At 38.7% G+C, this 144,179-nt stretch overlaps 3 protein-coding genes and 2 long non-coding RNA genes across 8 annotated transcripts; 3 read left to right on the top strand and 2 right to left on the bottom strand.

The window, feature by feature from the left end:
- Positions 1–76,241: 76,241 nt before the first annotated feature.
- On the bottom strand, positions 76,242–96,333 carry LIPI (lipase I). Its single transcript, XM_042788807.1, has 10 exons — positions 96,189–96,333; positions 92,669–93,045; positions 90,927–91,035; positions 88,283–88,384; positions 86,733–86,822; positions 85,432–85,599; positions 83,740–83,832; positions 81,205–81,316; positions 80,655–80,828; positions 76,242–76,834 (listed from the first exon to the last, which is right to left on the bottom strand). The coding sequence occupies exons 1-10, from the start codon at positions 96,235–96,237 to the stop codon at positions 76,747–76,749; spliced, it is 1,362 nt and encodes a 453-aa protein (XP_042644741.1). The 5' UTR covers positions 96,238–96,333; the 3' UTR covers positions 76,242–76,746.
- A 5,581-nt stretch (positions 96,334–101,914) lies between these two features.
- On the top strand, positions 101,915–112,649 carry RBM11 (RNA binding motif protein 11). Of its 2 annotated transcripts, none has more exons than XM_042788809.1 (5): positions 101,915–103,448; positions 107,560–107,722; positions 108,632–108,710; positions 109,435–109,528; positions 111,551–112,649. In XM_042788809.1, the coding sequence occupies exons 1-5, from the start codon at positions 103,347–103,349 to the stop codon at positions 111,767–111,769; spliced, it is 657 nt and encodes a 218-aa protein (XP_042644743.1). In that variant the 5' UTR covers positions 101,915–103,346; the 3' UTR covers positions 111,770–112,649. The 2 variants fall into 2 exon arrangements, with proteins under 2 accessions (XP_042644743.1, XP_042644742.1); XM_042788808.1 differs by having other exon boundaries at positions 101,923–103,448; positions 111,437–112,649.
- On the top strand, positions 103,460–106,198 carry LOC122152950. The gene is made up of 2 exons (XR_006164956.1): positions 103,460–104,696; positions 105,489–106,198. It is a non-coding gene; the product is annotated as an uncharacterized LOC122152950 (long non-coding RNA).
- A 2,159-nt stretch (positions 112,650–114,808) lies between the features above and the next one.
- On the top strand, positions 114,809–131,897 carry LOC116960895. 2 transcript variants are annotated; one of them, XR_006164955.1, is made up of 7 exons: positions 114,809–115,184; positions 116,208–116,261; positions 119,116–119,256; positions 120,679–120,836; positions 121,109–121,275; positions 121,903–122,004; positions 129,630–131,897. It is a non-coding gene; the product is annotated as an uncharacterized LOC116960895 (long non-coding RNA). The 2 variants fall into 2 exon arrangements; XR_006164954.1 differs by lacking the exon at positions 116,208–116,261.
- On the bottom strand, positions 126,256–134,646 carry HSPA13 (heat shock protein family A (Hsp70) member 13). Of its 2 annotated transcripts, none has more exons than XM_042788793.1 (5): positions 134,584–134,646; positions 133,143–133,483; positions 131,995–132,208; positions 131,207–131,374; positions 126,256–129,712 (listed from the first exon to the last, which is right to left on the bottom strand). In XM_042788793.1, exons 1-5 carry the CDS (start codon positions 134,606–134,608, stop codon positions 129,042–129,044), a joined length of 1,419 nt encoding a protein of 472 aa, XP_042644727.1. In that variant the 5' UTR covers positions 134,609–134,646; the 3' UTR covers positions 126,256–129,041. The 2 variants fall into 2 exon arrangements, with proteins under 2 accessions (XP_042644727.1, XP_032845694.2); XM_032989803.2 differs by lacking the exon at positions 134,584–134,646 and adding an exon at positions 134,214–134,361.
- Positions 134,647–144,179: the final 9,533 nt, after the last annotated feature.

The following is a 144,179-nucleotide window of genomic DNA, read 5'->3' as shown; positions in this document are numbered from 1 at the left end:
TCTTCCCGCCATTCAACTAGAGCATATTGACTTGTATATTTCATAAGGCTCTCAATTTATGTGACTTTTATAGAAGCTTGTAGGCTCATTGTAAAATGCATGCAAAACAAAACTGTCCAACATATTGAGGCATGCATTCCGATACATTTTTAATTTTGAATAGGAACAACTGAACCAAATTAATGAGATGTATAAAGACTTTTTTTAAAGACATAAATGGGAATTACATAAAGAGATCTCAAAGGTTAATTGCAGCTGAATCCTTAACTATTTTGCTTTTTCTGAGCTGTGAATGGTAGTGACTTTGTACATTTGCACAAACTAAATATATAAGGAAAGGAAAGCCTCTCACTTGTCAACAGGAACAACATGCCTGAGATATCTGATGGGGTGAATTTTCCCAGCTGTCCCCCCCACCCTCCCATTTCACTGAGCAAATGGGCAAACAGCTCATGAAACAGCCCTCACATTTTCACCTTTGCTTTTACCTCAAGTATTCAAGGTGAAACATAGCAGCTCCAGTTCAACTTAAATATTATATTTTAAACTATGAGGGTTGAGGAAGGCAATGAGAGGCCTTACTGCCCAAAGCCATCCCAGCAGAAGGGACTGTGATACCAAAATTTGTTTTAAGATCAGTTAAAGCATTGATTTTAAGAGTGTATTTTCCGTCATCTCAAAATGGACACATTTGTAGATTTTTGTAACTAAACAGTAGCAATATCCTCCAGATACATAAATAGTAGCACACATTCTGATTTCTGCATTAATAGCTGGGCATGTTTGTTTATTTTCACAGTAAGTAAATAATACCACATTATGTGAAGTCTCCAGAGAGTACTGGCATGTAGAAGTGGAGAAAGATTTGTTTGAAGAAGTCTTCAAACCAAATACTATTGAAATATACCATACAATTGCATACCAATGTGGACTGAAGCCAAAATTCTTAGCTCAGATAAAAGTATACATGAAATATTTATTCAACAGGTTAAAATTAATTTTCTTCAAGATATGCGAAGTATGTACTTTGAACTTTCATACTTAATAAAAACCAGAAGTTTCAAACTATGCATTCTATAGAGTAAGATGGAGACAGACATGGAAAAGAAATCTATTCTTATGTATTCATGCTACTACATTATTTTGTTTTCACTTTTGTATGAAAAGCTTGTAACAACTCATCTGATACTTATTAGCTATCTGCTAGATTTTATGGATACTAATTCAAGCAAAAGGCTTTGCTTTCAGTGAAATTTTCTGTTCTTTGTGCGTTTCAAAGAACTAAAATAGAAATATCTAAATTTTAAAATAAAATAGGACACTAAATTGGAATTTCTGGAGTATTTTGCCAAAGCTGATAAGACAGTTCTACTTAAATATTTCTAATAGCTCACCATTAGTCACTGTATATGAAAATCATCACAGCTCTTCAAAGGGTTATTATCTTAATCCTGTACAGCGCATTTACTTATTTGAATTACCTACCTAAAAGGCACAGACCTATCTTAGGAATAACACTGAACATATCAGACAGCCATTCAGACGTACAATTTTGTTATGCTTATATTTCAGTTGTAGCAATGACTGTGGTAGAAGTATTTACCATGATTGAGTCTGTTCTAATATTAGTGTCAACCTTGTCCATGCAGTATAGAAAAACAAAGCAAGACACTCACTAATGAAGTAGGAAAAAGGCCTTCTCTAACCCTCTGGCTTTCATGAAATGCTACAAACATTTTAGGAAAATAGGTAGTACACTGAGAAAGTTATTCAAATGCAACTTGACTCTACAGAGCTGTATCAAGCCCAACCATAAAAGTTATTTGTGTAAAAGGTGAAATTTCTTCAGAAGTGTTCTGCATTAAGAAGGAAAAAATAAATAAATAAATCTGACAGTCACTAGCTGCTGTGAAAACATTAAAAACATGTAGGAAACAAAGTTAGAAGCACTCAAAAATGGTCTTTTCTCTACAGCTAGTGAATGACAGCTTGCTTTCTGCCTTAAACCAGAGTATGTACTGCAATAGAGCTCTGTATCTCCCTCCATAAAGACAAATGCACTGTAATATTCTTCTGACTCCTAAAGTAGTGTCTCAGGTCAAAAAGTACAAATGTGAGATAGAAATACTTCACATAGTATTTTCCTGTATGAAAAATATATCCAGTAAGTGGTTTTGAATTACACAAAACAAAATTATTTTCCTGTAAAAAGATACAACACCTAAGAAATGTTGACACTACAACAGAGCACGTGCTTTAGTACCACTGACTTGGGTTGATCAGAAAGCTATACTTGATGTATTTAATTTATAAGCCTGTGACTTGAATTCATTTTATGCTGATAAATCCTAAGTGTTAATTTGTTAAATCATATACACTAAATGCAAAGGAAGCCCATTGTGACAATCTATCAAAAGCCTTTCAAACCAAGGCAGCAAAGATAACCCAATTTTTATTTTCAGTATAATTTTACAGTGACTGTAAATTAATACTAACTGAGAAGGTCCCAGTGAAGTCAATGAAAAGACTCCACTTAATTTCATGGACTTTTTCTTAATTTCCCCTTAATTTTATGGGCTGTTTCCATGGCTGACAATCATCAAGGTCTTCCCATTAGAATGATTATTTCTTATTTTTCTGCTTAGCAAACAGGTCTTTAAAATGAAGAAGACCCAGTCAGTCACTTTCAGTTAGCTTTATGACTACATTCTAGATTAAAACTTCGGAAGCTAAAATTAATATAATGAACTCAGATAAATATTTTAGCATGAAAACATGGGTTTATGAAGTTTACCTCCAGTTCTTTTCCATGTATAGACTATTTTCATAACATTTTTTGTACTTCCCAAGCACCTGCACACATATAATTTGCATCATAAAAAAAAAAGGTGAAACAAAGACATGTTCTAGTATTGCCTTTTCCAGCCATCAGTTACAGGATACACAAAGAGAAGAGCTAACTTCAAGAGAAGTATATTTAACTAGTAATCCACAACTTTACACACCACTTACTGGAACATTTTCCCTGCCTCTTTCTTACAACTCCGCTATCACTTATTGTTTGAAGTTCATACCTAGTATTCAATATCCAAGCACCAAGTAATAACATCTTTTCTTGCTTGTAATCACTTTTCATTTTCCAAACTATTTGGATCATTAGTTGGCCAGTCAATGCCAATCTTTGTTGCTTTCCCTCTTTCTGCAAAGGAAGCAAGAAACTCCACCTTCATTCTACTTTAGGAGCAACCAGTGCCCCATGATGCTGAGCACTCAGCTGCTATAGATCATTTTTGTATTCATCCCTCAATTTCCAAGTGTCAGGAGGAAAGTACTATTTGTTTGCAACAGGACTAATTCAAACTAACAGAAGCCATTCTACAATTAATTAGTCTGCACAGATTTATGTAACAATTTCTCTTAAGACTTTTAAACAGTTGCCATCACTTCTGTGTCTGAGCACCTGCCACATATAAATCTGTAACAACTGAGCACTGGAGGAATCACACAGCCATATTCCCTGCACAACTATTATAAACCAGTCTTCTGTTCAAAGGTACCAAGATATGGTCTTCATTATTACTAGTAGTAACACAATTAGCTTTGACTTAACTGTCTCCAGAGCAGGTAAAAGCATTTGGTATATAAACTTTCCAGCACTGAAGGTGATCTTTGGAGGATGTGTTTTTAAATTGGGAAGTATTTCAATCATAACACACACTAAATGGAGCAAATTTTATCATTCGTAAAGTAACCATTGAACATCACTTACAACACTCACAAGGACCCATTTTCTACTTTAATCTGAAATTCCAGGTAATGCACATATTAGAAGTGCATTAAAATGCTCTTAACCTGATTGGATTCTTAAAGAGGGTCAAAGGTGAACAAATGAGTAAACATGTTAGAAGTCTGAAAATTGAAATTCCAATTTCTGAATTATTTATGAAAAGTAGTATAGCAAATAAGTTGAGTAGTCTTTCTTTTTAACTTCCAAAATTAACATTGTCAGCAATTTTCACAATTCAAGTTCAAGCCTGCCTTTCCACCAAAGCAACTTCTCACACAGAGACTTCCCACAGCTCTAACACCAAACAAAACACCTTACATAACAAAATTATATCCTTTCATTTGGCATTAGATGTGGGTAGAGTTCCTCAACAGGGACAGAGGTCCTCCACACAACAACCAAGGCAAGAGGATGCCTCGCTGCACCGTTGCGAAAGGAGCCAGCCCCCAGCAGTATTGGGCTGATAGGGAAGATGGATGTCCTGGGGATCCTTGGGAGTTTATATCAGGTACAGTAGGTTCTAGTAGGAATTTTAGGACCTCCAATTGCAGTGCTGGTGGAAATAATGGATCAGTAATGCTAGGAATTATTTCAACCTGTTCCAAAAACTGGATCTTGAGAATTTCTAGTTTCTGAAAACACAAATTTCCTTCCAACTGGGACTGGACACATGTGACAAGGTAGTAATATTTCTTATGCATCACCTCTATAGGAAAACATATTCAAGCAAGGTACTACTAAACATACCTTTGTGTTTGATAAAAAACCACAAGCAGTACTTAAAATGTAATGTCTTATGTAACACTGTGCTTTGTATTTATTAAAGAAAAATACTGCGTCAATACTTAAGTATTCACTGCTTCAGTACTCATTTTGTTTACTTGGTTTAACAATGTTTCAGATCCAGTTTCTGAGCCTTAGCATAGCTCTGAAATGTCTGGCAGCCTTTTATAGCTCTTTAAAAATAAAAGATCATCCAGTACCAGCAAAACAGCCAAACATATTCATGTATATTCTACTTCCTCTGCAACAATGAATCCCGTAGTCATGATGATAAAGGGTCAGTCCACACATTGTCAGGCTGGCCAAATATCTGGTTTCCCAATGTGAAGAAAAAACAAAAATGAAGAATATCTCAATAGTTTAAACTGATTTAATTTTGGTTTTAAACAATTCATTTTGAGTTTGATTGTTTAGCACAGGGAAACAAAATACATAGATTCGGTTGAAATTCATAAAAGGGAAAATGACACCCTGCCTTTGACTTAACGACTAGGTGCTTAGGATACTTGTCAACAATATGAGAAGGACAATCAAAAAAGTTACCTCCTTGACAAGGCAACTGCAAGAATAAAGTAGGCAAACTACCCGTAAAAATACTCCACTGAATGGGAAAGATCAGTAGATAAAAAGATAGAAAATAATCATTCTGTAGTAAGTAAAACAACCATCTGGTGATGGTAGAGACAGATAGAACCTAGCTTATTTAAGAAATAAGTCATGATCTATTAGAAGTGAAATTTACTGAAAGTTGTTTTTATTTAGGTAACAAAATTGTGAAACCTGAAATACTGTTGTGGGCTGCAGAATGCTATGGGAATGACAGAAACATGATAGGATAGATGTTCATCATATATACAGTACTAAGAATACATATACACACAGAGTACTAAAAATATATATATACAGACACTACTCTGTACAGATAATACAGAAATAAAGAAAACGGTAGTGAAACAAAAGAGTAGATAAATTACCAGACAGACTAAAGAAGGGAGAGCATAGTCAAAGGATGTGTTTGAGTCAATATTACTTTGCAAATGAATTACAAAGGAAAAAAAACCTTTCAGTTCTGTCAACTGTAGATTTTCAAGGCAAGATATGATCAACAGAAACCATCTTCGAATGTAGTTCGAATAATAATGGTGAATACTAAAACAAAAACTTTGTGAAGTTTAAAAAAAAAAATTTTACTTTTTAAACATTTTATCAGGCAACCAAGAAATCACAGTAAGAGTTGTGGTTTGGGGTTTTTTTTTGTTGTTGTTTTTTGGTGGTGGGTTTTTTTTTTGGTCTTTTGTTTTGTTTTGTTTTTTAAACTAGAAACTGCTATTCTCCAAAGAGTATTGTTGGTGATACCAATAAAGAAATTAGAACTGCACGTACGAAAATACTGTCATTTATAAAACACATAGCAAGTAATTTTTATTCAAACATTCAGAACATGAAAGTTGAATCACTAATCTATTAACATAAATGATCAGAAACACAGTTGCAGATACTAACCTGTAAATAAAACCCTTTATAGAAAGCTTAAAGTGAATTTTGAGTAAGGTTCTATCTGGTAATGAAAGTTAGCACACAAGATGTGTTCTCCGTTTTGCTCTCAACACTATGTAAAGCCTTATTTGGCAAAAGAAATACAGGAGGAAAAGCAATCATGTCAATTATATCATCAAGAAATATAAAAAAATCTCTATAAACTTTACTCAAATCAAAGTAGAATCGGGTCCTTAGCTATTTAAGATTTTTCATTAAGTTCACTCCAACCAAATTCTAAACCAATTGTAAATGAGTCAAGTTTCCTTTCCCACTAGGTTCTGCTACCAGGTCTAGTCACATAAGGCCATGTTATAACTACTAGAACAAGATTTACATATCATGATACATCGGGAGATATTGCGTGTAGAGAGAATGATGGGGAAAATAACACAAGTTTTGCAATATATGGATTCAATTCTTCTCAAATATAGTTTTTGTTCTTGTCAAAGATGAAAAAAACCCCACTGGATTATGGCTTGCTTTATCATGGACTTGGATGCATAGAAGACCATTTTCTACTGTATTTCAAATGGAAAGGAAATATCTGGACACGCACCCACAGCAAGAAAGGGATAAGGACACCTGGGGGAAATGCTTTAGGATTGGATGTGTATTATCAACTAGTGTGACAAACTAAGTAAAAGCTGAGTTAAACAAATGGATTTTCAATATTTGCGGCTAGAGGCTTCTGAATGAGAATACCTCAATAATTAGCTCAGATGAAATTTAATTACTCAAAGAATTACCAAAGTCTTCATTAGTAACTGGCCCTTTGGTATGGATTATCACAAATCTTTTTCCATAGTGTATCTAATTGAAAGTAAACAAGCCAAAGCTTGGTGTAAAACCATTCAACATACACAAATTAAGCCAGTATTTATGCTAGATCTTATTTTCTCTGAACTCCAATATCCATTTACAGTGCCTAATAAAGAATCAAATGCGACAGTAATGCTTAGCTGGTCCCCTGCCAAAACACTTGATGGTGAGTCCCTGCCTAACTTAAGTATATAAATTGATATAGCAGATCCGCCAGCTCCAAATCCAAGGCAGCTACTTTCCCCTAATCACAAGCTTCATGTTATGAATTAAACATCAAGACACATTTTCAAGATGTGTACGTGAGCGAGAGAGAGGTTAGGAAGCTCTGAGGTGGGGGGGTTGTAAAATACACGGCATCACGTCAACACTACAGTGCCCGCAGCCCCGTGCTATCCCAGGGGAAACCCCACGCACATGTGGGTATCCTGTTGGGAAGGTGGATGCAGTGGCCTCTGCAGCAGGAGCTATGCCACTGCCATGCATCTTTGGTTTCCTCAGGGAGAGGCAGCTTCAGACTGCTGCCAGAGGGATGCTGCTATAGTTGAGCAAATAAATCTTCACTTCTGCACCTCTCAAAATGAAGCAAGAAGCCTGCACAGCCAAAAAAGGAGGGGAGCCACACACAATGGCTGGAGATGCTGGCTACATGGAGCAACAGTGACATCCCGGTATTGGGTACCATGGAAGGGCAACAAGCCAGATGCTTCTGCTTAAGGAGACAGTACCAGGCCCCCAAGGCCATGAGCCACTGCTTTCAGACTTACTTGATCTGAAAGCCTGGAAGACACTAATGTTCTGCCTTATTCATAATTTGGGCAAGTTGTTACAACAGGTACTGCTGCCTTGCTTAGGCAATGTCATCTCTCTAGTCTCTATCAATATTACGCACTTGGAAGACAAGACACAGCATCTAGTATCTTTCCAGAAACATGGGCAAGATCATTACTAGTACTCTAACTTTCTTATTAACCTATCTTTACTAAATAAAAGCAACACATACTTGCCTATTATTTCAGTAGAAGGGCAAGTAAATTCTCCCCAATGTATCACAAAGATCACTTACATAATTTTTTTTACATAAAGGTTATTTAAATAATGAAATTCTTCCTGCTGCCTCAACTATCCATACCATTTACAGCACATGTGCAATGCAATAAAAAGAATACTGTTTTATCATATGTAGGATTCCTCAGCATGATATGAAGAGAAGTTTCTCTGAAGAGGGGGCCTGCAGCCAGTCTCCAAACATCATTTACCACTACTTACTTCAGTTTATAATCCAAACATTACTCCTAAGGCAAAAAATAACATTAAACTTTGTTATCATAGATACAGAACTCCTTTTGCTGGGGAAAAACCCCAAGCAGTTCCTTATATAGCATGTAAGAAGGATGATTGCTGTTTGCACAGCTCGCTGATTGGGTCTATCCACTCACACCTACACATAAATAAGTTAGTAGGTAGCATAGCGGATTTCATAAAAAGTCAATGTAGAATTCAAGAGCAAAAAGGCCCAGGATACGTTAGCATCAAACCAGTGAAGAAGGCTGGAGTTATATCTTATTGACAGAAAGGTTATAAATCCATATCATGCTCTACTCTCCCCAAAGGCCTCTTCTTCCTTTTTTGAAAGAGGAAAATACTAGACATTAATTAAAGTATCATCAGCTCTGGAAACCATAAAGATGCTGTCAGATGATCTAGGTCAGTGCTTTTCAACTCCAGGTGCAAGGACCCACTGGAGATTAGAAAAAAATGTAGATTAATTCCAAGGGATTAGTGGAAAGGGTTTAAACTTTAATATATTCTATATGAACCGTATAATCGATGCTACACAGGCGTTTATGGATGTGAAACTTGTGTACTTCTGCAAGGAAGCTTCTAGGTGTCAATAAGCTGAAAGAGTTTTTTAAAAAATCACCATCCTTAATATACATATTTCTACTCCAACGTGATTATTGTCTTTGTTTATTTGCAAAGTACTTGCACCTTCCTCTGATATTAACTTTATTTGATTTTTATAGTATTAATTTATTATTTAAATGATTATTAATTTTTTAATGATTTTTTTTTTTGTCTCTCACTTGGAGGAAAGTCATTATTACCTCTCAATAAGTTACGCTAACCTAATACAAATGCTCTAATGGAAATATCTGTTTTAACCTATGACAGTTATTACTGTGAAAACAGGAAGAATTAGAACCATTTGTTTTCATGCTATTATAGTGAAAGGAGACTGCTGCCTTCAGCAAGCTTGTAAAGTATGCTCACAGAAATGCTTTCTGGATTTTTCTGTGGAATTTAATTAGAATGCATTACTTCCCAGCACCACACCAGCAAGAACCTCCTCTTCTAACAACTGCTTGGTATCATTTTCACAATATTAATGTATTTAGATTTGTATCCAGGTTAGCCCAAAAAAAAAACCACACCCCAAGTTGCATACACTTTAAAATACAACACATTTCTTCAGGAATGTTTAAATGCTACTATTTTTATATTGATTCTGAAAGTGTTCTATGTATCATATATAGAAAATACTGAGGAATATGCAGTTTCTTCTTTTTCAGAGGGAAAAAAAATACTTCAAACATATGTAATCTCTCATCAGAAAGTCACAGGCCTTCTCAGTGACTGGCCTTGTAAAGGACCAAGGAATCTATTAGACAGGATTTGAGAATGGCAAGATTTATGAGACAGCTGTGGTAGAGACCTTAAATCATAACACTACTTTCATTCAGAGCTGATGTGAAGAAAGACCATGCACATAGCAGAGGGGCCAAAAGTGGTCAAATGTTTCTCTATTGGATTATATTCTTATCAGACATAGAGCCAATTTTAAACAATCAGAAATAATGTATTTCTTTGCTTTGTTGACAAACATGAAGCTGGCTAGCTTATTTGAGAGCTCACTTAAAGCTAAAGCTTACAGGTGTTCAGTTACACATGGCCTATGTGCATGATACCCCTCATAGCATTTACCCTGCATGTCATTTTTAACTCGAGAACACAGAATCATGAAATTAGAACTCTTTAAAAGGGTTTGGATGAAGGAAAGCAGAATTTCTCATGTAAAAACATAACAAGACAAATCAAGTAGCTGAAACTGAAGTTATTTTCCATAGAACAAATAGGTACATCAGCTGTACACTAACATTAATGACTATTGAAGCTGGATTTAATACTTAAACCATGAAAAATAGCAACCCTTAACACAAAGCCACATGCAATAAAGAGGCCTTTTACATACAGTATTTTTCTGTCTTGTGGTTTTAGAGCTTTTGTTCACCAAGCTAAACCTTCATCAGATAATGTGCCAATTCAACAAAACATTCTTACACTTTATTGCAAAAGTCTTAGCCTTCACAGGTTTGAATAGGGCTAGGGCACCTAAATCCCTCACTTTGCTGAACAGGAGCTGGCTCTGTGTAATATAAATTCAGCACGTTTAAGTACACTGGAAACTAAAACAAAGGATTCCTCACAACAAGCATCTTACTCCAACATGCAGGGTCTGTAAGAGAGAGAAACATTTGGAAGAGTGGGAGAATAACAATGCTGCCACTGCGTTCCGTGTCGGAGATAATGACTATGTGACCTGTCAGATGAAGTTAGCAGTTTCACATGAAAACCTGTCATACTTGTGTTTATTTTTCTTAACAGACATGTATAAGCTCATGCTGTGTACAGTGGCACTTGAAGCACAGCATCTGCTTTCTGATCTGCACAAGAGCGAACATATTTGTTAAACTCATTCTCCAGTTGACGGACAGCCCAGTGAAACAATCAACACAGACTGAGTTTGCCTGTCAGACACATGCATACATTAATACGCAAAATTGCATCTAGAATTGCAAACACCCTCCCCCTCATCTTTTTAAGATAGTCTAGAGAGCAATAATAATTCTACATCTCCAAAATATTTGTATAGCACAGGTGTTCATACATGGTCCTGGGCAGCCTGTGCTCACTAAGGTCAGCATTGAACAGGGAGGTTGGCACAGATGACCTTTCCAACCTTAGCCATTCTGAGATGATCAGACTGCTTTCTACATACAACTAAACATATTATATGTTTTGCTGCTTCAACTTTGATTTCAAGGAAAAGATATGAATCATCTTTCACACAACAATCTTGAACCTTTAAATTCAAGTGGACAGTGCTAAATATAAACACTATGAAACTTGAAGCTTCATGTTTCTCATAAAGTTGCCTTAGGAGCTTTATGCTACTCTAAAGCAAAAACCTAAGTTTTATATCAAGTGATTTACAAGTCTGTTACTATTGAAGACAAATTTCCAACATGCACTTCGGGAACAAACATCTCATGTAAATGGGATCATTCATTGCAAATTAATAAATAATAAAATGCTGCAGGAAAAAAAAGCAGGCAGTAAGGGGAAGTGGTTGGCACACACACATGTATCTGCAGTATTAAAATATACATGACAAAAATTTCCCTAGGCTACTTTTCTGTAATAAAGAAAATTCATAGGATTTATTACTGGTAATGTTCAATGCCAGAATTTTTTAAAGAAACATTGACTGCAGATAGAATATAGAGAATAGAACACTTTGGACTTTAACCATACAATACAGTATTTCTTAACAGCAAAATAAAACTTAAATTCTTCTCAATAAGCTTTTCTTTTTAACTTATGTATTTGAAAGACAAAGTCTGATATTTTTTGCCTGAAATTTTTTCAATTAAAAAAAAAACATCTGGTAGATGCTATTTATTTGCTACCTTCAATGAAGGCTGAGAAAACTGAAAACATTCACTTTCACGGTAATAGTTTTAACCAGACAAGAAATAATCTGCATTTTCTACTGCACGTTAGGAAAATGGAAACAACATTCTTACCCATGTATTTTTAATGATATGACCCTACAACTATGAAGCATAGTCACAAAGTACTGAAATGTCATTTAACAAGATGAGAAAACTGACTTATTTTATCTGATCCAGAAATGAGCTGTCAAAGTTAAATTGTTATGTAATTAATTGTGCATTTGCTGGCAATTTTTAAACTGTGAATGAAAGACTGTAGTGAAATTGCAAATCACTGAACACTTTCATGTAATACATTTGACATAATCCTTTGAAGACCCCTTTCCCTGAACAGAGTGTTAATGAGAAACTCCTCACTTTAATAAAATGTCACCTGATAAGCATAACCAAACAACATAACTTTCTCTTAAATAAAAATCTTTCTTAGATGGCCATCACTGTATGGATTCCATAATCAGTCTTGAGATGCAGAAAGATTCAAAACATTCAAGAAATAATTCACCTCCAGAATAAGCACTGAAATGGCCTAAGTGGGACTCAGCATTAATTTCAGTTAACTGCTTTACATGCAAGATACTGTAGAGGACACTCTGCCTTTACATTACTACCTGCCTGCAGTTAAATAGTCTTTGGTTCCAGTCTTAGTTTTATTCAATGATGGGCTAGAAGGGCTACTGATGACCTTTTAACATCGTCTCACTCTTCACCCCAAGAATGTCACTTCCCTATTCTCCTTACTCTCCCTGGCCCTTCTGTACCTTCACACAATTCATTAGTTATCAACTATTATTTATGCAGATACATTTTGACAAACAGCTTGCCCCAGCTGTTTTTTCTCTTTTACAAGTTGAGATTTGGTGTTCTAGTTACCAACAGTCAAGACAACTCTTTAGATACTTTTGTTGACTTTTTTCAGTCAAGTTTTGCCATTTGAAAACCTTTGTTGCACTGTATTCCTCCTGAAGAAACGTGGATCTAAACACAGAACAAAGTGGCAGAAGGAAAAATTAATACATATTTCTCAAGTGTCACCCAGTCAGCATAGGAGCTGACAGTGTGGAGGTGGGCAAATGCTGAACTTGTAGCAAAGCAGCTAGTAATGCTGGAATCCACATGAAGCTCGGTGTTTTCATGCTATAAAGCTTTCATAGTACCTGTTACGGGGAGTTCTGTTTTTAAAGAGGCTAAAATTCATTTTCTGTTGTCTTTCTTTGGGTTTTATTTTTAGTGTTTTGTTTTTTGGGGTTTTTTTTTGTTGTTGTTGTTGTTGTTTTTGGTTTTGTTTTTGTTTTTTGCTTTGTTTTGTTTGCTTGTTCTGTTATTGTTGGGTGTTTGTCTGTTTTAATGTTGGAAGAAGTGAACCCCAAACACCCACTGAAAAAAAATATCTCTCAGTTACCAAACACATTAAACAAGATTGTTTGAACTATGAGCTTCTTGTCAGAACATCCTTTTAGATGTTCATTTCAACTCACCAAGACCTAAGAACTTATGGGTATCGTAACTTTTTAAAATAAATTATATACAAAAAGGACAAAGGAAGACAACTGAATCCTGGAATACTTTAAAATGCAACATAAATAAAACTCCAAGCTCTATCTCAATAAATATACATTAGGACACTTAGTACTTGTACAGGTTCCAGGATTAAGTGTTTTATACTACATGCATTGTATCATTCTCTTTACTGCCAATTTTCATTATTTTTTATGAAGCTCACTACCACAGTGACTGCCAAGAACATTTTTGAAACCTCATACATTCTGTTAAAACATCAAGAACACCATATTTTCAAAAATGAAAGATTTACTTTAAATTATAGCAAGTGAAACTTTTTTTTTAATTGTATCAGGTGGTGGCTTTATTCATATTCTGTTTTCTAATAAGTAAATTTACCTTTTGTAAGGGAATATAAAAATTGGTTTTGAGTTTAGTGCTAGGATCATAGAATCATTTTTAATTTCTACATGACAGGGGGTGAATTCTGGCCCACCTAGACCAGCGGATGCCACAGCAGCACCAACAGTTACCTGCAACATTAAAGGTTGCTTCCAGGAGAGTTTCTCAATTACTCATGCATTCATTATAAGTTCTCATTATTCAAAACTAAAGGTTCCTGAAAATCAGTTCTTGAGGATTTAACCTGTTGCAGATTGCAAGCACTGATCCTTCTACATAAAAGAAACCAATCAACCACCCCGCACAAACCACACACCTGCTATCAGAAGCCTTCTTCCTCTACAGCTACTTACATCCCATAATTAACCTTTCAGTATCCTTCCTGTTAAAAACTTTCCTAGACCTCTAATTATATTAGACCATTAATTTAAGAGTTTAATAATGTGATTGTCTCAGTTGCTCTTAATTTTTCAGATCATAGAAATATGTCTACTTTTGCAGCAAGTTCTACTAAGAATGTACAACTACACCCTGTACCTGCTCTCTTATACCCCTCTCATCAATCTTTGGTTTGTTAAACTGGGAGAACTGAAGCCCAAAAGAACACCTGCACTCTTTGTGTATGGAACATGAACACATTACCTGGAGAGTAAAAGGTCTCATCTCCTATATATTGCTGCCCTGTATGGAACAATTAATTATTTCTTCCCCATAAAACCCCTTCAGGGAAAGCAGGCTTTTCACTCCTCAAAGATGTGAACTAGCAATCCTGGGGAAAACAGGTACAGAAAATGCAGTCCACAGAAAAGCCAAAAACTTTTCAGCTCATAAAAGTCATGCAAATAACCTTAGACAAATTTATGCAAATTACTCGTACGGAAAACCTAAATTTACTCTTGGATAGTTCACACAGTTTTCATTAGAATTTAAGCCCTTTTATTATCTCATACTAAAAATATCATGTCTTTGCCACTTCAGTACCAAGAACCCTTTTGTCCTCCGCTACTTAGTACCACTTAGTTTCATAAACTATTACCACAGATTTTCTACTTCCTTATTAATAATAGGTAGTCTGCTCAAGTTACCTCCTCCTGTACTTAATGTTAAAAATATGCTTACATTCTGTTGTATGATGAAAATTACATTATAGTTGAATCTTCAATGATATGCATAATGTTTAATTGTGCATTGTTTGACTTATCTTGAATCTCTCTGAAATAGTCATGACATGAAATATTTTCTGATCATTGGCCACAAAACAGAATGCCTGCATCCTTAGTATCTCATGTTTTGTGGAAGTCAATGAAGATTAATTCTAAAGAAAAAAAAAAAACAGTGTTTGTATATTACGTTAACTTTGCACAATGTCTTTGCCTGCAAGAAGGCTTTTTGACAAATGGAAATATAATTGATTAAACAAAAGCATGCTTTCTATTTAAATTTAAACTCCACAGCTCACATAGCTCAGCTGCATTCTAAAGTGATATGTGCAGTTGTCTTTTTTTTATATATATTGTGGCTAAATTGAAGCAGGCAGAAAACATTTTAATTAGGCAATACCTGTGTCAGGAACACACACACAAGTAACAAATACCTTAAAGAAACACTCTATTGGTTTCTTCTTCCATCAAGAGCTTCTGCAAATGGTTTTGCCTAGACAAATGAAGACAACTAGACCTCTTTTCAAAAATGTAACCTACTATTAGTTAACAGTCTTTTCTTCTTTTTTATAAAAGGCTACTTGCCAATTTTAAAGTGGCTAACATTAAACATTCCATTAAAAACAAACAAAACAAATCCTCCCTTCAAAATACTGTGTTGTTGTATATTATGCAGCTTTGCTAATGGATAAGAGAAAGGTTGAGTACTAAATCATGTTCAATTGCTTTAAAAAAACACTGGTACTTTGAGAAGGTAAAGGTACATACTGATAGCGTGTTTTCAAATATATTTTGAGAACTTTATTGAGACCTGCAGCAGTCACTTAAGTCTGAACGTTCTTTCATTAAAGTTGTTTCCCCTACCCCTCCAGTACAGACTGCTGAACCAGAAATAAGATTACCCTTTGCAGTTCAAGATTTTTTATTCTGTACGCAAATATATACAAACCACCTTTCTCTTTCACCTATAAAATGTAACATCAAATTTGCATAGGTAGAAGAGAACAGGAGGTTTAGGTGCATCATTCACACACAAGCCTCCTATTGTTTCCAGTGCATCTTGATCTCAAGAACAAAGGCCTTGGGCTTGTTGTTACTACAGAAATCACTCAAGTGTCTCTAAAGGCCTTTACACACCCGTGATGAGGGTACAGAAGATGGGTCTAACCCCATCATCGCTTCCTTCACCACAGCTTAACGCAAAAACCTTTACTAGAACTCCAGTGAGGAGGTAGTAAGAAAGAAGGAATAAATGCAATGCAACACAACATGTCTGAAAAGCTTTGGTTGTCCTACCCTTAATTATTTTTAATATGCCACCTAAATATACAGCAGGTGGTAGTGCACAAAACAGAGATTGCTACAACTTGTCATCTGAGTTTAATCTAAATTTGGATCAGATGACAAGTCAGTCTTGACATAGAACCCCAAGTGAGTGCTCTCCATCTCCATGGAATAGAATGCTTCACGGGAGAGCATTACAGATGAGGTTTATTTTGCTGAAATGAGTTTCCATTTCATTTAAAGGATATGTACCAATTACCTTAAAACAATTTAATACATTCTATAACACATTCTGATAATCTTTAGAGAAACATGAAAATTACATATATATTTAATTTGTACTTACTTACCTAAAAGGAGTTGCGCTGTAGGTGACGATTTCCTTTAAATGAAAGTTTTACAGTATATTTAAGTAGAGTTTGGGGTGCAAGCTGGGACTACAGAGCAATTCAGAAATGGGTACAGGAGTTGCTGCAGACAATACCACTCTCCCCAGTTCTCCTATCCCAAATACTTGCTTTCCAGAAAATATTTTTTTCCAGCACACAACATAGAACACAGTGTTAGGACACCCACTTTTTTGTGGCTTTTATGGGCACTGACTTGGCCCACAAATTTTTTCTTCATGCAATAGTCCCATTAACACCAGATTAATAACATGAAACCTACCCTAGTATACATATTCTCCAAAATGTTATAAATCTCTAAAATACGTATTACATACGCATAGAGGACACATACCTCTACAAGTGCATGTATAATTTTTAAGGGACAACTGTAACTTTCCCCATTTATATTGCCAGTAAAAAGGAGAAGTTTTGTATTTCAGAGTGCTAGCACACAGAAAGGCTCAAACTAGGACCAGCAATTCAGCTTGACCTGGTCCAGGAAGTGTGCAGGCCTATTCAGCCTTTTTTTGATTATTTTTTATTCCAATATCTGAATGCATTTATGTTGTATTTTCTGCTTCTAATGAAAGGAAGTGAGGTTACCCAGAGACTCAGAGGGAATCACAACAGAGCATTTTTTCTGCCCCTTGCTCGACCACCCTAGGGCATTGCCTTCTTACTGCGCTACCAGGGAGGGATCAGCAGACCAGCTCCAGGGATAGCTGCTCTTCTTGTGTGCACCAGACACAATCTACTGCTACTCCAGTCCTGACGATAGCAGGAATTGCAACAAACTTCTAATCTCAGCAAGTTCTGAATGGGATCTCACATGGGACACACACACAGGTACAGTCTGGGGAAATGAGGCATATTAAAGGTCTGCTGGAAACAACCAAGGTGTGACAATCCTTTAGAGGGAAGACGGTGAGCAATTTCAAGTGTAAACTTGTCCAGTAGCTAATGCTCTAAAATTCATTAATCTGACAACCTTCCCATAAATTGCAGAAAATTTGTTTGGTATGTTGCTTCTTAAACAGAGATGAAAAAGAAACATCTTCCAGACAGTTATTGGGATAAGATTTTACTGAGATTAATAACTTCATAGTTGACAGGATTTGCATGATATTGCTGGTTTGTTCGGAAGCATATATTTTACCTTATTTTTAAAAGTGATTATTCTGTAAATAAACATTTTCACAAAATCATGGGAAAAGAACAGGTTGGAAGAAACATTTGAAGGCACACAGATCCAACCTCCTCCTCAAAGATGAGGCAACTTCCAATTTACATCAGGTTGCCCAGGACCCTGTCCAATCAGGTCCTGAGTATCTCCAGGAACGGCAATTCCTGAACCTCTCTGAGTAACCCTAGTCAGTGCTTGACCACACACACACACACAGAATAATCTACTCCTTGCCTCCGATTGTGATTTTCCTTGCTGCACCTCACAACCATTGTTCTTGTGCTTCTCTGAGAACAGTCTCATTCCATCTTCCTGCATATCTATTTTCCAGCTCCCAGTGATCTCTGTGGCCCTCAGCTGCACTCACCATGCTTTACCAACATGTTTCTTATACTGAGGGGCCCAAAACTCAATGCAGCATCCCAGATGCAGCCCCATGAGTGCCAAATGTAGGAGCACAGCCGTTACCCTCTGCCTACTATACTCCTGTTAATGTCACACAGTATGTGGTTCATTTTCATCACCTCCAGAGCATGCTGCTGACACACGTTTGACCCTCTGCCCACCAAAACATTTATGACCTTTTCTGAGACCTTCATTATATGTACATTATACACTTAATAAGCGTGTATGGAGTACCTGTGGCTTTGCACTTTTTTTTTTTTTTTCAAATGCTAGTTTGAAAGATTGATGTAAGAGGACTGATTTTCAGATAGTGGAAGTTCACATTAAAACAAAAGCCTGTAAAGTCATCTTGCAACAAGCACCCAGAACAGATCTCAAGTTTCTTCCTCTGAGCATTCAAAACTGTCACACACTGGTAGGCCACATCACAGGCTTTGGAGGGGCTGGGTGACCCGTTAGCTAGCTGAGCTCCCTGCACAAGAGGCTGGCCTGGGCAGCATCCCTCCCCCCAGCCCTGGGGCAGCAATGCCACCTGGGCCCTACTCCATGTCACCACATGTCACCACAGTGCTGCTCATCCTCATGTTGGGAGCCCCAGGCCAGGTCACCCATGTGCACTTGGGCAGATTTGGCAGTGTTGGAGGCAAGACATGGCACTGCAGCACCAGTGTATGGCATCAGGATTAGATGAGGTGTGAAATTGGAACCAGTTCTGAGACTCTCACGCCTTCTACATAGAGATTTGACTTCTCTTGCATTTTACGGTTTTTCAAACCAAAATCACCAGCCATATACAAATTTAATGTTTTACTATTGTGTATCTATACACATACACACGCCATATATATACATAAAAATATTTTTCCTTACCTTGTTAGACAATCATATAGCTGAGCAAGAGGAAGCTACTTACACATAGCTGCTTTAGCCCACAGAAGCGTGCAGTAGTTAGATATGAAAGCTTTGCCTTTCAATTTCTGAGTGGTTAGAATTGTCACAATATTTCGTCATCCTATCCATAGTCAAAAAGAGTTACTAAAGTTAGGTTTGTGAAGAAATCCCAGGTATCCTCAATCGGTCTTCTTTCCCACCCATAACAGTCCACAGTAATCTCAATATTTCAGGACTGAGAAAAGTCACAGTTATTCATTGATTTTGATGCACATTGTTGGGTACATTTGTTTTTCCTCAGCAAAACAGACAAAAAAAAAAAGGATGGAAGTGAGGTAATTTGAATACTTGTTTTCAGCTATAAGCATCAACCTTGTGACTCTCTGAAGTCCAGTAAAGAATACTTTTTACTGTTTCTGAATGTATACTGACATATAATCCTATATATTCCAAGTCAGTTGTAATGCTGCCTGAGCATAATCTGCTTTATCATCCGTTAAAGTTACCAAAAAAAAAAAAAAAAAAAAAATCCCCTACAACATTGTTTCAATTGAAAAGTTAATTCTCCCCAAAATGGGCTGTGTTGGGGAAAAAAAGTTCCTGCAGCTGGGGTGGGTGACAGGGGGATGTCAGAGTTCAACCAGCCAGCAACACCCACTTTTTTCTAACACATTCACTTTGAGCTCTGAAGTCTCCCGGCTGTAGCACATTGCACAGCCTTTATGCTTGATCATTAAGAAAAGCAACCTGTCAACACTGTATGCTGACAGCTCTGAAAAAAATAAATTTGCAAGGATCTTCTGCAGTAAGCATGCATCCGAGAACACCAGAATTACTGCTGTGTTCTTCAGAGAGCAGACACTGTTTTATCCAGCAACTCCAGAGCTTCAGAGAGAGCACCTGCTTACTCTATATATCAATGAAATTCCACATATTATGAAACATTCACTTATTTTGTAAGTCTGAAAATTATTACATTCCAGGACTCCTTGTTCATCTTCTATTTAACATTAAATATCAATACTAACACTGTTTGAGAATATCACAGAACAACAATTGTCTGCTCACTGTTCAAGTAGCTTAAGACTTCCAACTATGATTTCTCTAAGTCCGCCAAGAAAAAGAAACAAGTGTAACTGTTTCAAAACATTCTGTAGATTACTCATGGTTCAATGTTAAAGAGATAAAAATATTTTTATAAAGTTACCTACTAGTATAAAACATAGGCCAGCATTATTTTGGAGACAGAGGAGTGAGCCTGTAATATTCAGGTAAGTGACAAAAGCAGATGGGAGCTAAACTAAAAATTGCACATTTGACTCATGTACAGGAGCTCAGAATAAATGAGATACAGTTTCTTCCATACTCCAGTCTCCACTTGACATTTACACTAGGTAGACTGAAGTAACTAATGGTAAGCAACATGTAAATAGAACAAGATGCAGCTCCACAGACCTCAAAAGACTGTCTTCGTTTGGGGTAATGGTTTGGGTTAATGTGTAAAAAGAGACAGCTAGGAATAGCTGTTGAAAAACAAAGGGGTTTTAATTTGATTTTACTATTCAGATTTGAAATGGAAGTGGAACACATGTTGGTTTTTTCCTAAATTCCATAGCAACCCACTCACACTGAAGTTATGTGACTCAGAAGCTGTTTTCTTTAAATGTAGCCATATGGCTTTTAAACCCTTTTGGTTCAATTCCCAGAGACAGAATAATTATTTCTTCATTTTATTGTCCTGGTATATTCCAAATCTCAAACTATATAGTTTTATTCAAATTACTCAAGTTTGCCTTTATGTTTCTCAGGTTCCTGCAAGTCAAGCCCAAAGGACTCTGCTTTTTACTTTAAAAGAAAATGCTAACAGAAATCCACAGCAAAATTAGGGATCGATCTGCCAACTTAGAGATTTCATATTTTCCAAATACCCTGCGTACGTAATTATACCAAGAAAATATTTGTTCCTTGCTTTTAATTTACTACTTCATTGTCAGAGGATTAAAAATTCCTATTTCTCAAATGAAGGTTTAGGCAGTCATCATCAGTTGCGGTAAGTATATATGCATGCTCAAAAGTCTACAGTAAACTTCCATCAAGGCAGAGTACAAAGTCTACCAAGACTGAAACACAGCAAGCTTTATTACACTGGACCTGTTTAAATGTATTCCTTAATGTTCATAAGCTGCATAGCAACCTAGAAAAATTATTTAAAATTAAAGCAAAATAGCATGATGAAATTTCACATCCCTTTTCCAGTAAGAGTTACTGCCAATTTTTGGAAGACATTTTACATTCAAAGGGAATGTAATATTTTGTCACGCTATTAAGGTTTCATTTTTCTAGGTTATATTTTGGTAATTATTAGAGATCAGAAACATACAGAACTACATGCCTAAAGATCAGCTCACGGAGGAAGACTGCAATCTTCAATACTTCTCATCAGCTAGAAACTTAAAGTAGGTTTAGAACCCTGGAAAACATCTCACAGCACAAGTGCCATCACCTTGTCCCTTTGAAAACAAACTCTTTCATCAAGTTACTCTTTTTGTGTTTCTTTCCAATACCATTCAGCAGTATTTCATAAAACACAGAAATTTACCATATCTGTTACATTTTAGCACAGTACAGCAAAAAGTAAGTCTTCAAATATATCTGTTTTTCAATTTCAAAATGCTATAACATTAAAATGGAAGTTTTCTTTTAAAAAATAAAATCTTTAGACAAGCAACTCACCTATTTATATAAAGACAGTTTATATCACAGAAAAGCTCCGCTGCATGTCTGATGATTAGCTGCAAAATGTTCACAACTCTTACTCTACAAAAGTCTGTGAGGTTGGCTTTTAGTATCTGCAGAGGCAGCACTAAGCTCTGCAGAAGTTTCCTGCAGAATTGCAGCACACAGTTTACATTCAATTTCTATGCCTACAACTTCACCAAGCAAGTGTAAACACCGTTATCATTCCAATAGCCAAGAATTACTACTTCTGCCCAAACTGCCCAGCAGAATAGGCCTAGCACAGGCGACATACACTATACGCTAGCCAGCATCATGCTGGTAGTCACGGACTTGAGTAATATAGAGCAGATAGCCTGTAGTTGGAACAAGTACAGCATTTTCCCCACTTGAGAGAGTAAATTAAGGACATGGAAATCTCAGCTCACCTGTAACATGTATTTCCTAAAGTTCTCCTGACATACCTCAAAAAGGAATGTCTATCCTCTTCCTTTTAATTTCAATGACTCAATATTACCACTTAAAGCTTTCCTCCTCCTACAATTTGACACAACATGCAAGCATCTTTTATACTAAATATATATTAAAAAAAATAAAACAGCTTGTTATTACCCCTTGGTACCAGTCCTTAGATATAGTCTTCAGATCAGAAACAGTCAATAAGGCTTCATTTTTCAACACTAAAAACTCAAGAAGCTAGACTTCTTTTTTCCTGCCTGTCTGTATTCTTGCAGCCGTTACAATGCACCGCCATCAGTGAGGTGGGAACACAACATGGAAAACATTTTTATAGTACTGAAAGAAAAGACTTTCTGAATATAGTATGTTCACTGCAAATGTCACAGTTAAGTAATGCAAAGTGTCCGTACCTATAATCTCCTAAACAACTATTTCTCCACACCTAGACAACCAACAACAGATAACAATGGGAGATTTGTTTCAAGACACACTCCAATCACAGAGCACAAGAAAACAAATTCAAGCAGCTGGATAATCCCATAAGGCATCGAGGCATCATCTTCCAAATAGCATTTGACTTTTCAACTGATGTACTTCAGATTTTGATTTTCTTATTTCTTGTCAGCAATTCACACAAGTTCAGAACTTCATCGCATACCCTTGTTTCTTCAACCAATATTATGCAATATTGAGCAAATGGAAAATTCTAGTAGAAGATCTTTACTTACCTTGTCCTTGTCCACCAATCTGGTGACTCCACAGTGTCAGAATTATTGCTAATATCCAGCGCATTCGCCCAGTTACTCTGCTGCTTCCTTGTCTTCCAGCCATTGCATTATTGGATGCTGCACAAAAAAATATTATGGAATGTTTTAGTTATAACTCAGGAAATATACCTGTGGGTGTAAGAAAACAAAACAAAATCCCCACAAATGTCTTCACTACACATCTATTGCTCTACTTTAATAAATACTCACTGCTAAAATGCTTTTTCATCCAGAACCTCCCTAACTGTGTTTGTTCAAGACTGTTACCTCATATGCTACTACAAAATGGAAGCAAGGTGCTTTGGAAAGGCTTGAATTTACCTTTCACACAGAGATCCTGAACTTCACAAAAAAAACAAGTTCCAATCCAGCCAGGTTTAAGAGTCCTGAAAAAGCAGCACTGCAGTAAGTCACTTAAAAGTTTTGCTGTATAGTACAGAAACCCTTCTGAGGAAAAGGCCCTGAGGCTAATAGTTGCATTTCATTATGGGCTTTTCTGGACCAACTACATCTTCCAGTGATCACAGTTTCCACATCACTGGCACATACAAAATTTACTTATTATTTCCCCCACTCCCTTTTTTATCACACTCAGGACTCAGGTGTGTTTCTTCAGAATACCTGTTTCATCAAATACTGATTTGTCAGGACCGTACTAATCACACAGGCCTGGCTGGACTCTGTCTGAAAAAAATTAGGATGTAATTTCTAGCCTAAAACCTAGGAAAATATCACAGAGATTGATATATAAACAGGTAGGTAATTATCCAGCATGTGGAAAATCTTGCAGCAATTCCTTAAGTATTTTTTAAAAATATGTTATTGTAAAAGATTCTTGTGTTTTTCCGTTATAAACTCCTATAAAATTCTTGTGAGCAGTGTTGTCTGAATTTAAAAAATTAACTTAAAAAAAACACCAACAGGAAAAATACTAACAGAAGGGAATATTTACATAATGGCTGATTAAGCATACTTTTAATACTGCTATTATAGTAACTTTCATTTTAAAAAAACCACCAAAAGTATTTTACAGACCAATGGATTCAGAAGTCATCCATAATGAAAGGTTCAACTGAAATTATACTCTAATCAGCAATCCTTAATTCTGATCTATAATCTCTGATAGAAAAAAAATATTCTATGCAATTTTAAAAAACAGTAGTATATATTCAATAAAAATCTAAGTAAAACTTCAACAGACTGTCATGTAGAAGAATACTACACTTGAGTGTCTCCCTCATACAGAGGGAAGACAGGCAGGCAATGGAAACTATCAGTTTTCTTGCTTGCTTAGTTGGGGTGGGGTTAAGTTTTCCTGTTTACTGTGACACTCAACTTTCACTTTTTCACTTAATCAGTGCTCCAACTACTGGCCTGGATCACCAAGTATCACCTTACGTACTTCATGTAGCCGTTCAGAATGAAAATTGGCTTCTTCTTCAAAACTGATTATAGAAACTAGATCTTCTGCACAGAACTCCTCAGTGTTGCAAACACCTTGATTCTCTTGTTAGGAGTTTGTTTTAGGCTCCACTAGAACAGCTGTTATTTCAGCAAAACAGTGCCCTCCCCAGCCAGAACTCAGTGGTTCCTCTCCCCGTCCCATCTCACACAGGCATATGGACAGAAGAGAGGAAGGGATGATCCCAGGCTTTGTTTGTTTGTTTTGCCTTGCTGTGTTTTGGGCTGCTTAACCCTGAGAGAAAAGGAGAAGCAAACAACTGAAAATGGTAGCCTCAAAGCAAAAGCATAGAACAATGAGTATGAATACATGCCATAAAAAAATAGATACTTTTCACCACTGCAAGGTCAAAGAAATAGTTTTGTAAAAACAGTATCTTGGAAAAGAGATACTCTATTTCATTAATATTCTTCCCCCAAACTAACAGACACATTTTAGATTCTCAGTGTAAGCAAACAGATGGTATTTAATTAGTTATTTACCTACTTTACTACTATTAATTAAAATCTCCATGATAATTTTTATTTTCACTGTCTACAGAAAACTAGAGTTCCATAAAAATCTGGCATTTGTATCTACAGTCCTGCTAGCTGTAATATAAATATCACAACTAAGAAAGCATTAAGGTGCCTTATCTGAACCCCGTAAGGAAACACCTAATTTTTCAGAAGTCATTTTTGCTTGAATGTTCCTAACTAGCGAACAGAGGAAGACAACTGTGATCTTAGGAGGAAACCTAGAGGTCAACATCTATAGTATTCAGAATAAGAACAGAAGAAGCAAAAATTGTGACTTCTGATTTTGGATGAGAGACATTTTCTTCAGACCACAGCAACCATCCATGGAAGAAAGACAAAGAACGAGGCAGAAGGGGCTGCAGGGGATGGGATGAAGCTACACACTTCAAAACAACACAGGACTGCAGAGAGAGAGGGAATCTTAGCCTGATATATACTATTCCTGACATATTTTTTGTCTTCTATAAGACAGTTTATAAAGGAAAAGAAGCAAAGAAAATCCACTGCCACCTATGTAACTGAAAGTTCAAACTAGAGCTTCCATTTATCAATGAAAATTCAGAAAGAAGCTGTCATTATGGAAAGAAAAGACTCAAAGCCCAAAACAAATCTCATCCAAATCATGAACCTCGCTTTCCACAAAATAGTTAATGGGAAACAGGTTTGTCACAAGCAAACACATTTCTTAATTAAAGAACTATTGTTCTAAGAGAGGATACACTGCCATAAAAATAAAGCTTAACTGCCAAGCCTGTAGAAACCTTTATATCATTTGGGTTTACATCAGTGTTTCTTCAGCTCATTTAATACAAGAATACAATGACCAAGGACAGAACCAAGTCATAAGTATGCTGAATTAATAGGAACAACAGGTACAACAGGTCAGGAGCAGTAAAGGGGAAGATAAAGTATTTTATTTTTTCCCCTCTATTTTTTCTTTAGTTATGTTGTGAAAGAGGTGACAAAAAATTACATTAAAAAACCAACCTCCAGATTTCAAAAGCATACTTAAATTTTTGTTCTTGAAAGACTTAGTGAAGGAAAGCCAAGGGATATACAAATCACACCCGCCAAAAGACAAAAACCTCATTATTCACTCTCTCCTAGAAAAATCTATTTTTATTTCCCCACCCAACCTGCTAGAAGAGAAGTATCAGAAGGAAAAAAAAAAAAAAACACCAAACCAACAGCCATATAAAGTCTTACCTATAGAGACTTTTTCTCTCTACTCCTTCTTCTAAATCAACCATTCTCCCTTCACTGGTGGAAAGTAAAACAAGGCAAACACAACCCCTTTTATGATCTCTCCAACCAGGCCCCAGCTGTATTAACGAGCCCCTCAACATAATTTAATGCAGCTGTGCTCACCTAACATTTTCTGCACAAAATACAGAGAAAAAAAACATTCACTACCACTATTTTATTTTTTTTCCCCTCTAAACTTATGCATATCATAATTTTACCTGAAAAATAGCTACAAGAACTACGTTCGCAAGCTTCACAGCCAAGAGGAAATGGCAAGGGGACCTTCTTCCCATTTGTTGACAATTAGCTGTAACTAATTTAGAGTGAACCAGGTGCAGTCAGTTGGCAGGAAATCAGCTAACATGGATAAATCTGTCATATAAAGGACTGTAACGAAGTTTGTTTTAGATGAGACTTCTGCTGAAGTAGTGTTGGCATGAAAAGCTAGGAGGCTCTCAGTTGCATTATCAGGGATTTGTTGCTATCTCAGTGGCATGATCCATTAAAATCCATACTCTTTGCAGAATTTTACTTCAGTGTAGCAGTAACTTACATCTATTTTGCTTTCCTTCTGTTACTGCTTGGATTATTTTATATGCTTTTGTCTCGACTGAATCACTGAGTATATCATCTATGCAGACTTAAATATCCTTTTTATTATAATTAATTTATAAATTTCTTTACAAAATTACATATTTTTTTTTTAAACAATATTTAGTCTTTGCAAGTATTGGCTTGGTAAATGACAAGCAAAGATATGCCAGCTTTCTGGTAAATCATGGGAACGCTACTTTTTCCTAATAAAAGTGGAAGTTACTGTTGCAGATGAAGTAGAATTTATTCACTTAACTCTATATTTAAAGCACAGTCGTCTTCTACATACAACACCAATGAAATATAGTGGAAAGGGATAAATGGCTTCTCGGGCCATTGTTACTACAGCCAGCCTCCCTGTACATATCTTTTCAATGCATGAAAGGTATCCATTTATTTATTAAAAAAGAATTTAAATAATCATTTCATCTTGTTGCTACCCTTCTGTGGCTAACATTACAGCCTATAGTTTATATGGCTCTAAATACATTCTTTGAACAGATATCTTCAGAAAAAATGTTATGTCAGATAAAGTGAGGCAAATTGCTACACCATGTAGGATAGTAATTCTTAGCTCAGACCACTATGTGAAAATCAAAGACTCACATATATGCTTGATATCAAATCCATAATTTTGCCCTACTGGAATTTCTCGTGCTTTGGTTTAGAAAGTAATCCTACTCTTCTCTCTCCTTCAAGAATACTTGTACATTTGACATTTGTAACTGTGGCTGATAAAAGGCAGTAATAGCAAATATATACCTAAAAAAAAAAAAGCTTATGTAGTATTCAGTATATTGTTGAATGGTTGAATGTATCACATTAAACTGCTTTTAGAAAATAAATTTGAGAGATGGAAAAACAAAAAAAAAAAAAAAAAAAAAACAGCATTAACTATTTTCTCAGTGATGGTCACTGAAGAGTTGATAGGTCATCTGTACCATCAGAAATCTGATACAGAAATTTTAGCAGGTATGTGAAATGCTTGGAGTTATATAGCCAGACAAAGATTAAAAAAAAACAAACAAACAAACAAAAAAAAACCCCAAAACAACAACAAAGTGACAAAACACCCTTTAAAGTATTTTGACTGTTATAATCTTTGGGAATCACTGATGCCTAAGGAAATGCCAAGGCAGACTAAAACTTTTACTAATACCAGTTGCAAAGTCTAAACTGGATGCACCTTACTGAATGAGAACCAACATGCCTGAAGCCAGATTCTGATCTTCCTTACATGCACGAAAACCTATGGTACCAGCAGGTCTGTTTATATCCACCTAACTGAAATCAGAAGCTGGTCTAATGCATTTAAAGTAATTGAATTTATCACTGATGTCTTACTTTGCCTGTTACAAAGACTGTATTTTCTAACCTCATTTCTGTTAGTGCATTACCAAAGACATTATACATACAAGATCCCTCAGAGGGCCATCTGTGGAACCAGATACTATCCGATGAGGACCTCCCTGCAGTATCAGGATTGTTTATGCAGTATAACGAACAGTAATGATAAAATTTTTCCTATTTAAACTCAGAAGCAATACAAGAGCAGCATAACAATATCCATACCGCAACAAGGTTTTCAGTGCTGCTATCAGTGGGCCAGAGCACTGCTGGTCCTCGCTTCTAGCTGGTAGCCATTACCTTTCTGTGTAGAAAGTGAGAAGTCATGAACTCCCACCTAAGATCTCCAAGAGCCCAGGTAGAGGAAAACAGTACAGATTACGAAATACACCCATCAGTTTGGAGACAGCTGTGGCTCAACTTAGATACCAAAAAAGGTTCACAAGCCACCTATCTTGCAGACATACCTTCTGCACTGTGCTACTGAATGAGAGGGAAAGTCACCTTCCTCCTTTTCTACAAAAGTGGGCTTCAAGTATGTGAGTCAGCAGGGCATGCCAGAGCTTTCTCTACCTTCCTAATACAATGACAGATTCGTGAAGGTGATGGAATACTTAGTTTTGAAGGAGCTGGGAAGGCTGGAGCAAACATTCCAACCAACACCAGGCTCCTAACTTAGGAAGCAAGTCTTCCTATGCCTCCTCCATAGCTGGTGAAGAGAAACAGGACCCCCTGGGAGGGCACTGGAGAGCACTAAAATTAGACTTCAGCTGAAATTTGCTGCCAAGTAGACCCTGTGTCCTCCACTGACTACCAGCAGGCATCAGAGAGCTTGCCCCCAGGTGAAGTATAAAGTAAGATAAGGTGCATAGTCGTGCTCATACAGACACCTTTTCATCTCCAGCTCTCCGTTGGAGCTCTTTCCCTCATCCGTTCCTGGAACACAGCTTCTTATGATACCAAAACATGTGCCTCTGTATGTGATCATAACTTCAGTTAAGCATGCATGCCAGAAACTGATGTGGTGTAATCACAAATTTTCCAAAACCTATTTAGTAAGAGTGATTCAGAACATCAGCTAGCAATTATTGATTATTCAGTAACATACTCAATCATTAATTCACTAACTTATAATCAGGTTTGCTTTCAGAACCTTTCAAAATTCAAGCAACTATTGATTCTCCCATACTCTCTGATTAAAATTTAAAGTGAAAACTTTAAGAGCTGCAATATTTTTAAAATTGAATTTTTTTTAACTTCAGATTAATGTTGTAAAGGAAGCAACACATGTAGTGCTAAGAGAAATAAAAATGACCTACAGGCACACTGCAACTGTGAATTAATGGTACATGAATGAAGGCCAATATGGTTTAACCTAGGTATTTAGCCTCTAGAAAGATAGTTCCTTCCATTCTATTGTGTATGGAAACTTATCAATTTCACTTTTATGAAACTCTATGTACCTTCATGGCAATTTCATTAAGATTGTAAATGTTTTTTTTCCCAAAAAGTAAAAAATTCCTTTGCAAAAGAAAGTTTAACTATTGGATAGATGACTTTAGCTTTTAAGATTTTTCTTGAAGTTGTTCAGATGATATTATTTGATACAGGAATTGGCTGTATCACTATAGAGAACTGAAGATAGTTGTGGAAACTATAACAAGTGGTTGAAAGCAGCTTCGTTGCCACCCACCACTCACAAATATCATTTTACTTCACTAATGACCAAATAAAAATCAACTTTTTATTTGTCTTCTGGTGTTGCTCCCTTCAGGGTTCACAGTTTAAACCCTTTTACAAAACAGCACGAAAGTTTAATTTCAGAAGCCAAGATTCCTAGGTGAGGCGTTTATCGTTAAACAAATGCTTTAGAAAAAATATAAAATATCTGCAATGTCATGAAGAAGCAAAAAGAAACCTCTTAAATCAGGTATGTTCTTTTTTGCAGGAAAATTAAATGCAGCATAGTGAAATGTGAACATCTGACTTAGTTACCTTTATTTTCTTCCCAAACCAAAAAAAAAAACAAAACCCCTTTCAAACATATGTATATAAACATATTACACAACATCAACAGGCTTTGGATAAGTTTGAAATAGCCAAATACACCAAACCTGCAGAAGTCTTGCTTGCAACCCTATTTATTTGTAATCCTCAATTTCCACATTCAAAACGCATCCTTGCATAGAGTCTCCTGCAGGTTATGGTTAGAATACATCATGTGAATGATCTCACCTGGTAAAAATCTGCTGTCTGCAGTGGTCTGTCTCACTAGATTGGTATACCAGGGACAGACAGTTGCTGCTCACATGCACACTGGGTTGCACAAACAGGAGGGAGCTGTGGTATCATTGTAGCAGTGAAACACCGAGTCTTTCAAAGGCTCCAGGCACAGGTAATGGGCACCTCATAAGTCTTCTAGAAAGACTCTAGTGCCTGGATTTCCAGAGGGGCAGAAAGCAAGTGTCAACTCTGCTGCCAGTGCATAATGTAAGCCTTCTGGATTTGATTTTTTTTAAATGGAATTTCTTGTTACTCATTTCACAAGAATTTGTGTATTCCCCCTCCCTGGAAGTGTTCAAGGCCAGGTTGGACCAGGCTTTGAGCAACCTGGTCTGGTGGAAGCTGTTGCTGCCCATGGCGAGGGGGGTTGAAACTAGATGGTCTTTAAGGTCCCTTCCAACACAAACCATTCTATGATTCTGTGATTCTATTCTATGCTGCTTCTTATTACACCTTCCACATATACACCACTTCATGCAACTTACCCTAGGGCTAAATATATCAGATTGTTTACAGAAAGAGCAGGTGTTCCTACCACCATCAGCAGCACCTGATACAGTTTGTATTGCCTGGCATGTGAGAGAAGGACTCTGAAGCCACATAACCCTCCCCATTCTGCACTGGACTGCATCAAGCCCTGCCCCCCCCCCCCCCAAAAAAAAAAAAAAAATCAGGAAAAACAGGAATACAGCTATCATAACCTATTACTAAACAACAGCATCCCTAATCAGGTAACATCATTTGCCAGCAGGTACTTGAAATGCTGTAAGTTTTCACCTGAGCATATCTAGTTTGTGCAACTATATGAATATTTCTCAACAGTTGTAACATTCCATCCACACAAAATTGGATACAGCTTATTCCAAGCATTGTAAGTTTTGCTGAACCTGGACAGTGCATCTCTTCTGTAACAATCCCAAAAGAATAATATTATCCACGTTCAGTTGAAAGTACCATATTTCTAGTCTTTAAGTCTTTCTAATTCACAGAGGAGAACAAAACCAAGGAGTTAATAAAACAGTGACCAATAAACAGAAGTTTCCTAATCACAGTCATTCATACAATCTGCTTTCGCATTAACAGGTCAAAATCAATATAATTGACATTTGTTCCATAAAACCATTTGTTTTGGTTTTCTTTGCTCTCTCATACACTAAGAAGTAAACTTACAACACATTAAGAAATTTCAGGTAACTGGCGCTGTCAATACAGCATGAAGGATGAAGAAAAAGTGAACAGAAGAGTAATATATCTTTCACAAAGTATTGGATCCCATGAACAAGTTAATGATGTTTGCAGGAGAGAAGATGTGAGGACCAAAAGTTTTCAAGTTGCTGAATGATAATAATGGTGCCATCTATGGTGCATCCATCACACTGAAGTGTTTGGCATGTATTTTGGACTGTTTTCATGCATTTGCTTTATGATGATTAATAGTGGCATTGTACGCTCTGAAATAGCAGCCCATCACACAGAGAAAGGTGTACTAAATTAAATTCAGATGATAACAACTTTGATCTCAGACACACATGGAGAAAATACTGAAAGGTTAGAACAAAAAAAAAACTGTGAGAAACTAATTTCTAAGATGAGGGTCCACAATAAACAAAGAACAGAGAAAAAGGAGTAGGGACAAAATGCAGTGCTTAAACACAAGCGCCTTTCTGAAGCATCCATTACTCTGATTTCTTTTCCCCACTCTACATTTATATTAGAAAATGGTGAAGTTTAAAATGTGTTTTCTTTTGTAACACTTTGAAGGAGAAAGGGAGGTACTACACTAGATAATTAAATTTCTGTAAAAGAAAGGAATAAAAGGTAAAGTATATCACCTGCATGCCTCTCACATCCTGGTGATGCTACTGTGGTCTGTTTTCTCTCTGAGACAAATCAGAAGGGCACAGATGTTGATGTCACTTCCATTTGTTTCCCACTGGGCCCTTAAACATTTTGGCTAAAGAATCTCTTCACTTTTTTTTTTTTTTTTTTTTTTTTGGTGGAGAGAAGCAGCAAAGTTAGCATAGGGACACTCTACCAGGGCCTTCTGGTCTGCGGAGACTGGAAGCTGGGCTTCCAAGCCCCCTCAGGTGAACAAAGCAATGTACAGATGTTTCAGCGTGAGCGTGCTGATGTTGATACATTTTAGCCTGCTGCCTAGGAGGATAAGGCAGTTGTTATAGCTCAGCTAATAAGCTCTAACTGTAGCTTCTTCTCTTCAGAGGTGGAATTTAGCAGGGCAGTTTTCAGGGTACACCCTTCACTTTGACTCAAAAAGAAAAAAAATAAGGGAAAAAAATCCCTACCCCCATCAGAAGAGCGGGCATAATAACTACCTGCACGAGTGTCATGATGTATATTTAATGACTGGAAACCACTCTGAAATATCTGGATGTGTCATACACAAACCGGAATGGTAAATCGCTGCTAGAACCTGCTCGGAAACCCACGCAGCCCCATGTGCTCGTGGGAGCGCAGAAGCAGAACCACACTACGGCTTCCCCAATGTGGGACCACAGCAACAGGGATCAATTATTCAGTCTCTTGCAGCAGTCAACAGACTTGCAAGTCTTAATGGAGAGCAGCTAAGGGAGGGGAAATTGCATTCTGATTTGTGGATCAGCTCAGGTGCATACAAGCAGCACAGTAAAGTCTGAGTAGGTTCGTCAAAGACAGCCACCTTTCCTAACTGCCAACATACAAGTAAATAAATCCCAGTTGTGCTATTTGATATGCATAGGACTTACTAATGTGCTCAAGAGCAAGTTTAGTCCTTACTTGCTTTTGCCTTTTTCTGTACAGTTACAAATGTACATAATAATATTGTACAGGACTGTTTAGAAAAACTGAATCACCTGGAAGTCGATCTATTGAATACATTCCAGTGAGACATCACACAGTACAGTTAAGACATCTGATTATGATTTAATAACTTACTAAATAACAGTGTTGTTTATATGCTATATATTTTTTACATTAGTACCACTGTCAAGGAATATTGGCATAGTTACCCTTGCAAATCCCCCCTGCCTAACCTAAAATAATCTTGATGGACTCAAAGAAATATTCCAGGGAAGAATAACTCTGAAGAATGAGAAAAGTCAAAAATTCACCTAGTTTTTGGAGTGGGAGTACCAGCAGAGATAGGAAGAGTTTGTTAGTTTTTTTCCTGTTATGTTTAGTATGTAAAATTGAAGTAGCTATAAACCCCAGGGGAATGAGATAGCTAATGTTCCACCTGTACCAGAAATCATACCTTCATATATTCAGAGAGTGCATAGTTTACCAAAAAGTGTTCTGAGAGTAGTCTATCAGTTTTTAATATTTATTGGAATTACACTTATCTCTTTTAAAGGATCTCTCCAGAGTTTAGCTGTTTTGGCTTCTATAGGATAAGAATCACAATAGCTAGTAAATTTTAAAATCCTCAAGAGAAATCTTTGAATAACTTTCCTATGCATAGCAATGTTGTATCTAGTGATTTAAAAGACCTGATCCACCAGGGCTAAAAACACCTAACTTTGAGGGCAGAAGCTTGCTGTCAGCTGAAAGGGTCTTTATTCTGACCAAGCTTCCTGGAACATGTCACCTTAAATACACTGTTCATCCAGTATTTTACATCACTGACTCCAGGCTCTAGCTAGTGTATTTCTGTGACAGAAATTTCTTGTTTATGGCACGAACATGGAAGGAAATGCTTCTGCAGTCATTGGTTTGGATTTATTGCTATGGAGCATTTATCTTATGTTTAAAAGAAAAACTTTAGCATTCTTGGAGGTCTTGGGTTTTAGAAGCTGTCCTAATGAAAACAGAAAAGCTACTTTCTACATCATATTTTAAAACGGGTAAGAAAAGGAGAAACCATTACACTGTGAAAATCAACTTAGTCTACTGCTGATGTAATATTGTTTTCCCCATAGCCAAGAGCATGTTATCTTCCAGATGCCCAGCCACAAATACTAGTCAAACCTCATGAAGTTGTGAGGTGCCAAGTAGAGCTGATGAAGAAAATCTGTTGATTGAGAAGCAGGCCAACAGATAAAAGAAAAATCAATGCCTAAGCATCAGGACGGTATAATAAAAGCAGTATCTCATTTTGACACCTTGACTGAGTTTTTTTTGGACAAAGACTGCCATTAGTTTTCCACTTTCACCCAAGTTTAAGCCCTGATCTCAAGTTATGCTTTTCCATGTTGTCCAGTATGCCTCAGCTCCAGTTGTAGCCACATCGCTTGTTTCCTTCTTCTGTACAGGCTATGGCTATTTTGTTTTCTGCAAAGACTTTTCTCTCACTCATAGTAAAGCTAAATATGTGTTAGTGGGATATCAAGACTAATTAAATATTGTGACTATGATACTCAGATAAACAGGTATTTGGGATCTAGGGTGGGTTTTTTTCCCCCCACAAGTGCAGACTGCTTTCTCCTTCTAACAAAATATTTCATCAGTAGAGACTTTGTAAGTGGTCATTTGTTGTTCCTTATAATTTCTAGCTGACACTGTAACAGGTTCATCCACCTTCAAAGCTGAAAGGCAAAGCCCTTGAGCTCAAGACATTCCTAAGTTTTTTCAATTAGATGAACCACGAACAAAGATTTAATCTGATGCCAATTCCACATGTTCATTAAGATCAGTTATTCCACAGAAAAGCCCGTATATTCCAAGGGAATTGCTGTCAGATAAACCATTTCACCACTGCTCAGATAGCTGACAAACACCAGTTCAAATAATTCTTTAGACAGATGACTCTGCTTCTAGTTTCGTAGGCGTGCTAGGAAATTTCAGTGGCTACTTGTGAAAAGCCTAATGTCCTCTTGCAGACGGGAAACATAATTTTAGCACAAATAAGTAGTAGTCGGTAAGGGACAAAGAAAGGTAATAGCACCCATCTAGTACTTGAACCTGCACTAAAGTTCACATTGGAAATATTAATTCTGCTGAACTTTAATAAAAACAAACTAAGAAATGGCCTTTATCTGTAAAGTTATTTCTTTTCCTTATCACTTCTATATAACTGGATATAGGATTGGGTGGGATTTTTTCATATTTAGTCTGATGTTTTTTTACAACCTGCTTAATTTAGGAATTTTGTAATAAAGGAATCCTCAATATAGTCAACACAGAAAAATGTTTTTGGGAGCTACTGACGTCAGCACAGACTTTTTCATTCATACTGAAGTCGAAGAAGTGGAACTGAAATTCATAACTACTCAGAGAAACAGCACACCATAAGTAATCTATCAGGGGCTTGAGGAACGCATAGATCAGGTAGCAGTCCTCTGCATACAGGTAGAGGTCATTTAAGAGAGAAAAACCATACACTTACACACAATTTCCACATATTAACTAAAAAGAAACCTATACATCTGTTGGTTTGAGTTTTCTTCAATTACACATGGGTTATTAACATTGCCAAGAGTGACAACTGAATGTGCATTGTAACTATTAGCTATAACAAAATTGTTATGCAAATACTGTGTCTATATTAATCATTCTAATTTGTCCAACTCACATTGTTGATGGTATCTTGGATGGGCAAATGCAGGTAAACACCTCCTACTTGCAACAGATTTGAACTGCAGCAGAGTATACGGACTTCTCACTGCCCAGCATGAGACACGAGACAAGTGACTTAATCCTTTTCATTTTGCCTCTGTACTTCTGGCTTACACTTTGTGCAATGACCCAAAGTAACCACCTACACACTTGCTATCTCCAGCTGTATAAAAATGTCAGAGAAATTATGTAACGTGTACCATCTGCAGAGAAGCACCTGAAATGTAATACATAACATGTAACTCTACAATTAATTTACATAATTAATTTCCATAACATTAGGAACGAAATAGGGATTATGTTTTAATTCATGAAGTATATGTGTATTTTAGATTAAATCTGAAATAAGTGACCCAGTATCAACAACTTTAAATAACAAGCCATATCTCTGGCTAGAAGGATAGTTTTTTTCCTGATTTACAGCTGGTACTCTGGCTATTCTTAGCCCAAGTCTTTTAACAATAAAATCTGAGACTATTTATGCAGTTCTAAAGGCCTACGTAAGGACCCACCTTGAGTATTAATGTTCCCTCTTGACCATAAATTCCTTATCCATACACATACATATGCAATGGGCATATTTTCTCCTATCCAAAGTTATGAAAACTGTAAAAGAAAGTCCTCCTGCTGTGTTGGTTGCAAAGAGCTTAAATTTATAAGGTTGGGTTTTCTTTGGTGAAATATGCCTATACTGAAGTGCCATCAAACTCATTTGCATTTGTATTACTTGTCCCAAAGCTAATTACAACAGTTTTTATATCCTAACTTTTTCTTACTATTAACATAAATAAAATTGAGCACATTATACTAGTTCCAAATTAATAAAGGAAGTCTGCATTTCCCAATTTGCGTACTATACTCTAATACCTTTTATGAGATAAACTGTTTTGTATATTGTAATTCATAATAACAGACATTGTCATGCACTAAACTGTACATAAAAGAGAATAAACAAGCAAAACTCCCGTGCCTTTTCTTCACACCAGCATTTTACCGATTCCTCCCTTATCTTCTGCATTAAGATTTTGACGGATGCCCAGAACAGCCTAACTGGAAGCAAAGCAGGGATTCACACCAGGTGTTGTCCCCACCGTCCCGGGACGTATTTTGCCCCTGGGCTCCTCACCCTCCCCGAAACCCCATCCGCCCCCGGCCCCCGCTTCCCCACCTCCGGCCACTACTCCAGCAAAACTTGGGGAAGTTACCTTGCGAGAGACGACCGCCGAGGGAGCACCCGGCGCCGAGAAGGCACCGCGGGGAGGCGGCCCGGAAGAAGGCGGAGGCTCCGCGGCACACCCCGGGGGGCGGGTGGGCGAAGCGGGGGCTGGGCGGGGAGGCCGCCCCGCCCGCCCCCCGGGGCGCGCTCCGCTCCGCCTTCGGGGGTAAGGGGGCGGGAGTAAACCGCAGGATTCCTCCCTCTCCTCCTTTTCCTCTGTGTCCCAGCCCCCCGGCTCTTACCTGGGCAGCAGGAGGGGGGTACCGGTCCCGGCAGATGCGGGAGGCGTGCCCGAAGTTTGTCCGGGAAGGGCGGCGGGAGGATGCCTTTAGAATTAAAGCCCCCCCCGGGGTGTACGGTCGGTAGTTTGCAGAGTCCAGGAGGAGCGAGCTTAGTTGCTCTGTTAAAGGGAAAAAATAAAAAAAAAAAAAAAAAAAAAAAAAAAAATAAAAGAAAAAAAAAAAAGAAAAAGGAGGGGTTGGGGGTGGAGAGCGAGAAGGTACTCGTTCCTACGGGCTTCTGGAGGTGCAATTATTGCAGCTGAAGGGAGGGGTTAGTTCAATTTCAGGCCGCGCTCCCGCGAGCGGCGCCCGACGCGGACGCACGCACGGGCGGAGTCGGAAAGGTGCGGCGCTGCGGCGGGCGGGCGGGCGGGCGGGCGCGGTTCAGCACCGCGGACAGCGGTTGGCAGCGCGGGCGGGCGCGGTTCAGCACCGCGGACAGAGGCGCCCGGCCGGCCCGGCCCGCGGGCGGCGGCAGCCCCGGGGCAGAGGGGCGGGCGGGGGGCGGGGGTTGGCCGGCCCGGACAGCGTCCGTATCCGTCAAAAACACGCCTTCTGGACGGGAATACTTTGAACGATGGAAGATCGACCATGCTCCCAGGGAAACTCTGCCAACAGGGAACTGTTGCCACCCGCTGAAGGTTGCACGTTAGCCCTCCTGGGAACTTGCCGAGTGGCTTCTGCCAGACATCACCAGCTGAGAATACGTATCAGGTCATGATTACCTGAAGAATCACTAATATCATACCACTACACATAAATTACATGTTATTGCATGTATGCTGACTGATTACTGATCCAGTACCACTGACTGGTAAATACTGTTAATCCTATTCTACAGCTGAGGACATTGGGGGAGAGAGATTAAGAGGTGATCGCAGTTACATTTGCAGAGCCAGATCCCTGCATGGCTCCAGATCCAAGTGTACCTAACCTGTGGGATCACCTTCCTCCACAGATCGTTTCTTTTCCTCCTTCTTGCTCCTTGAGTGTAAGTGTCACACCTCTGTAGTGCTACAAGCACTGGCTTGGCCATCAACTCTAGAGGCTTCTAATGACCACACCCAAGCACCAAAATATGATTTGAGGTGCTCCAAATTCAGAAAGTTGCTATTGTGAATGTAATACCCACAAACAAAGAAGCATGATTTTGTGAGGGACAGTCAATAAGGAGCAGGAGAATAGATCTGGACCTTTAACTACACAGAGATGAGTATTTAGCAAGTGGGATAAGACTTCACATTTTAGGGTCTCTCAAGTAGAAGGAATAAAATTCACCTTTTGTAAATCTCAGCAAACAACATTTTCTAGAAGTTAAATACTTCTTATTATCTCCAGAGCTCATTAAATATTAAATAAGCATTCCAGGATAACAAATAAGCTTTGTTTCAGCATTGTAGAATAAGCGTTGCTACAGGAGTGGAACTAAGTTATTTTGGAAAAAAAAATGTTGACATTATGGTGAGAAAGGAAAATTGCATTACTAATAATTCATATAAGGAGTAAACAAACAGAACCTACTTCTTGCTGGTGGTTGAAAATAATTTAAAGATTGAAAAAAAATAAAGGCGGGCTTGGGGAAAATTCATCAATGATCAAGACAGACAAAGTAGGTAAGGTGAATCTTAAAAACAATACTGCATGACTCTTCCACTCATCAACATTCATATGATCTATTTATGGGTATGCCTTTTCTAAATACATGGATGACATGAGAATACGAATTTCAGCTGTGGAAATGGAAGGGAGTGTGGAAGACTGAACAAATGGAAATCCTATGAAAAAGAGCCTCAGATTTCTAACTAACTATTAAACCGTGATAGCTCATGCACTTTCTGCCTAATCTTAAAGGGACTATGAGAACTGAAAGGCTGAGCTGATTTTTAAATTATTTTTGTATTATATGTATTTTATATAGTAGGTATTTATTTTTATTATATATTATTTTTTTGTTATTTTTATTACATATGCAATTCCTCACAGACTTCCCAAGATTTTTACTGTTTAAAACATGTTTTAAAATGTCTTTTTTTTCTACCAAGCTTCTTTTTGTTAGTGAAGAACTTTCACATACACACACACACACACACACACACACACTTATACACATATGACAAAACCTAATGCCAGACATTTACAACATTTTGCATAATGGAGCAAAACCAGAGGAAAGCCAGACTTTGATATCTCAGGATTTGAGATGCAGACAGTAACATAAGCTCACAAAAAAGGTTTTCAGAGTAGTAACACACATAAAATCGCATCACACAAGTTTTCCCAACAACAGCCTGAAAGCAGGTGTGCCAATTAGGATCCTCACAGATTGCGCAGTGAAGACACAACCCTCTTTAGTGAAAGTGTCTTGGAGCATATCCAGTACTGGTACACAAGTATGGATACGATTGTGTCAAAATCCAGGCAGCTATGGCTTCAGACTCATAAGTCACCTTGCTATACAGATGGTCTGAGAGATGAAGCATGGAAGAAGAAAGCTAAAATGCTAGTGGCAGAAGTCATGAACTGAATGGGACCAACTGCACAAAGAAATGTATGACATATCCTGCTGTGGCAGAGAAGAGTTTCTTTGCTTCCCTGGGCTAACCTCTAATTCCCAGTCAGGAGGCTCATTTAGGGTAGTGACCAGTTTTGTATGCTCGTTTTACAGGACAATGAAAAACATCCTTATGGTTAACATTTGGCAGTGTGGGTGAGAAAGATTGTTCTAATATGGCATGAGTTCTTGGCATCTGTGGCCTCAGTGCCGTTTCTACAGGAGAAAATTTTTCTCAGGTAGTGGAAAAAAAAAAAAAAAAAATGGCCAAGCAGATATACTCAGAAATTATTAGGGACTGAATGATGATCAGCTCAAATAAGAATTAAAATTGCTAGATGGACTGCATGTTATTTTTAAGACATCTTCCTTTGTTTCCTCTGCTTTTGCTATAAAGCAGACAGGGTCCTCTTATGTTAGACAGTAGAGAAGTATGGAACAGCACCAGCAAAAATCTTCCTTCGTTAAAGACCTTATAGTCTAGTAAGGTAAAAGTCTTGAAAATAGTAATGTACTTACTGTGTGGGCAGTGTAAGTTTTATGTGTTCTTAATTATTCATTTTTTTGCTTCTAAATGCTTTGATTTAAAAATGATATGATATGTACATGTAGTGTTGATACTCAGATAACTTAATTGTTTTGGTAATATAACAAGGCATATGACGTAATGTCAATAGACTGCACCTTGTGTGCATTACAGAGCTTTTCCCTGTGGATGCTTATTCTCTAGTGACAAAGCTAATGATTCCTAATATGTGTGCAGGGTAAGAAAGAGTCTGCTATGATAGACACTTAAGGAAAGGTTAAACAGATTGGTGGGACAGCCAAGAATAAAACTCAGAATCAATTCTTGGCTTTGAACTGCTTTTGGAAAGGTATAAGCAGATGCAAAAATTTGAATGTGGATGAAACCAGAAAAGAAAAAGCCTGAGGATGAAAGATACTGAAGTAATGCAGCTATTTGTACACGCATACAAATGTATCAGCTTCCCTCCTCAAAATAGAATTCAAGGAATACCAACTTTATGGTATGTTCCCTATAGTAACCCAGGCTCAAAAATACTAGTTACTGTAGGGCATAATTAATTTTTCTAGGTGTTTCAGTAAAGGAGTACAAATTAAATTAAAACGTAAACATCCAAGTGGCTATTCATGCCTTCTAACTGATGTCATCTGAATTATTGCCTAGGAAAAACTTCTCTCCACTGACTATACAGAAAATCTAAATTTCTAATCATATCACCTAAACAGTGTTAAGTAGTTGGCTTACATATTTTTTTAAATTCTTTTTTTTTTATCCATATGTGCTGAAACAAAATAGAACTAGAAATACACAAAACAGAGAGAAAGGGAAATAAAATCTAGCAATTATCATCATTGTGGTCCAGCCACTCAGGATCAGTAGCATTTATTGCTTAGGTTTTCTCAGAGGATAAGGGTCTAAACATGATAGGTATCAACAGCCGACTGTTCAGAGCAAAGAGGAAACGCTCACTTTTGTGTACCAGTTGTGCACTATGTAGGTTTTTTACACATATAGTTTATTCAAGAACATTCTTGTGTCATCCTAGTTCTGCTGTAGACTGTATCTTTCTGGACAGGTTGTGGGGTTTTTGGTTAGGCTTGGTGGTTTTTTTGGTGGATTTTTGGCGGTTGTTTTTTTGGGTTATTTTTTTAATTGTTTGGGTTTTTTTAAGACATTAATATTACTGGTAAGTAACAAAAAGAGTAGGAAATCACCTCCTCTAGTCAAAATAGGAAGATCAGCTAGAGCAACTGTCTTTCCTCTCAATAAGCTAATGCATATCTATCCGTATAAATTTCATAAAGCCTGAACTTCATGTATGAACATTTGGCACGTGGAAATGAATTGGTATTTTGGCAGTGATTTCAGCAGGATCAGAATTTTATTAAACTATTTTTAGTAGGCATGAGGTAAGGATGTGTCAACAGAATGAGAGGAGGATGGAGAATAGGCCATATATGTAAAAACATCTCTAATTAAACCTATAAAGGAATATATGTAAATTACTACCATCACTGCTGTGATTTACATTTTATTTTTACAAGCACATCTACTAACCCCTTTCTTTCCTCACGGTTAGCCTCAATTTAAATGCCAGATTTACATTCTACTTGCCCAAAAGCAGTGCCCGTTTTGAAGGGCATCTGACACATCCAACAGAAAACTGATGGGACAAATAAGATCATACCCATCTTTGTGATATCAGTCACATTGGTACAAAATAAAGCATTAGATTACCAGGATGAACTAAGAGATCATTTTCCCATTTCTAATTACTCACCTAAACAATGAAGACTTTGAATGATAGTTTGATTTGAGTTGTGTCAAAAGCAGTTATACTACTAACAACAGTACTGCTTATTTATAAATATAATCATGCTTTTGAGTGAAAATTAACCCCTAAAGTCTTTACAGTGTAGAAGGTTAAGCACTTTGATTACTTTGTACCTAGAATCTGACCCAGAATCTCAGTTTCATAATGCCAGACCAATTTCTAATTGATTTTATATCACCATTGATTATTACAACAATGTAAGACTTCATACAATTGAGTTATAGAGAAGGGGGAGGGGAAAAAACAATCTATCACAAAGATACAGAAGCATCCATCAAAGATGCATTTAGAGTAAATGGACAATGCACTTTTTTTTTTTTTTTTAAGTTGTAATTGTATTCAAGGGAATGACATTTAGCAGCCATCAACTGTAGGCTACTGAAATATTCCGTGACCTTGGCTCCATTTCCAAATGGAAAGCAAAACCACAAATAAAACTTCAGGGAATAAAGAAATCGAATTTTGGTCTCAACTACATTGTTTTCAAAACATTCAATAGTAAGCTAATGATCTTAATTACTCTCACATCTACCAATTTTGGAATCGTTGATTAACCAATAAACCACATGTTGAATAACCCCGTAATCTATAAATGGACAGAGTTCAAATACATAAATGAATCTGTACCTACTTACTAGAGCAGCTCAACTATTTTTGTAAGAGCACTGTTTTCTTGCCAAAATAGTTGTACCAGTATACTGCTTCTCTTGTATAATCTTAATGAAAACACATGTTATATAAGTTATTTCATTACTATATAAGATTAAACTATGGTGATACATCTGTGGTCACACTGGATGGACATTTTCCATGCTGCTGTATCCTGGCATTTAAAGCAGTAAGCTTACGTTTAGCAGTAATGCCTTTTTTATTCAAGTAACTACTTCCTATAATGCAAAATCAAAATCTAAAAGAAAACTTTATTTTTTCTTCTTTTATTACAGAAGGGACAAGAAAGAGTAGAAGTTGAAAGCTGGGCCCCAAAGTTTCTGTTTATTTAACAGTTACTTATGGCTTGAGCTTGTTCACTGACTTTAGCTGTTAAGTAAAGGAGTAGGAAGAGAGGAGAGAGAGAACAGCAGCTCTTTGCCTGACAGCAGTTGTTAGAGCAGCAATCCTGATTATCGTAATGGGTTCACCTGTCAAATGTCTTTCATACCAAAGGCAAGGTTGTTAAATGTGAAGATGAGACTGTGGATTTTTTTTCCCCATGAAAAAGCACTCTCCACACCACCCACCCCCACTCCCATTGATGAGCATTAAAAGCATTTTGATGCTTGAGGGAATCTTGTTTCCAGGGGGATGTCACAGCATCTACCTGTCTTGTGTTGCTTCTGAACACTTTGTTCATAACTTCAAACAATGAGTCAGTACATAAGATTTCTTTTAGAATTTACTAATAACAGAGGTTTAGTTTTATGTCTTTTGACCAGTAGCATTCATAAATAAGGTCTATCTCCCATTCCCTGAAAACAATGAGCATTCTACCAACTGAATTGAAAACTTTTGCTCATCTTCTCAGTTCTTTTGTAGCAAAATTCCTTTGAAAACAAATAATCAAAGGTCAGTGCTGTTTATGTATCAGCCAGGAATCTGACCCTAAAATTACACTGTGACTAAGCTAATCTTTGGATACTTTTTCTTTAAAACAAACAAACAAACAAACAAACAAAAATCTCAAACCTCAAACACTTCTTCTACTTCCTCAGAGGCAAAATACTTTGAGCACCAAAAAAGAAAGCAAGCCTTTGGTTCCTTTTAAAGGAACACCTCTCCCATTCCTTCTTCAGGGCACAACTGTCACCATCGTGGCTGTTGCAGGTTGAATGACAGAGCAGAGTGCCAGAGCAAACACAAGCGGCTGCTGCACTGTGAGGGGGAGAACCTCAGGGCTTCCCCCAGCTGCGGAGGTCACATTGTGCTGGGAAAACACATTGCAGGGAACAGATGGACAGGTGGGGAAAATCATAACTGCAAAAATTGATGATGGATCCTGATGAAAGCATCATCTAGGCAAATATTACTCCCTTATAGGGGTGGAAGGGGAGTGATTTTAGCCATCATACTTGTCCTGGGTTTGAGTGAGTGGTGAGTGTTTTTGGTAACAGGGGAGGGGGCTATAGGGGTGACCCCTTACGAGAAGCTTCTCGAAGCTCCCCCAGCTCCAAGTCAGCTCCACCTCTGCACCAAGGCCGAGCCAATCAGCTGTGCCTCTGCGATAATGTATTTTAAAAGGGACCTGGTGGAACAGAGGAAGAAAGGAGGGGGGAGGTGTGCTGGAGCAGAGACTCCCCTGTATCCTGTGGTGAGACAGCAGGGTGGTCCCTCCCCCCACGAAGACCTACAGTGGAGCAGACACTGATTTATGGCCTGGGAGCTGTTTCACACAGATGAACAAGGTGACTGTGCCTGAAGAAGGCCGGGATCTTATGGGAAATAGTAGCCCCTGTTGTTGTAGTTCAGCATTGGGAGGATTGCAGCATGCAGGGGTGTCCCATGCTGGAGCAGCTTGGGAAGGGCTGCAGCCCATGGGAGGGACTCTAGTTGAAGAAAGTCTGTGTCCCACGCCAGAGCAGTGTGGGGAAATGGTACAGCCCATGGGAGGGACTCATGTCAGAAAGGGTTTATGGAGGACTGTCTCCTGTGAGAGGGGGACCATGATGGAGCAGGGGGAAGAAGGTCCAGAAGCTCCCCCCATCAAAGATGGAAGAAGCAGCAGCACTGACTGCACCCTCTATTCCCTGCCCCCTGCACTGCTGGGGGAGGAGGTAGAGATATGGGGAGCAGAACTGAGCCTGGGAAGAAGGGAGGGGTGGGGGGAAGGTGTTCTCAAGATGTGGCAATGTTTCTCACTGTCCTATTCTGTTAAGTGTTGTTAGTGTCTGTAATAAATGTATGTTCTTTTTTTTTCTTCCCCTATCGAGTCTGCCTTTTGCCTGTGATGATAATGGGTGATTTGCCCCTCCCAATCCTATCTCAAATCCCTAGCTTGGCTTATTTGTCCCTTCTCATCACTGGGAGGGAAGGGAGGAGTGGGCAGCTGCGTGGTGCCCAGTTGCCCTCTGAGCTCAAACCACGACAATAGTAGGACTGAAAATACAAAATGCATCAAGAGAAAGTAAGGAAGCCGTGCTGTTTCCGATGTTTTCGAGTAAGGCAAAACTCAATAAAGACAATTATTCACTAAATCTGTGGTAACCCAATTGGAAATGGATTAGGAAAAATAAATCACTCCAAAAATAGTGGTTGGGATTCTGGCACATAATGCTTATGATAAACAACAACAAAAATATCAGTTTTTCCACTGTCCCTTATTTCAGAGGGGTGTTTAGAAATCTCAGCAATGTTGCTAGGACCAGATTCACATACATAAGAATGTAAGAACAATTAGAAGAATCAATAAGGAGAGTTGAAATAGACATTTTTTTTTTTTTCCAGACTATTAGTAGGTTCACTGCTTACACTTCCAGATATGTGAAACCACACTTTTAGGGGATGAACCGAGGGATGTTTGACTTTGGTGCTAGGCTGGGGAAGTTGAGTTTCTTCCTTTGATGAAGGACAAGTCATGTACCTATATGCTAGCTACCTCCTTTCAAGCACAGGAAAGAATAATGTTTATATGCCCTATAGATTACCAAAAAAATAACAATAATCTTTTTGTTTGCTGTATATGAAGTGATCAAACTTCTCATTGCATTTTAGAGCACAGATGGATATAGTGCTCTGTACCTCAGCATTACTTGAGCTTTATCGGAAAATAAAAACTATAATTATTGTACCTATCTTACCTACTTGAATAAAGAACCAATTTATGAGACATTTCTGAGGTATTCCTGTTGGCTTTTAAACCACCAAAACACTTGCAATTCACTTGAACTCTTACAGACCTGCAGTTGTCTTTGTTGACACTTTATATGCAGATTTTAAGTGTGATATTCCATTACAGATACTTCAGGCCACCATCCTGCTTGCAGAATTAAAAAGGAGTAGAAAAAGTTATTTTAAAGGACAATTAAGAGGAGGAAGGGAACGTAACTGGGTGTGTGTGTGTGTGTGTGTGTGTGTGTATAAATCCCCCCAAAAGTAAAACTAGATTTTCTATTATTTTTATAAACTCTTTTTAGGTCAAGGCAACAAAGAGAATGAGCTAGTATATTCAAAGAAACCTCAATTCCTTTATCTACTGTACTGTAATAAATGTACTCAAAAATCATTACTATCTTTCTAAAAGTTGAAGAGTTGGAAATATAGCACCAGAGTTATTGGTTATGTCCTTTATTAGAAAGACAAGTAATTGCTCGGGGTTTTCTTACTATACATACTGAAATAAAGAAAAGCTGAAAAAAGCATTAATTCTAGAAAATAGCACACAAAAGTAGGGAAAAAAAATCAATAGCAGCAGGAGTCTAGGCAATAGATTCAAAAAAATCACAATGGCTGGAACAGTTACTCATAAATGACAGATGAAAAGCATAAATCAATAGAAAGCTTTGAAGAAGGTACCATAGGAATAGACGAATATATACTCCAGAAAGATTAATGTTTTGTGTGTGGCAGACAAAACCAATGGAACGAGTCATCATGAAATGGAAAATAACATCACATCCCACAACACTTTGTAATGACCTTGATAGGAAGAACCTGGCTGCAGAGAAGTTACATCTCACTTAAAAGGCAGGATTTTGTGCAGATTTGTAAGCATTTGCTTGATCTTCTACATTAAATATAGTTCATTACCTAGAAACTCCTTGTAACTTAAAAGCATGCCTCCTTCTGAATCAAAGCAAGATAGTGATAAATACTATAATTTTCATATTTGTTAATTACATTTTTACCAATAGAAGTACATTATTAAGGAAAAAAAAAATAACAAACAAACAAACAAACAAACAAAAAAAAACAACACCAAAGAAACCCATGTTGAGACATAACTGGTCAGAAAGCTACTGAATCACACTTTCTGCTTTGGAAATGGTGATTCAACATTGTTCCTTTTATACAACTTCCTAAAAAGTTATATTCATAAAACTTCTTCAAATTCCAAAGGGATTTTCTACTTCCAAGCATGAATATACTGGTTAGGGAGCTTAGAACAAGGAAGACACCAGTTCATCTGCTCTCCCTAGATTTCACCAAGCAACGTACCTCTCATTCAATAGTTTAGGAAGATGATCCCTAGGAACAAGTGACCACTATCTTGTGAAGTTTTCCTATCGTTTTGTTCCTGTTCCTGATTACATTTGCATTTTATAGGACATATAGCTAGTATGGGAGAGAAGATTTTATATGTTGGCATTAAAGTTTTAAATAGATAAGTTCCAGGGAAGATATTCATCTAGTGGGATTTAATGAAATAGAATTTGTGTGGTTTTTTCCTTAAATTCTTCTTTTACATAATTTTATGAATTCATGTTAAAAGTAGACAAGCGCATATATAGCGACCCTTTTTCTGAAAACTTGCTTGTGCTGCACATCAAAGGATATTAAAATGTATGTAAAAATTGCTTTAATGACTTTGATCTCTGTGCTATAGTGTCTTGACCCTTGTCTTGAGTTAACAAATGAAGGCAGTGTGCTCTTCTCGCCTTGGCCCAGCATATTGTCAGGACAGGTGTGACTAGACTGCCAGACAGGCTACCTGAAAAAAAGGTGTCCTGAGCTCAGTTTTGTCCCATAGTACATATGGTCTGTCTCTATACAAGGACAGATGAGTTGGACAGCCATAGATATAAATTACTAAGTGGGGTTCCCCAGGTACTGATGATACATCTAGAGACTTTTAGTCTGGAACAAACTGCTCTTTAGCAGTCCCTGCCTGGCATAGTAGCCTTTCAGGGACTGTTCTAATACGTTGTAATTCAAGCAGTTTAAAATACACTGAACAAGGAAGCCCCCAAAAGGAAAAATTAGAACACATGCACCACAGAAAATACCATGGGATCACACGCTTGTCAATATCTGTACCTTTTGAAATCTTAAATGGCTTTTTCAAAAATTCCAGTGCAAAGAACACATGCTTTATATGCATGATAGTTGTATTCTCCTCTTCCTGAACTTTCCCTTCCTTTGATGACCTCCTTTATCTTGCATCTGGCTGTTTTATCCTTGAAGGAAGGAAATTTGGAAGTTCACATTTTGCTTGGGGGAAAAGGGAGGACACAACTCTTTCTGAAAAGTTCAGAGAGTGAACCAGAGAATTAATGTTCATCCTCAGACCTTCTTCAGTGCTCACATCCTCAGCCTTATGCAGCAGCCACTTAGGTTTGAATGGCATGCTACTTCACAGTCCACTCAGCATATTTTTAGAGGTTTGAGTTTATTTCATTGAGTTTATTTTCCTGAAGAAAAGGCTCTGGACAAGCAAAGAGAAGAATCATAGGATCTTTACCCCATTATATAAGCTACTCTAACTGCTTCTTTTCATCTTCTAACATTGGCCCATACCTATACTAATATCACTATCTATAGCCAGTATTCAGCTATATTGTATAAGCCTACAATATTGCCTCCCATTGTATCAATAAATAATTTTGTACTGCCTCAGGCAATTTTTCTAACTTCTCCCTTTCACATTACAGTGTTCAAGTTGGCATTTTACTCCCATTTTCCCAACAACTTCTCAGCTATACCCTTGACATATTTTAATCAGGGTTTCTCTCTGACCAAAGGATGGACACGTCTCTCTTCCAATTAGTTAATGGTTTCCTACTTTTTGCTGCTGCTGTTGTTGTTTCCATCTCACTTGTCATCCTCCTTGACCTCAGGGCAACTGGAACTCTGAAATTAGATTAGACATGCTCATGCAACTCAGCTGCACTGAAGCTGTTACTGTAGTTTTGCTATTTGTGTCCAAATATATTCCTGAATTCTTATTTTGTTGTATAAATTGCAGTAATCATAAGTGTGTATAGATGGACATGACTATTTCCAATATACATGAAAGTATGAAAGTAATACAAAGCAGGAGACAAGGAGACAAGGGCACTTGTTTTGCAGCACAAACATGCAAGACACATAAGCCTTCCCAAAGGCTGTATTCAAAACACTGTGCATCCAACATTACCCTAGGAACAGCCCTACAGAAGGAGAACTACTAATGAAAGAATGGCAGTATATTCCACTGATTAGGAATGGTTTATTATTAAATATGATGCACTGAGATTGTGGCTGATAAAGAACTAACCTTTCAATTCAAAGTATGCTATAATTTTAAGTCAAGGCTCATAGAAATACTAAAATGCTAGTGTGGGGAAAAAGAATTTTACAAACAAACCTCTATTTTACTAACTTCTGCCTCTTGTGAAGCAGTATTAACTCAGGTTGACTCAAATATGCTCTCTCACTGCTTGTATTTTACCAAAAATTTAAAGGGATATGGCCTTCAGCAGCAAGTACTCACAAAGAATCCTTTTCTGCATGTCATTGGCCCAATTTCGAGAAAACAGAGTGAAGGCCATGCAGGGAAAACATCTCCTGAAAACTACTGTGAGTAAAAGAAATAGAAGGTAAAATCATCGGTTGAAAATGCAACTGAATGAGGTGGTACAGATTAATTGTACTTCAGCAAGTACCTGTCACTTACTACAGTGGGTATGGCAGTGTCCATACTGCTTATACACATTAATGTATTAATTAAAAAAAAAATAAAAAATTAAAAAAAAAATAAAGCCAGCAGTGGAGGAAGTAATTGTTATTTCTGTTATTTGCATCTGTCTTTTTACTACATGCTGGGAAAAGAAACCTGTTATTATTCTTTATAGAGGACACATGATGGTATGTTAAAGCTTTTGCCCCTTTTCTTAAGGAGCTGTGCAATTTAAGATTTACAACCCTAACTTTGAAATGTCTCTGCTATTAAAGGAAGGCAGGATCAAAAAAGACAGTTGTTAAGCAACTTCTCTAGCACTTTCATATTTCATTTCATTTCCTCTGACTGTGACATTTCAGTCTCATATATATGAGGGTCAAATATAGACTTCCTGAGCTCTTTCTAAACACTCAGGAACCATCCTATTATCCACGCCTTCTCTTAATTCTCTTACATTTTGTCAAAAAATGAGGAATCCACACCTTAAATCAGGAAATTTATCTCTGATGACTTGATATGGTTGAATATAGGAAATGTATTTAGGTCAGATTTTTCAACTCAAAAAGCCTAACTGATATGTCGATTGATCTGAGTCTGTAATCCCAATGAATACTGAAGTTTTTATTTCTGTGATGTCATTACTTTCAGTATTATACTAATGTAAAATTATTTCCATTATTTTACCAATGTAACGTAATGTTTTATGAACATTAAGGATTTCAACCTTACAACAGTTCTGACAGGTATGTGTTACTAAGCAAGAAAGTGAAATGCAGAGCTGCTGAGCTACAGTGAAAGCTAAGGAAGAAAAACTAAAACAGGCAAACAAAATAACACAACAATAACAGAAGCTGTCATGGAACATAAAATTCCTCTGTCACTTAACAAACAGGAATTGTTCTGAATAAAATGGAGAAAACAAAGAAGGACATTCTCCAGTTGTCAATCATAGTAGGAATGATATTAACCCAAAAGAAAGAAGTCTAGAAGTTTGTAACTATGTAAGCAAAGAGGTAGACAGAATTGATCTTGCTCATTGTTTCCATCCTTCATTGTAATTAAACTAAGAGAAATCTTTTCACTCGGTGGGCTGTAGAACCAAACCATTACTGTCAGGTCATGGCTACCATGCATATCAAATGTTATTTGATAGAGTCTTTAAACTTCAATGTTATTTCATCACAAAAATAAATAAATAACTAAATCAACCTCAATTCTGCACCAAGATTCAACTTCATTAAAAATAACTGCTAGGGCTTAACATTTGGAGTACACACCCCCTTACTCAGAAGTGTCTGTAGTTAGAAAAGATAGTCTCATTTGGATTTATGTTGCTCTCCTGATTATGTCTCCACCAGAAAATCAGTATTCCATTGGCTACAAATGTATTATTGCTGGTTTAGGAAACCTTCCCTCTGCTGTCACCTTATTGGTAATATGATATATTTCAATGCATGTCACTGAGTTCAGTGCATTTTGAGACTTCCATTTAGTGTTTTGCACTTCCTTTTCAATTCTCTCTCTGCAGTGTATCAAACTTTGTTCATTATGTTTCAAGTAGTGGGGCAGATAAATAGTGTCTGCCAAGATATACTTTCAATTGAGCATTGAAAATACCTACTTAAAATTCCCTTTGAATAATTTTTTGTTAAAAAAAGAAAAAAAAAGCAAAGCTATTTGGCAAGCCATTAATTATTACGCAGTTATTTGTGCTAGACTGTCATAAGTAGTGGATATAGCACTATAAACACATTTTATAACTAAACGGCAAAAAAAATACTGACCATCTTTCCCACTGAAGAATTTGTTGCACAATACTAAATAGATAACCTCTTAAGTAGAAAGGATTTTGGACACCTTTTTCTGGACTTACACAGTGTCATAAATCTGTCTGCTTCCCTTAAAACTAAAAATCTTCACCCTCAAAGAAAGGATAAACCATACTTCTTAATAGTTTGCAGCTGTAGCTGATGTTTTACTTTATATTAAACATGAGGAATGATCTCCTCAGATAAAACAAAAATATTCAGAAAATTATTGAATTTCTTTCCAAAAGTATCTTGCAGAGGCTTTTCAATAAGTCATCTTCACTTGAACATTTCACAGTTAAAATTCTAGCTGCTTCATACTTTTGAGTTAGAAAATATCAAGAACTGGGCATTGAAATTCTCTTATTTATACAGGACTCAACTGGGCACAAATATCACAGTTTCTCCTATTCTAGGAATATCAAAATCTCATCATAGATACGCATGTTTTCTTTTTACCCTGATCATGCTTTCTTGCTGTACTGGATCTGGCTGGGATGGAGTTAACTTTCTTCACAGCAGCCTGTATGGTGCTGTCCTTTGGATTTGTGACTAAAACACTGTTGATAACACACCAATGTCCTGGCTATTGCTGAGCAGAGCTTCCACAGTCAAGCCTGTCTCTTTTTCCCCATAATAAGATGGAGTTGGGCAAGAAGTTGGGAGTAGGAACACACCTGGGACAGATGATGCAAATTGGCCAAAGGGATACTCCATGCCCCACAACATCAAAGGGTACAGGAAGAAGGGGCTGGGGCAGAGTGGGGGGAGGAGTGGTGCAGGGAGACTTGGCTATCAAGGTAGCCATTGCTCAAAGATTGCCTGGGCATCAGTCTGCTAGCAGGAGGTGGTTCATGACTGACTTCTCATCACTTTTTGTTTGTTTGTTCTTCCCGCCCTCCCTTCCTTCACCTATTAAACTGTCTTTATGTTGATCCATGAGTTTTCTCACTTTTACCTCTTACCATTCTCTCCCCTACACCATCACAGGGAGGGGGAAAGTGAGTGAGCAGCAGCGTGGGTGCTTGGCTGCTGGGTGGGGTCAACACAAAACACCTGCTAAGTTAATCTATGCATTTTCTCTTTTCCTGTATCCTTTCTTAGGGAAAAATTGAAGGATGTCATATGGAGAGCAATTCCCTCGTCTCTTAAGTTGTCTCATAGCACATCACTCAAGTCAAATGTGCTACACAGGACACTGAGATTTTAATGAAGCTTAATGTTTTGCACCTGGCACCTTATGATACAAGCTGATCCTAGTGTCACCTTTTTAGTAAATAGTTTTTAAACTATTGTTTCCCTGAGAAAGTAGTTACCTGCTGCTAAATTCACACAATTAGTTACACTTACATAAACTGATAGACACCCATAGCTGAACCCTTCTTCCAGTGTCCACCTGAAACAATCCTAACATTAATTGCACTGTGTGTAAATTTAATCTAGGTAATTTGGATAACATCTAATCACAATCTAACCACAGCAGAGCAGACTTAAGCTTTAGCTGCATTAACTCACCTGGGACCTCTGGGGAGGTGCTCAGCCAGGCAAACCTGCAGCTCCACTCAGTGTAGCCAGACAAATCCACCACAAGGTAGCTGGGGTAAGGGAAACTTCACTTAAAATCTCATTGCAGCCACAACCTATGTTAAATGTGATGACTCTGTATATGGTCTTTCATAATATGAAATAGTACAATTTAGTCTACATATTCACTCTGTTTGCAAAAACCTTCTTTCCAGATACCACAATCAAAAGGCAAGAGAGACTATTTGCCCTATATACTAGCCTGTGAAGTTTTCATTAAATTACTGGAGGAATTATTCAGATATTTGGAGAAAGAATAAGATCATTGCAGATATTTCAGGCAAGATAGCCTGTAAGCACTTATTGGCACAATGTCTCCTGAAAGGTCATTGATTATTACCAACTGTGTCTATTAAAATTCAATTTTATATGACATTTTAAGAAGTGTGTCAGGCAATAAATTGCTAGACTGAAAATGTTTTTCCAAAGAAAAGAAGGTAGCCACAAGGGCAGATATGCATTGCGGACCAGTAAGATTGCAATAAACTAAAGTACACTATCAATCTGCTGAATTAATGCCAGGGGTTTGATCCATTGTATTTGCTGTGTTAGACATAGCAGTTGTCACAGAAAAAAGTATACCGTTACTAGGCTTGATAACTATTACAGTGATAAATACTAACGGACATGGCCATTCTTGAGATGCCCATGAAAAAGTTGATAGCTAGCTTATTTCAGGTGGGCCTGAAAAATATTTTTCCATTGCCATTTTATTCCAATGCACTCTGTCATTAATGGCCACTGCCATAAACCTGGGCCTGAAAAAAAGGTGAAAGCTGAAGTTTCTTAGGATTCTTCACCCACTACCCTGTCCTGCAACAGACACCCAAATCCAGTGCTGCTGGTAGCTAGAAAACCTACTGTTTGCACATATTATAATATGGAGAACGATTTTGCAAGCATGGAGTATCCAAACAGTCTTTTTGCAATTTGCAGTGATCCACTGCCCCTCTGGTATGATCTTGTTTTCCCCCAGTTACACAAAGAAGATAATATTAACTCAGAGAAGCTACTACTTACCAATCTGCTGATTTAGAGGAATGATGAAGCCCATGAAATCAAGTGTTGTATGATGTTGTTTAATATTTGAGCTCTCTGTAATAACTACATCTGAATTCTAGAAGAAGTCTTCCTGTGAGTGGGGCATTGGTAACTTCTTTCTCCCTTGTGGCTTCTCTTGTAATTAGTAAGGATTAAGTTCACTCCACAGCCTTTCTTTACCTCAGGATGAACTGATAGTATCTATCTCCTCTGCAGCACCTGCTGTCACAAAATGCAAAAGCTACTGTCTCTAATACCATAGTATCTTTGTTAACATTACAGTTAGCCTGACACCATAACCTACATCCTCCTAGGAAACCTACTACCTACAGGAAAGAAGTACTTAAAACAACTGTTTATGCTTGATTGGGGCAAGTTTACCTCCTTGATATTTAATTGTTAGAATGTTACTAAGGCCAAATAATATCTATTACACATTTTACTAGTACAGAAAATGTAGCAATGAGGGAATGAAAAAGCAAATATTTCCAGCAAATCATTTTTCATTAATGGCAGCATAAATCTGTTGTTACCCAGTTGACTACAATGAATCTACTTTACATTTATGCTGCTGTAGCCAAGCATGAAATTTGTCCCAGTGATTTATTCCATAGATGAGATAGATCTAGGTTGGACTCAGTTCTGCACTTAAAACTGCAGTTGGTCTGCAGTTGAAAAATTCCTATCAACTGGAGATAGAATTCATGCTTGAGGAGTGTTTCCAGAGCAAAATTTTTTAAATGTTTCAGGGATTGCATTACTATGAAGAGCCAAATGTATGCAGCCACTTATGACTTAAAGGGTACAAGTTTCAGATGCAAAATAGTTCTTAGGCCTTAGCTGTAAGGAATAGTTCCTTAAAGCTGATTGCTCTTTACATTTTAACAAAGGCTTCAACTTCATATTGCACAATTCCTCTATTTGTAATACAACTTCATACACCAAAACAAAACTAGTAACCTAAGAGACAGTCAAAGAAGAAGATCTAATAAATCCAGAACAAAATAAGTTGGTCACCTTATTCTAGTCTGCAGTACAAATACTTAAAACACTTTCATCGTAATTATATAGTCACTATGGGCATAAAGAAGACTGAGATAGATTATTCTCAGGGGTATTCAGTGACATGACAAGAGGCAATAGGCATTCCAAATCGAAACTTGGGATACTCCATTTAAACGTAAGTGGAATCCTCTAACTGAGTTTAGTTTAAGATTCCTATTAGGTTGTTGAAATTTATTCAACTAGTCTTGATGTAAAGCAGTATTTCAACTTATACAGAAGTCAGACCTTATAACAAAATCTTTGGTACATCATAGTTCAACAGTTTGGGGTTTTTGTTGTTAAAATAACTCTGTCTTTAGGAAATTAACTCTTGCTCTACTGCTCTTATTCTGCTTCTACAAAGAAAGTAGATGAACATTCATTGTCTGGCATTGGTGGATCACAGGATCAAGGTTATTTATATGGAACCTTCCACCTCTCCCCTAAGAAATCCCTTTTAATTTGTTGAATGTGGTTTATTATCTAAAGAAAACCACATTGGTAAGAGTGTTGGACATTGTCTACTCAGATTAAACTCAAAAGGAGATTTTCTGCCTCTTCCAACATTGACCTGACCTGAAACTTATTAAAAACAAAACAAAACAAAAAATGTATTTCCACTGATTTCAATCACAGTGTTCGACAAGGCTCTCATGTCAGAGTCCATGAAAGAACTGGAAAAAAAAAAAAAAAAAAAAAAACAACAAAACACAAAGTAAATTAGATGTTTTCCCCCTTAACTGACTACAGTCTCCATCCTTTTCAGTAGTTGCAGAATCAATGCTCTGCAACAAAGTTCAAAAGAAATTTACATACCCATCTGGATAAAATATAAAATTCATTAACACCTTATCTTGTAGATGAAAATTGCAAATTTAAAACCTTTCTTCTTGTGACAAACTGGAGTCTTTTTTTGTCAGTAGTGTGAATTGATGTTTCCCATCTTTTACTTCAAGTGTTTGGTGGGAAACATACAATTTGCACTTCAAAGACTCACTCCAGATTAACAGTGTGCTTTGCTGCTGTAGGAAAGTCTTGCAATTGTATCATTAAAGTCAAGAGGTTTCCATATATTTAAAGTGACAGTCTTACATTTATTTAATTCCATAGAAAGTATTAGACTGCATATTGTTTGGATGAGCATTTCAGTATATTTGGATCTCTGATATATTTATTTAATCATATAAACAATGAGCTGGATGCCTATTGCAGTACAGAGTCTTGAGTGTGTGAAATAGTTTACCCAACAACCTTAAAACATGAGACAAAAATAAACCAGTCTCCACAGCTCAAAACAATCCTCTCAAAACAATTCCTCCTGGCTTAAGCCATTATTTCATTGTACAGTTTAGCTTTTAAATCCATGTGATACCAGACCGAATGCAGACAACTACTCATTCAGTATTCCTGACGGAGAATGTTCTATCACAAAGATTTTGTGTGAAAGGCCATCAGAGCACTCACTGAATCCTGCAAGCATCAGAGATTATTTCGGCTACCTCTGTTTACAGAAGCAGATCTGTAATCGCACGGAGACACAGAAACGTTATTCCTTCCAATTTGTACCCTGCACTGAGAATATTTCCTCACAAAGGGATTGGGAAAGTGAGCGTGGCATAAAGCGCTATCACGGCAAGTAGCTGCAATGATGGCCTCGCTGTCGACTGCTAAGTCTCTGCCAGAGCTCAGAGCCAGGCTGTTCACACCTTGCTGCGTGCATTCCGTGCACCGATGCCTCGTGGCAGGAGTTACACATCAATCCTACCAGCTATGGGTGCAGGGGGGCGAGAGAGCTGTTCCTCACCCGCTAGCTGCTGCCACACCCCCAACACGGGACAAGATTAAAAAAAAAAAAAACCAAAACAAAAATCAAGGCACTGCTGCCTAGGAAGCAGGCTGAATATATCCTCCTGAAATTATAAAACCCTTAGGAACGTTACTCGCAAGGAGTCTGTGATATTACAATTCATGGGTACCATATAAAGCATGATGCATCAAACTGTGCCAGGCAATATGGGGCAGAGGCTGCTGTGCCCTCCCTCAGCCTCCAGCGAGTCCAGACAGGCCGGGGAAGGTGATCGGGGAAGGTGGCCGGGGAAGGTGATCGAGGAAGGTGATCGGGGAAGGTGGCCGGGGAAGGTGGCCGGGGAAGGTGGCCGGGGAAGGTGGCCGGGGCCGGCCACAGCCCCGCCATGCCCAGGCGCGGCTGCAGGCCGCGGCCTGGCCGGGAAGGAAGCTCCTGGGAGGAGACGGGCTCCCGGCAAGGGTGGTGCCCAGCCCGGCCAGGGACAGGGCTGGTGGCAGCCCCCAAGGCATTCAGGGCCTGGACATGCATTTTTCACCCCAGTGAAACCAGCTGATGGATATATAGTATTTTATTAGGCTTTTAAAGCTTTGATTCCGTGTTGTTCATGACAGCTTAACAGCGCCACCCTCCCCAGCACAGCACTCGATCAGCAGAGGTGGCGAGGAATCGCAGAGCTCTCCTGCCAGCTCAGCAGGGCTGGTTTGAGTCCAGAGAGTCTCTCCTCTGAGGTGGGAATAGCCCCAGGCCTGATGTCCTCCTTACCAGTGCTGATCAACTTCCTACTAGTAAAAACTGCAACTGAGGAAGTTACACCAGCAGCAGAAGAGAACTAACCCCAAGTTACTATTTCCATTAGTTGCCAAGTAAAATGCAACAAGAAGATAAATACGTGCTGTAGTGATTACTGATGGCCAAGCATTTTGGAGGGGTAAGTTTGTTTTGGGGTATGTTAACAGTATGTCCAGATACATTATAGTCTTGATCACTGCAAAAGGCAGAGAATGCAGAGGAATCTCATACAGTAAAGGTCTTAACTGGACATCAAGTCTAGCACAGCTTGGTCTAACTTGGAAATGTTGATGGCGCTTGTAATAAAATAAAAATAAAAAAAAAAAAAAAGGCAGACGTGTGAAAGCTCTGGTACTAAAACACTGTCAGTTAAAACTGATTGTTAGATGTAAAATAAATGCCATAGAGAATTCCTTAATAGCAAAAACCTTTTCTCACAAAGAGCTCCATCTTCTATACTTTTGCATTCCTCATCTCTAAATAGCAAGTGCTTCACAAGCCTTAGTGCATTTATAACATTTCTGGGAAACATTATTTTTCATTTTACAGATGAAGACCTGAGGCAGAGAAAGGGGAACATTTTGACCATGTCCATCAGTTTAAATCTTCATTTCTGGAATCCTGGGCCACTGCCCTAAATACTGGGAAATGCTTTCTACCACTAGCATTTTATTTTTTTCCACCGATTATGGATAGTCCTAGATAGAAGCATCAATAACTACATAAAAAAAAAAAAAAAAAAAAAAAAAAAAAAAAAAGACAGAAAAAGGTAGGGTGCTCTTCTTACCTCCTTCCTTGGGGGACCAATACTGAGATCTCCCCCCATTCCTTAAAAAGACTGGGAGATTATGTAATATTAATTAACTCCTGAACAGCTTTCATGAGTTTCTCCTCCTTATCATCCTAGCCTAGAGCAGAAAAACCTGCTCTGGAAATTTTGGCATCTGATGTGGCTTCCAAGGCAAAAAATACCAGCAATGACATAGAGCAATAGGGTACCTCTTGAACATGGTTTTGATCTAGTCTCCTCACTCAGCTAGCTAGAGCAACTGTCGGACACAGGGATACAGGACTAGGAGGGTGAAAAATCTTTTCCCAGCGCTGGAAAACAGGGTGATACCCCAGGTATAAGCACTGCTGAAACCAGATAAATGACTACCAAAGCCTTGCTATAGGTCTACATAGGTTAACAGAGACCTATGCTGTAACATGGGCTGACAAACAGAAGCTTATCACTCACCTATATGCAAAATAACTCTGTTTTGTTGGTAACTGCACCTCTGCAGACTCTTTTGCTGATATATAGGTATATTATTTATACATCTGATATTTCTAGGTATACAATTAGCTTGATGAAATAAAGTTACACTTGATATGAAAACTATTATATGAAAGTAGGACAAGAATGTGAAACCAGAATGATTTTGTGCTCTTACTAAATACATATAGCTTCTACAGTAATGCATAACAGACCAGATGAAGAAAATGGGAGACAGAGTGCAGGCACCTTGGAACTAATGCTATTAACCACAACAGCCCCTTTGCAAGGGAGATAGAAAATACAGCACCTTGAAGGGACAACACCTGGCCTGGGATTTGATTCAGTCAAATCAGCAAGCAGGTACCTTCATTCACAAAAGGATACAAACAGCTTACAGCTTATTGCATTTAGCTATACACATATATAGAATATTCTCATTAGTGAACACCTTTAGTGTCCTTGCCTCTTTTCCCTGTAGTGATCCTAGCCCCATAATACAACAGCTCTTGCAACAACAGCCTTATTAACACTTCTAAATCACATTACTTTTTGGCTGCCAACAGGTGTCACCACGAGGAAGGAACAGAGCCAACAGAGATTTTTTCTGCAGGATTTACCACAAAACTCTCCTGGGGAGCAGCCTGATGAAAACGCTGCAAAACCTTAGTTACTTATGGTTTCCATGTCCCTGCTGTCTTGAACCATCAGTATCAAAGGAAATTTGGCACCAGCAGTGGAGAGAATCAGAATACATTCCCAAAATGCTGCAAATTTTTTTTCTGGCCTTCTGTAAATGAGCCTGAATTCCCTTCTCCTTCCAAACACATACTACTTCGTTCCAGAATACATGAGAATTTTTTCCTCTATAGAAGAAAATAATACAAAAAGATTACACAAATCAAACATTGCTGACTTTTCCACTGTCTTTTTGCTGCAGCATTTTCTATTGACTGGTATTCTCCACAGGCACATATACATGCATATTTATAATGTATTTGCATAGATCGTATTTTTCCTTCACTCTCAAATTCTGAACTCTTCTCTGGATTTACTGCATTCTTTTTCATCTATTCTCCTTGTCTGTATGTTAAAATATTTTTTTAAGTCTGTCTTTCTACTAGATAAAACAAAAGCGTATAAATTTAATGAATTGACCACATTACTTATGCTGTGAACTTTTTTAGTTAAACTGTTCATGTTCATAAACCTGCACTGCTTATGAATTCTTAATACAAGTGGATGTAATCAGAGCTAGTCATTGCTTGCATTGATAATTTTAGCACTTCAAAAAAACTGATTATAATGATCAGTCTCTTGGAATTTGCTTTATATTTTCTGATCCTTTTGTTTTAACACTCTGTATGGCTCTAGTAAGATAAAAGGAATGACTATTTGGAAAAATGTTTTCTGCTTTCCTCCTCTTTCAGAAAGTAAAACTCCTCCAGTGTATTACAGATAACTGAAAAATGAAAATTATGTGCTCATTTTTAACTTTGAAAAGAAAACTCTTGCAGAGCAATTCAATCTGGGAAGTCTGAAAGATAAGAAGAGCTGTTATGCGGCATTCAGATAAGGTCCTTTCCAATGCTTTGCAATTAGGCTAAATATCTACTCATTTTAATAGAAGTTTGCAGAAGAGTAGTTTGATACTGAAAGCCTTCACATATGGAAAGCATTGTCATGGGAATGGAGGCTATTTTCTTTAAAAAAGTAAAGCACCTACTAAGGAATACAACTTATAAGAGTGAAATTCAGGGAGAAGTAAATCTACTGTCATCTCTACTAGCTGTAATGCCCTGGGTCTGGAAAAACGTCATGAGACCATAACTTATATAGATAACTAGATGACTTTAATAGATAACCTAACCAATCATAAATACCTGCACAATGAAGTATACTGAACTAGAAAATTCCGAGATCATTGCTGAATGCTCTTACTTACACACATAGCTATAGTGTGACAGTTTTCTTGCTGAAAAAGTGTTTAAAGTAAACAAATATTTGTTTAATTGTATTGGCTTCAATAAGGATTCCTATAGATTTTTTTTTTTTAATTGGAATTTGCTGTTGGTGAATTTTCTAACTTGCTCCAGACAATGCTAAAATGTCATGGTAGACTGAAATTAAAATCTTACTTTGTTTTCTTTCTGGGTTTATGTTCTTTTTTATGTTCTTTTCCTATTATTACATGACATCCAAGTAGCAATAACTCCTACTGACATGTCATAACAACAGAAATATTCTGTTACTCATATCATCTTTCGAAAACCAACATGAACAATTTAATGTTATCTTCAGATGGAAGAAAAATGCAAAAATATGCAGAATAGACACCTCCAAAGACAAGAAGATTCATTACATTCTTTGGAAATATGTCTCCTGGGCCTGCTGTAATGAAAACACTGCAACAGGCACATACCCAGGCCTCTTTGTATTGATTCACAAAACTCCTACTATTTACCATCTAGCTGCAATAATTTCAAAGAAAATCTAAATTACGGACTAAAGGTGTGCTTTAAAACCTGTTTGTTTCCTGCAGTAAAACCAGACCATTCTCATATTCCTTCTTCATTTAATCTTCCCTGAGTTATCCCATACAGCTGGTTGGAACTCAGTGCAATGAGACATATTTCTGTAATTTGCTGGGTTAAAAATGTTTTGGAGATATCTACATGATAACAATAAGCTAAAAGAATTTTCCATTGACTTGTTCACCCCTTTAACAGTGTGCTGGCAGAAACTAGAAGGCTATAAATGACAATGAGGGAAAGGGAATGGAAAAAAAAAAAAAAAAAAAAAAGTGGAAAAGGGATGTTTCAGATCAGCTTCTCAATTTAAGAAAAGCAGTCAGACCAGAAAGTTTAAGTGCTGAAGTGACTGATCTGCAGAAATCTGGACTCAACTGTAAGACTGTAAACTGCTTCAACCATAGTAGGGGTTTCCCAACTCCCAGGAGACTTACAGTGAATTCAGCAGCTGTGGTACCATGACCTTGACACTAGCTAGCTTTGGGATACATAATGGGAGCCACAGCAGCCAGGGCTCAGCTGAGCTACAATGACTGGTTTTAAGGGTATACTATGAACTATATCTGGGAATTAAGCTGGGTCTGAAAAAGCTCTTTGCTGCTTTTGTTGCTATTATTTTCGAGCTATTCTGTTTCCCAATTCAGTTCAACCATGTAGTGAAACCATAATTTGGGCATCACTTAGACTAGTTTCAGCTCCTTTCATTTTTAATTGCTCAAAAAAAATAGGTGAGAAAAAATTTGAATTGAGCAGATTGATGCAGGCACAAGACCATTTTTTGAGAAAAAATTTTGTAACCCTACATACTTCTGAATAAGCACACATCCATAAATCTTCAAAATACTCAGGATGGAATACTTCACAACATAAGCATACAAAGTAGATAATTACTGGCTTGCTTACTCTTCTTGCCGTTCTGTAATATGGAATAAGAATGAGAAAGAAAACAAACTTGAAGTGCTGAACAAGTTAAGAGACATTAAGGATAGCTTTAATGATATTCTCTGGAATGACTGCAGTGTCAAAGCACATTGAAAAAAGTATTATGAAAGCACTGCAGAATAGGCACATAATAGACACATAATAGACATTCAAACCCTAAACTTTGCAATCTTCAAGCATATAATTAGAAGAGTGCTATATAATAAACACCAATTAAGCCAGAACAATCACAAGGGGAATAACAAAATGAATACTAAAGCAGGAAAACCAAAGCCATCTGCACTATGAAAAATACCATGAATTCAAAACAGTCTGTGCATAACTGAATACCTGAAAAACTATTTATTACCAAGCTGGGCAGAGGGGGGGAAAGGATGCTATAACAACAACATTCTTGTTATAAAATTATCCACCTGTAGTGAAATTAATATATATGTGTGCTACATGAGAAATCACTTCACAAAAGACACTGAAGAAAACAAAAAATAGTGTAAGAACACCTGCAATCATTTAAGAAGTTCAGGTCTATTCACTGTCAATATTAAATCCAAGTACTTTAACATTATTTTTCTAAATTAACAAGTAAAATAGGGTTTATTTTGTCCACGGAGATTTACTGCAAGTCTTCTTTCTGTGCCTTACCTGATCACAGGCATGCAAAGCATGGAGAGCAACAGCCTCCATCAATAACACTTACTACACCCTTTATTCTAACCAGTATCAATCCACCTCCTTCATATTCCTTTTTACTAATGTATGAAGTTCCTAATTATCATCCCTAAGAAAATTACTGCTGCAGAAGCATGTTTTCTTTTCCCAAACATGGAGTGTTTTTGTCTCCTTTGCCCATTAAATAAAGGTGTCATCCTTATGAGGACTTAAATATAATTTCACAAGGAATTAAATCACTAGTAAAAGTCACATCAACTGATAGCTGTTCTGAAGTATCCAGCTCGTTATATTTAGTACTGCATCTGTCACAGGAAACAAAACCTAAACCATTAATGAAAAATGTGTGAATTAACTGATGGCTTTTCACAGGTGAGTTATTTACAGAACAGTACTTCTTCCATTTCATCTAACATCAGCGTTACAACCCAACATACAACTTTTAGGTGCCTGTGAATGCAGGTAGCCAACAACCTAGCAAATTCCCCTCTGGGAGATCTGTAAAATGATGGCATTAGCAATAATACCAAGAAGGAAGAAAATAAGGTAAAAGGGAAGAAGGACAAGATGCAAGGGATATAGTTTAATTAGGCTGCAGCTTCATTAAATCTTGGATCATTTCTCAGCAGTAAATTGTTCCTCCCATGATTTCCCCAATCTATTTTGGAGGGTGCTCATCAGCTCAGGGTCATCGTGGTAGTCCTTCTGTCCGTCCTTGGCTAAAAATTACAGGAGAGCTGATGACTGTTATTCATTACCCTGCAGCCTCACAGAAATAGGTATTTTGATATTCTTCACTCTCTTCCTGCCACCCATTTCCAGCCTGGTTTATTGGATAACCAAACCCTTGTGGTTCTTCCTCTACTGTGGATACAGTTGGAGAAAAATCAAAGCAGAACAAAACTGGACCAGCCTGGTCTTGTAAGAAGGGAAAATTTCCCCCTTGCTCCCTTCCGATCCCCCACAGAATGCAACAGTCCTCAGTGTGAATTGTCAAACACAGTCCTCTTCTGATCAAATATGTGGGGCAAGAAAGAAATGAAGCTGGCCTTTAGCAGTTATGGAGTGTCGGGTTCAAAAGTTGTAGTCCTTATTATGTGTAGTCCACATTGTGCACATGGCACGACTTTTTCTAGCTCTTGTATCATATTCTTAGCTGATTATTCTCACCTTCCACACAGATGTACAACAGAAGGATTGAGAAGTGACCTCTCTGCAGAAAACCCCAGACTCAGTTTTTGTGCTACATAAATAAAAAGGCATCCACATAGGGTGCTGTTAGAAGTTACTGGATATAGTCTGGGTAATTAAGATCTTATCTGGGCAAACAAGGTATTTTTAACTCTTTATATTTATGTCTTCACTGGACCCTTCTAAATATTTGCCTGTGTATTGTTTAAATCCAAATGATAAATGAAATGTTAGAGTTCTGTATTTTTGATAATACATTATTTCTACAAAATGAAAAGTCATCAGAGAAAATAAAATATTATACTCAACAATATTGATTGGTATAAATTATTCATGATGCATTTTGAATTACTTCTATAACCCAATATTCTCCTCTTGCGAGTGGGAATAAATTAATTATAACATCAGGAGACATTGTACAAAGGTTAAAAACAGGCATGAATGCATTCAATCTACAGAAAACTAAAAAGTTTAGGTTAATGAAATGTCTGAGGAAAAGAGTCTTATTAATTAGCAGGTTCACAGCATTCTTCACAGCTACATTTTAGAGATGCCAAACTGTAATATATTAATGATGTAGGCAAAAGCTGCATCTCCAGCTAGAGAATTATTTCAAGCTTATTTTATTCAATCTTGGATCTCTTTTCTAGTGATTTGTATGCTGCAAAGCACTATCTCTTCTTCAAACTCTTCCATGAGGCAGAAACCAAGTGTAATGTTTATGGCCCCCTAGATAATGGGATACAGCTACTGAACGAGCTCTAGTTATATTTATTTTTTAAAATGGATTGCATTTTCAAAGTTTTATTAACATTGTATCTGATGTAGGTAAGTGTTTATAGATTCCCCACCCCCCACCCCCTCTTCATCCTCTTCATTGGCTTTAGATTTGATGTTGATATGATCTCTTCTTTTTCTTTTTTTTTTTTTTTTTTCTGTGGGGGCTGATCCAAGCTCATTGCAGTCAGCAGCAATATTTTCACTGACTGCTGAATACTTCAAGACTTAGCAAACATAAAGGTACAGTACCTTGCAACCTTGGAGCTTTCTGCATATTATGCAGAGAAGGCACAGTGTGAAGAGTATAGGCACTAGCTCCAGTCCTTCAATTGCGACCTGAAAGCCATTCAGGAGTAGATAGTATAATGCTTAATTTTTTTCACTTTTCAGCCTTCGTGTTTTGAAGAATGTCAGTAATGCTTATTCTTCACTGGGATTGTTTTTGTGAGATGGACACTCTATTTTTTAAGCACAAAGCTTATTCTGTCACTGAGCATCACCTTTAAGAACCAAGCAGCAAACTAACATTTGTGGTCCTGTGGGTTGTCTCTGCTGGGAGGAAATATCACTGTTGGAGGGGGGCGCAGGAACGGGTGAGCTGCCAGACTCACAGGCAGTTCCAGGCATGGGGACTTCTTGTTCTGTGCCTGAGTAGGCAGGGGAAGGAGGAGCTGCCCACTGAGCCAAGTTTGGGTGGCATGGCTCCCAGGAAAGAGTGTACCAGGGTGGAGAGCAGCTCTTACTGGAGGCAGTACTTCTTCAGCTGACAGACCATCCAGGATCCAGCTCTGACTTTAAAACCTACTCATCTGAATTAGAACGAATGCTGTCTGGCTCAGTCTGGGATGTGACTGTCTATGAACAGAATCCCCACCATGGACAGGTCCCTTCAAAGAAATTCAAAGTTCTTTTCTCAGATAACACTGCACCCCAAAATCTCCCTTCTTTTCCCTGAGCACAATCTAGACCTTTTTTTGGTTGTTATTTTGATTGCCTCTCCTTATGAAAGACTTCCTACATTTTTCTGTATTTCTCTCACTTTACACTGCTGATCAGGTTGAAGACTTATGTTATTTTCTGGCTCCATTCTTTGAGAATTGTCACCATTGTCCTTCTGATAGTTACAATGTCCTCAAATCTACAAACTTCCTAACCTACCCCAATAAAGGTGACACAGTTTAGCTGGAGCAATTTAAACAGTAGGTCTTTGATACACATCAAAATACACTGAGGTAGCTTTTGTAGCAATTACATATGCAGGAAAGACAGAAATCCAAAGGGTTACCAGAGGGGATCTGCCAGTTCTCCCAGTGACTGAATGCACTCTGTTCACATTGCCCTGCACTGTCTACCAGTTCTCAGGGAAGCACCTGAGGTCAGCTTCTGTTCATGTCTTAGCACCTACTTGCACATGCTGGATAAAACCTCTGGGTTTTCTTTTTTTAATAAAGATGCCTATCTGCATATCCCCTGACCTCTTGGAGTGTCCCCACTCACAACATACCCCAACAACCCACAATCGTTTTGTATGGGCTGATGAACAGTTGGTGAAATTCTTGGCCTCATTTCATCCAATTATATTCCTTTTTTTTTTCCTCAGTTTATCATATTTAATATAATACAGATGTAGGTACTTCAAAGAACAACTAGAAAGATACTAATAGCACAGGAAAAAAAAAATTGATTCAGAGACATTAAAATATATATATATATGCACTATATATACTCTTTTATATTGCAGAATTTAGGGCAGATGGACCAGTTGCAGTATAAATCAGCAGAAGTCCTTCACCTAATAGAGCTGCACATATAACATTATATATTATATGTTTACTATATTTATTTAAAATCTGGTTCTAGTTTATGATTTTTTTAAAGTATTCTTTTCACAATAAGGACATATGATTTCAAAGTAAATCTGGGAATTTTGCTGACCAGAACAGTCTTTCTCTTCTTTTTGTTCAGAAAGAAAGGAATACAAAAATGAGAAAGGGAAAAACAAACACTCTTTTTAATTAAATCCAGCTACTGATAATCAAGGGTGGCCTAGGGATCCTATTGACAAGTTAACAATGACCTATATGAGGGCTGAAGATTTTATGGCATGCATGTACATAGAAAAGTATACAAGTCTACTACCTCCACTTCAGCCAGGCTCAGGAGACAGATCTTAACAGACAGGCAGAGTCATACTGTTTCTGGAAAATTTTCAATTTATATGTGTCTCTTCAATAACATGGACCTACCAGGATCCCATGTGTTTTGCTAGTCAAAACATTGGGAAATATCCAAAATTTGGCTATCTTAAAATATGATAAAATGCATTATATATACCACAACATCTTCAAACCATAAGCACAGTTCCTGACACGTTTCATACAGATCTCTGTTCCTTTAAGGAAAATCAGTTGGAAATCAAATGCTTTAAAGTGAAAGAATTGTTTTGAATAAGAACTGAAAATCTAAAGCCCCATCTGCTCTGCATCCACAGTGAACATGTCTTGCTATATTTTATAGGAATAGGGGTGTGTCTTGGCATCCAATACATGACAATGCATGCACCTCATGTTGAGCAGTATGCCATGCTATGATTAACTCTCTGCCTTCCCCTTAGACTTGTCTGAAGGATGGAAACCACAGACTAAAAGCAACCGTGAGCATGGAGTAGATGGATGGGAGGGAGATGATTGGTGGAGCCTTTAGATACCCTTTGCTCCTTCCTTATGCTGTGTATTTGTTTCTTAATTGGAACATAGGCATAATATGCATATTACATACAAACTATTTTGATGACAGTTTTGAGCACTAAGAAAATCTTTGATCAAAAAAACTTAATTGCTCGAAACTGCAATTAGGTAGGCTCCTGTTGAAGTGCTTACTTAATTCTCATCTTAACCAATCACTTAAATTATCTGGAGTTTAAGTGCTTTACTGAATCAAGGTCTAAAAACTTCCTTAACTGAAGTCGAGTCCTCACTCAGCCAAATGCCTAGACCTAAATTTCCACTCAAGATAGATTTCCAAACTGTAAGGAAATTTGGGGGCTTTTTTGACATTTGACACACTCGTTGTTACAGAATTACATCAATAAATATTCATATACAAGGTTGATTATTCTGATTTCACCTCCTTCATTCCCACTGCCTTTCCAGCAACATAATTCTAGAGTTATAATTTCCTTCACTGGAGATGTTTCTGATTCATATCTTTTCAAGTGAGAGGTCTGAGGTCCCTTGCATTGGCTTGGCCAAGATCTTACTTTGTTTTGAAACACTGAGAAAGCCAAACTAGCCTTGCTTTGATACCATACATTTCTTTATTTCATCTACCTAGGGTTTTTTAATTCATTCTTGGAAATCACTTGCCACTCCCTCTCACCTATCAGAAGGCCACAAGAATCTACATTGATTCTTGAAATTTTCCTCCTAATTGACAAAGAAAGCATTCTGAGATAGAAAGAAAGATTTGACATCAAGCCAGTTCAATTAGACTCATAGTTTGTTCAACTTAAAAATGTATTTCAAGAGATTATTTCTGTGATAAATCCAACAGATTCCTCTTGAACACAGGAAAAAACTAATACCACTATGTGCAAGAGCTATTCCTTGTCGGTTCTTAAAAAAAAAAAAAAAAAAAAAAAAAAGTCACTGCATCTTAATTCTCTTAATTTCAGACCATTTTGTTATAATGCTACAGAATCTAATTCACTAAAGATTTTTGAAAGAAGTGTCTGTGTTATCTTACATCTTGCAGGGATTCATTGACATACCAACTAAAAGGAAATAACAACCTAAGTTAGAAGCACTTCAAAATGGGCAAAGTTTCAATCTTAAATATACAAAAGCATATTAAGTCTCTGGAAAGTCAAGACTCATAATCCTCCAGTTGCCTTGTTTTTCCTTTCCTTTCTGTTTTTGAACAGGCAAAATGTGTTCAAATTGCATTGTGTTGCATAGCTAGCAGGTGGACTTCCCATTCTTAGAACACAACAGATATCTATTCTACATAAGCTCTTTGGAACAGGGGGATCCAAAACCACCTGGATTACTTTTTACTAGTGTAAATCCCTGTATGTACAAGGAACTGTGCTGATTTAAGTTATAGCTACAGAGTTGACTTTATTTTTCCTCTTTGGCCTGTATCATTTACATTTTACCCTTTCCACAGACAGTAGATTGAGTATCTACAGGTAGAGATAAGATTTCATTCTGCTCCTGCTCTGAGCTGCTGGCTGCCAGATGCCTCCGGTCTAGAAGTCACTCAGCAACAATGTCTGAGTTAATAAGCTTTGCTGAGATGCTGGATATTTTAATTTGAGATCTGAGGAAAGGTCTTAATGTGAAAATGTTCCAGTAGATACTGACAGATAATGCATGTAACTGTCATGTTTGTGTTCAATTTTTATGAAGTATGCCTACTTACGCTGGTGGTGATCTTCATAAAGCCTTACCTAGACAGTTCAGGAGCTCCTGCTCCATTGCCCTGACCTACTCAGAGCTAAATGACCCGTAAAGAGACACTGCCACAAGGCTACTCCTTCCACTCAGGGATCAGAAATGGAAAGAAACACATCTTCATAATCTCTTGTATCAGTTGGCAAATTATATTGATTCCAATTTTAGGGTTCCTCTTTTTCTACTGCAGTGATATATTCACTGGAATAGTTACAGACTAGTCGTAGCTGGAATCTACTGACTGCAACAAGTTCTGTATAAAACCAGCTTAGTCTGCCAATTGCTTATGATATAAATTCCACTATTTGAAACAGTCTTCATGACTACATATTGTATTTGACTAAATACTGAGACAGATTGATATGATTAAGAATACATTAATAAAGCATCATTCATTTAATTTGCTAGTGCTTTGCTAGTTCTTAATCTAAATATTGGCTTACCCCTCTGCAATAATAGTTAAGCAAGTGTATTTTGCCATTAATACCAGAAGTATTAAAAGTTCATTTACCTTTAACTACAAAAAAAATAAAGGATGATCACATTTCCCTCTGCTGACTTATCTTAAAATATTTTCTAAGTCTATTGTCTGAACATATCAGGAAAAAACTACTACTACAAAGCCAGGCATCTGTCCCTTGGAGGTAGCACAAAAGAGAAGCATTGTCGTTGTGATCAGGTTTTGCATGTTGCAGTTTCCTTAACAAGGTTAACCCCACACTGGCATGCTTAACTATAGTAAAAAAGAATAATTTAAGATGTTTTCTGTATTGTTGTTGGCGTATAGTTTATGTGAAAAGGCTGCCCTCTTCTGACAACTTTTTAATTTATTCTAAAATAACACATTATTCTCATCTCCATTTATAGTTTATCCTTTGTTTCTCTATACATTGTATTAGTAGGACCACTGTCCCTTTTCCTTACACTATATTCAATATAAGTGTATACAATATAAGAAACATAGATTTGAGAAGCCTAAATAGATTATGCAATTAATGTGTAAACTGCATGCAGTTGATAAATATGATAAAAATCACCACTTCTCCTTTACTCAGTCAAATAGGAAGCAAGTGGATGTCTGGTATTCTGAGATATGGTAGAAATATTAACTGCCACAGGTGTCACACTTCCACTTTTTAAACAGGTGTCATTCCATTTTTCAGATACACCCATTGTATGCATACCTTTATCCACAGCATTTTGGCAGTATCTGCATAAGCCTTATAGTTTGAGTCAGGAACATCCTGACGACCCACATCCTAGTTCACATTGCAGAGCAGTTTCAGAGCATCCAGAGTGGGTTGCTTTCAAATAAAATTAAATTGAAAGATGCTTTCCAGGAGCACACCTAATGCATTCTGATCAGTAGTGGGGAGTCAGTCAGTGGGACTAGAACAGCATTTGTCTGAGGACTTGCTAGAGCTACAGCATATGGTGAGCAACCAAGTCTCACATCAATGGTTAAGGCTACCAATCCTCTCCTCCTGGGCCATGCTACTTGATGGCCACAACCACTGTCTCCAACTGCACCAAAGTCACAGCAGGTCAGGGACCTAAAAGCTGAGCTTATCTAAAAGCTTTTTACATCATAAAGCTCTTAATCAGTGTTTCTCTCCTACACCCCTACAGTACGCAGAAGGATGCAAGGGCTCAAACTAAAGCTGGATTTTGATGCCATGGTGTAGAGTCTCTTTGGCAGCTGCAGTAAATCCAGAGCTCTGCAGAAGTAGGCATACATGCAGCTGCTTCGCCTTGTGAGAAAGTTCAGTTGGAATTGAGAACAACCAGACACAGACTTTTAAGAGTTAGCCCATTTTACACACTGACCATTTAATGTAGAAAATGTATTAACAGCCCCTGAAGCAAGGCCTGACAGCTAAGAGTCCCTCATCCCACTGAGTACTCCCTTTGCTGGGCTCACCTGTGCTTTCTCTATCCCAGTCAATCTTGGTCCCATTCTGCACACCAGCGCATCTTCAGGAACAGGGAGAAAAGTGCCTTAGCCCAGGATGGCTTAGAGCATGAGGGCACCAGTGCTCCCTTGGTAGATATAGACCTAAATTTCCCTTATGCCATGGATGACTAACTTGTACTCCAAACAGGGTCTCTTAAGCATAAACTGTGTCTCCTAGGGAGCAATAGCATAACATTTTCCTTGCGCTTTTTTAACAGAAGACAGATTCTGTATCAACTTTTTCTATGGAGTTCAGTTCAAAGCATTAGATGTGCACCAGGCATGCCCATCAGACTGAAGGAAGAGGTGTAAGCATGCTTAGGCTTGGGGTATTGATAAGATAGGAGGCAGTGTCAAACTGTTCAGCACTAAGACTGATGCTTACATCTGGATACACTCAGAAGAAATCTTGAAAACTTCAAAGTGAAAAAATAAGTTGAGGTACCCACTGAGTGCTGTCAGTGACATCTGTCAAATGCAGAAGTTGACTCTGGACTTAGCCTAAATCCTGATTTAGAACCTCTTTAGGTCCCCACATCCGAATCCTTATTTCCTCACTCATACCAGCTGCATTATATTGCTCCATCACTTGCCATCCAGACATTAATGTCTCACATGATTATTAATTACCCTGAAGTGCTCCTTTAGAAGTAAGTAACCTGTAACTCCATTTACAATATTCACGTAAAAAGAGCACATGTTTTTAAAGGGCTTTCTTCTTCCTAAAAAGATATCTGACCTCCTTTCAGCATATCTTTACTAAATTGTTTTCCACTTAGCTGCATATAAACCTAACCATTAATTCCAACAACACATATCTGCATTTCACCTTATACAAATAAGTAATCCCAATGTGAAATCAATCCTTATCTGAGGCAGAGATCATAAACCACACAGCCTTAACTGTATATAGCATCACTGAAATCAATAACACCATCCCAAATTAAACTAGCAAATGGTCTTGTTCTACATATCTTTAATCGAGATCATTTCAACATACTGAGAATTAAGAGTGAAGTAGTGAACATCTCCTGTTTTATACATTGTCTTTCATCTAAGTAAGCTACTGCTTACTCCAGTGACTACTAGTGCTTAATGAGTCTCTTGACATATCCTCACTATCATGTCATTTGAAACAGTATAGTTACAAGAAAATATTAATTTATCAAATACTAATCAAGTCTAACACAAACACAGGAAAAACAAGCTTATATTAGTTTTATAAACCTGTCACTTAAAAATTTCATCTCCCCTGTGACTAAATGCTAAATATAAATACTACATTAAATCTCCCAAGCTTGTTGGATTGATAGAAATAACATTGAGTTCATTACTATAAGTATATACAAGATCCCATTGGTATTACTACAATAAACTGGTTAATTACAGAGCCTACATTTACTCATGGGATATATCTTTCTTCACATATATAGAGATTGTTCCTCATGGTTAAGCATATTAGATACAAGCAAACTTCTAAAATAAAGTAACAAAACTTATCATTACAAATTGGGAAGGGTTTCTTGACTGGGCAATTTTCCATCTTACAGATGAGCAGACAAAAGCATTACAGTATCACCAGATCACTCAGCAGGCCAGTGCTTGTTGCCAAATACTGAACCAGGAGAAAATCTGAGCAGTTAGGGTAGTCGTGTAAAGCAAATATTTCACTCCAAGTCAAACTAGTCTGAAATGATCTATTTCTCCATTTTAGATTTTCTCAATGGAAATTGATTGTGGGTTCTCAGCTCCTTCTGAATTTTCCCAATTAAAACATACGTACATCTTTTTGTAGTAAAATGAAAAATGTTAGTGGATATACTGTACTCTGACAAAGAATGCAAAACAGTACTGCAATCAGTCCAACCCCTCTTCAGCTCTGATGCAGAAGTGTGCCCCACTGAACTACCGTCACCACTTGCTTCAGAGCAGGGAACTCCCTGGAAGGTTTTCACTTTCTGCCTGACTCTGGCATCCTCTGCTGAGCCTGAGGAAGCATACAGAATTAGCACAAAGTAGCATGTGGCAGTGAGCCATAAAAAGCACTGCATTTCCAAACAATTACAGCACATTTTTGGTGCTGGGAGACACAAGCCTACAGTCCAAGTGCTTAGCCACTGGAGAAGTGCAATTATGCACTTTTTGGAATGTGCTTCCTGGAACAGACCCTCTTACAAGATGGAAATTGCCAACTAAAAAGGGGAAATTAGAAAAAAAAAATGTTTCTGTCTCATGCCGTTTATTGGAACCTCTGGAACCTCCTCATCAACCTTGCTGCTTCTTTCCTTTTTACCCAAAATTTACCCAGATCAAGGCAACAAATCACTATTCCTGTCTACTCTTTTTATAAGTATGTTTAAAATGTGTGAAAATATTATCACTACCTTTATAATGCCCCACTGTGCGATACTGCTAGTCACATCTGTATGCCTCCCTGTATCTTTTCAACAGCACCTTAACTCACATTTATTCCATGGGTTTGTAACAGGAAAAATTCTGGGAAAGTATCTCAGTCCTCAATTCCGCACATTTTCTTGCTTGTGTCTTATGTCTACCCCACAACTCAATATATCACAACTGCTTGAGTAGCCACCATTTTGCCAGTATGTTTACGTGGTAGATAAAGGATGTAGGAGGCTAGCAGTCCGTTGTATGTGAGTTATGACTATTGCCTAAAAGCATGTATTAATGCAAGTTCTCCTTTCCAAGGACTGGATTGTCAGAGTTCTATTTTTGGAAGCAAGTAAATGGCAAAGGATATAGTTCATAGTGAAAATGCCAACCCCAGCAAATGATGAAAAGGTAGACTTTTATGTGTCTCTGCCTTTAAATAGAGTAAGCTGTTGAAAAGCTTGCATGGGTAAACAATCGACAAAATAGGGGAAAAAAACACTCATTTGACAACTATATCAGTAATAGCTGCAGTAATAAACAAGCACTCAGTTCCGTTACTGGAAAGAGCAGTATATCTACCCTTTATGCTGACAATTTAGAGCTAATACAATTTCATTATTTTTTTCCAGATATTAACTTGCAATTGAATATCTCAAGCAAAATAGAAGTTCATAGTCAAAAATCATATCCATACCTCTGTACTTCAGTTCTTCTCAGCAGGACATAAAATCAATGAAAAAAAAAGCAAGAATATAAAACATAAAAAAGATATTAAAAAAGCTCCCGAGAAGTTGTAGAAAGCAACATTGAAAGGAAACTTAAGGGACCATCTGATATATTTCTATGTCTGAACATCTGTGTCACACATTGAAAGATTCTAGTTCAAGACTTTGAAATTTACTCTTGGGTCTCTATGCTTTTTTAAAGTGATATAAGAAACAGGTATTTAGAGGCAAGGTAATGAAAGAAAGGAGGTTCAGAGACCTGGAGAGGGGAAACTAGGGTTGATGCAAGCAAGGCTGAAAAAAACCCTGCAGAATGAAAACAAGCAGAATAATGGCAGGTTTTTTTAAAAAAAGGGGAGGAGGAGAAATAAAAAAAAAAAAAAAAAAAACAACAAACACTACTCCTCCATACATATGCATATAAGCAGACAAAAATGTCTTTTCCTGTGTATCTCCTAATGAGTCCCTCAGAGGAAAGAAACAATGCTAAAGCTGAGTAAGATATCACCCAAGAAATCCTACGGTAATGTAATTACCATTTCTATAGAATAAATAATTAAAAAAAAAAAGTCAGCCCATGACCAACTCTGTCCACAGTTCTGTAATTTTTTGGTGTATCTAGACAGGGAAAAGCATGTGCAACAGCTGGTTCAGAGCTTTGCACATACTGACCAGTATGCTCGAGCTGCCTCTTACAATGAAAAGGGCGAGGTCATAACTTGCTTTCCCTTCCTTAGGACACTATCTTCCATTTTCCTTTTATCCCAGCTGTTGACTTTCAATAAAATTTACAATTCATAAGTTTTGGACATCACATTCCATTGACATTCAGATGAAATTTGTTAATAGGTTCAACCGAGTATTACTATCAGGGACAGCAGGGGCATAGGAAAGGAAGGAAAAGGATAATGTGCATAGGACACATTTACATGAGAAACCAGGGTTAAATACTTAAAACAACCTTAAAGAAGAAAAATCCACAAATCTGATCTTCAATCAGTACCATCAGGAAAGGCAGTATAGCACTGGAAAACCTCTTCCTGAACTGGAGGAGGAAATCTTTATGTAGGGCTTTTTCCTGCTCATATTTCAATAAGTGAAAAGCTGACATCAATCTCAAACTAAGAAACAGCTCTAATTCCAAGAGGCCCAAATAGAAAGAGAATGAAAATGCATTTATTTCATCTTTAAGTCATTGTCTTCAGAACAGACTTCAGAATTACTTCATATCTGAAACATTCCTGCCCTGTCCATAGTTTTAATACAAAAAATATATGAATGGTTGCAATAATACTCATCTACGATGAGCATAAAGATAATTGATTTAAATAGCAAATTTACATATGTGCTCACAAATCTTCTTGTTCCGATTCTCAGACTGAGACATTATATAATGAGAAAATGTGAATTATCCAATGAATGCAGCACAGAAAACTGCTGTGTATTAGATCTGTAGATCACATGTGCAGCATATTAAACTCATTTAGTAGACATAATTATGTTTCCATGTAAAAACCATTGTGAATAATAAATAATTAAATATATGTACAACTTGACAAATAATATGCCAGGATTATGCAGATAATTCATATTTAATTCAGTAGTCGCTTCACTGATAACAAATAATTATGAATAGAACATTGCATGTTCTACACTATGATACATTTACTTTATTCAAATTTCTCAAATACATAGATATCTGAACTTTTCCATTAATTTCACCTTGAGGCACACAAAGCAAGTAATGCATATTACAAGGTAGACTCTTGAAAGTACATCTAACTTATCTCATTTTCAGTCTCACTGCAGTCTTTATCCTGAGGAATAATCAAAATGTCACTGCTGTAAGAGAAATTAAGTTAGTAGAAGCTCTCTCTTCACATACCCCTCTCTGGGCAAGGGATAGGTTTGAAGGTCAGTTCGATGTTCTCCATCAGTACAAAATCATATCTGCACAGATGCAGCCTACAAAAGTAGAAAAAGAAAAAAAAATGTGCACGACAAAAAAGTTAACATTAATAGAAAAATATTTCAGTATTTGAATTATTAAACCTCCAGGATTTATCACCTCTCAGAGATGGTAGTCAGGACAAGAAGAAATGTCTTCTTGTCTAAGGTTATACCCTATTTTACACATCACTAGAGTAGCTTTGCCAGACTGTGAACAACCAGGACATCAGCTGGATGGTGCAAAGTGGCATAAGTAAGAAGTGTATCACATCATTCTGAAATAAGAACATGCAATATTTCATCTATTAAAGCTATTAATCTGCATTCAAATTAATTCTTTAGAACAATGGTCTGAGAACAGCCCAATTCCTGTTAACACTGGGCCTGAATAATTTATTTTGAGTTCTCTAGGCATGAAAGCTTACCTGCTTCCATTCCACAGAGGAAAATAGAAAACCACATCATAGTATCTTTTAACTCTTTCAGTTTCAATGACAGCATGCATAAGTAAGTTTCATGCAAGACAGTAATTTGTCGTCTAAACACCTAGAAAACTCAGAACTTCATAATACTACAGGAACACATACAGAGGTCACAAAGGGAGTCACACACACACACAAAATCTTACTTTCTGAGGCCAACATAGATGCTCTGCCTTATAGGGCAGAGGCAGGTCATAGCTCTGCTGTCCATTCACTGCTATAGATAGATGGTGAGAGCTGGTTTGAACAGGCAAATGACTAGCATGCCCTCTGATGGGACCCCTGAGGGCATACAAGCTATGATACTTATTTTATTTAAAATTATATTCTTTATTGCTCTAAACTCACAGATGTGGCTATACAATACAATCCACTTTGGATTGGGACGTAGCACACAGTGCTAAAGGACATAGCCTGAGAAAGAAATCCCGCCACACACTTCTGCTGTTGCCCATTAGTGTGAGATTTCCAACCAGGCAAGACTCCACCTGTCTGTATGTGAAAGGACTGTCGGATTTCTATATAAGGATTTGAAGCCTTTTAAGGTCCCCACAAAGCTAAGACAGTAGATTTTATGACTAAGAAGACCAAGGCAAATTCTTGTATTCTGTATAATGCAAAGCATAGAATTTCATCTAGTCCTTCATCCACAATTTGTTTTGATTTGAATTGAATGGTTTACTATTATATTATTTTTGTAGAGGGAGAAAAAAAAAAAGGCATAAAACCACAAAAAAATGCCAGCATCTTAAAAATCCTTATGAAAGACTGTGAAAGAATTCACAGGACAAATTTGCAACCAGAACAATGTAAGATTATTATATGCATCCATTTCCTGAGTTGACTTTCAATATCTCACATAACAACATGTTGCTGTATTTTAGCACATTTGCAACAGTATTTGCAACACAGCAGCACAGTGTGTTAGCACAGCCAGTTCTCTAACAGCAGTTGCCACTGGGCAGGGTTCTATCTAACCACAATACTTAGACAAGCCATAATGATGAGTACTAGAAGTAAAAACATATGGTTCCCACATATTGTATCTTATCTGAAGAGCAATCCATCTCATCTAGTGATTATTGAGTACCAGGAATGCCTTATGGGAGAGTAACCCTGAGCGAGGAGTAGGTTCTCCAGTTCACCATCAAGGAGCAAAACACACAAATAATTTGTTAGGTGAGGCTTTCGTAATCCCTCACCTTGTGTGGCTTCTCTGCTTTCTACTAAAAAGCAAAGGCATGCCACTCTCTTGTTCAGATGAGGTATTATTAAGGTCTTCTTTTTTATTACTCTTGTTCTTGTTTAGGTGGAAAAAAGCAAAGGTGGCTGGGCTAAGTATCTTTGAGACATTCACATTCACCTTCCCTATCGATTGAGTTTGAATTCACTGACAGGTTCAAAAACTTTTCAGGTGAACTGACACCTGAGCACACACAAGTTAGGAAAGCTTTATGATTTTAAGGGTGAGCAGGAATAATTTATCTCAGAGACCAAGAGAAGAGCCTGAAAATTATATGTACCTTTTAGCACTCCCACATTCACACACCATCTGTGTGAATAATGGACCAGCCCAGCAGAAAATTGTCAGTGACATTTCCCAAAATCCCACTGTCTGCTACTAACCCAGATACGGGGAGACTAAGACTCCTATTGTTTTTTGTCCCTGCACCTGTCCCCTGATTTTTACCTACTACATTGTTATATGAATCATTTAAATATTTTTAATGTAGTTTCTAGTTGATTATCCTGTATTCAAGTAATTGTTGTAATTATATGTAACTAAATAAGGTATAGTTATAATTACAACGAGCGATTATATAATTATACCAACCAATAATGTTGAAACATCTGCATTTAAATTACCTTCACATGCTGATTCAATACACTATTTTCCATTGCTATCTAAAAGTATTTAATGTGACTATATGACTGTCATCTGATGAGGTTCTGTACAAAGGACTTTAGTGGATCCTATATTAAAACAAATCAGGTGTATCTTTAAAACTAACAAGAGTCAGAGTAACAGGAATGAAAATTCAAAACCAGTAACAGCTGTTCACTGAAACTATTCCTTATTTGCTAAATCATTATCTGAAAAAGTCCTGAAGGCTTGTATGAAATGTGTCTTCTGAATTATCACCACTGGGTTGAGGAAAAAAATTGCAATATGATTTAGAGCTTTGACTATCTCTCATCACCAAATGCTTTTAAATAAAATCATGCCAGTTCACCTGAGAGTTTGAGACTTAAGGCTTTCAACAAGTTAATAAAGTTTAATGCATATATATTCTGGGGTACTCTTTTGATTACCAAGTGTTCTGTTTCTTCCTAAATCTCCCACCCATCTCCTCTTTCCCAGTAAATATGAAATAGTAGATTAATTTAAAAAGATTTAGTAACTTTTACAAAGTGTCATACCTAATTCCTACTAGACTATTATCGTATACCAAATTAAAAAAGCCTTAAATGTTATTTCTCAAGTTAACAAAATATACTGAATTTAAAGATACTTGTATTGTAATCTTATTCTAAGTCATTACTTATTTGATAACCATTATTAGGTTTTATTTTAAATTCTGACTTTGTTGAATCTGCCATTCACATGAAGCAAATAAACTTAACAACTCTAAAATATAGTAGTCTTGCTACTCCTAGATGTTTCTTAATTATTCCATGTAATATGTTATTTTTACAAGATACAAATGTAAAATTTAATTGCTAGTGCTATGGTACAGCTCTGGAGATCTAAAAAATTAACATACGGCAATACTGCTGAAGTATTTAAAGCCAGAAATAATTAATAAAAGCTTAGTAATGTCACTTAATTATCAAAAAAAATGCAGGTGATTTCATTTTAAGTGTAGGCAAGATTAGACTGTGTTTTGGTCTTGGAAGATGTTTACCTTCAGCAACAAGACCAAAAACCTATTCCAATTGCAGAAGTAGCTGAAGTGCTCCATTTTATATCCGAGTGTGAAAAGCTGTGTATGGACACATGACTAAATCAGACAAGAAGTACTTAATAAAATTTATCTTCTGGAAGAGAACTTAACCATCCAGGTGTAGGTCATGCTGGTCTGCGTAAGTGGTCCTTGAAAATCCACTGTGACCAGACAGGAGCAGCAGCCTGCTATAACAAGCAGCAAGCATGACATCTACATGTACAAGGGTGCTATGCACTAAATGTTAATGAACAGAGCAGCTCTTTCCCATTATAAGTTTGATCCAAGGTAGGATGAGAAGGATATTCATGCATTTAGGGATAAGCAATTAGGAAAAATCAATAGAGGGAAATACACATACTGAGCAGTTTAGCTGATACACAACTTTGATACATGACAAAGACTTACCTTTCTGGATTATTAAGAGATTTCAGCCTCATCTGGAGAACCCTAAGCTTGTATTTTGGGCCTATTAAAGTCTTCGTAGAAAAGGTCAAGGAAACTTTTGATATTTTGTCAAGGTCTTGGTAAAATCCGGTTAGTATTTTGACTCTTTTATATCGTTGAAATGTTGAAGCTTCACTAAAGAAAAATATTGTTTCTAGTCAGGGTTTTGTTAGCTGAGTAATATTCATTATTGCTAAACATTATTATTAAGACCAGAAATCTTGCAAGTTGTATTGATTTTGAGCATTCAGAACAAAAATACCTAGAACTGGATTCAAACCAGTACCATGCAAGGACCTGTGCTAGTTCATAAACAGAGAGAGGATCATTTCAGCGTGAGGAGCACTGCCTCTGACACTGAGCCATATACAGACAAAGAAGCCTTGGCCAAGTCTTAACAATCTCATGCTACTGTTTTGACTTACAAATTAACAGGTTAAAAGGTTTAGGAAACTAAGAAAAGTAGTCTTATAAAGTGATGAAGAAGATTTTGAGGCAAAGCACAACGTACCTATTTATCTCTGATTCCACTGTGTTTCCAGAATAATCTGTTATTTTAACTTTAATGAAACCTCTCCTAATGCTTTTATTCCAGGTAGTAATATCCAGTAAGTAGTTATACACTGCAAAAATAAATAGGAAATAAAAGAATTTAAAGAATGACCCCAAGAAGATGCAGTTGTTATTATCACCCTTGTTATTCATTAATTGATGATAGGAATGGTAACTCTTTACTTCTATGTCACCAGCTTAAAGAAGAATAAGAAGGCTACTGACAAAAATTAGCTTCTACCAAATGGGTACATGGAGTTCTGTGTAATTAATGTATCATTTGCTCCAGTTCTTACATGGAAAGGATTTGCATCAGAAAGCTACCATCAGAATTAGCATGAAGAGTTTGACCTGCCTAAGGAAAAAAATAAAAATTAAGCCCTAACTAGCACCTTCAGGTTTTGGCAAGCTCTGCAAAGAGTGGCTATCTGAGCTATTAGTGTGGCAACACTATCACATTACCCACAGAAGTGACATGTCCAGAAAACACCTGTGGTGCATTGGCAGGGAGAGAGGAGGAGCAGCATTGGCACGAGCTTTTTGTATAGGCAAAGTGGGCACGTAGATAGGTGAGCAGATTGGCCAGGTGGTAAAAGCTGAAGGGAGGCATTAATCCCATGCCCTGCTTGCCCAGCCTGAACGGGTTCAGCATCACAGGTCCTCCAGGCACCCTTCCCTCAGAGAAGTCAACCTGCCAAAACCTCTGTGTGGATACTAGACAAACTGCATGGGGAAGTTCGAGGAACAGGACAGGGATCTGATTGCTTTCCCCTCCCCTGGAGGGCCCACGGCCTCAGGAAAACAGTCTGGGTACCTGGGGATGGCACCCCCCGTGCACAGGCATGGAGCTGACCTGCTCCACTGTGCCTTCAGAAACCCTGCCCTGGCCTTCTACCACAATTCTATAGCCATCGCCAGTACAGCAACTGTGCCACGGCTACCCAGAGGAAACACAACTTTACTACTCCCAAAGTAAGGAAGCCAATTCAAACTTTTTTTTTTTTTTGGCATGTTGCTTTTTAACATTCTCTCCTTAAAGACCAAGCCTCTTCTCATATGAAAAACTTGTCCTGCTCAGTTTTACAGTTTCACTTAGTTTTAGCACTTCTAGTTTATTTCTATTTCCTCATATTTTCAAATATCTAAGGATTAAAATAAGGCTTTAGTTAATAAATACCCTCTTTTTCAGACTGGTTTAGTAGACTCATTTTTCTTCTTTATTTTACATATTTTCCCTTAAATTTATGCTGCCATTACAATGTTTCTTATTTCTTTCCATGTGCCTTCTCTTATGTTTGATAATATTTTTCCCCTTCTTTTCTCTCTTCTACCACACCTGTCTCAGAATACTATACATAACCTTTTCCCTCTGCGATGTTCTCTTTCTATCATCAGGATTCTGCCTGGTTGAATTTTTGATGAGTGCCCAGATTTTAATATGTGTGAGAGTGGAAACAAAGCCATACTTTTCTGCTGGAGAATGAATGAGGAGACAGACACAGCAGCCTGTGCAGCCTTGAGACCACAGAAGAGCAAAGCCCAAGCACACAGCAGCAGGGGAGAACAGTGGTAGCGGGTTTTGATTGAGATGAAAGACCACTGGGAATAGGAGTTATTTTATGTAAAACCCATCACATCTTCATTAACCTCTCCTTGGACCTTTGGAGGAAACAGTGAGATAAGTAAGCAAGTTAACCACTATAAAAAGAGATATTCAGTCCCTGGTCACAAAACTTGCCAAGACAATGGAAAAAGATAATGTGAAAACTTGTTTTCAGTTTAATTCCCTGTAAGCCTATCCCCATATCCCAAATCCAAGAACATTAAACATAACCCATAAGAAGAGTGTGCTAACATTTGCTTATAGTGGTAAAGACTGTTAATAAAAACAGAAATTGTGTGAGAATCTAAACTGGACCTCTACATGGATAGGTAGATATCTAAAGTGCTGCAGCTAAAGCCCATGCCATAAGGATTCATTTCCATAGAGTATAACCCTGAAACAGTCAGCTAAGTTTTCCCTCCACTATTTTACTCCTAGAGAGACATGGCCTTTTCAAAGCTGGAGTAGCTTTAGTTGACTGTAGGGCGCTCTCCTCCTGAGGTGGAACACAGAGGTGTCTCCTTTTTGTCTCCCACCCAGGGCCATCTCACTTCCCATTTTTGCTCTCTGAAAATGGCAGCAATGATCCCATCTAAGCAGGTTCTTTCAGTCCAGCTTTTTCCCTGTCACTTGATTCCCATTTTCTGGCTTTCTTATTCCTGTTGGCAGTCCATCCTATTACTTTTAAATTCACGTTTCTCTTTTGCCACAATCATTCTTATTCTTCCTCCAGTCTGTGAACTGACACATAGCTCATGGTTTACTACACTATTTTACACAGCAGCTATCAATAACTTTCTACTTTTAACATGTTTTCACTCCAAATCAGCTAACAAATAACAGCCATAACATTTCATAAAGAGTGTGCTATGTATGTATTCAGTCACTCACTGCAGAATGGGTCTTGGTCCGAGGTATCAAAATAAGCTTTTGTTGGTGAACTCTTTGGGATTAACAGCTTTTTCCATCTATCAGCATAATAACCTGAAATCCATAGTTTAAATACTTCATTCAGATATCTAGCAAAATCATGATACACATATAATTACATAAAAGAAACTCACGCAAAGCGACAGATTTGGCTTTAATTTTCTTAAATGTTCTTTCAGAAAGTAAATTGACTTGGAAAATGCATGAATACCCTTAGTATAATAGAATATAGTATGCAAGTATTTAATTCTTTTAATGTATTAGTATCACTGAAATTTTCATAATGTAAGAGTTAGAACCTATTTAGTCTAGAGTACTAACTCCCAAAAATCGTGCTCATAAAATCCTGCAGAGGTAATAAAAATAAACCCAAAAAAGTAGCCAACATATTTGCAGAGAACAATTACAGGACAGCTTCACATTAGGTAAAATTTCTTCCTTTATTTTTTTAATGATTAAAGGAAATATTTTTAAACCCTTTAGTCTATAATTGTGGATATTATTTAATAAAATGTTAGATATTCTGTTAACCTCCTAAGCTTATGGATGTATTGTAGAAAGAACTTTTGCTTTATACAATTCTATGCTTATTGTCTTTGTGGCTTGATAACAGTCCTTTTTTCTAAAATGGCTGGATCCTATTCTCTCCCTCTTGATTTCTTTACCTAGATTGGACAACAAGGGCTAGTTCCAGGCTACAGAGCTGCCACTGCAAGGCAACAAGAAGGAAAGCTTGCAGTATAAGTATGTTGCTTCTTCTCTCAGTTCCCAGATTCAGCTGCCTGCCACTTCCTTATAGATCTTATGGTTATTAAAAAAAAAAAAAAAAAAAGTGGCAGCTGGCTGGTCACATATTTCTGCCCCTCTAGCTCAGGCGTTCTGTGTAAGTGCAGCATTCAAGCGTGTCTAATAATCATGCTGGGGAAGTTTTGGAGTCTTTCTCCCCTACTGTAAGGCCCCAATATGATTGGGTTTTATTATAAAATAGCATACAGATCTGTCTATCTATGCTTTTTCTTCAAACCTGACCTAAAAAATATAGGGTGTACATCCCAATATAAGGATGTAAAAAAGACAAGATACAAATTGAAACTTAATTAAATACTTGTAAAATTTAATTCTTAAGAAAACCCTGCCAACTAGGAAATGTTCACACTACTGTAGCTCTTTTCCAACGGTATCCAGATCTTCTCTAAAGGCAATAAACCACCAAAGAAATATAAACCCCCTCCAAATAAAAGCTTGATTCCCAAAGAAGAGCCAAAGAAACCATGAAGTTGCTACAAACATTGTTACTCTTAAAAAAAAAACAGAGGTGCTCTAGAGATTATAACAGATTGTGAAAGCCCAAAGTGAAAGCCTAAGTAGAAGCAGTTTCTCTGCAGAAAGGAAATACACTGTGAATCCATTTCAGACTGAAAAGCATAGTGATCAAAGATTAGGAACACTCAGCACCAGTGTATAACAGATAACTATAAAGCAGACAAAGCCATAAACTTTAAACTACTTTAAACAGCATGCAGCTCTGCACGTGAACAATCTCTACAGATCCATTAACACAAAAATACAAATCTCTGGAGTAGCCCCAGAAAGAGCTAGTCTGGATTTCCCACAAAATCTCAGACAGACCAGAACAGATATCATAATGCTTACCCAGTACTGGACAGGACATTGGCTGGAAAGCTTCACAATCAACACATTTTCCTCTCTTGTAATCCAAGTAAGAATCACAAGGATATGTTATTATGTTGCACCTTCTTTTCAGAGATGATAAGAAGAGGAAGACAGATCTTTGATGGTCGCACTTAAAATAATTAAGTCCTTCAGGAAAGAAAAATGGAAATATACGAAGAATATGTAATCCTTTTCCTTCATGAAAGAAAAGGTGTTATCAAATCTCATTTACCTAAGCCATTCTTAGTTAGCCATGCTTTTATTCTCTGAACACCAAGTGTAAAAAATGGATGCACACACACAAGAAGAAGAATTTGAAGACTATTTTGAATATTACAGGTACAGAGAAAAGTCTACAGGGCTTTATGTGCAAGAAATAGTCTATTAAATCCTAACAAATATACAGAATTTTTTTATTATAAGGCATAAGTCTGAGTTAAAATTTGCCTTGTTGCATCCAGTGCAGAACATTTTGGCAGAAAAATTACTGTGAGGAATACTTCAGAGATTCTTCTCCTTAGTTTTTTGGGATAATAGATTCCTTCCTCTCCTAGCAAAACAAACTATGAGAACTGTACAGATAAAGATGATCCCAAGTCTTAAGGGATTCTCCCTAACTCACAGACACACAAGTGGAAGTCCTATGCTTTTGCAGCATCTCTAATTTGTAGCAGCACTGTGCAGATTAGTAACAGAAACATAGACAGACATAATTGTATCCAAAAAGAGTAAACAAAACAATGGGCAGCAACATTGCCTAAGTTTTATGGAGGTTGAAATAAGCAAAATTTTGCTGCAAAAGATCATGTCATAAAACTGTTTTAATCCAAGAGCCTAAAAAACCTGTCCAAATCCTAGTTCATGACTGCCAACCAAGAGGAACCTGAGACACAGTGAAGACTTGAAAGCCTTGCCTTCCATGTCATATGCAAGCGATCCTGTCCAAATCACCTGGACACAAACACCTTCCCCCATGCCTAGGCATATATAAACACATAATAAAGCCTAGCCACATATAAGCACATAATTATCACTACATGCAGATTATAATATAATAATACAATTCCATCACAACAATAATAATGTTATGGATTGTTATTTTAAGAAAAGATTCAAATATCTTTGTTATTTCTCATTTGCTGAGTGGGGATGGAAAAGAAAGAATACAAGGTCCTCAGCTCCCATATTACCAAATATGTGCAAATATGTTCCACTGAAGTCAATTTAACCTTATCTGATTTGATCTAAAACTCTTATTTATTGAACACATTTTTATTTACCACTGAATACTGTTTGTGGGCAACCAGGCTGATCCATTCCTCCATTTGGATAGAAATCAATGGTTCCTAAAGGTTTCTTGAAACCTAATGCTAAAGTAAAAACATCATGAATCAAAAAAACATAAACAGAATTATGCAGTCAATTATTTATCATTACATTCATTACAAAATAAAGTGGAGGTCTTAAAGAAAATTTTTTCCAATTATACTGTTCTTTTATTCTGTAAATGGGAGTCATGTTACGAGTTAAAATACATAATTATAATAAAATAATTTTCAAGAAAATTATACACATGTAAAATGCTGTACACAAATGTATACAAATTTGTGTAAGATTCCTACTGCCACAAAAGAAAAAGGAAAGAACAGAAGCAACTATTCAGTGCTGTAGCTGAGACATTATTTGCACAAAGAAATTTATGAAATTCATGTTCTCCCCATCAAACAAAATTCTTTCCCAATGTAATTTTCATTAGAGTAAGATTTTCCATTTTTTGCACGATATTGTATTCTGAGATACACTAATATAAGCAGTATAACAAAGTAGAAAAATCTGTATCTATCCTATGAAAGACCATGACTATGAATTAGCTCAGTCTGACCTACCTTCCTTTTTACCACACATTATCTTTATTCACTTAATTTGAAGATTACAAAAATTGGTATTTTACAGCTTCACATATAAATTTTTGTCATAAAATGCTTCAGTTTTAATATTATTAAAGAAACTGATATGAAACTATACAAATAATGGGACAAGCGTGGTAGGTTTGAAAGGTTTACTTATGGTTTTGAGAAAAAAAATAAACCAGATTATAGTATGAATGAAGCAGATTTTACAACATTCTTAATTTTAACCTTACAGTGACATGATTTAGAATTTTAAGCAGTGGATCTGTCGTGTACTAATGTGATACAGTTGAGACTGGCTGTCTCAGAAGGGCCTAATTCAGTGATAATGATGTGCTTACAACCTCTCTGTTCATACACACTAGAACAGCAAAATGATGTTTATGCTGAACTATTTTGCAATAGCAGTATCATAAATTATTTCAATAGGCTGACTTTATTTAATATGCTGACTTGTTTTGTTCATATTCAGAAGAAATCTACTATAGCAAACAAGACATAAATGACAGTGGTGTAATTGCTACTTTTGTGTGACCTTAAAGGACTCATGACTATATGGTTATCTACATATGCCTTCAGCTAGCTGTTGGACATAAGTTATTTCAATACTTTCAGGTTCAGTCATAAAACTTCTCTCACTCAATAACAAGGCTACTCATGTCACAACTGAACAAAACAGCCCATCATTGCTTAAATCATTAGCAAAGTTAAATTTCAGTTTATTTGTGAATAGGCAAAATAACATACATTTTGATTTCAAAAGTATAGACATTGTTAGAAAGCAACAGCACAGGAATCCACTTGACACAAAATATACTTCTGCAGCACTATCTGGATGTTACTGAAATAGCTTATCCCTTTTCTTTTGGCTTCCTGCCTTTCCTCAAGTTGAAGTAAGAAAGTTAAGGTTATGTCATTACCATCAGTATCTGAATGGATTACATCAACAAATTGTGCATCAGTACAATCCAGTCTCCCCTCTGGCGGTTCTCGAGTGAACAAAGGGCCTGCTGGATCAAGACCTAAATGAAAATAACACTAGCATTACAAATCCTGGGGTCTGTCTCTACAGATACATACAAGATAGACATTTGAACATTATTCATCAATGACTCTTAATTTTCCTGGGATAATAATCAAAACAAAAATGAGCACAATTCGTCTCAAGTTTCCATTCTTCAACTTGTTAAGCAAAGCAAGGGTTCCTAACACAAGACTGATCAACCTTTATCTTTGAATTTCTCTCTCTTCCTAATTACTTGTGCTCATCTCCCAGTTCTCCAGATGGATTGTAAGCATTAGGGATTGAATCAGGAGAATTAATTCTGTCCTTTTCCCCAGAAAATACCATACCTATTATGTACTTCATAAAAATGAAATGCACGATGTAACTACTCTCACCACCAGAACACAGGATGAAGACATCTTGGATGGAGACAATTTCAAACATGCCTCAATCATTTTATCACTTGGTGTTGGAATTACTTATAGAAAAACAATTGTTATATACAACTAAGTGAAATACTAGTTTTCAACCACATTTTCACCTGAAGGAGGTTTGGAAATCTTATACTCAAATCAAAATTCAACTATGACGAAAGAGATTACAACTGAAATAGATAAAAAGCACCTTATATCAAGGAGGAGGGGATTTGGGTGGCAAAGTATTTGAAGTATAAACACTGCATATTCTCATTCATTTTAAGGACAGAGAATTATTGTTGTGTATCTCTGAAGCCTAATAATTTTCAAGATGGTAATTTCTGTCCTTCACAGGAAAGCAAACTTGTTAGCTGAGGTTTGCTCTGCTCCTATTTTCTTGACAACAAAAGCATAGACAAAGAGGGAAAAAAAAAAAAAAAGCAGCAAAGATGGAAAATGTAACTGTCAGGGCAAAACATATTCCTACACTTAACTGACTTCTAATTGCATTCTGACGGAAAGACAGGGACAGCGTATGACCTTAGATGACCCAAATTTATCTGGCAGATGTGCTTTAAGAACTAGTCTAGGAAGGTTCTCTCTCAAGACCCAGATAATCAAGACCCAAACTACCACATAGAATTGTAGAATGCCAGGAATACACATTCATCATTGATAGTACCCCCAGGTAACAAAGGTAATTGTTTTAGTCCACTAATGAGTTTTATATTTCTAAAACATCCAAACAGTGAAGAAGAAGAAAAAAAATTTTTTTTTTTTCTTTTAACATCTCATTTTCCCAACATCAGTCTGGGCCATGGGCTCAACTTGCTTGAGAGAAAATGTATCAAAACAGTCACAGAAGAGGTTATGAGCTTTGCATGCTTGGACTACTCAATCTTTGCCTTTTTTCATAGATATCTGTAATTAAAAGAACATGTTTGAAACATTTCATATAAGTCCATTTATCTGTGAGCATGTGAGTTCAGAAGTTACATGGATCTCCTAGCTCCCAGTTATTGTACAGCGAAAACACAGACCTTCTAGCCTAACATTGCAATCAAGACTGTCCCCAACCAGTGATGCCAACAAACTCTAGGGAATTGTGTAAAGTGGAAATGAGTATTCTTAATGAAAGGAATATAGCTGCGGCCTATCACACCCTTAGAAAATGTCCTGACTTTCAGATTACTGTACAAAAAGGGGAGGAGTCTCTAATTCCCGTTCTTAAGGCTGGCTTCTGGCTCCTCTTACGTTTGGGGAAAAAAATTACTCAAGTACTCTGTAGAGAAGGTTTGGAGCTATGAATTTCAAGGAGAGGTGACTGCCTCCTTTCAGCTTGAAAACAGCTGCTCTCTTAAATCCTAAACACCACCAGGATCCAACAGTCTCTTCTTTTCTTAGCACCTTTTCTGATAGTTAGCTTATTCAACTTCCTTCTCAACAAGCTAGACACAGTGAGTTTTGCTCTTTCACCACAAGAAGTATTTGGAGCTTGTGCACTCAAATCAGCACTGTGGGTTCTGCCCTAGGAACCAGCATCTAAAATTAACTTTGTGCAGTCCTGAAAGGTGTACCCATATGAGGGTACTCCAGTGTTCAATGTATGCGCCACTCCTGTAGATGGCAATTCTGATGATGCAACGAGTATGAGGCAAAATTTTCAGTATCCCTACGCAGGTTGCACACCTGATCCAAGCTCCCAGTATGAGATAGCCCAACGTACTAAGTACTACCTCATGTTCAGTTATCTCAAACTGAAACTAAATCTTTATGCCTGATTCCTGTGGTCTGACCAAGAGCTTTTGAACTTCCCTTCAGAGAGACATGACTTGCTTCATCAACTAGGCAGAAACTCAGGTAGTATATCATTTAACTTAAGTGGCATTTGGATGTAGCATTCAATTTTCATTTGAGAGACCAGAGGTAAACAGGTTGGAAAATTTCAGCTGTAATTTATGTCCTGAAGGTAGACTTCCACAATTTTCTGAACTTCTATCAGGGATACATTTTTCCACATGTATGTTACTAAAAAGCCAGTTCTCATTTGTCAATATTTCAGTGCTAGCATCTATGTGATTCGCAGCTACGAGAACAATGCAACGTACATTAGAACATGTGTATTAGGATTAAAAGCCTTACCTGTAATTCTGCCAAGTTTGCCATTATACTTCTGGCCAACAAAACCAGCTATATGAGCCCCAAGACTAACTCCAATCATATACACAGAGTCAAGAGAGATTCCATCCACCTATCAGGGAAAAAGAAAACAAAGCCATAACCACACACAGTTAACAGAACAGACATCAGTAGATGGATTTACTTTTCACTTTTTGTCAGTACTCTAAGTTGTTTCTCTAACTTTCTAACTTTAAAAACAAATGGAAATTGCAAAGTACTTTTCAGTTTGCCATTCTGTACTAGTGAAACAGTGTAGTAATCATGAAATTGTTTGAAAAGAAAAATACAAAAAGGAAGCTTGAGTCACATTTCTTCTGAAATGTCACACTTGTTAGAAGGGAAGCAGGAGAGGGAAGAGGAAGACATTTACCAGATACAGAGAAAGATGAACCAAAACTATGAACTAAGAAAAGAAATTCTTCCCCTGCCTTATCCTTACAATAAAATAAAAACCATAATATCATTAAGAAAGACTTATGCCATAGAACTGCTAAATAATGTTGCCAAATGAACACCTGCAGGAAAGCCTTAAGATGCCCATTCTACCAAGCAAGAAGCATTTAAAAAAAAAAAAAAAAAAAACTACTGAAGAACTCTGAAACAGTATCAGAAGACCTCTTGGAATCTCTGCAAAGTGATGGGATGATATGTAGGATTTGACATATTAATGTGTCTCAAAATGAATTAACAGTTGTCTCACAACAGCTTGCAAATATTAAACTGATAGCTGTGGAACAGAACATACCCCATCACCACCACATTAATGACTCACACAAGATCAGCCCAAACATGCCCTGATGTCATTGATTTGTCAGGCAGATCTGTAACCATCAATTAGTCAAAACTCTGCACCAAGATATTTGCAAAATACACCTTTTTAACCCACTCTGTAGACTATTCTTATAGTCTTATTTTATTTTTCTATTCAATAACAATAAATTTACTGTCATAATTACAAATTGTTATCACTATATCTAGACCCAGAGGAGACATTCTGACAGGCTTTCTCTTCTTTCACCTCAGCCTTTCTCAAAATTCTGTTTTTTTTACTCAAATTTCACATTAATATTTTCTTACTGCACAGCATTCAAAATTTCTGAGAAAGGCTGGGGAAAGAAGTGGTGAGAATAAAAATCAAGTGATAAATCTAACAATGGCATCAATGAGATAATAACATGTTTTGTTCACTTGATTAAGCAATAAATCTAAAGCTCAGTTAAGAACACTAGCATCAACAACTGTTTCAGCAACTACCGCTAGAATCAAGTTTATATCATTTTGGAACAACTATTTATATCTCTGTCAGTGATTCCTTTTTAATTTAAAGACTTTAATTATAATAGTTTAATAGTAAAAAGAGTAGTGCAATGCCTTTTTAAAATATTAATGTTGCATACTATTTGAGCATCTCTCATTTCATCCCCACACTGGTGCATTCACTCTTTCCAGAAGACCTAAAACTTCCAGCTGACTAAAGAAACCAGATGCCCTCTCAGGCATTCTTCAGTGAAAGGGAAATAAGAACTCAGGCAAAGTTAAATATATGTAGTAATAACTGCATGCCAGGTTAGTAAATACTCTAGTAAAGAAATGTCATTTGATATTGTTCAGTGGACTTCTCTTTAGATATATTTTAAGTATCCATTCCCACTCAAACCATGTTATTTAAACTTATTCAGAACAGATGCAACTCTCTGCCTTACCAACATCTGGTCAACGTAGTTCTTCAGTATTTCTGCAACTTTTCTGCAGTTTTCAACAGCAGTTACATAATTCACAGTTGTAGCACCACGATTCCAATCAACTATGATGAGATTAATATCCTCTGAAGACAGTAAAAGCTCCTTCATGTCACCTAGCCATACCGGTGGAGATCCTGTTGGTCTGAAGCCATGAATAACAAAGACAATTTTCTTGGAGGTATTAAGGTACTCAGATGCTGTAACATTGTGTTCAATGAGTCTCTCAGAACAATCTGGATTTTCCCTTGTGTATAGCAGTAGCTGGACTCGGAGTTCCGTTCCAGACAAAGCATTGCCTATATTAAGATCTGTAAATTCAGGACATTTTTTCTCTTCATCTGAAAAAGATGAAAATGTTAGACAGTCATTTGATGAGTTAGACCACCTGAAATATTACCTCTTCACTTTTCTTTCCACATTTTTCCACTAAAAGTGAAGAACTCCCATTTTCTTCACTGTAGAACTTTGGAATGAGGTACCAGAACGTGCACTAAACAACAAAGAGCGACAGTTTAACTAATGACACTGCAACCCCCACTATGCTCCTCTGAACCCTCCAAATACAAAATTAACTTTTCTAATTGCTCCTTAACAATATATTTTCTCCATAACAAATACAAATTAGTAGTCAGCATTGGTGAAATCCTTTGCTTAACCACCAAAGTTAGGCTGTCAGAATTTTTTCACAACTAGTGTGTGTTGTATAAACAGAAAGACTGTTGTGACTTTCTTCCTCTTTTGGACAGGGTGTCAATGTTGCCAATTCTTAGGCCTTGTTGTTTGATCTAGTAATAAGAAGCAGTAGCCTGATGGTATGGGATGACCCAGAACCCTTCCCTAGTTTTGGATCACTATAAGGACACCCTTAGCAAAGAACAAAGAAAGAAAAAAACAAAGGATCCTGTCCTGAGTTTGAAAAAATAAGAATCTGTGAAGCCAATGTACATGATGGCACAAGAAAAAACATAGTATTTAGCATTTCTGTTATCAGACAGTTATGGTATACAAGGTTAAACTGTAGATCAGTCAGGATCAACAAGAGGATGGAGATTTTCAAAGGAGCCTAAAAAGACCTTTTTTTTTTTTTTTTTCCTGTAAGCTTATCCAAACCAGAAGTTAATGCTTAAAAAAGTATCCTTTGCCTGCTGAGATCATATCCTGTGAATGAGCCACGTTAGGATTCTGGGCACAAGGTTGATGCCTGTCACAGTTCTTCCATATGGCTTCTTCACCTTCAGTGTTGTGCTAGCTGGCTTACAGCCAAAGAAATTTGGGCCCACCTCTTGACTTCCAGTGGGCTATGGTACTTTACACAAGGCTTTTGTATGATATTTGATGGCACCTTTCTCAATTTTCCTGTCGTTAACAACTTTGTGAAACAGGAATCAGTCGACTTCTAGAAAGCAAAAGTAGGAAGAGGAATTGTGTCTACTCAGTTCTTTAAAAAATAATTTAAAAAGTAACCTGAATTTCTCAGAATTTTTGAGTTATAGAAGCAGTTCTAGCTCTTATTTTCCCAGCAACCGGCTAGCAGGCAGAACCAAATCCACCACATTTATACATCCGAGATGGACAGAGAGACCTCACTGGTTTCTAAAGCTGCCAAGGGCAAGTTCTGGGTGGTTACAAAGTATCTGAAAGATTTAGTTGATACTACAGTTCAGACATAAACAAAGCTAAACAGTGTGAATTACAGTACTTAAGATGTAGCAAAGACATGGTAAAGACACTAATTCACTTAGGGAACTAGACCAATCACCTCTAGGTCAAACCATGTATCTGCAATGACTAGACAAGTTACTTCTGGACTGGACATCACAAAAAATAATCGGTATTTGCAAAACAGAGCAGGGTTGAAGTTACAGAGTGTTACAAATGTCTCGAAACTTCCTGTCTCAAATCACCCAAAGTTTCATGCATATCATCTGCCTATCGTAGATGACAATAGCTACAATTATTACATGTGGGAAAAGTTAGTTATTTATATTTCAAAATAAATATCGCAGTTATCCTCATTTAGATACTGAATAGTGTAAGTAACTTTCACTGTGATTACCAGACAGGTTATTAACTAACTAGTGATACAGGAAGTCAACTCAGTTTTATTGCTGAGACTTACCCAATAAGTAGTTCTGAAATTAAGGAGCTGTTCAGCTGCAGTTGACTTGAATTTAATGAAAACATTATTCAAGAACCTGGTAAAATGTCATACATGTGACATGATACTGAGATGCTAATAGAATGTGTCACATTTAATCTCTAGTTTTCATATACTGATATATGACAATAAAACTAGAATAGAAATTCTATTACCCAAATGTCATATACAAAGCTAAATGATAATAAACAGCCACTTGATTACATTTTCGCTATTCAGATTCAAAGCTACGACATGAAACACTTCAATTTTTGCCTAATATTGTTGTTAAATCCAAGCTTAATCACTGATTCTTATAATTCACTTCTACATTTCTAATATAGAAAAGATTCATGCTAAGATACTGTAAATGTTTAAGTGTTCCTCCATATCAGTTTATGTTTTGATTTCTTATCATTTGACTGGCAGAAATGAGAATTAATTTTTCTAAAGTCAGTGGAATGATGGTGACATAAAACAGAGACACAGTCTGTTCCAGAGTGAGAAATCTATCACAAGGAAATTATTATAACTGATGAAATCTATTTACCAGCTGGGAAATGTGAAAGGGAAACAACTCGTTTACTTATGGCTGTGACATGACAGCAGTTATCCTTTGAAAAGTAAATAGAGGAAAAAAAAAGAAATGTAGTGTGGAATTAGTAAGTACTATAAATAGATTGAATAATTTGAATTGTTCAGTGAGGAGTTATCAAGGGAAGGTTTCTCAACCTCCTATTTCTGATTGATTACTGGAAGGAATACCCAGCTGCCCTTTGCACACGCTTGTGGGAGGACTCACATACACTTTTCTGTACAGTCAGAACATACCGTTAGGTGTTGGGCAGTTACATATGCAGTCTAACTGAGTCAATATACGATTTTAACTTCCCTGTGTACATTTATGACTGTTGTATCTTCTGTGGTTAAAAAGGGGAAAATCTTAAGTACACACTGACTTTTTTTGTAACTAAATTTTACTATTTAAAGCCTAACTCATAACCGGAAAACCTCTCAAACTATCAAATCAACAATACACAATAAGCTTACGTTAATGTTAAAACTATTTCACAATTACCTCTTTACTTTGTACAAAGTGCACATACCTGAGTGTGTCTCTGTGCAAAGTACAGCCAGAGATAAAGTATCAGGCTTTGTTCTATTTACTTTAAAATTAAAACCTATGTCTCAATTTCAAAGTGATCAAATTCCTGTTACTATTTGTCTTATGCTCCATTAGGCATAATTCACAAGGTTTAATCTTTTGGCCAATTTAAATAAAGGGGTAGTAATTTTTTTTATGCCACGAGACTACACCACAAAGAATAAGGGAATGGTTCTTACCTGATTCCACCCAGTATATCAAACAGATGAATAAACACAATCTCAGCATATGGAAATGGAGAAAAGCAATATGTAATATCCACAGGCAAGTGGCAAATAAAGTCTTTCCTTATAGCGTGCTAGCGTTCTAACCTAACTGAATGCCACTGATGAAGTGACATGTAGATTAGGAAGCAGAAAGCAAAGCTGTGCTCAAGCTTCTGCAATTCATGACTCCTCCTATTGAATGACTTCAGTAGGTGAGGTGGTTTCTGGTTCTTAAGGGTTGGGACTGTTTTTTAATCTATTTCCCTCTTTGGCTATCAGCAGATTTACACGTAAGCAACTGATGTTATATATTACTGACAACTCTGTTACACACGTGGAATTTAGGAAACACAGTAACTAGAGGTGCATCACATTAGAGTTCCACCCTGTGTCTTTTCTCAAGTATGTCACTCAACTGCAATTAGAGGCATTGAGATGGGCAAAAGAAACTTAGAACAAAGAGTCATTCTGGTGACAGAAGGATTTTTCTGTAAGAACTTGAAAATAATTCTGAGAACTATATCTCCATGGATTGTTTTTGAACAAAATTATCTTCTGATCTTTTTCCAAGGAGTCATTCTCTAAATCTAGAGGAGGTCTGTGAAAGCACTTATATGGGAGAGATATGGAGATTAGAGCACCACAAACCTTACCCAGACACTGACTTGCTGGGTGTTTTGGGTACGTCACTTAACTTCATTCCTTCTGTGTCCCCAACTACAAAAAAAAAAAAAAAATGAAGAAACATTTAATTTTTTGTTCAGCTCATTTATTTACAAACCAATTAACTGGGTAAATAAAAGAGGACAAACTTCAGTTTCTTGGAGTTCACAGTTAGGTGAAGAGGCAGACAAACTCTGTATTATTAAAATGAGAAGTCTGTATGCTCAGGTTGCCTATATCTGTCCCCCAATTATTTCCACTGCAGGAGAAAGAAAAACATGCCATAAACACTCAAATATGAAGAAGACACATCTCAAAAATGTTTGTTTTTTTTTTTTTTTTTTTTGGTGTAGCATATCCTTCACAGTGCTTCTAAACATAAGATCTAGGTCTCCTTTTTATCCTTCCACAACAGTTAAGGGTGTGTGTGTGTGTGTGTGTGTGTGTGTTTTGTTACTTACTTTTAAGTAACCAGTCTCTTCAGTGGGCTTTATGATTCTGAGCAGCTCAACAAAGCTGTGCTATGCAAGCCTCTGCAGCAGAGACTTTAGGAGGTCTCTTCCAAGGCTTTTTCACTTTGAATGCAGCAACAAGAAGAAGATGCAGAATATCTACACATATGAAAATCGACTCAGCTTAACCAGTAACCTTTTATTACTTTTTTGCTTCTGGTTCTCCAATTTGTCACCCTATTCTGAGTAAAATTCACTAAGGCAGCCCTTGTTATTCCTTTGCACTCCCTCTTCATCTTGAATCTTTGACATTTAGTCCAACTGTTATTGTAAAAATACAGCCCTACTTACATTATATATTAATTAGAACAAGTAATGGCATAGTGTCAATTTGGCTCTTTCCTACTTTTTATTATATTGTTACAATAAAAACTTAGTGCACCCAACCAAGTCAGCCTCAGCATGCACTCAGTATACAGCATGCATTCATATACAAGTTAAAGCACGGAGAGCTCAACACCGCTAAAAAAGAATCACTAATAGCCTTAGTAAAACATCTACCATGCTTATCCAAGAGCCATTCACCTGATGTCAGCAGAAAATATTACATAGGTACCTTTACATATACGTAATGACACTAGTTGTTAATAAATTGATAACACTTGTTCTCTTACACATGAACTGGAAAAGGAAGAAAATTTTAAGTTCCCTCTAGAACTGAAATCCAAAAAGGCCAGCTCACATGTAAGTAAAGTACAGTGCCACCCATGTCAATATAAAGACCCATGGAACAGTTTCAAAGCCCTCTGAAACCACCCTCAGGAAAGGACTCCCTGACTAAATCAACTCCAATAAAGTTTGCGGTATTAATCAGGATTTTGAACCACTGCCTGTTGGACTCACCTCTCTGTCGTATGACAAGGGGACTTTGTTCACCAACAGTGGTGCTTATGCCACTTAGAAACTCATAAATCTTAACTGCTGTTACTGTTTACACTGTCATTTCTCCTGACATCCTACTGTCAGGTAGATCCTTTAAGGCGACTCTGAGTTTCAGGTACGCTGTCACAAACAGATGTGACACCTTCAAAGTTCAGCTACTGGCTGCCTGTCCCACTTTGCTTCATATTGTTCTGTCCACCTCTTTTCTCACAAGGATACACTTCTTCTCGCACTGAAATTCGGAGTTAACTGCTCCAAAAGTGCCTTATGCAAACCAGTGGAGGACACCAGCACTGCCTCTTCATGACTTTGATGGTCCTGCACAGTGCTCAGGACCCTCAGAGTAGTACCTCCTGAATGAACCCTTATGCTTTTGGGGGAGCCCACAGTCTGCCAGCTATTAAAAACTCCTCAAAACTGGCGAAGTATTCAAGTTGAAAAAGATATATTAAAAACTTACAGTATAAGATTACTATGAATTACAGGTAACAGAATGTCACTTTTACAATTCAGTTTATCCCAGAAAGTTTCAGCTAAAAACATTACAGCATGGTTTTCAAGATTAAGATCATACTCTTACTCAAGACTTGATATCCTGAACTGTGGTCACATGTAAATCTATTTCCCCTTCTAACCTTCTCTCTAACCCCAAGGATTTTGTAATCCCATTCTCATAACAATTCTCATAACAATTCTCATTTCTCTTGTGAATCAAGCCAGTTTTCCAGAAAAAAATTCTCTCTAACCACTAGTTTAAGAGCCTGGCTTCCTTTTAGGGGAGATGAAATCACACCTCACTTCTGCAATGCAGTATGTTTCACTATGAAAAAAAATGGTCTAAAAATTACAGAGAAAACCCCTGACTGGCTGGAAAAAAATTTAAGACTCATTATGTATTCTACACTGAGGCTTGTAATTCCTGTAAATTGCTAATCCCTTCCTCAATAGACTTGACAGGTCAGTAACGTAAGGCTCCATTAGAAAATAATGGGCACTGAGGCAAAGCACATCATATATGCTTAGGAAAAAAAAAAACCTCTTTAATGTTATGTTTTACATTGCTGTCATCAGGATGACTTCTGAAAATGCGCTCCTTTGTAAAATAACACTTGAAAAATACATACTGAATATTAAATGTGTATATGTGCTTGAAACCTGTTTGCAGCATCCATGCAACAGCGGGTTATAACACAAGTATAATTTCAGTTTTAAATACACCCATATTGAGCTGTCGAATGAACAGTCAGATCCTACTGGGATTCAGACTGGTGTAAAACAGGGCGATCCAATGTCTTCAATTTTATTTAACTTATCTATGGACCCCCTGCTGTGTAACTTGGAAGAGGAAGGATGTGAGTTCCAACACTGCTTGAAAAATATAACAGCTATGGCTTTTGGAGATGACTTGGTACTGCTAAGCAGATCATGAGAAAGAAAGCAGAAAAATACTGAAATTTTGGAGGTCTATTGTGATCTAACTGGCCTCAAGACATAAGGGGAGAAGTGCCATGGCTTTTACATCAAGCCTGCGATAGAGTCATATACGATCAATGGCTGTCCTTCATGGATGATTAACAGCACTCCCCTCAATATGATTGAACATTGTAGCTCTGAAAAGTACCCGGGCCAAAGTATTGACCCATGGACTGGAATATCAACACCAGAACTACTAGAAAAAGTGAAGGGGTGGTTACAACGTGTTGGGAAGGCTTCACTGAAGCCATATAAGAAAGCTAACATCTTGAAAGGATATACTATTCTGTGATTGATTTACTGAGTTTGAGTGGTGGGGTTTTTGGTAGCAGGGGAGGGGGCTCCAGCAGTGGCCTCCTGTGAGAAGCTTCTCAGAACTCCCCCAGCTCCAAGTTGGATCTGTCACTGGCCAGGGCTGAGCCAAACAGCTGCACTTCTGCAATAACATATTTAAGAAGGGACCTAGGAGGAGGAGTTGCGACATCTATGTGAACACCGAGGTCACTGGAGGAATGGAAGAGGAAAGGGGGAGGAGGTGTGCTGGAGCAGAGACCCCCTTGTACCCTGTGGTGAGACAGCAGGGCACCACTCCCCTGCCACCCTTGAAGATCTATGGTGGAGCAGATGCTGACATATGGTCTGTGGGGGGCCCCACACCGTATCAGTTGATTGCGCCCAAAGGCAGCCAGGATCCTGTGGGAAGAAGCAGCCGCCGCTGTTGTAATTCAGTGCTGGGAGGATTGCAACATGCGGGGGTGTCCCACGCCGGAGCAGCTCAGGAAGGGCTGCAGCCCATGGGAGGGACTCCAGTTGGAGAATAGTGTCCCACGCCAAAACAGTGTGAGGAATGCTGTGGCCTGTGGGAGGGACTCAAGTTGGATAAAGTTTGTGGAGGACTGTCTACTGTAAGAGGGGGACCACAATGGAGCAGGGGGAAGAAGTACCAGAAGCTTCCCCCACCGAAGATGGAAGAAGCTGCAGCACTGACTGCACCCCCTTCCCTGCCCCTGCGCTGCTGTAGGGAGGAGGTAGAGATATCGGGAGCAGAACTGAGCCCGGGAAGAAGGGAGGGGTGAGGGGAAGGGGTTCTCAAGATATGTCAGTGCTTCTCAATGTCCTACTTTGTTAAGTGTTGTTACTAGTGTCTGTAATAAATCTATGTTCTTTTTTAATTTCACTAACAAGTCTGTCTTTTGCCCCAATCATAATGGGTGACTCACCCCTCCCTGTCTGTATCTCCAATCCAAAGCCTTTATTTTCCCCTCCCGGCACTGGGGGGGAAAGGGGAGTGAGTAGCTGCATGGTTCTCGGTTGCCCTCTGAACTCATACCACATTAGCAGACCAGGCCAACATAAAAGCTACATATCTGGAAACTCTTGATTTGGCAATACAAGTTGCCATCAAGGAATGTTTACATATACTGGCATGTACCCATGATGTCATCCTATACTCCAGCACTTGGGATGGAGGCCTGGCTATTACCAGACACTTGGGCTTGATGCCTAGTGCACAGGCTTGAAGGCTACACTGAATTGTGCAGTCTTCAGATGAGACAATAAGAGCATCCATTTGGCAAGAGGGTATTGAGAAAGAGTTTGAAAGATTAGGGATTGCAGGAGGAGGAGGTAAGGATAAAATTCCATCTATTTGGGACCCTAGAGTGGTCATGGTGATTTCAGAGAAAGCAGGCGGTGAGGTACCTGTCTCAGAATGGGAGATACCCACTCCAAAATTCACCTTTATGAGGCCCTGTAACTGGTGAAAACAGGAATTTGTGAATTGGACCAAGCTGTTATCCAAGGGCCGTGGAACTTCCAACTTTGAAAAGGATAACATCAGTAACAGCTGGATTGAATATTACAGAGGGATTCCCCACATAAAGCTCATCACGGTGTTACAGCTAAGGGCTAATGTCTACACCACAAGTGAATTTTTAGCAAGGGGCAGACGAGATTAAGTCAGATTAAATTTTACTGGAATTGTCAGGCAGAGAAGGAGACCTGTTTGCATATTATTGGATTCTGCCTGGTGGTACAAGATGCTAGGATTAAGAGACATAACTAACTATGTGAAATGTTGGTAGATGAAGCCAAAACTGGTAGTATTCCAGGAGCTGCTGCTGGAAGATGAACAAAATGAATCATACAAACAAGACCTGGCATTCGTTAAAGGGAGTCAGGCCCTTGTAGTAGATGTCAGTTAGGTATGAGAGTAAATCATTATCTTTGGCAGATGTAGTGGTGCAGAAAATAACTAAATACCAACACCTTAAAGATGAAGTTCAAGAACTGATGAATGCCGCTACAAATAAATTTATTTGATTTCCTACAGTAGTACGTGGCAAGTGGTATCAAGGCAACTACAAATTGTTATCAGAATTACGACTGTCTGGTTCCCATCAGGAGAATTTCACGTATCATCTATCAAATTGGGCACTATTTACATCAGTAGAAATTGTACATGTGTTTTCTAGTAAAGCACAGATTATTTTAAGATCTTAGTGAATTGTAAATAAACTGATTCTTTCTTTCTATCTATCTAAAGTGGGAGCCAGACCCCCAGGGGTGCCGAAAGGGTGAGTGAGACATGACAGGCTATTGATAGTATGTAGAGAGGACAAGGGACTTGGAGTCATGACGTGTCACCTATCCTGCTAAAAGAAGACACTAATCACCAGTCTTCACCTAGGTGGACGGGCCATTTTTACTTAACCTGGAAAAGGAACATGTTTAATTTGGTACGTTTGATACGCAACAATCATTTTCCAGTTCTTCTTAAATCTTGAGAAATGTACAGCATCTAACACCTCCCACGTGTGTTTTATCAGTAACAGCCACGGCGCTTTGTCATACCGATGACCAAAACGCTGGTGGGTTCTGAAGGTTTCATCAGCCCGTGTCACCCGGCCCTACGCCGGCAGCCGCGGGACCCACCAGCTCCGCAAAACAGCGAGCGGAGCGGGGACCTTCCTGGCCCCTGTCCACGGGCGGTTCCCGCGAGCTCTTTCCCACTCGCCGGCCGCTCCGCACGGACGCGGGTGGGCACACACGCTTCCTCCCGAGGTCGCGTTTCCGTACAACGCACGCTGACAGGGGTAGGTCTGAGGGGAGAAGCTTTCCTCCGGTCGGCGGGGGGAAGCCCAGAAAATAATAAATAAATGAATAATTAAAATAAATGAGAAGAACGTCTTAAAACGTTGAAGTTCCCCACAGAGTAACAGCAGGAGCGGGCACCAACTCGCCGCGCACGCTGCTAGGCGACGCGCAGGCCTCGCCGCAGCTCCCGCAGGGGCCCCGGCGGGACCAACGCCCGCCGCCACGCGTCGTGTCGCGTCGCGCCGTGTCCCGCTGCCGCGCCGCCCCACGCCACGCCACGCCCCTCCCCCTCAGAGCGGGCGCGCCGGCAGCCCGCCCCGCCCCGCCCCGCCCCGTCGGGCGCGGGCACCGATCCCGCTCCCTAGCAACGCGCCCCGTGGCGCGGCGCGGCGCTTTACGGCAGCGAGGGCGCTTCCCCCGCACCTCCCCCGCCCCCCCCGCGGCGAGACCCGGCGTTGTTGTCGTTGTCGTTGTCGTTGTCGTTGTCGTTGTCGTCGGCGCCGCCATGTCCTCGCCGGGGCGGTCCGAGGAGGCGGACCGGACGCTGTTCGTGGGGAACCTGGAGAGCCGCGTGCGGGAGGAGATCCTCTACGAGCTCTTCCTGCAGGTGGCGGGCGGGCCCCGGGGGCGGGGCGGGGCCGGGCCGGGCCGCGGGGCGGCGGCCGCGGCGGGGCCCAGCGCGGGGCGGCGGCCGGATTGTCCGCCGGGCAGGGGCCGGGCCAGGCCGCGGAGCGGGCACGGCAGCCTCCGCCGCAGGCACGAAGCCCCCGGCCGGGGCCCGAGGCAGGGCGGCGCGGCGCGGCGTGGCGTGGCGTGGCGTGGCGTGGCGTGGCGTGGCGTGGCGGCCGGGGCGCAGGAGCCTGTCCCGCCCTGCGCCCGTTCGCGGCCGCCGGCGTGGCTCCGGGACCCTCGGCGCGCCGCGGCTCGGAGCGGTCCCGGTCCCGGTCCCGGTCCCGGTCCCGGTCCCGGTCCCGGTCCCGGTCCCGGTCCCGGTCCCGCCCCCGCCCTCCTTCGGTTTTGTCTCCTCCCGGCTCTGCAGCTTTCGGTGCCGCCGATGGGCCTAAGTTCGTGAGGAAGTTAAATAATTTACAGATGTTTTCAAAATCCCCGCGGAAGAATATTGAATATTTTTTACGCTTTTTTTTTTTTTTCTTTAATATATCCTGAGGAGTATGTTTTTGATCAGTAGTTCGATTTAGAAAATGTAGTCTAAAACCTGAAGATGTGTTGACCAAGCTTGAAATTACAAACAGGGTGCCAGAGGCAATAGGAGTCATCTGCAGGTGGGGCTCTGGACTTTCACCTATAAATGATGTTTATGCCAAAATGTTTGAGAAGATACTAAAAATTCCATCGGTGGGATTTTCAGGGAGGTGGTGGGAAAACACTGAGCAGCTGGATCTGTTTCAAATCTGGGCTTAGTTTTCTTTCTTTGGAAATAAGGTATGCCAAGGAGGAAAGAAAACAGCAAAGACAGAAAATGTTAAGACACTGACCTGGCTTCAGTTTTGATCTCACATTGACAGCATCTCTAGTTAAGCCAGGCTTATTAAGCTGAAAGTGGTAAGGAAAAGGGGTGAGGATAGGGAGAGGAGAGAGTATTATGTCGCTAATGCAAGCATCGAATTTCAAGGTGGATTGACAGTAGGTGCTGATTGTGGGCTTCTCCTGAATTTGTTTATGGTGTGTTTTTGTGGTTTTGTTTTTTTTCCTCCTGGCATGACCCAGTCAGCCTCTGTCAAGCTGAAAGGTCCCAGACTCTGACTGGATGGCTTAGCTGACAGCATGGTGATAAACTTGCATCTACCAATCCACTGATTTCCCCCAGTCTCAGAATGAACCTTGTTTCCTTCTGGTGAGTCTGCAAAATAAAGAGTCTGCAAAAAAGAAAAAGGGTTGGGCAGAATCGTCTCTTGTCTTGCTATTTCATTTGGTAATCAGAACTATTTCTACTTACCAGTTTTATTCCACCGATTAATCTGGTATTTGTCTTGTTAACTAGGCAAGGCCTCAGCATGCTACCCCATTTGCATTGAAAGGCCTTTGTGTTTAATATATTCTAGCCCTTTGGGGTTTTAGCTGTTTCCATCTCTTCTTAATTTTTAATTTTTAACTTTTGCCTAAAATTAACTAAGAGACAGTTGTTTCTTTTCTATTTTTTTTTCTTTTCTGTGCAGTGTTCACACCTGTTTCCAATACTAAACAGTAGTCTGCTGTTTAACTGTAAATGTTAGATTAAGAAAGCTACTCTTACCAGGGGACATGAGTAATACCATCCAAATTCTGGTACAAAAGTGATAAAAGTAAGCGGATGCTCTCAGAATGCAGTTTTGCATGACTCCTCTGCATCATCTGCAACAGTCGTCCAACTGCTGACTTTTATCTGGATCTTTAGGTCATCCCAATAACACCTATTTATCGTTTTCCTTCTCTTCATCTTGTTCTTACTCAGGTTTCTCTGTCTTTTGCTGCAACAGTATATGCTTCTCACTGCAGTACTGTCCTTTCTTGGAAAGTATACTGTTCAATATTCCTGCTATGGCATAGTCCTAAAGATGCCCTCCTGACCTGTAGCTTTTCCCCCATCAAATTACGAGCAAGTATTTGTTATTACTTCTAAACTATTAATATTTTTATTTGTGAACAGGAAGGCTGCATATTTAAAAGACTGATCTGCAAAGGACTTGAGTTTGTTGCTTCTAGTTCTTGAAGAACCATACCTTCCTCGTTAGGCAAATAATAATCAGAAGACTGGATATATGTAATTTTTTTAAAAACTGCAGTGTAGTACAGAACAACAACAATAATGCCTTAAGGAGCCAACTCAAGCAAAAATAAGTATGTTCAAAAATCTTACTGAAATCCCTTCTTTAAAAACAAACAAAAAAACCAGGAACAAACAAAACAAAAAACCAGCAGATTTCAAGATATTTGGAAAGACAAGATCAACATTTTGAAGATTCTCTGCACAGGACAATGTAGGTAGTATATCCATTGCTGTATAGCCTGATCACCCTCTGCAGCAATAATAAAAAATGGTACATTTGGGGTTTGTCTATATAACTTCCCTGCTTTTACCAGGGTTGGGGGGCAGTGCATGTGTTTCATTTTTCAGCAAAAACATCTTATTTGATTGAGGATTAGTTTATATGCAGCTGGTAAAAGCATACAGCAATCAGAGATTATTATCACAGATGACAGTCCTTAATATCTGTAGTCTGACAACATGGAGGGTATAATAAGGGACATGGCTCCACATCATCACTAAATGCTCACAGCAGACAAATTGCAGATTTATTGTTTGACAGTAATCGTTGAAGAATAAAGTAGATTACTTTCTATGGCTTATTGTCTTCATCTGAGCATATGTTGTGTGTTTATTTTGAATCTTTAACTGTTCATGCAGTTTAATTGCTGTAAAGCTGTAATGAGTTAACTCGTATTTGCCTGAAGCTACAGATGACTTCTGAGTGACTTTTCCGTAAAAGTACATAATGTAATGGCAGTAGTAGTGGCAGCCAGTTCTACTGACGAGTGCTATTTTTTGATTCAGAATGATGAATTTTCCATCTACTACAGTAATTTAGACATTCAGTAATTTTTTTTTTACTGATAGATTTTTTTTTTTGTAACTTAGTTCACTTCATTGCTCATCAGGATGTTATATTCTCCTGAAGTTAAGTTACTGCATCCTTAACATTCCTGAGCTGTGGCAGAAGACTGCAGTTGGCCACTTCTTTCCACTCTGCTAAATCAGCCATACAGAAACATACTTTGTTTTGATGAGAAACTTAATTTTGTGACTAATACAGTGATGCCATCTTGTGTAGAGAAAATTCATCATCTTTGATATCTATTATGAAAATGACAGTTTATTTTCTTTGAAAATGGAGCCAGTATTTATGGAATATCACTGCTTTAAATTGGTTCTAGAAGTACTATGCAAGGATAAAATGGTATGTATAGGCAGAGACAGAACTTCTCAATGAAGATGCTTCAGACAAAGGGTGTGGTTTGGGATTTGGCTTTGGTGGTTTGTTTATTGGGTTTTTTTGTTTGTTTATTTGGTTTGGTTTTTTGTTTTTTTTGGTGGGGGGTGGGACAGAAACAGTATCTTATCTCCAATGAGATGATAGCATCTCTTGATTCCTTGCTATGCAGTTGTGATGAGGGTTAGGCAGTACAGAAAACTTTTGTGGTGGTTCCAGAAGCACTACTCACTATTCAGGTTTGCTTTCCCACAGCATTGATGCTGCCCATTTTAGGAATTTAAGCAAGAGTAAAATAGAAGTGTGTGAATGGAATAGGTCGCTTTTACATAGCTGATATTATCAATTTGCTTAGTTATATTAGCTGTGCAAAAAACTTCTGTAATAATAGTACTAGCAGCTGTACACGCATAAGATAGATAACTATGGAATCAGTAGTCTTGCCCCTTGCAACAGCTATCATAATTGTATTTTAAAAATAATTTTTTAAATCTGATTATTAAAGACTAAACCACCCATGGACTGATGCTCGGTTCCTTTTTAACGTTTGTAGTATGCTCAGAATTTGAGCTTGGGGAATGTTGAGAGACAGTTTCAAAATTAAGTAGAGATTCATATACTGAGAACCTACGCTGTTTCTGACTATGGCAAAATATACATCATTATGAAATATTCAAAACAGAACCTAAGTGCCAATTTCTGTGAGAAAATAATACAAATTTCTTTCAGGCTGGACCATTAACCAAAGTGACGATTTGTAAGGACAAAGAAGGAAAACCTAAGTCTTTTGGATTTGTCTGCTTTAAGCACAAAGAATCAGTGCCTTATGCAATAGCTTTGCTGAACGGAATCCGCTTATATGGAAGACCAATTAAAGTGCAGTATCGGTTTGGTATGTTTAGTAATGTCAATGATTAAATCTTTGTAGATTTTTAATTTTTTTTTTTAAATGACTGTTTTTGAATCCTACAGTCTTTTACAAAGATGACGATTTATAGTTAGACTGATTTAGAGTCTATTTTTATTAATAAACAACAATTTCTTGTGGATTTTGCATAGGGAAGGATTCAGACTTTGTATTTGTTGTTTACTAAGAGAATATGATAGGTTGGTTCAGAACAGCGTAACTTGCAAGCCAGCTCAGACCACACTGTATGAAAAAAATAGCAACACAGGTTTTCATTCCAGATTACATTTAGGAATCAAGGTGTGACACTAACTTGCAGCCTGGCAGAAAAAGTTGATTCAGTAAGTGCAGCAACTGTCAAGCTGTTTGATGGGTTTTATACTATAGCCACAGAGTTATCCGAGCTGTTGTTTTAAGTGGAATAGATTGTAGTTCAAAGAATACAGTCAAGTCAGTGTCACATTTTTCATTTTATGTTTATGAAAATAAACCCTCTAGAAAGCTTAAAGTCAGGCAGCACTTGCAACCCAAATGTTGAGGACTCATGTTCCCACTACACAGTGTGCCGCTCCTTACTTCAGAGGCTGTACAGAGCACTTGCTGGGTTTAAGTAGAATGGCTGAGGTTCCTAAAATCAGAAGTATCTCCTCTGTCTATATCTGAATGGGAATTATTAGTTCCGCAGCCCTGACTTCTGTAAGTGAATAAATGATAAAGGAATGTTTTCAAGCAGTAAAATAATACTATAGATTATCTGCCATAAAATGGCACCCTACTTTTATATACTACCTTAGATATACTAGCACACTACAGCTGACACAGAACACTTTCTATGTTTTTAACTTACTGAGTAGTTGTATATGAATAGTCATTATGCTCTTGTCTTATTTACAGGGAGTTCTCACTCATCAGAACTAAACAGCCCTACACATGGTTTTGAGAACTATATTGACTTACATTCGCCTTCATATAGGTAACAAAGAACACCTGTGAATGAACTGTATAATTTTTTAATAATCTTCTTAAGCAAATTAGTTGATGTGGTAAGGCAATCTTAAGGCTTTTGATTAAAACACCTGTTGCATGCTTTAATTGTATCCTTACTGATGACTTGCAATGGGCTGTAGTTAATTTTAATGTTTGGTTGTTTAGCTTGCCAGAGGTTGCTAGCTTGAATTTTCCATTCTTTATTTGTTTCTGCAAGATAAAGGACCACGAGAAAATACTGAATTATGGTGTTTGTACTAACAATGTTTGCAGTTGTTAGGGGGGAAAAATCTGACAATAGAGATAATCTTTTTAAACCTCAGTGAGTTTATATCTGTATTTTTTGTGTGTATATGTACAAGCAGCTGTCATGAACATATGTTTTAATGGAAACCTGAACACCCCAGATCCAGTGTTTTTCAGTGTTTCAACATTTTTATTTACAAATGTGACAGAATTCTCTGTGGAAGCTAAACTCCCATGGTGAAATCCAGATCTCTTTTGCATCAGCACTTAAGTACACGTGAGGATTACTCAGTAATGGAGCCTTTGGGTATATTTTCCTTGGTTTATCAGTTTTTTTGATTGAAGTACAGTTGTTAATTCTCCTCTTGGATATTCTCATTATAGCTCAAGAGTTAAGTCTTAGCAGTCTGGTAAGCAGTATGGGATGGACGTCTAGTCTCTGTACATTTGCTTGTTTTTCCTAGGTACCAAGAGCCTTACGGAAATCCTCCATTTCCTGTTACTCCTTTTCCAATGAACAATACTTTACCTCATGAATACTCAGGCTTTCAAAAGATGGTGAGTCTGTGTTAAAAGTTAAAAATCTGGGAGCTTTTTTATGAAGTTGAATGTATTATGCATTTCTGCAAATGATGGTACTTTATTTAATGTCTCAATATGTGGTTTAGGCTGCTAACTTTAACAGTATTAGGTCTATTTATTTTAGCATGTAAGGGTGCTTTAATAACAGGGGATCTATCAGACCAAACTATTTTCTTCCTGCAGGAATGTCTTTAAAGGTTTATAGCTTAGGAAGGCTAAAAATGTCAACGTCTACAGACAGAGCTCTCTCCTGTACCTGTTCCAAATCAAATCTCCTTGATGAGACAAGCTAACTTAGTAAAATTACAACCATGCAAGCAATAGCTTCTTCATATACAGCTAATTCAGTCAGGGAACCTCTTAGCTCTTCTTCTCAATTCAGAAATGCCCAGCAGAAGTTTGAAATGCCCTAAAAACAAACCTAAAACCAGTATAACAAATGACCACTGCCCAAGTTAGAGCAACTACAGTTTGAGGATTTCCGGCCTGAACCCGTACATGCCCCTGCAGTTCTCACATTCGTGATTTACTTTCACAGTAGTAGACAGTGAGAACCCATATTCCACTCTCCCTCTAGCAGCCCCTGGTGCACCAGACCATTCTTGTCCTAATCTCTTTTGTCTGAGATATTCCACAAGGCAAGGGAACTGGTCTCTTCAGGTGGCAACCTGTGGGCCAAACCCTACTCACCAAATGTATCATGGAGCTTCTGAATCTGATGAGTGTGGATCGGTAGGACTAAAGAAACCCAGCATTTAATGTGAGGTACCAGCTGGGGTCAGTACTGCTACCACTCAGTCAGGCTGGGGAGTGGCCAGCCCTTTGTAACTGTAGAAGGGGTGAAGTCTGGATAGATTACTTTCCCTCCCTGCAATCTGTGCAGGAAAAGAGAGAGGATCTGGTCCCTGCTGCACAAATGTGGTGGTGGCCTGCCTCCCCTCTGCCCAGGCTGTGTCCTTAGAACAGCTAGTGCTTGCACAGACTTTCCCATCCCCTCCACTGTGGTTGGAAGGCTCCCGAGTGTACCATCTCCTCTGCTGTGCTCGCCCATGAACCCACTCCTCTGTAACCATGCCATACCTAAACACCCAGGCAGACCAGCACACACGACCAACTAAATCCTGTTTTCTGCTTGCCAAGGGAATGGTATTTCAGTATGTCTCCAATGATAGTTTGCTGCAACTTCAGCAGGAAGGGATCTTGTCACATGTACGCCTTCACACATCTACCTCACCTTTATTTGGGTGAGCCAGGCAGGTTACTCACTTGGGAGTCTGCCCACACACGTAACGTACTCAGACATGCTCCACATCATATTTCTGGTTATTGCCAGTCAGTAGAAAGCTGCTCTTTTTTGACCTTTGTAATTCTATTTCTGTATTTGGGCTGTGCATTTTGTATGAGAGGGACATTTGAGATACTTGAGGGCTGAGCACTTCCTGCGTTGTTCCAAGTGCTTTGATATATGGATTCACTATACCTTGTTGGAACAACTTGTTCCACATCAACTTTAAAATTAGTTAAATCAGGTTAAAAAAAAATTACAGATGTGCATGTCTTTACATTAACAATAGGCACTGCAGTTACAAATACTTATAAAATATATTGATGATGAAAGGAATGCCACGTTTGATTACCTTACACAAGGACTGACAGTTTAATCTTAAATCAGGTTATGTCTCTGTTCTAACTTCTCAATGAAAAAAAACGTCTACTTTTTCCAACCATAGTAGTTGATGTAATAAAGTACGTAAGTTTTATTCTCAAATGTTCTGTGTTATTTTATAATTTATCAGTATTTTCATTGTGTAAGGCTTAATGCATGCAAAATTATACTCTTCAGAACTTGCTTTTTACGGTGTTAACTCAGGTTTGTTTCTCTAGATGAACCATTTTTTAGCACAGCAGTACACAGTACAGAGTCCAATGGGTCAGCAATTTCCTTACTATCAGATGACTCCACCACTGCCTTCAAATTTGTCCTTTTCTCCGTATCAGAATCAAGCTGCAAATTTTAAGTCTGCACAGAGTTCTTTTGAATTGGCCCTGCCACTTTCAAGTGACTGTGAAGTGCGCCAGGTGGATGAAAGCACCTCTAAAAGAAAGAGGGAACAGCAAAGTTTTGACAGTGACACTAGTATTGAGGATGACAAAATGAGACAAAAAGAGCGTGACCAAAAATACAAGAAGCGCAAAGCCAAGAAAAAGACACATTAATACTGTGTAACTGGATTCATCTTTTAATTATATTTGCTATTTTTGAGAGAAATTTAATCTTTCATCTTTGCACTTTATTAAAAAAGGAATGTTCAAGATTCATATTATTTTTTAAATGTGTTATGCACAAAGTATACTGATACTTTATTTTCAACCTATTTGAAGAGGAAAGTACTATTTAAGGTATAGGAAACAGTTAAAAGATAAAGTTTTCCTAATAAAGGAAAAAAACTAGTTGGTTCCTTCCCACCCTTCCCTCCCAAGAATCATGGAAGGCTATTATTTCACTAATATAGAAACTTTATGGAAATATATAATTTCAGCTAGACGCATCATTTCCATCACTTACAGAATGTATTTATGTGAATGGTGCAAGAATTTTTTGGAGCCATTGAAGTGAGCAGGCTAGAAATTCTAAGTGTCACATCAGAGATGTGTTCATCATTGAAGTATCAACACCTATAACTTTTTATTGATTTAGTTCTGTTGTTACTTTCTGTTAGGATCACCTTGTATGGTTGTTGGAACGTGTTTTCTTCCAGTAGCAAATCTGAGGTAAACCATGGACATTTGCACTAACTACAAGACTTATATATGTATTAATACTCAAATGAATGTATGTACTTTATGGCTGTAGTTATGTACTGACTAAAATACATGCATATATATGCATCTTTCTATAAAGTTACTCTCTAGTGTTTTATTTGCTTATTTGAGAATCTGTATGTTCATTGTAACAAATGGATGAAAAATTTAATTAATATCTCATCTGATGGATAGCACAAAATCATGAGTCAGTGGAGTCAGTCCTGCCTCTTAAGGAGAAAAGTTTTTTCCTTGTTCAGCAGAGGAACAATAAACTGCCTCATGCCATGATGAATCAAAGTAGTCAAATGACCTATTTTCTATCTTTCACAACTCCCAACAACAACCTACATACAGATACAGAGGTATTGCCTTATACAATACCAGGTACAGTATAAAAGTGAAATACTTTTAAGATCCTATATATATCCTAAGAAAGCAAAACACTTAATTTTCAGCTATTTAATATTGCTTAAAGCTCAGTCTTCTGTTCAGACTAGATGTGGGCTTCAAATTGAACCTGACAGTAAAAAATTATTTTGGTTTTATTAAACTCAGTTTTCTTGGTTCTAGTGTTGGGTTGCTTGAAAGGAATACTTTTCATCCTTACGCTGGTATTGCGAAAGGATATCCAAGTTTACTGATTTAAAGGTGACATGTTTTACAAGCCCAAATGAGTTTCAGAAATGGAAGAACTTGCAACGATTTCTCTTTTGTCTGATAAGATATATCTCAGGTAATAAAATCACTTTCTCAAGACACTGCTTTTAACTTCCCAAAGGGATTACTTTTTTATCCTAAGAGACATTCCTGTAACACCACAGTATGGCACCCTTGAAATGTCATTAGTAACCTTCTCTAGAAAGAATTTATGTAACAAAGGTTTGTCTCTTAAGTAAGATGTATGCCTGATGTTTTAAGAAACTTTCTAGGTCTGCTCAATCCCTTTCCCTTTTTTCCTCTACACTTCCATGCAAACACTTGCCCTTTTATCTTTTTGGTTATTTTTTTTTCCCCACCAGTAACTTTAGGACTAAGCTATGTAGATGTAATCTAATTTCTGTTGGAAGATACTGCTGACATTAGACCAATAAGTCAGTGATCACAATAGTTGCTGTGATAATGGAAAAAAAATAACAAGTAAAATACACTGGATTTCTTTAAACCTGTTCCCTCTGTAGAAGAAATTTAAATACAATCAAGTGGAGGCGGAATGTTAGTCTTAGCTTAAATTAGAAGTTAAGTTCATCAGACAAAGACAAAACAGACAGATGCCCAAATCAGTGTGTTACAAGAAGAAAAGCTGGGTGTGTGGGAATATGCTAAGATTACTGTACCTGTAACTAAATTTCTTTTGTACATCTGTTAAGGCATCACTTTAGTCAAGGCCCTGTTGATCTTTTAATTACATTGTCACCATGTTTAGGAAATAAAATACTGGAAACAAAAAAAAAATACTCTAGCTTGGCCTTAACCAAATATGTCTTCAATCACCTATCTGTTTCAGCCACTTTTAAAAATTCTTTATGAATATGAAATTAATGTTTTCTATGTTAGTTCTGTTTCTAAATTATTGTCCTAGTCTTGACAAGATTCTAAAATCTTGTCCTAGTCTTTCACTTCCCATACTACTGGCTGGCCACAAGACCTTGCATTCCCTGATGTCACACAGGTCTTGCATTTAGACTTGTTTCTCAGTATTTTATTATATGGAATGCAGTGCATAGTTATTTCTGTTACAGCCTCCCAAACTTTGAACAAATCAGTATTGCTGCAGTCAGTGATGCATTCTCATTTAAGGTGGCAGTGTGCCAGATCAACAGGAGTCAAAGGGGAGGTGCCACCTTAACTATGGAGTAAAATCAAGATGCTGATTTTTTATTAACTTTTGGAAAGACTTTATGTTCAGGAAAAGACACAGCAATGGAAATTTCTATTATAGCTTCCTCCCTCCCTACCTTTACATTTAAGTAGTAACGACCAAGATTTATGAAACCTCCAAGCAGCAAAACTAGGAAGCATTGAGAAGTAACAAAAACTTGGTATGCAATCTGTGGGAGTTTCCAGGGCTGCAAGAGCCTGGTTCCAGAGACAGGCTGGTGTCAGCTGCCAGCCCCGGGTGGAGCAGTTCTGCTGACAACGAGCAGGGGCTTTCTGTGTTTTGTCTTAAAGTGTTTTAAGTCTGATCTGTTCGGCAGCGACGGCACTGCAGTACTCTTATTTACACGGGAGACACAAAGCAGCCCGCCCTGCGGGCCCAAAACAAATGTCCTGTTGTTGTCATTTTCTGATGCGCTAATCAACTTCTGGTAGCACACATCCAACTAAGAGCTAGTGAAAAGAAAAAAGTAATTTTAGACGTTTAGTCACAAGATTGGATGCACACGCACCACCACACGCCGTTCCTTCTCCTATCCTCTCAATGTTACCCGAACGCCGCCCACTGGTACAGCACACACCGCGCCTGTCATTAAATGGCGCCAGCGAGGCAGAAGTCGAAGGCCGAGCGCTAGGGTACACGGCGCCATTGCACCCCAATCTCACCCAAGCTCCGCGGGCACGACCCGGCCGGGCTCCCGCGGCTACCGGGCCCTCGGGGGGGGCCGGGGGCCGGGCCTCGCTGGATCCCGGCAGCCGCGGCGGCCGAGGCCGCACCGCCCTCCCCGCGCCCGGCCCCAGCGCCGCCGGCGGCCGCCTCCCGCACTCCTCCCCTCGCAGGCAGCGGGCACCGTGCCCCCCGGCTGCCTGGGGCGGCCCGTGGGAGGGCACGGCCGTCTCCCGTGGGAGGCAGAGCGACTGCCAGGCGCGCCCCAGCCCCACCGGCAAGAAGGTGAGAGCGCGGGGCTGAGGGCGGGGAGGGAGGAGGTGGCGAGGAAGGGGCTGAGGGCAGGCTGCCGTCCTGCCGGGCCTGCCTGTGCCCTCGCCCGTCTGTGCTTGGGCTTTCATTTAATCCTGTGGCTTTTCACTGGGAGTACAAGAAAAATCACTGTGGAAAATGTGTGGGATCTCAGAGCACCCGCACCATACATTTTTGATAGGTGGGTTTTTTACACCACCTACCGAAAGGAACTGTAACTGCTCCTCTGGTTTGAGACGGTAATGACCGAGGGACAAAATTTACTCCCTAGGTGTGCCGAAGTCACTCTGGGGTGTGGATACGCATTCCTCAAGAAATATGGGACAGTTCGTATTTGTTTGCCTCTATTACTTTTATCTCCAGTGACTTACGAAATTGGCAGCAGTGCACAAGCCTTGAACTCTTCTCGTGTGTGTGTACAGTACACATTAGTAGTGCTTCATCTCGTAGGGTCTGAAAGGAGTTTGCTGTTCTTGAGGTATTGGCAGCTGATAACTTCCAATAGCTAGGTTTTCAAATGGGGGGGGGGTGGGGGGAAACCCACAGGATTTTAACTGTCAAAAATTTGAGAAAGGTTTGCTTATATTGGACATAGAATCATAGAATATTTCAAGTTGGAAGGGACCCGTAAGGATCATTTCAAGTCCAACTCCTATGCTTTATTGTTGGTGTGATCATAGTCTAGGGTATGTGTGAACAGTGTAAAATCAAGTTTAGGTGGTGGTTAATACCCTCTTTCTTACAGCAAGTTAATTTGTTCTAATAAGTCATGAGGCTAGATCTCTTTCATTCTTCATATTTTGTGTTAGTCTGTGTTGGTGGGAGAAAGTAACGGACAAAGAAGTGTAAGTATAGACCTTATTACAGCTCAGAATTAAATAGCTAATAAAATCTAAGTGTTTCATAAAAGAAAGAGAAAAAAAAAACAAACCCTAACTTCATTCTTCCAAGTAACATTGATACTTTTTCCTTCCTTCTTTTTAAATTGAAATGCAGCCCTGAAGAGAATGTTTTCTTCTTCAGTAAATTAAGATATTCCTGGTTTAGCAGGTGAGAATTTAATAGACTGCTTGTTGATGTTCATTGATGCTCACAGAATTATAGAGCACACACTTACAGTCCACAGCATCATTCTGGCTTGAGCCAGAGCCTGTGCCTGAGATTGCTGTTATCTTTTTGTACAAAAATCAAAGTCTACAACTTTTAGAGATCATATTCAAATACTTTGTGGAGTATTGTTTACACATAGTAACAGTCATTTTACACGTTATCTAACGGCATTATTTAAAACATTACTATTTTGATAACACAACGTTCTTGTCACAATAGACTATTTTTATACAATGGGATATAAAAGGCCACGTCAGGCTATCCTTTTTTATTTATTATCTGTCTGTGTAAAGTTTGGCAGTAGACAAAAATTAAAACAAGGTTTCCTTTATACTACATGTGGTGATAGAACAATTTGCTAGACCTACAGGAACAAATATTCAGTAGTATATTTAAGGTATTTTCCAAGTAGCCGAATGCATGCTCATTTTCCTCCCTCTCTTATGGCAGGCTGCATGTTATTACAGTAGATCACCTGTCCATAAACACCAATAAAGTCCTGCCACTGCTTGGGAAATTTTCCACTCAAAAATAGGAACTGAAAGCTCAACTATGTCAAGTCATACATCTTCCCTTCACTTAATATTTTGGATGTTACTTCAAACAATTTCATGTGTTATGTCTTGTGACCATTACGCATTTTTAACATTTTTCTTTTTTCTTCTTTAAAAATAATTTGAGTCAGACATATACACTTCAAAAATTTAAAAGTGTGAAAAAAAAAGTATATTATAACTGTTTCTTGCTTTATTCAATATTATTAATTCTAAGGAAAAACTGAAAACGGTATTTGCTGTTCATAAGCTGAGATAAAACAGATTGTTTCAAGGATTCAGAGTATTCGGTTAAACTATGGCCCTGATGAAGTTAGCGAGTTCACCATCAGTTTCAAAGCAGCTTTGGTTTTTACCAGTCCTTACACTGTATAACGACAAATTTTCAGTTTTTCTAGAAAGTTATGCAATGTACTGAGTGCAGTGCTTCTACATGACATTAATGTTTCGTTATTTCACAGTGTTCACTCAGATGTTCATGCTAGGCTATCCTTTGTGTTTTTTAACCAATTCAATAACGTTTAACAAAAGAAAAGAGGAAAACGTGGAAAAAGGATTTCAGTTCTGCTCAGTGAGAGCTTATTTAGCTATGAAATAACTGGATGCGATTAAATTAATATTGTGAACATTAGATATGTCCCCTCCTTCCAATCACAAGCAAACACAATAAATTATGGCTAATATATACTCACATTAAGTGCTTGCAATCTAAATAAGGAAATCTCAAATTAATTGTCACATATTAAACCCATAATGCTGTATTGTGTTTCTTTAGAATTCGGGCAATCTGGAGATTATGGTGTGGAGGGCATTTGGTAGGTCTATTTATCCTCTGGCAACAGTGAGTTTTAGCGTTGAGGTGAGTTATGCAGAGTTCTTAAACAACAGTTCCCACTCAAGTACCAATTGGTCTGCTTTCCTTGTCTGTCTCAAAAGCTGGCTCTCTTAGTGAGAAGCTCTGTTATTTTTGCCTTAATTTATCAAGTGTAAGGCAAATTCACTCTGTATGTAGTGTTACAGCTTCAGTAGGTGTTTGGGAGGCCCTTGGGGATAGTGAGGTCCACCCCCACCAGAATTTTGCAGCCTTCACAAAGGTGTTTCTGAGTCTTATCTTCTGTCCTGTGATAAGCACCATGGCACACACATTAGCCCCAAGCACAGCACTGGCACTGACCAGCACAGGAACGGCATGCTGGCGGCGCACACTGGAGAAGATAGACACTGCCCTTCTGCCCTTGTGCTGCAGCCCTCAGGGAGGGAAATCCCCACCAGCTGGAACGTTAGAGCTGCCACTGGCAGGACCCACACTCCGGTGGCTATACGTATGTCTCTCGTTGATTCCTAGATGTTTGGGACTTCCTTTAGGTTAGAGAACATTGTCAACATTAATCCTTTTGCATCTTCCCCACCTCAGAAATGGTACGGCACAGTCTGATTTGAATTGTCATAAATCTGATGTGCTTGTCAAAAGTTCCAAATCATCTATTTTTCTTTCAGAGTTCCTTTAGGTTCAGTATATTTATCAGACCTATTGTGCCATTTTTAAGACCAGTTCTAGTTTTCATTGACACTTAAGTGGGTAAAAGCACTTTGTTAACATTTTAACAGCTGAAGATCTGCTGTAAGAAAACTTCCATTGTACTTGTACTGAAACCCAGTAGTTTAATGCTGTTACCTTGGTTAAAGATGAGTCACAACATAATGAGTCACCATCCCTGGAGGAATTTAAATGACATGTAGACATGGTGCTTAGGGACATGGTTTAGTGGTAGACTTGGCAGTATTAGGTTAATAGTTGGACTGGATGATCTTAAGGGTCTTTTCCAACCTGAATGATCTATTATAATGCAGTCCTGTGATAGAAAAGGTATTTCATTCCAGATCACAATAATAAGTGAGTAATGATATTGCACATGTTTGTTTATGAATTAGTATGCTTCCCTATAAAGAAATACGGGATCAGAAACGTAAACAGATTCTGAGGTACAAAGGTTTCTCAGAATTTGCTATTCAGATATGACAATCTGCTTGGGCTCTTCTTACTTCAGGTGAATTTCAGTGTATTTAAGCTGACTGTAAGTATGTTCCATTATTTAGTCTGTATCCTTTATAGGATTACAGATATTGATTATAAAGTTTATTTCTATAAACCAAATTATATTATTAGTTTTTTGAGTTAATGGTTCTGCTTGGTTTGTCTGCAGTATCTCATGCTGTCTAAATTCATTGCTTTCTTTCAGACTAATATCTGTAGGCTATAAGAAGCCATTGGAAGGGGTTGACCTATTTGAGCTGAATGAAGGTGATTCACTCTACAGTGTGTCCCTAACTTTGAAAAGCAATAGAGAAAAGAAATCCAGAAGTCTACCACAGGATTAATGGTAACTATAATTCTGACAATAGGCAATAGTCTTTTCTGAATTGAAGGAGTCTAGAAGCTAGAGAAGATTTCTAAAATCTTGTTATTTATTGCATAGCCTACATTTTGTAGATCACAGAGGCCACTCAGTGTTGTGATCCAGGATCTTGAATGTGGCTATAGGATTTTTCTAATTTGTTTAAGTTCAAACTTACCTCTTAGAAAGATACCTAGTTACATTTTAACACTTCAAGTGATACAGAATCCACTGTGACTTATATAGAAGTGACTGTGATTTTACTTTGGTGATTAATGACCATCCTTGTCAAAACTGTCCAACTCATTTCTCTCTGAACTTGTCTGTTTAACAGTGTCTTATCTTTGTATCTGTGTTTCAGGTAGGTAGAGAAGTCTGTTACCAGCTTGCTTATCAGTAGACACAGACTTACAGAACACACAAAACAGACTTCAGTTTTCTTTAATTTTAACAACACCGAGGTTTACAGATATTTTGGCTTTTTTGCTTGAGTTATCCTGTGTGATTTTCATGTAAATTCTTGACAGTTTCGATCACAGTTACTATTTTGTTGTAGTTAAAATGCTGTAGGAGCTCTGTAATGTTAGTAAGTTCACAGGAGAAAGGACCTAACCTGTAAATCTCCAGTAAGAGGGTAGCTTTTGTTTTTTAATGACTTACTGAGAAGAGAGCTCCTGCAGAGTCAGACCTTACTGCATCTCTTCAGTATTTTTATTATCTATTTGTAGGTTTGCCCTTTCTTCTACTTATGATATACATACCAAAAACCTTTCTACCAAAGCATTCAAAAGTATTTTTCAATAAGGATAATTTTTAATTCAGATACTGTTTTTATTATTCAAGTAATCTGTAAAAAAATACCCCATCCTTCGTCACTGTGATAATTAAGAAAGGCTAACTCTTTTCTTTTGAGCCCTTGTAAGAATATTTTAAATTGTTTGAGCTAAATTCAAACTGAGAAAAATAGTTACCTGACAACTGAAAATATTCTGAAAGAATAGAAGGGTTATTCAACCTTAAATATAAAGTTGCTGTAAGCTTCCTATAAATGATTATGCATTTATGTTGAAGCTTATCTCTGTTTTTCTCATATATTTTTTTTTGACCTGTGATAATAATTTAAGGATTAAATTATTTACTAATTATATTTGTGGATGATTGGGGCAACCTTGGAAATTATATTTATCCTTTCCTGGAAGACTACTAGCCCGGCTAAATAAAAACAAACTTAATTTCTTAGCCCAAACATTTTCTTCTAACTGTAGGGCATATGCTTTTTCAGATCATAAGTAGAGTTATGGCTTTAGATGGACATTCTAATATTACATATTTTATATCTGTAAATGTGGGTGAAATTGAACAATAATTTTTTCTCTTAATTCTGTACATATTTTTATAATCTTGCAGGTTTCTTACTTCAGAAGAGTGCTATTTAAGAAAACAAGTCTCCGTAAACCATCTTTGATTTTGCCATTATGGCAAGCGTTTCAATTTTTATTGATTAAACTTGCATTTCTGAAGGTTACAGATGACATTCTGGCTTTCATGAGTCCACAAATAACGAAGTAAGTTTTTAATGTGTTTCACTTTATATTCAGAAAGTAACAGTAATAATAAAGCTAAAGGATTACCAATATCAAAACCAAACTAAGCAGCATCTTAGATGTGTAACAATTTTATTTGTATATGTCCCTGGCTCCAGCGATTATCTGAAAATGATCTAATGAGGGTAAACTCAAAGAGATCAGGAATTTCTTAGCCAGAGGACTGAGACAAGAACAGTGGAAGTTCAGTATTTCATATTTAAATGTGGGTTATTTTGGCTTTCTTTTCTTAGGGTGTCAATATAAGTGGAGGGCAGAAGCAGAGAGTGAGTCTCGCTAGAGCTGTGTACAGCAATGCTGACTTGTATCTTCTGGATGATCCCCTGTCTGCTGTAGATGGACATGTTGGGAAACATCTTTTGAGAAGCTAATTGGCCCTTCAGGTCTCCTAAAAAGCAAGGTAAAGTAGGGTGGCTTCCTTTCAATTTTCAACTACTTTGTACAATACAAGAGACAGAGTAAAAGTCCCAGTCAATATGCAAAATCTCATCTCTTACCTAGTGTATTGATGAAAATTATTCTGAATAAAATTGCTAAATAAAAAATACAGCTGATTGTGCCAATTTGGAGCTTATTGGGTAGACATAGCACAGACTGAAAAAAACCCCACATCCATTACAAAGTCTTTCTTCTGTATTGCTAGCTTCCTTTACCTAGGGAATAGTTCAATAATGTGCCCGCAATATGAGCCATATATGTTTTTCCTTTCAACATATCATACAATTGCTGTCCACTTTCTGTTGATCCTGAAGTAGTTTCAGATTTCTGGAGCTGTTATGTTACTGAAAATTTCCATAGCCATTGGGCAGTCTGAAAGCAGACAAGAAGTGCTCAGAGGAATGCTGAGATCAGTGATTTTCTAAGTGATAGTTCATTTGGCATGCAGTCATTTTCTGTACACTTTTTGGCATCTGTGATTAAGCATCCAGCTTATGAGATGATTAAATTCAGGGTAAGTTTTGAAATCAGTATGCTGTATTCTAGTAGAGTCAATTTTTTACATTCTATGATGCAACTCTTTCCCCAGATAATTCAGAGTCTAAATTTTTGGGTGCGTAAAGCATGTGAACTTGAGACCAATGCTGTTTCAATTGAAAGAGTTTGTGAATATGCTAAAATGGATAAAGAGGTAAGCATTCTTCTTGAAGTGGTGAGCATTCTTCTTGAATATTTAATTTATGAGCATAGAGAATGACTAATGTAGATTGACTTTAATATTAATGAGTGGTAATAAGTTATAATTTGTTATTAAATACTTTCTCTTTTTTTTTTTTTTACATTGAGAATAATATGTAGATTCTTCATTACATTCATTTTCATAGTAGTTTTATTCCTATTTTGACTAGTAAATTTCTTGGTATCCTTCTTAGCAATAGATTTTGTAGTAAGAATAGTTCAGCTACAGCTCGGGTGAATGCTGTATGCTATGTGCAGCTGAGAGGAGTGTTTTAAGAGAGGAAGAGAGGCTTGTCAGATCGTCTGGAGAGACATTTGTTTCAAACCAATTTGCTTTGGTTATTGTGCTTTTTTGAAAGTAGTGCTCATGTCAAATACAGATGGGTAAGATCCTTGGTCTGTCTCAGAAATAAGTCTCTCTTCTACTTTGTTCTCTTTTACCCTTCCCTCATGATTATGTTTCCTAACCTTTGTTCACATCTTTCCGTCTTCTCCTACTCCTTAAAACAAAATGGTTCTCATAAAGTATGCATTTTAAATATCTGGGAAGTTAGGCATGAGACTAAATTCAGTTCCTGTCAATTCATGGAACAGATACAAGACTATTAGCAACTACCCAGCTAAACCGAGTTTATTCTTTTAAATGAGCATATAAGATGATGTTAAGAAAAAACTTCATTAGTTTTATCAGAAACTGGAAATGTTTAGTCACCCCCACAGAATCACTTTGATAGTTTTTTTGCCACATTTTTCCATGTTTCAAGATCAAATGAGGAGAGGGGAGCCTTGATTAAGACAGGCTCTCCTCTTTGTCCCACTGCTTCCCTCAGAGGTGCTTGCACCACTACTTTTTCTTTTTCACTCCGGGTGTGAGAGGAGACTGGACTACCAGGAGGGGTTCCCAAATCCTCACTTTCCTCTTGTTGCATTTTTACCGGAGGTTTGTAATGTTCTGGCAGGTCTCCCGCTTTGGGATCCCTTTTTTTCCCCAATCTTGTACATCTCTGACCTGTACTGCACGGTGAGCAGCACCTCTTCAACTTTCCTTTTCCCTCCTTCATATTCTCTTTCTCTAAAGCAAAAACCATTGCATCCTGTGGGCTTGTCAGTCCACAGGCTGTTTGGTACTCAGGGTGATTTCGGAGGGTGAAAAACATGTCTGCATACGAGACTTCATCCCACTTTCCCTCTCTCCTCAAAACCAACATTGGTTGTAACAAAGTATTATAATTCAAGGTTCCATTAAAGGGCCATCTTTCCCCATCATCTAATATATACAGAGGCCACCATTGATTACAGTATTTTATTAAAGTCCTTTTGTTCACACTCCCACCTGGCGGTCCTCCTATATTTTTCCAATGAGCCAAGATGCAGCCCAGAGGGCTCTTTTTTAAAATTCCCCTGCTCTGTTTCCCTCCCATACTATCGGTTTTGAGGAGGGAGGGCTTATCCAAATTCTAATTCTATTGTCTCTGTATGTTTTCCGGGTTCCCATGGTATACTCTTTTAAGCTGACCTGAGCACTCAATTCTGTCCCAGTCAGACCAATTCCCTTGACATTTATTACCCCAAAAATTGTTTCCAAACTTTACCCAGACTTCTCTTCCACACCAAAAACATTCAAAACATGTGCTTCGTTCATCTCCAGCCGCTCTCCTCGCGAATAAGGAACCGCAGATCGCAACTCCACACTCGCTTCGCAGTCAGACTGCGCCTTGGTCATACCACAGTCATACAGAGGCCACTCACACTCACAAAATGCACCAATTAGGACAATAAAGAAAATCGTAATCCGTTAGCCCTTTGCCACAATTCAAGCCCAGAGTATACCTGGTAAGTTTCACTTGTGAAAATCAGAAATCAGTGAACACAATATAGACCTCAACACATGGTATACGGTACCAGATTTTTACAACAGATAACAACAATAATGGTTGCAACCCCCCTACGCCCACGGGCTCCAACAGATGGCATAAACGATAGCTACCCCACTTGTGTACTGCCCTCAATAAGGGGTCTGTGCCAAGACTTGCGTACTGCCCTAATGGGGGATTCCTACAACCCGCTCTAGGATTCGAATCTCAACCACCCAGGGGCGAGCACTAATGCTCTTTAACTCGTGTAGGACGTCTCCTCACGACTTACAGGTATCCCCTCCTAAAGCCACATACCTGGTCTGCCAATGGTCCTTGTCTGCCCCCCCAGTGATTGAATGAGCGAGAGAGGTCCTCCAAGAAGCCTTGGGGCACGCCTAGGACATCCCCGTCTCAGCCAGACCTGCAGCCAGCCAGAGAGGGTCCCATCTGGGGTGCCAAATTGAAGCACGGAAACAAATTTTACAACTCACAAAGAGTTATAAAGCATGTGTGCTTATTTCAGTGCTGGGTGCAAGAGGGATTGTTCCTCCTAGCTTGTACACCAACAGCACATTTGGCCAAAAATTTATGCAGTGCAGGTATACTTATTCATGGCATTACTCAACAAAAACGTGCATATGCATGAGAGAGGCAGGTTTAGTTTGCGCTGACTCAGATCTGTCTCTGGTGGTCGTTTACTTCTTCAGGGGTCTTATCTTCCTCTCTTTTGACATAACCTTACATCTTCAGATTACCTTCAGACCACAGTTGGGAAAAGCTGCAGGCTGAATAACTGCAAAGTCTGAGGGAAAAGAAAACAGTGGACTAGTATCAGAAAAGCCAAATAGCCATTCCTTCTCTTTCAGCATATGTATATACATATAGTTCTTACATATTGCTATATTTCGAAAAAGAAGATGCAGTGGAGGTAGAAGCAGCATGATATGCTCCTGCTGCGTTTTCATGCAGCAACAGCTTACCAAAGTAAACCATCTAACAGGCTTAGGGTAGGCAGGGAAAGGCCATTTTGCAGTAAGTACATCACCCAGTAGCAACCTCTACTCTCTTCACACATCTGGTATCAAAGACCCACTGGGACCACTTGGCTGCCTCCAGTTCAGTATTAATTCAGGCTTTGCAGTACCTGACACAGCCCACCAAACACAGTGTCACTGGCTGACTCCCTTGACAGCACAGACAAAGCCACGCCATCGGCCTGCTCAGCACGTACCTCGCCTCTCCTGCACTTTCTCCTCCCAACAGCAATTCTCCCATGCCTCCAGGGCATCTGGGGATCAGGCCCCAGCCTCATCCTGTGGAGTACTCATGCTTCAATGTCTTTCTCCACAGCATTTAAAAATCCCACAGGCAACATCTTCTCAGGTGCCACTTCCCTCAGCCCTGCTTCTAGACCTTGCTCTGCACTTTCCTGGCAGTCACAGGAGAGACTGGAAAGAAGCTGAGGGGAAACCCCTCCTTTCCCTCACAGGAATGTACACATCTCTGCCTTTTGCCAGGCGTAGTTGATGGCTGGCTGTTGGGGGAAGATTATCATCACAGCTTTTGCACGGGGGAAGCAAGAGGCTTGCAAATGCTCTGTAGGATTTTCTCTGGCTACATTTCTGAGCAGAAGCAGTCCGTGAAAATTCTGGATTGGCTTTAAACGGCAGATTAGATTCATTTATGAAATACCATCATAGTTCAGCCTCTCTAGACCTTATCTTTCCCAGCGGGTATCCCAAGGCAATATACATGTAGAAACCCTCTCACAGCTAGAAATACCGGCAATTTGGGACCTACTGGGGCAAGCTTCCCTACCTGCAACTCTTCAAACATCACATTTGCTCATCATCTGTGTGAACCTGCCCCTAACCTTCACCCTGCACATTCTGGGAGCCATTCCCCACATCCATCCTGCAGCTGTGGATCAACACATGGAAGGGTCTATTCCTGTCCCAGATCCTGTGATCCAGCAGGGAGGGCACAAGTAGCATAACTGCTCTCACTCAGAGGAACAAGGAGTTCATTGTCGCCCACTTTGATCAGTTTTCCTCCCCCCTAGTGCTTCCTCCTTCACCCCAGTCATTCTTTGCTTTTACTCGTAGCAATCTGCACTTTTCATCTCTGTCACGTTCTTCCACCCCAAAGTGCAGCTCGAGGAGAAATGCTTTCCCTCCCACCCCACTTCCTAATAGTGCTTCTCTGTGCCACTTACCAGAAAAGATCTGTCACTCCAGGGTATAGCAGCCCCTCGACAAATTGAGGGATTACAATCTCATCTTCTTACCTCCAAAGGAATTCAAGTGCTGTTACACTATTTCCCTGAGAAACTGAAAAAAGACATGTCCAAGGAACAGAAATTGCGTTTATTAAAAACATTCTAAAAGGTTATTTATAAAATACATTTCATCATCTGCACTTGGAAACAATTCAGGAACATACAGTTGGTAAGACATCTTATACCTTCAGAATTTCAAATCAGAAAACAAGCTTTAGCTGTATAAATTTGTTACACACTGAACACCACAGGCAATCATACTCAGATTTCAAGGACTGTTTGAAGGCTGAAACCTTTCTACAAATACCAATATGTTTAAAGAGAGACTTTTGGTAAGCAACACGTGCATATCTGGAAATATCTAGTAAATACAGTGGACTTATCTTTAAAATTCACTGGTTTGTGCCAAAATACAGTATTAAAATAAAAAGATACAAAATAAATAACTTGATTTCAGAATTCAGAAAAATTATTTAATAAATAAAGATGCATTGTGAGAGACAGTAACTTCTTAAAAGTCTGTATAGAAATCTGAATAAATACCCCTTTGTGATTTTTTTTAACAAGTAAACAGCTCACCCTTCCCTTACAATTCCCAGATTAACACTGGCAGAAATTTAACTCCTCCAGAGTGAAGGAGTATGCAAAAGAAAAAGTACTTCATTTATCTGCACTGAGAGTTTAACAGTTAAAAGTTACTCTTACACTCTTAACTTGTCCCAAAATTGCAAAAAGCTTTTAATAGTTTAACTTCACTGTGATGTGGTTGTTTTTATACAGGTCTGCTCACTTTACACAGTGCATGAAAAAAATTAAGACTGAAGACCTACTGTAACTCCAACAGACTTGGAGATGAATTTACAGTAGGGCAGAAGGAAAGGCCGCAATGACTCCAAAGACACTGGAATATATGTTGAATTAAGTACATACATTTATATCTGCAAAGAAAAGGCCTCAAATAGCAACTGCATACAGGAACCGTACTGTATATTGGCATTCGTACATGATTTCACTGAAGAGGCACTTCTTTCAGTGCAGGAGTTTTAGTTATTGAAAGTTCCATACAGACTTAGACAGGGTCACTTTCAAAGAGGTACAAAGGAAAAAAAACCTTGAATAAAAAAAGTCACTTTGGTTTTCAACTCGGGGAAATTAAACAGATGTTAGCAGTATTTTGGGAATCCTCTGTGAAGTTAAACAATGCTGATGGAATGTTTGTGTGCAGCTATGATTCAATTTAAGAGGTTTTTTAATTGGATTACTTCAAAGATATGTTTAGACAATAGCTATCCAAACAGCTGAATCAGCACAACTGATTTATAGCACTGCCATAAATCAGACCTACTGCCAAGATAATAATAAACCTATTTTAATATAGTCATAGGTTAGACAATAAATCTAAGCCCCACACTTTATCTTGGCAAGCTTAACGCAAACAAAATTATTCTGGAGAATACAAGAAAATGCTTAGAACCACCTGTTACTACAGCTTATCTGATTAAGACTGAGTTGATGGATGTTGAAGCCAGTCTTAGCTGAATGAAGTGTTCTCATTGTAGAAAGTTCTACACAGATAAAAGATTTTAACTGGCCTTTAAGTATTGATTTAACACTCCAAAGAGAACAGGACTGTCACCATTTTTTTTTTTTCAGATTATTAATTTTTTCCTTCTCATGCATTTGTGCCAGATAGCTATGTAGCAAACTATTAAAGTCCTATGTGCTACCTCAAATCCTGAGTTACACACATTGCTTCCTTCCCAAAAGAAGGGCTACAATCTCTGATCTATGTTCAGTTTAGCTGGGGATAGGACAAAACTTAAACCAGAAATAGAAGCTAAAAAGTACAAAACAGTTGTGTGAATTTTCATTTACTAGGACTCCAGGAACTAGACTTCATCCAGACAGTCCCTTCTGTCCCACGCTTTCTCCCTGAGAACAGTACAGCTTGGGGTACTCCAGGGGAAAGACATCACACACTTGTAGACACGCAACATTGAAATTCGTGTTGGTCAAATTCAGGGGAAGATATATACGTGTGGCTTTAAGATACACAAAATTACTGCAGTTTTCAAATAAGGCGGCAGGAGGTATAGATAGTTGGCAATATGCCCTTGTTCTCTGTGGAGAACATCAGTGGTATGACAGCAGCACCTGTATGTGAACCATCAAAACTAGATCAGGAAGTAAGCCCTTGGAGACACACTAAGGAACTCTGCATTTTAACATGGTTTGGCTAGAACATGAGACAATTTGCCATGTAGCCTCAGTAATACCATTATGCTGTTATGAACAGCAGAAGAATCACGTGAATGCCTCTCATTCAAGCTGCAACATGCCTTTTAGAAAGCTGCTTAAATGCTCAAATGACTCAATTTAATAAATTTAAGCTTAACACTGTTAGTGCTAAGTGCATTAACACTGCTTCACATTCTTTCAAAGTAAATATATTGGACCTAGGAACACCTACAGTACCATACTACATTATCTCTAACCTTTGGTCACACTCCCTTCATATTTCCAACATACAGCTCTTAAGGATTTGCTAATAAAATTTAGCAAGAAAATGTGGGTGTGTCATCACGAGCATTTCCATCCAATATCCAGTCTACAAGCACATACAGGATACTTCAGAACTTCAAAAAAAAAAAAACCAAAAAACAAAACCAAAACCTCATTTGTACCTTTAAAGTAACATCTAGCCTTAACACAGTTCAGTGTTTGGTAACACCTAACTAGAATAGATAAAAAATTAATATAATACAGCTAAGATTAGGCTTCCCTGCCAGTCAGGTAAGTATGCACCATCAGGGTACACTTTTGAGGAGGTGGAACGCAATGGGGAAGAACTTCTTTTCAGTTAAAATTAGTCTTCCGTAAATGCTTATTAGGAATTTCTATAGCACTGACTTGAAGAGGCCAGGACCCACCAACAATTCCTGCTTGGATAGCTACGCCCATTACAACTGCTAGATCAGGATCTACAGAGGTGTTAGGTTCTTTTCCAAAGAAATCCTGAATAACTCTGCGTATTCGAGGAATCCGGGTAGAACCTCCAACTAACACAATTTCATCCACTTCTGCTTTGTGTAGGTGGCCTTCCTTCAACACTTGCTCAATGGGCACAAGAATCTTCCCAAAAAGGTCCTCATTTAACATCTCAAATAGCTTCCTAGAGATTTCTGTTTCAAACACAACTTTGTCAAAGTTGTTCTCTATTTTTGAAGTCTCTCCAAGATTTTTCAGATCTTTTGTGTTTTGTGAAGGCTTGCCTTTTAGCACAGTGTTTGTTTTTGCCCCACTTTCTGGAAGTTCTTCTGTAAGCTCTCTTTTTGGCATAGTCAACACCACCCTTAGTGTAGCTGCCTCATGAACGGTCAGATTTAATTTAACTGCTTCCACAGCCTGTCTGAGGCGATGTATTTCTTCTTTTCTTGTTGGCAGAGAACCATACATTTGATGGAGCTGATCATATAAATACAGCATCAACCTCTGATTAAAATCCTGTCCGCCAAGCTTGTTGTTACCTGAAACATCAGAATAAAAGGCATCAGACACACCACCTACAAAGCTCCAGAAAGCAGCACACATCTCTCTTACTGGGAGATGTGCTCAAGGGCCAGAACAACGATACTAGGACCATAAGCATAGCACAAGAGCTCACAGAGATGACAAAATAGACATAATTGTTCTCCACTAAGAATGCATATGGCTAGTAATTTCCAGATTTTTATTTAGCAACCATTTTAGAATCCACCCCTCTCCATTTTTTTCCCCTGGAACTGCTCTGCTACACTGTAACAGAAAAAAGCAGTGGTTGTTACCACAGAGGAATTCTCCATAGAAGAAAAGGTGTTAACAACAATTTCTAGCTGAAACCCTGTAACTGAAATGCAATCTCTCACTGCAAATTGTTTTTCCACAGCTAAAATTCTCAGTTTCAAATTTCTCTCTCTGGCCAGAGTATATTTTTCTCTTAGCATTTCCACAGTACAGCTTTATTGGGATTATTGTTTTAACAGTATCAAGTTATTCAATGTCTTCATGCACTTAAACGAAAAACTACATGCTACTGAAATATATGTATACACCCTGATGAAAGCAGAAGTGATAAAATGCAAGCAGTGAACTCCAAGCTCCATTAACAGAGAGAGAGGTATAATATATAACCAATTTCTACGGAAAGATTATTCTTGCACTACATTTTCAAAACCTTTCAAACAATTGCTCATATTTTCCATTCAACTGAATTAAAAAAAATGGCCTGTGGATTTTCATCTCTGTTGAACAATATTCTCAAAACCATTTTGTTTTGACTGAAAACAGGTATTCACTTAGTGGACCTCTACACCTAACTAAATCAGAATGAAGCTGCTGAATATTTTCTGCTGTTCCACTCTTACTGGACTGAACAGTAGCTCACATGAAAAACTGGTTCATGGAAGACCTGTTGGAATCCAGGTCATCTGAAAAGCAGTTGTGTATTCACTACAGTTTTACTAAAGATTGCTGCCAGAACTCTTTGCCAAGTGATGAGCCACTCTGGCACATACGCATCAGAAAACTTAATTCTGGCTTAGCAGCACACGCATTCCCCAACCCTGCCCAACTGAGCTGCAGCCAAACACAAGGTGAGGATGATTTGGCAAGTATTGCCAGTTTAGACAAAGGGAATAGGAAGATCTGTAATATCCCCAACCCCCAAAAGTGCAGTCAAAGTAACTATAATACCCACAAGCACTTTACTAGTGGGCACAAAAGTTAATTGCTGTGGATAAAATGAAACTACAACTTACTCCTTTAAGTCAGCCAAAACCTATGATTTTACCTTAATTGTTGAAACCAGTCACAAACCTAATGTTGCATGAAAGGCAGCTGAGAACACATTCAGAGAACACTTTGTGACAAGGCTGATATGTTTTAAAAAGCCCCTCTAGTGGTGACTTTAGGTGCACCTTTCCTTTCACCCCCACTCCTTGGAAAAAAAAAAAAAAAAAAAAAAAGTACAGCATTTTTCTCACCTGCCATGGCTCGAGTGAGGAACATCCCTCCCTGTTTGTTCAAGAGAGACACATCCAAAGTTCCTCCACCCAAATCCACCACCAGAACATTAAACACATCAGCTTTGTGGAGTCCATAAGCCATAGCTGCAGCTGTGGGTTCATTGATTACTCGCAAAATGTTTAGCCCTTCAAAGAGCAAAGATACCAAACAACAGTCAGGGACGCTTCAAAAAAACTGCAGTTCTCACATCATAATGACACCATTAGTTCTTTGGGTTTTTTTAACCAAACTTACCTTAAGCAAAACGTCAGATCTAAAGGAAATAGTTTTCTAAACAGTAATACTCAGTGAACTCTTTTCCTTATTTAAGCCTAAAGTAGTACTACCTCAGTATTAGGGTGAAGTCATGAACCATGATTTGCCCAAACACATTTCTTCCAGAGAAAGCTGCTAAGGAGACTAATTTCACATGTTCTATATCTGTTTAAATTACTGTCCAAGGGTGCTCTGTATAGCCTCTATTTGGAGATTACCAAAAAGACTACTCTCCCTGAAGTAAAATTTACTACTTCTAGCTACCTATGCTTGCCTTAGTCAACTGTACCTGTCAGTACCCAAGAATTCTTTGCTGTTCTTCACAATTGTTAATGGTCTGTTTAAAAAACATAAAAAAATAAAGAAAATAAAATTCCACTCTGAGGTTCTCTATCACTGATTCACTGTTTCTGTATCCTCCCCAAAGACTTTACTGTTAGTGAAATAGACCTGAAGATTTCATAGAAAAACACTGGAATAGAGACATCACCTGCAAGGTTAGCTGCCTTAATGGTAGAATTCCTTTGCCTTTCATCAAACTCTGCTGGCACAGAGATGACTGCCTTCAAAATGGGTATGCCAAGATAGTCTTCTGCCATTCTCTTCAATTTCAGTAGCAGCTGAGAGCCAATATGCTCTGGGGTGATGCGAAAGGTTTCATTAGTTGTCACAGAAAATTCAGCTGATCCATTGTTGTTGAAAATCTAGGAGGAAAAAGCAACACAGACCACAGGTGAGAAGTCTTTTCCTTATGCTCTCCCCCCCTGCTCCTGCCAAGTGTTTTATTTGCATATACTCTGTTTATTCTGGAAACATATGAATGTGCTTTTGGCATTTCCTCAATCACTTCTATTCTTTGACTACGAGCATTAAGCAAAACATTGCCACTTAAAGGGTCTGAGTATATTCAAAGTAGTGACACCCACTGTGCCCAGGTAAGACATTAAAAAAATAAGACCTAGCAACTGTGTAATCAACTTCAACACCACATTCAAAGACAAAAGTAATGCTTTTTAATCATTAGGTTTACCATACTGATAATGCTTCCCACAGAGTCTTCTTTCTGAAAGGAAGCAAACTGATTGGTACTGGAACAGCATCTCTTAACAAGTAAAGAGTTCAAAGACTGCTTGTGGTACCTGAAAATTTGTCTCTTCTCAGCAAATACTGCACCATGATAAATCAATGCAATGCTTTTATTTAAAAAGCAGCTTTCAAGATCTGCTGCTGGTCAAGTAAGCACTAGGGAAAAAAAAAAAATGCACTGGGACAGAGAAGACATGAGTTTTTGGTTTTGTTTTTTTTTTTTTAAATTTCAGGGAAAAAGTGAGGTTTCAGAAAGCGCAGTTAGAATTTCAACATGGAATTTATACATTAAGAGCAGGGGCTGGAAGGTTACCCAGAAACACATTTCACAGTAGAGGACAGGGTCCTCGGGAAATTCATTATCAGCTCTCATGCAGAAGTAGGCAACTTCCACAACCGTTTCCTCCTCGCCTCTCTGGATACCTCTTACAGGGCTCAGGCATATCAGATTTCACCAAATGACTCAAGGTCAGACAAGCTGGTCACCTAGTACATGTTTCAAGCATCCTATAACTTACTGGTTGGGGAAAACTGAAGAAGATGGCTACTTACCTTAAAGGGATACCTGCTACTTTCGCTTTTCAGCTCTTCTGAAGTAAAGATTTTCCCAATGAATCTTTTTGCATCATATATGGTGTTCTGAGGATTTGAATCAGCCAGTTCTAGGCCATCATATCCAACGTACACATCTCTGTCTGTGAAAGAGACTATACTCGGTATGCTGCTGTGCCCGTTTTCATCTGCAATAACCTTCACCTCCCCTGTTCCAGGAAGAAAGACACCAACAGAGCAGTAAGTCGTGCCAAGGTCAATCCCAATTACTTTTGGCGTAGGCATCGGTAAGTATTGCTGTGCTAGATAGCCGGCTAACAAGAGAGCCAGAACAGCCGAACCTGAAACAGATTTTTAAAAAACAGGGTTAGAGCATCTACTGCTGCAAACTTAGAAGTCAATGCAAATTACATGGTATTACACATTACGCTTCATGCAATTTTCTTTCATGCTCTGAAGACTGTTCAGCTACCTAATCAGTTCTCAATTTCTTCAAAGGTTGCCAGCAAGTTCGAGCCTCTTAATTCAACAGAAAATGGTTAGAAGAGTCAAAAAGCTTAGGCATTAAATACAAAATGGATTTTAAAAAGCCCAAGAGGTACAGCAAAGCCAAAAATATCAACACCATGCAATAATTCTTTCTTTCTCTACAACATACTTCAAAAATATGGGCTAATTAGTATTTTGAGGGGAATTGCCTACGAATGTCCCTTAAGGGACATCTAGTTAATGAGGCTGCACAAAATCACAGTGAAATAACAAACTCCTGCTTCAAACATCTCTCCCAACTTCACTAGAAGTCTAAAAATAAGGAAATGCAAAACCATGCTAACTCGTCCTCTTTCAGCCACAGCTCCCAAAGAGCACCTTCCCATATCTCTCAATTTTTTCTATGCCTTGAAATCAAGGGGTAGACTAGTTTAAGTGCAGAGTTTTGAGCTTTGGGGTTTTTTTAAGTTCACATATAATCAACAGACAAAGCAAAAAACCCCCAAACCTACCACAAATCAGTGCCTCAGAGGAGATACAAAAAAAAAAAAAAAAAAAAAAGCACCAACAAACATACAACACCTCAACAATAAATCTAAATAGCTTCAGTGCCAAAGGGTGGATAAGCTCTTCTTCCCAACAGGGGAGGGCGGCCGCCGCTGCGCTTCCAACAGACTAGCGAGAAAGAACAGGTCTACTTTCGGTCGCACGTCTCCCAAGACACTTCACAGCACCGCGCCACGGAAGCACTCCGGCTTTCCCAACGGAGGGCACACCCGCGCACCACCCCGAGGGGCTCGTCCAGGGCGAGAACGGCGGCAGCGCCGCGCAGCCGCGGCCGGCACCCACCGCCCAAGGAGGAGCGGCGCCCAGGCCCTGCCGCCCGCCCCCGGGCAGCGTCCGCCCGCCAGCCCGAGAGGCGGACAGAGCCGCCGGACCCCACCGCGCTCACCCAGCACCGCCATCTGCCCGGCCATCGCTGCCCGCTGACGCCTCCTTCCGGGCTGGGCCGGGCCGGGCCTTTCGGGGGTATGCCGGGACCGGTAGTACGCACGTCCCACCCGTGCCAGTCACTCTCCTCCCCTGCAAGGGGTGAGAAAAACCACAAGTCCCAGGAAGCATAGGGGCGCAGCTATTTCCGGCGGGCAGCAGCCAATGGGCTGAGAGAAGAGCCATTCGTCTGCAGGGGAGGGGCCGGTAGTGAGCCCGGGTGCGCGTCGCCCTTCCTGACGCATGCGCACGCAGGGGGCCGGTTGGATTGCAGTGCCTGCTGGGAGCGGTAGTTCGGGCGGCGGCGGCCGCTATGGCTGCGTGGGCTGCGCCGGGCGCTGTGGCGGCGGCGGCGGCGGCTTGGTGCCCGGTGGCGATGGCGGCGGCGTCGCGCAGCGTCCCGCCCACCTCCTCCCCGGGGCACGGGCGGGCGGCACGCCGCCGAGCCGGCCTGGGACGTGGTGCGGGGGCCAGGCCCGGGCAGCCGCTGCCGCCCCCTCAGCGCCCTCCTGCCGGCGTGAGGCGTTAGAGGCCGCAGGGCTGGCACCTTTAAGTCGGCGCACGTTAAAGCCTGTTAGGCCTTGCAAAGTAATAATGGCAATTATTATTTCTTTTTTTTTTGTTATTAGCACTGGCATTGGTGTTTCGGGACCTTTCTCGTAGGCGAGGTGGGCAGCTGCCCTGGCAGCCGCGGGGCAAAAGGAGCAGTGAGGCCACGGCTTGGGCTGTCGCCCGAGGCGCTGAGCGCTGTGGTGAATGGCCTTGACTGTGGATGAGCAAACCCCTTGCTGAGCGGCCTGATGTTTACTCCAGGTACCTGTCGTGGCCGCAGGGTGAGACCATCCGGGACCTGCATTGGGCCTGTGGTCGCACATGTCGAGCTGCCGCCGAGTACTCGTGCGTCATCTGCTCTCCTGCTCACTTAGGAGAGAGCGCCAGGGTCTCTTGCGCTGAGGTTGCGCTTTCCCTTTTAAAAACGTGTAGTCTCCTCTTCCTGAAGCGCTCTAATGCATTTTTGCAACTTGTCAGTGTTCTTCGAGTGTAATGGCTCAACAGCGGGGCAGCCATGGCAGCTTCTACCTCCACATCGATGGTGAGGGGCAGGTTTCCTTCTTGCCCATCTGACGTTTAGCTAAGTAAGGAGACTGCAGATGAATCCTGCCCCTCAAATGCATCCTGAAGGAGCAGAAGTAGGAATTAATCCAAGAAATGATACGTGAAGTACAATCTAGGTTTGGTTCTCGTCAGCTGTCCCTCTGCTAACCTCTGTTCTCATAAGGAGTAATGGATTTTCAGGTTTCCGTTTCAGTCAGAAATTAATTGTGAGAATCTGGTGTTTCCTTAATGCAGTTTAAGCTAGGTGGTTTTTAATAGAAAATACTCTTAAATGAATAGCTAGTAACAAATAGCATAGTGGAAGAAAAGTTAGGCTAAATTCTGTTGTAGTTACTATATCTAGCACCTCTTTCTCCCGAGTGGTGGAAAGACACATAACCCAAAAGGAATTCCCAGGAGCTTACTTCTCCTAAGCTTCTTTATGCAAGAAGCAGCACAGCTTTAACTTCATAGTGAAAAATGTGTGCATCATCCATTTATTGTTAACATCGTGACATGGTTCATGGTTCTACATGAGAAGGTGGAAGCCTCTTGGTAAGGGAAGGGAAGGTTAGGCCATTCAGCCTTCTTAATGACTCATGCTCTGACTGTTTTCTAATTGTACACATAACTAGTTTCTTCTCAATACATCAGAGTTCAATATTTTGTGTTTCTTGAAGTGGCACCACTGTAGTTATGGTTATTTAAGTGGGGGAAAACTTCTGACCATTGTTTACAGTATTTCTTGTGTAACTCAAGCACAGAGAGTTTGTATTTTATGCAACTGTCAGTGGATGGTAAGGAGAAAAAAAAAGATGTAGTGGAAACAAGGCATACGATTAAACTGGGTTTTGCTCATAATTTTGATGTTTGATAACAACCAGATGCTTTAATACATAGGGAGCATCTGAAATGTCACACTGCAGAATGCAGTTATACAGGGATGTTTTTTAAAAATACTGCTACAAAACCTAATTTCAGAGCTTTCATCCTTTTCTAAAGCATAGGCTAGGCTCTGCTTTTCATCCTGGAGGTTAAAACTCTGAAAGGCATTGGGATCACTTAATAATGTACCAGCTGAAGGACAGAATTCAAATGCCCTTTCCTGCATAGCTTCCATTCTATTTCTTCAAAACAAAGCTGCTTAATGAAGTCAGCGTCTCAGTTGAGGCCTCCCCACCTGACTCTCACTCCCTGGAGGTCTGGCTGTTCCCTGAAGAATTACACAGCACAGGCCACCTGCCTGGGAGTCAAATCAAGGAGAGCATCTCAGCAGGCTTTCTGCCCTGCAGCAAAAGTGTATCATGCCAGAAACTCCTTCAGAAGCTCCTTGTAGCTTCCTCCTTGTAGCTGTTTTTGGCTTTTCTGTAGTTTGAAGGCGGGATCCACCCTACATACTCTGTAGTCCCTCGAAGGCAACATTTGATCTTCAGCACCTATGCTCAGATGAAGTCCAGAAATACCTGATTTTTTTTTTTTCCCATATCTTCTCCATGACCTATCAGGGCCTGCTCATGGATACGCCTGGACTCTGCACAGAGATGCCTGACTTCTCTTGCATCTGCAAAATTGGCAGAACTAATGCTAGTGAGCTTGTCTGTGTTTTTTGGGGGCATTACCAGTGTGTTCTTGATCAGCTTCTTTTACCTACCCTCAGAGCTCTCATCCGGGAGAGTGAGACCTGTTTCCATGTTTTCCCCTTATCTGAGAGGGTGCTACACCCAGAAGTGGGTTGTTTAGGAACAGAAGGGAACATGCAGTGTTTCTGGAGAAAATTGCTTGATTTTGCACAGAATAATTAAATATTCATTGGTCTTTAGAGGGAGAGGCTTGTTTGGCTGGGAAGGAGAAGCTATGGCTACCCCATACCCCATGGACTGCCTCGTGGGGAATATGTAGATGTGGTTAGGGGCAGACACTGGAAGGCAGATTGTGTTTTTCTGAAACAACGTGCTTTAGCCGCTTCCCCATAGAGGCAGGCAAGGTGCGCGCCGCTGTGTTGAACACCCTCACCTGTGGGCGGGCAGGGGGAGTTCAGACCCGTAGAACTGCTTTTAAAAAGCCCATCGCTGCGATAAAGCTTCGCTGGCTGTAGCTGAATGAGGGCAGGCGAGGTGCTGTGGTGACACGGGCTGCTAGGACTGAACAGCTTCTGGTATCATTGCTGGTTTGGATACCTGGGCTGTGCTGGCTGTGCGGCGTTGACCAGCCCTGGTGACTACCCACCGGGCCCTCAGCACTCCCCTGCCGCTGGCTCGAGTGGAAGGTGGGCATGCAGCTAACTCCCTCGGAGGGTCTGGGCCAAGTGCTTGTTTATTCTTATTAGTGCATCTATTCACTCTGGTAGTAAACTGTTTATAACATTTCAAAAGATTTTGGGGGATTAATTTCCTTCAAGGGGCTGTTGTTTTCCCTCAGTGCTTTGATAGGTGAAGGTAAACATATTTTTGTCTGCAAGTAGCTTGAGGGAGAGAGTCGTTCTTACCATGTAAGAGCAGAGGCTGGTTTTAAAACTGTCTCCCATCAGATGTGAACTGGTGTCTGCAGGAAATAACCTGCTACACTGGGGAGTATTGCTCAAACTGTAGACCTGTGATGTGCTAAACACAGTTCAAGCATTTGGTGTGCGTGGAATCAAATACAGCTCGTTTTCATTTGTAGGATGCTTTGCATCAGCTGTATGCCCTCGCTTGGGGAAAAGGGAATTGAATTTGTAAAGCATCCTCTTTTCTGCCTTCGTACAAAACAGGGCTTCCTCTTTCTAGGGTGGGCTCAGTGAGTGCTCTCTGTACTGTCTCAGTCGCTTTCAAGGCAGTGTCCAAAACCAAAACACAGAGTGCCAGGGTATAGTCAAAACACAGTATGATCCCAGCCACACAGTATAATCAAACTGTTTTCCTACTGTGAAGAAGCAAAGTGGAGACAAGTTTGGGTACACTTCTTAGGTGGAGGGTATAGTCAGTGTCTCCGTGAGAAGGGAGGTAATTTATTTAGATGCTAAAATCTGAAACCTCATTTTCAGTTTTTAACTTGAGTAAAACTAGGTTCTTAATGTAATCACATCATCAAAATTACAGAGAATTTCACTGATAGCTCCTTTCCCTTATTAAAACATTGATCTCCTGCTGTGTGTGGTTGGGAAAGGGAAGGACTTTGCCAGTGCCCAGCCTTCCTCTGACAGACAGTTCGATGTCTGGTAGCCGGAAGAGAAGTACAACCTTCAATTTAGATGCAGAAGTTTCCATTTAAATTCCAGCATCTAGCTTACAGGTTTCTGGCTCCCGTCGAGCGGCTGACTGCCCATCGCCGGGCAGGTGTGCGCCGAATTCTCCATAAGCCCGAAATCCGCTCCCCAGGATCCGCGGCCGCGGAGAGCTGGGCTGGGAGGCAGGAGGCGAGTGCGGGAAGCTGCCAGCAGAGGTCTCTGCCATGCAGGGTTGGTTCCCCCGGCTGCTTTCCGTGTTTGACAGATACCTGCAGATTCATATAAAGCATATTAACCTTTTGCAATCGTTATCCAAATTCTTGTAAAGGCATAAGTCATGAAAATGGTGCCTCATTTTTCATTACAGTTTGTTTAATTGCCTTAACATAGCCATTTCACTGAACCCTCATCAAATAATTTTGAGGTTAACAATGAAATTACTATTTCCCCTTTCACGAATACAGTTGCAGGGATAACAGTATAGCATAACCCAGTAGATGTCCAAGAAAAACAGTCTGGGAGACGAATGAGATTTTCAGAGGTCCCTCTACCAATTCTCTGGAGTTTCACTTTGTCTGCATGCTGATACAGCTTGCTGTGGTGTGAAAAACAAACAAAAAAAAAATCAGAGACCTTGTATTGAAGAGACAAAGCATGTTAGTCACTTAGTGGTCTGGTAACTGAGAGTTTCTCTTCCTTCTTTGCCAAAGTGCCAGTTTGGGTAGGTGTTGCAAGGCCAGCGGCTGAACAGCAGCTGTGAGATTGGCTGAATGCTCCCCAGCCACAGCACCCTGGGTTAGTGCGGCTGAATCGTGTCTTGGCTTGGATTCATGCTGATGACTGGAGCGCATCGCTCACCTTCTGCTCAGCTCGGGTGTCCTGTGTGGAAGCAGGAGAAAGATACTGCAGAAACTCTGGGGCTGGCAGGAGAACTGATTGCTCGTACCACCATTTGGTGACAGCAAGGTGCTGCAAAGTGCAATCCAGAGCACAAGGAGGAGGGTATGGCTGGGAGTCTCATCATCTGCTGGAATCATGATAGTGATAATGATAATGAACAAGATTCCCAGCATTCTCCCAGGAGGCCATTTTCTCATTCATGTTGTTGCTGTGTATATGAATTCCATACAGATGTCAGTCAAGCCTGTCAATTTTATCTATTAGGAATGACAACAAAAGGATAAATAGAGGAACACACTCAAATATAGATGCTTTAACAGCGAGCTCCCCAGGCAAAGGGAGAGAGAATTTGCAATATGTGCAGATAGAGAAGTCCTGCTTCTCTTTTTGTGGGGTGCTGAGGCTAAAATCTCAGAATATCTATTTTACAATTGTTCTTTTCCTGAAGATATCACCTGGAGTACATCAGTGCATTTGTGCACAGGATAAGAACTTTTGGGCTTTTACAGTGAATCTTGCCACTGACACAGAAGATCTGATTCAATTACCCTTTATAAATAGTGTTAGGGTACTCTAGGAGCAACTGTGCCCTGCCTGTTTTTGCAGAAGAGCTAGTCCCTGTCCCAGATTACTTCTAATCCAAGTATACAGCAGAAATAATGGGTAAGATAATGTATTATTCCTCTTTACACAGTGTGAAACAGAGGAACACAGAAATGCAGTGACTCAACAACTCAAGGACAAACAACAAGCCTGGAGGCCAAATACAGTTTGAAGCAAGATGTCTCAAACAGTTCCAGAGAGCTCATGACAACATCAGCCTTCTTCCATTGTTATAAAGAAAAGCATCTGTATTAAGGAGGGTCAGCAAAAATCTGATGGGAGAGAAGCGTTCTCATTTATAATTGTTGTTTGGGCAAAGGCATAGTGGCATTTCCTAATGATCTTTATACCACGTACCTGTCCTGTAGGAATCGGAATTGTCATTATTGTATGAATATCCAGCATACATGAGTTTAATGGATACATAGTTCAAATATGACTGAGATGTGAGCAAGCTCATCTAGCATTATACAAACTCAGTTTGGTTTTATTTCTGACTGCAATACGTGAAACCAATAGCACTTGACAGCGTATCCCACAATGCCTCTTATATACTCTAGTCTGAAATAAGGAAAGAAATGTTGAGAGTGTGGAAGAAAATGAGCTCATCAGCCTAAGTCAAGGTCCTCAGTGTTGCTTCATACCTTCCCAGAACCTCTGCTCAGTTGGCATCCACTTTGCATTAGTCTTTGCCAGTGCCGAGGCTTGCAACGTACCTGGAGGGCTCTTAAACCTATCTCTGACAATATTGATGGAATCATTTCGACATTAGTTATATTACTCTTACAAGACAAGCAAAGATGTTAGACACAGCATGTCTTGTTTTCTCAGCATCACTCCCTCATGCACTGTCATGCGAGTAGCAAGTGTCTAGCCTGGAGAGAAGTTTGTTGGAAGCAGATACTGTAAAGTTAGAGCCATTCTAGAAGAATTGTGCACTGCTACGGAAAATGATCCACCCACAGAAGCAGAAATGAGTCTTTCTGTGCAATCACAATACAACAGAAGTCCCATGCCAGCTTTCTTTCTCTTTCTTGAATGATTGTGCTGTGTATAGGTCTGCTGGACTGCATCAATATCTTATTGCAGCCAATAATTAATTGCCATGCTTTTGGCTCAGTCCTGCTGCTCAGATATGCAAGTGCATGCTTTTGCCTATTTGAAAAATCAGCTCCTGCATATGCACGCACCAGCACAGTAGTATACTTTACAAGATATGTGAAATCTGCATGCCAGCATATTTGTGGGCACTGAGCCCTTAAGCTTCAGACTATTTTTACCAAATACAAAATACTGATAAAAATGCAACAGTATGTTTATGTCGTGGTTCTGAGAAACATTTCTGACTATGTGCAAACAGTCTCATTGGGCAGGACTGCTTTTTTTTTTTTTTTTTTTTCTGCTGTTCTTAGCATGTAGCACAAAGGGAGCTAGGGCTTGCTGAGGTGCTACCACAGTACCAATAACTGCAGTTAAATAGCAGTGCGAGAGATTTTGCAATCTCAGAAAGATGTAATAGAAGTATATTAATTTCTGCTGAATTGTTGGGACAAAGAGTGTGTCACTTCATATGTTCTGGAGAAGCCCCAGATGTTTCCCATTTCAGTATAATAGCTCTTTTCTTGCTCTCAAGTCTGTCCCAAAGTGAGCAGAGCTGACGGGTGTCAATTCTTTCGCATTTTCCCTTTCCTAAGGACTTTGACAGCTTCAGCTTATTCCCTTTTTTATTTTTTCTTACCTGTTTACTCCCACTGTAGCTGTCCTCCCTCTCAGGAGGAGACATAGATTCAGTTCATATCATGCAACACCAATACTTTACCCTCACTTTGCTGAAAAGGATCTAAGGAACACTGCAATGTGCTCCTCTGTCTGCCGTATGCTACAGAAACCATCTTCCATCCTTTCATTTCAGAGGCACTTAGCTACGACAGAAGAACTGTAGGTTAGATACAGATATATATAGAATGTGCTACTCAAAAAGAATGTATTCAGGCAACTGCTACACATCTACAATGCCTGCAATATGCATATGAGCAAAATAAACAAAAAACAAATGGTAAAAAAAAGGTTTTGCAATTTCAGTGGTAATAAATAATCCAAATTGAAAGATCTGTGTCTTCATCCTTGTTGCTACTACATTCATTTAAAGCAAGGCAATAGTTGTATATCATGTTGCGTATGGACAGTTAGTACTCAGCTTTTTGAAGTTGGATTGCACATTCTGGCTCAATATAGGGAAAATATGACATGTCCAGATAATCCCAAAGGGTATGTGTGTGGGAGCCAAATAGTTAAACCTCTTTGGAAATTTGATTTCGTACTGTAGAGCTCCCATAAAATAACATTGAGTTGACTGTTACGTGCTGTCACGGAGGGCTACTAATTCATTGCCATTCCGTTTCTTCGCTCTGAGTTCTATGTGTGGGTAAGAATGCTATGGATAAGCCTGTTTCTGTGTGACTGGTTTATATCTTTTAGTTTTGAATTGGGTGGCTCTAAAGTCTGATCAGGACAAGCAAAGCCTATTTATTTATTCTGGAAAGTTCATTAGGCAAAAAGCTTTACTACCTGAAACCTTTCCTCGGTTCTCAGAAGAACTCTTTTTTTTTTTAGTGCAGATTGATAGATTTTAGCTCTAATGTGTGATAAACAGTTAGGAGCAGAGCTCTTCCTGTAAAAGGCAGTCCTAAGAAAAATGTGGTTTAGTTTGCAGCCCATGATAATCTTAATGAGATAATTCATGGAGGGCCTGTCAGGAAAATCAGCTAACCATGTCTATGCCATTTTTAAACAATGTGTATTATCTACCTTTTTTTCCTCCTCTTTGACAAAAACTTGAACCTTTTTCTATCCTATACTAAAGGATGCCAGAAGAAATGGAGGAAAAACGTTTTCTTTTTCAATGCAAAAATTTTACTCAACTTGGGGGAAGTGGTTGCTGTTGGGAAACTGATCCACCTCTGCTCCTCCTGCTGCAGATCTCCAACTAGCTGGGTGCTTTGCAACCTCCCTTGCGCCCAGGCTGTGTGGCACCGCCGGCTTTTCCAGCTCGTGGAGCATTGGGAGAGCCCTACACATGAAACAGGGTGAATCGTGCCCCTGCCCCTCTGTGGGGAGCGCGCAGTCTGAGAATGCCGTCCAGTAACATAGTCTTTCTGGCTCATTTTTAGCAGTTAACTACAAAGTCCATTGCAAACCCACCTATGCAACAAGATTTAGAGCTAAACGAAGTTGAGAAAGTCAGGATTGGGGAGAAAACTGTTCGTGAGGAAAGAAAAAGGCTGCATTTGTTGGGTAGTGCTTTAACCAGCCAAACTATCTGGTTCAGCCTGATCACACCACCACTGTGCCTTTCCACAACTATTTCCCAGCTCTTATTTTTTTAATATAAAATAAACGGTCTGTCTAACACTACATTTAAGTTTTTCTATGTGACTATAACATTCTGCTTTTCTATCTGAGCAGGCTCCGTTCCATCTGAATGGCACAATGGATGGAGGATCGCAGTAGTTAGGGAAGGAAAAGCCATATTAGACTGGAGTCCATCATCCCGTAAGAGTATGATATCATACCCGTACAGAGGCCATATCAGATATTAAATTGATATAATACGGAAGTGTTTTACAGTGACTGAAATGACAATGAGAGAGAGCAGCCCGGGAGTGGATGTCGTGTGGGTGCAACAGCAGGGTTACCCTAGGTGCAAGAGGTAATGCACAGGCTGTTACAAGAAAGAGTCCTCCGGGCCGGTCCGT

The sequence above is a fragment of the Tyto alba genome, unplaced genomic scaffold (assembly GCF_018691265.1).
Source record: "Tyto alba isolate M040663 unplaced genomic scaffold, T.alba_DEE_v4.0 Super-Scaffold_14, whole genome shotgun sequence".
Taxonomy (NCBI): Eukaryota; Metazoa; Chordata; class Aves; order Strigiformes; family Tytonidae; genus Tyto; species Tyto alba.
This window is presented reverse-complemented; position numbering and strand designations above follow the sequence as displayed.

What these genes read in the sequence shown, in the direction of transcription:
- RBM11 (XM_042788808.1), top strand. Translation starts at nt 103,347, where the DNA reads ATGTCCTCGCCGGGGCGGTCCGAGGAGGCGGACCGGACGCTGTTCGTG. An exon ending in TAAAGTGCAGTATCGGTTTG is followed by an intron (nt 107,723 to 108,631) that starts GTATGTTTAGTA and finishes TCTTATTTACAG; the next exon opens with GGAGTTCTCACTCATCAGAA. An exon ending in ACTCAGGCTTTCAAAAGATG is followed by an intron (nt 109,529 to 111,436) that starts GTGAGTCTGTGT and finishes TTGTTTCTCTAG; the next exon opens with ATGAACCATTTTTTAGCACA.
- LIPI (XM_042788807.1), bottom strand. Translation starts at nt 96,237, where the DNA reads ATGCTGAGATTGTGTTTATTCATCTGTTTGATATACTGGGTGGAATCA. An exon ending in GATATACTGGGTGGAATCAG is followed by an intron (nt 93,046 to 96,188) that starts GTAAGAACCATT and finishes CATCTTTTTCAG; the next exon opens with ATGAAGAGAAAAAATGTCCT. An exon ending in AATCCATTCAGATACTGATG is followed by an intron (nt 86,823 to 88,282) that starts GTAATGACATAA and finishes TTTTTACTTTAG; the next exon opens with CATTAGGTTTCAAGAAACCT.
- HSPA13 (XM_042788793.1), bottom strand. Translation starts at nt 134,608, where the DNA reads ATGGCCGGGCAGATGGCGGTGCTGG. An exon ending in CGGGCAGATGGCGGTGCTGG is followed by an intron (nt 133,484 to 134,583) that starts GTGAGCGCGGTG and finishes AATCTGTTTCAG; the next exon opens with GTTCGGCTGTTCTGGCTCTC. An exon ending in TAAGGCAGCTAACCTTGCAG is followed by an intron (nt 131,375 to 131,994) that starts GTGATGTCTCTA and finishes TGCTCTTTGAAG; the next exon opens with GGCTAAACATTTTGCGAGTA.